The 134,973-nt window shown below is 47.4% G+C and overlaps 4 protein-coding genes, 2 long non-coding RNA genes, 1 other non-coding gene and 1 pseudogene across 15 annotated transcripts; 5 read left to right on the forward strand and 3 right to left on the reverse strand.

The window, feature by feature from the left end:
• The first annotated feature begins 18,330 nt into the window (after positions 1-18,330).
• Positions 18,331-27,910, forward strand: LOC123572300 (uncharacterized). The gene is made up of 3 exons (XM_045388438.3): positions 18,331-18,456; positions 18,779-19,160; positions 23,466-27,910. Exons 2-3 carry the CDS (start codon positions 18,848-18,850, stop codon positions 23,702-23,704), a joined length of 552 nt encoding a protein of 183 aa, XP_045244373.2. The 5' UTR covers positions 18,331-18,456; positions 18,779-18,847; the 3' UTR covers positions 23,705-27,910.
• IMPDH1 (inosine monophosphate dehydrogenase 1) lies at positions 23,860-90,407 on the reverse strand. Of its 9 annotated transcripts, XM_065542534.2 has the most exons (18): positions 90,284-90,407; positions 84,450-84,593; positions 41,638-42,349; positions 37,692-37,790; positions 36,097-36,261; positions 35,650-35,698; positions 32,623-32,724; positions 32,427-32,501; positions 31,942-32,148; positions 31,704-31,791; positions 29,987-30,186; positions 28,519-28,609; positions 28,188-28,283; positions 26,724-26,867; positions 26,484-26,628; positions 26,049-26,192; positions 25,872-25,955; positions 23,860-24,606 (listed from the first exon to the last, which is right to left on the reverse strand). In XM_065542534.2, the coding sequence occupies exons 3-18, from the start codon at positions 41,781-41,783 to the stop codon at positions 24,585-24,587; spliced, it is 1,857 nt and encodes a 618-aa protein (XP_065398606.1). In that variant the 5' UTR covers positions 41,784-42,349; positions 84,450-84,593; positions 90,284-90,407; the 3' UTR covers positions 23,860-24,584. The 9 variants fall into 9 exon arrangements, with proteins under 9 accessions (XP_065398606.1, XP_045244369.1, XP_005550750.1 ...); XM_045388434.3 differs by lacking the exon at positions 36,097-36,261; XM_005550693.5 differs by lacking the exons at positions 36,097-36,261; positions 37,692-37,790.
• LOC135970229 (uncharacterized) lies at positions 45,384-75,250 on the forward strand. The gene is made up of 2 exons (XR_010585826.2): positions 45,384-48,369; positions 75,085-75,250. It is a non-coding gene; the product is annotated as an uncharacterized lncRNA (long non-coding RNA).
• Positions 66,789-90,407, reverse strand: LOC102139475 (large ribosomal subunit protein eL37 pseudogene; annotated as a pseudogene).
• LOC135970228 (uncharacterized) lies at positions 67,737-71,412 on the forward strand. Its single transcript, XR_010585825.1, has 2 exons — positions 67,737-67,862; positions 69,986-71,412. It is a non-coding gene; the product is annotated as an uncharacterized lncRNA (long non-coding RNA).
• On the reverse strand, positions 76,971-77,032 carry LOC123572620 (U7 small nuclear RNA). The gene has a single exon (XR_006697180.1). It is a non-coding gene; the product is annotated as a U7 small nuclear RNA (small nuclear RNA).
• A 113-nt stretch (positions 90,408-90,520) lies between the features above and the next one.
• On the forward strand, positions 90,521-93,359 carry HILPDA (hypoxia inducible lipid droplet associated). The gene is made up of 2 exons (XM_005550694.5): positions 90,521-90,667; positions 92,121-93,359. Exon 2 carries the CDS (start codon positions 92,189-92,191, stop codon positions 92,378-92,380), a length of 192 nt encoding a protein of 63 aa, XP_005550751.1. The 5' UTR covers positions 90,521-90,667; positions 92,121-92,188; the 3' UTR covers positions 92,381-93,359.
• Positions 93,360-107,102: 13,743 nt separating this feature from the next.
• GARIN1A (golgi associated RAB2 interactor 1A) lies at positions 107,103-122,499 on the forward strand. The gene is made up of 5 exons (XM_045387981.2): positions 107,103-107,297; positions 110,682-110,894; positions 112,289-112,538; positions 114,630-114,748; positions 117,548-122,499. The coding sequence occupies exons 1-5, from the start codon at positions 107,146-107,148 to the stop codon at positions 117,741-117,743; spliced, it is 930 nt and encodes a 309-aa protein (XP_045243916.1). The 5' UTR covers positions 107,103-107,145; the 3' UTR covers positions 117,744-122,499.
• The last annotated feature ends 12,474 nt before the right edge of the window (positions 122,500-134,973 follow it).

The raw sequence follows: 134,973 nt of genomic DNA on the forward strand, positions 1-134,973 counted from the left end.
CTGTAATCCCAGAATTTTGGGAGACCCAAGGCGGGAGGATCACTTGAGCCTGAGAGTTCGAAACCAGCCTGGGCAACAGAGTGAGACCTGGTCTCTATAAGAAAAATTTTAAAATTTGCTGGGCATGGTGGCACATGCCTGTAATCCCAGCTACTTGGAAGACTGAGGTGAGGATTAATTGAGCCCGGGAGGTGAAGGTTGCCGTGACCCATGATCACACCACTCCACTCCAGCCTAGGTGACAAAGCGAGACCCTGCCAGAAAAAAGACGGACGGACGGACGGAAGGAAGGAAGGAAGGAAGGAAGGAAGGAAGGAAGGAAGGAAGGAAGAAAGGAAGGAAGGAAAGATCCTGCATCAAGTTGATCATTGGCACTTCAAATGCATTTGTGGCTCTGGCTTCCTCCCAGGGCTATTAAAAAAATGAAAAATAATGAAAGAAAACAAAATTAAAAAAGAACCAGAGGAAAATGGAAGAGAGAAAATAATCAATGATCGAATATGAAGAAATTTTCTAGAACAGAAGGACACGAGTTGCCAGATCATAAAATGGTCCACCAAGTCCCCAACACTGTAGATTAAAATAAACCCACACCAAGATAAATTAAAGAGAAGAGTCTAGAAATTTCCAGATAGAAAGAAAAAAACATACAAAGACTCAATTATCATAAATGTTTTGAATTTCTCAACAGCAACACTGGAAGTGAAAAGCAATACCTTCAAAATTTTGAAGAAAATTGCTTTCAACCGAGAATTTATACCCATTCAAACTATTAACCAAGTAAGGAGTTAGAATACAGGTATTTACATCCTCAGACGTATGAGATTTCAAAAGGTTTGCCTCGCATGCAGAATATCTGAAAACGCTACTGGAGAAAGTGCTCCACCAAAACGAGAGAGTCAACCAGGAAAGTAGAAGGCACAGGCTGCCAGAAATAGAGATCTGCCACAGGGTAGAAGCAAAGGGAGGCCCTGGGAAGACAGTGGAGGGGGATCCCAAGATAGCAGCTGTGCACCACATGCAAAGGGATGCCAGTTCAGATTGGAGCAGTGTGACTAACTCAGGAGACAGACACACTGGTAGCTATCACCACCAAGACCCCTGCTGTCAGTGTACCATTTTCGGAACCTGACTCAGATCAGAATGTCTGGTGAGCCTGGCCCTGATACCGAATTGTACTAGCCTTATCTTGACCAAGTGCTGTAGAGTTCATGTTCTCCTTGCCACACCCTGCTGCCTGATCAGGAAGTTTGCACTTGACCTGCCCATGAAAGAAGGAGATAGAAGTGAGCTCCCAGGCAGAAAGCACAGAGCAGCCAGCTGCCCCTGACCATATTCCATCCAGATGTCCAAGGTCTGGCTGATGCTACAGCCCAGCCACATGCCCTCATTGCAGGGAGTCCTGTGCTTCCCAGGACTGTAGATTAAAATAATCCTGGGAGTCTTCATCTAGTAAAAAATTGTCCTTTCTTTTCATATTACGATTATGTTTGCTTCCCAATATTGTTTAGGAATATACACACATATGGTAAAGACCATAGACAAAAGCAAGGGAAGAATTAACCTAAAAGTCAAGAGAGTCATTCCCTGGGGTAAGGAAGACAAGGAGGGAGTGGTTATGACTCAGGAGGGAAACCCAAGGGGCTTCTAAGATACCAGTGATGTTTTATTTCTTAATCTATGAGACAGATACATGGATGTTCATCTGCCTTCCTTCCTTCCTTCCTTTCTTCCTTCCTTCCTTCCTTCCTTCCTTCTCTTTTTCTTCTTTTCCCTTCTCTCTTCCTTCCTTCCTCTCTCTCTTATTGAGACAGAGTCTTGCTCTGTCACCTATGCTGGAATGAAGTGGCACAATCACAGCTCACTGAAGCACCAACCTCCTGGGCTCAGCCTGACCCTCCCACCTTAGCCTTGCAAAGTTCTGGAATTACAGTCATGAGCTACCTAGTCCAGCCCATTTTCTTATTTTTTTTTAAGCATACCTATGACACCCAGATATATAAAGCAAATATCATTAGAGCTAAAGAGACAGATAGACCCCAATACAATAATAGCTAGAGATTTCAGCACCTCAGTTTCAGCATTGGACAGATCATCCACACAGAAAATCAACAAAGAAACAGCAGACTTGTTCTGTACTACAGACCAAATGGACCTAATAGATATTTATAGAACATTTCATCCAATGGCTGCAGAATACACATTCCTCTTAGCACATGGATCATAACATATAGCACAGACTATATGTTAGTCCACAAAACAAGACTTTAAAACTAAAATATATATATATATATCAAGTACCTTCTCTGACCACAATGGAATAAAACTAGAAATCAATAAGAGGTACTTTAGAAACTACACAAACACATGGAAATTAAACAAAATGTTCCTGAATAACCAGTGGGTCAAGCAAGGAATCAAGAAGGAAATTGAAAGATTTTGAAACAAATGATAATGGAAACACAGCATACCAAAACCTATGGGATATGGCAAAAGCAGTACTAAGAGGAGAGTTTACAGCTATAAGCACCTACATCAAAAAAGTAGTAAAACCTCAAATAAACAACCTAATAATGCATCTTAAAGAACTAGGACATCCAGAGCAAACCAAACTGAAACTTTTTTTGTTATTTCATGTTTTTCTTATTTTATTTTTTTTTTTACAAGCCAAGGCGACAATCCCAAACTTGGTAGAAGAAAAATAATAATACAAATCAGAGCAGAGGCCAGGCACAGTGGCTCACGCCTGTAATCCTAGCTCTTTGGGAGGCCGAAGTGGGCGGATCACTTGAGGTTAGGAGTTCAAGACCAGCCTGACCAACATGGTGAAACCCCATCTCTACTAAAAATACAAAAATTAGCTGGGCATGGTGGTGCAGGCCTGTAATCCCAGCTACTCAGGAGGCTGAGGCAGGAGAATCACTGAAACCCGGGAGGCGGAGGTTGCAGTGAGCCAAGATCAAGCCACTGCACTCCAACCTGGGCGACAGAGTGAGACTCTGTCTCAAAAAAAAAAAAAAAAAAAAGAAGACAAATCAGTATATCAAAGAGATATCTGCACTCCCAAGTTTATTGTGCCACTATTCACAATAGGGAACATTAGGAAGCAGCCTAAGTGTCCATCAACAGATGAATGGATAAAGAAACTGTGCAGCCTGTCAGGGAAGTAGGGGGAGGGAGAGCACCAGGTGGAACAGCCAATGGGTGCTGGGCTTAATACCTGGGTGATGGGTTGATTTGCAGCAAACCACCATGGCACACGTTTACCTATGTAACAAACCTGCACATTCTGCACATATACCCTAGAACTTAAGAGTTGATAAAAAAAATTTTAAGGAAAAATTTAAAAAGAAAAGGAACTGTGGTACATATACACAATGGAGTACTATTCAGCCACATGAAAGAATGAGATCCTGCCATTTGCAGCAACATAGATGAAACTGGAGGTCATTATGTTGAGTGAAATAAGCAAGGCACAGAAAGACAAACTTCTCATGGTCTTACTTATTTGTGGGAGCTAAAAATGAAAATAATTGAAGTCATGGAAATACAGAGTAGAGGGATACCAGAGGCTGGAAATGGTAGTGGCGGTGGGAAGAAGTGGGGATGGTTAAGGGTACAAAAATATAATTAGATAGAATGAATAAGATCTGGTATTGATAACACAACAGGGTGACTACAGTCAGCAATAAGTTATTGTACATTTTAAAATAACTAAAAAGGGCTGGGCACAGCGGCTCACGTCTGTCATCCCAGCTTTGGGAGGCCAAGGTGGGCGGATCACTTGAGGTCAGGAGTTCAAGACCAGCCTGGCCAACAGGGCAAAACCCTTTCTCTACTAAAAATACAAAAGTTAGCCAGGCGTGATGATGCGTGCCTGTAGTCCCAGCTACTCGGGAGGCTGAGGCAGGAGAATCACTTGAACTCGAGAGGCAGAGGTTGCAGTGAGCTGAGATTGTGCCACTGTACTCCAGCCTGGGTGACAGAGCAAGACTCTGTCTCAAAAAAAAAAAAAAAAAAAAGAGAGAGAGAGAGAGAAAGAAATAGAGATTCTGCTGTCAATATTGACATTTAACTTTGTTTTACAATTTGTAGCCAATGCAATAAGACCAGATGAACAAGGCCGAGGATAAAGAGAACAGAAGGAGGAGGGGAGAAGACTAAGGAGGAGAAAAAGAAGGAGGAGGAGAAAAAATATTGGAAAAGAACAAAGGAAAAGTTAAAATATTATTATTGGCTAAACAAGCCTCATAAGTAGCTGGGACTACAGGCACACGCCACCATACCTGGCTAATTGCATTATGGCAAAACCATGTTTCTACAAAAAATATAAAAATTAGTGGGGCATTGGGCAGGTGAGGTGGCTCACGCCTATAATTCTAGTACTTTGGGGGCCGAGGCAGGCGGATTACCTGAGGTCAGGAGTTTGAGACCAGTCTGGCCAGTATGGTGAAACCCCTTCACTATTGAAAATACAAAAATTAGCCGGGTGTGTGGCACGTGTCTAATCCCAGCTACCCAGGAGGTGAGACTCCCTCTCAAAAATAAATAAATAAATAAATAAATAAATAAATAAATAAATAAATTAGCTGGGCATGCCTGTAGTCCTAGCTACCGGATAGACTGAGGCAGGAGGACCACTTCAGCCTTGGGGGTAGAGGTTGCAGTAAGCCGAGATCGAAACACTGCACTATAGCCTGGGCAACAGAACGAGACTGTCTCAAAAAAAAAAAAAAATTACTTTGTGAAACACTTAGAAAACTATTAGAAGAAACTGTGATTAGATTAAAGCTAAATATCCCATTCCATATAAACAAAGTGCATTAAAGACAGAAATAAGTTTATCAAAAAATGAACTTTTGTGAAGAAAACCATACAACTTTATTGAGAGAGAAGAGGCTTTGATAAATGGAGAAACAACTCTTATTTATGGAGAGAGCCCCTCAACATTTTATAAGGTTATTCTCTCCAACTTGATTTCTATTTTTAGTACTATTTCGATTAAAATATCAATGTATGCCAGGCGCGGTGGCTCACACCTGTAATCCCAACACTTTGGGAGGCCGAGGCAGGCGAATCACTTGAGGTCAGGAGTTTGAGACCAGCTTGGCCAACATGGTGAAACCCTGTCTCCACTAAAAATACAAAATTCAGCCAGACGTTGTGGCGTATAATCTTTATAATCCCAGCTACTTGGGAGGCTGAGGCAGGAGAATCACTTGAACCTGGGGGGCCAGAGGTTGTAGTGAGCCAAGATCATGCCACTGCACTCTGTACTCCAGCCTGGGTGACAGAGTGAGACTCCTTCTCAAATAAAATAAAATAAAATAAATTATCAATATATTTTTAAAGTTTGAAATAATTATTTTAAAGCTCATTAGTGAGAATAATGGGGGAAAATAAACCCTTTTGAAAAAGAAGAGTAGCAAGTGGGATGCATGGCAGAAACTTGCTCCCTTGGACGGTTTGTATTTATTCATTTACATACATGTTAAACTATACTTACAAAGCTACAATGATTCTGTGGTAAATGAACAAACAAACAAAAACTGTGATATTGGCATAAGAATCACCAGGAATTTCAAAGAAATGGGAAGCATCACTAATCGGGTTCCCACCCCATTTCCCTGCTCTTCCCAGCACAGTTGTCTGCATGTATTGTCTCCACATTCTCACCCCGTACTCCAGTCTGGCATCCATCTTGCTGCTTTACCGAATAGCTCTTGCCAAGTCATTCTGACTTTTAGCCCGCTATGTCCAGTGGAGCTGGGTCTTCTTCCTTGACCTTGTTGAAACAGTAGATCTCACTGATCACTGTATTTGTCAAGGTTCTCCAGAGAAACAGAACCAAAAGGATATATGTAGGTATGTAGGAAGAGATTTATTATGACAGATTGGCTTATGCAATTAGGGAAGCTGAGAAGTCCCACAATCTGCTGTCTGTAGGCTGAAGGCCCAGGAAAGCTGGTGGTATAGTTCTAGTCCAAACCTGAAGGCTGAGAACTGGGGGAACCAATGGTGTAAGTCCTGGTTCAAGCCTGGAGAAACAGGAGCACCAATGTCCAAGGGCATGAGGAGACGGATGCCCAGCTCAAGCAGAGAGAAAATTCATCTTTCCTCTGACTTTTTGTTCTCTTCAACCTCTCAAACAATTGGATGATGGCTATTCTCATTGGTGGGTGTAAACTCTACTCAGTCTTCTGATTCAACTGCTAATCTCTTCCTGAAATACCCTCAGAGACACACACAGAAATAATATTTTACCAGCTATCTGGGCACCCTTGAGCCCAGTCAAGTTGATACCTAAAATTAACCATCACAATCATTTACTCTTTCTTCTTGAGGACTCACTCTCTTGCCTTCAGAGACACCGCATTTTCTTGGCTCTCCTCTTTTGTTGCTCTGCCTCCTCCATCTACAGTTTTTCGTAGGTAATCCCATCTATCTAGGAAATGCCAACTCTGACCTCTAACCTGTAGACAAATCTTACCGAACCACCTACCTGACATCTCTGCTTGGCTATCTAAGAGATACTTCAAACCTGTCATGTTCAAAATAGAACTATTTTTAGTCAACCATTTCTAACCAAAACAACAACAACAGTCAATCTCTCTACCAAAAGACATTTCCCTTTCAGCCTGTAATCCCAGCACTTTGGGAGGCTGAGGTGGGTGGATTGCTTGAGCTCAGGAGTTTGACTAGCCTGGCCAACATGGTGAAACTCCATCCCTACAAAAAATATAAAAATTAGCTGGGCGTGGTGGTACATGTCTGTGGTCCCAGCTACTCAGGAGGCCGAGGCAGGAGGACTGGTTGGGGCCAGGAAGTCAAGGCTGCAGTGAGCCATGATCGCACCACTGCACTTCAGCCTGGAGACAGAACCAGATCCTGTCTCAAACAACAAACAAACAAACAAACAACAACAAAAGCTTAAGGATATTCTCGACAGCATTATTTATAACAACAAAACACTGGACACAACCACATGGTCTTAACAATAGGGAAATAGCAGCCAGGTGCGGTAGCTCATGCCTGTAATCCCAGCACTTTGGGAGGCGGAGGTGGGTGGATCACCTGAGGTCAGGAGTTCAAGACCAGCCTGGCCAACATGGCAAAACCCCGTCTATACTAAAAATACAAAACAATTAGCTGGGCGTGGTGGTGCACACCTGTAGTCACAGCTACTCAGGAGACTGAGGCAGAAGAATCACTTGAACCCGGGAGGTGGATGTTGCAGTGAGCCAAGATCGCATCATTGCACTCCAGCCTGGGCGACAGAGCCAGACTCCATCTCAATTAAAAAAAAAAAATAGGGAAATGGCTAAATAAATTATGGAACAACAGTATGCAACTGTTAAAAATAAAATGTTAGGCCAGGCGCAGTGGCTCACGCCTGTAATCCCAGCTCTTTGGGAGGCCAAGGCAGGCAGATCATGAGGTCAAGAGATTGAGACCATCCTGGCTAACACGGTGAAACCCCGTCTCTACTAAAAAATACAACAAAAATTAGCCAGGCATGGTGGCAGGCACCTGTAGTTTCAGCTACTCGGGAGGCTGAAGCAGGGGAATGGCGTGAATCTGGGAAGCAGAGGTTGCAGTGAGCCGAGATTGCACCACTGCACTCCAGCCTGGTCGACAGAGCAAGACTCTGTCTCAAACATAATAATAATAATAATAATAAATAAAGTGTTAAAGATTGTAATAAAATGAAAAATAATTACGTTATAATGTTATATATACGTTAGTTTTTCAAGCCAGGTGGAACTGAAATACTAAGCCTGCAAAAAAGAAAAAAAGCAGGACATAAAAGCATATATACAATAGCATCACAATTATTACATTTATTTTTCTGTGTATTCCTAATTGTCTGGCCTGAACATAGATTTTTTTTGACATGGAATACTATTTTATTTGTATTTATGCTTTTAATTTACACGAATGGCATTGGGTAATCGACCTCATTCTGTTTCCTTTTTTTACTCAATACTTTAAAAAATTATTAATAGGCCAGGTGCAGTGGCTCTTGCCTGTAAGCCCAGCACTTTGGGAGGCAGAGGTGGGTGGATCACCTGAGGTCAGGAGTTCGAGACTGGCCTGGCCAACATGGTGAAACCCCGCCTCTACTAAAAATACAAAAATTGGCCAGGAGTGGTGGTGGGCACCTACAATCCCAGCTACTCGGGAGGCTGAGGCAGGATAATCGCTTGAACCCCGGGGACGGAGGTTGCAGTGAGTCAAGATTGTGCCACTACACTCCAGCCTCGGCAACAGAGCAAGACTCCATCTCAAAAAAAAAATTTTTAATAGACTTTACATTTTTACAGCGGTTTTAGGTTCACAACAAAATTGAGTGGAAAGTACAGACATTTCCCATAAGCTCTCCACCCACACAGCACAGCTTCCCCCATTATCAACATCCCTCACCAGAATGGTACATTTGTGACAGTAAGTGAACAACATTGACACATTGTTATCACCCAAAATCCACAGTTTATATAGGGATGTCTCTAGGACTGTACAGTCTGTGGGTCTGGACGAACGTATAATGACACGTATCCACCATGATAGTACCATACAGCACAATTTCACTGCCCTAAATATTCTCCATGTTCCACCGACTCATTCCTTCCTCCCTTCTAACCCTTGGCAACCAATGATCCTTTTACTGTCTCCATAGTTTTGCCCTTTCCAGAATGTCATATAGTTGGAATCACACAGCATGTTTTCAGATTGGCTCAGTCATATTCATTTATGTTTCCTCCATGATGTATTTTCATGGCTTGATAGCTCCCTTTTATTTTATTTTATTTTATTTTATTTTATTTTTGGAGACAGGGTCTCACTCTCACGCAGGCCGAAGCTGGAGTGCAGTGGTGTGATATTGGCTCACTGCAACCTCTGCCTCTCAGACTCAAGTGATCCAGTGATCCTCCCACCTCAGCCTCTGAGTAGCTGGGACTACCAGTGCATGCTACCATGCTGGCTAATTTTTGTATTTCTTTTTGTAGAGACAAGGTTTCACCGTGTTGCCCAAGCTGGTCTTAAACTTCTGAGCTCAAGTAATCTGCTTGCCTCGGCCTCCCATAGGATTACAGGCATGCACCACCATGCCCACTCTACCTCTTTTTAGCACTGAATAATATTCCATCGCCTGGATGTACCACAGTTTATTTATCCGTAACCAAGAAGGACATCTTGGTTACTTCCCAAGTTTTCGATTATGGATACAGCTGCTATAAACATCCTTGTGCAAGTTTTTCTGTGGACAGTTTTCAATTCATTGGGGTATGCCGAGGAACACAATTACTGCATCATGTGGCAACAGTGTATTTAGTTTTATAAGGAGCTGCCAAACTCTCTTCCAAAGTGACTGTACCCTGTTGCGTTCCCACCAGCAATGAATAAGCGTTCCTGTTGCTCTACATCCTTGCCAGCATTTGCTGTTTTCGATTTTTGCCATTCCAATGGGTATGTAGTAGTTTCTCACTGTTGTTTTAATTTGCCATTTCCTAACAACATATGATGTTTAGAATCTTTCATATGCTTATTTTCTGTCTGTATATCTTCTTTGCTGGGCTATCCTTCCAGCTCTTTTGCCCATGTTTAAATCACATTGTTCTTTTTCTTATTATTGAGTGTTAAGGGTTCTTGGCCAGGCACAGTGGCTCATGCCTGTAATACCAGCACTTGGGGAGGCCAAGGCGGGCAGATCACTTGAGGTCAGGAGTTCGAGACCAGCATGGCCAACATGGTGAAATCCCATCTCTACTAAAAATACAAACATTAGCCGGGCATGGTCACAGGTGCCTGTAATCCCAGCTACTCAGGAGGGTGAGGCAGAAGAATCGCTTGAACCTGGGAGGCAGAGGTTGCAGTGAGCCCAAGTTGCACCACTGCACTCTAGCCTGGGCAACAAAGCAAGACTCTGTCTCAAAAAAAAAAAGAAAGAAAGAAAGACAGAAGAGAAGACAAGAGAAGAGAAGGTAAGGAAGGAAAGAAAGAAAAAATATTTTCAATACAGTCCTTTATCAGCTATATCCTTTGCAAATATTTTCTCCTAGTCATGGCTTGTCCATAGACCACTTTTTTTTTTTTTTTTTTTTTTTTTTTTAAGAGACAGGGTCTCACTCAATTGCCCAGGCTGGAGTATAGTTGCATGATCATAGCTCACTGCAACCTGGAACTCCTGGGCTCAAGGGATTCTCCTGCCTCAGCCTCATGAGTAGCTATAACTACAAGTGTGTGCCACCACACCTGGCTACTTTTTTTTAAAGTTAGCCCTATGTTACCCAGGCTGGTTTTAAACTGGCCTCAAGCAATCCTCCCACCTTGGTCTCCCAAAGTACTGGGATTACAGGCATGAGCCACTGTATCTGGCCCATAGATTATATTGCAATCACAATTTAAAGAGTGATATTTAGAATCAATACAAAACAAATCACCCAGGTGTATATCTCAACACCCAGAATGCCTCTGTCATCTAAGGGCCCTGTCATCTTTCTGGGTCCCAGACTCTGATCTCCCTCACCCGCTCCCAGTGGCCATGGCTAACATCTTTCCAACAGCCACTTCCTCGTCTGGCCTCTCTGAGCTCAGCCGTTTGCTCTCTCTCCCTTTTTCAACCATACTCTGAGGTTTTCTCTCCTTCTCCAGGGGCAGAGAGTGAGGCCACATTCTAGGGATACTCCTAGGGCTGAATTCCTTCTGGGAGAGGACAGTGGACCAGGAACAGCATGGTACTGAGGCACCAAGCACCGGAAAGTAGAATTTGTTTTGGGTCTGGGAGTCAGAGCAAAGGGAAAGCAGAGGGGAAGGACCATGACAGGGATGTCAAGAAAAGACAGGCCTGGAATGAGGGCACCTCAGCCCAACTCTGCGGGGCTGTCTCCTCCCAGGCAGGCCAGAACACCTTTCCTAGCACCCACAGGGCCAGGCCCAGCTCTCTCCCAAGAGAAATGAAGAAAACTGGAGGTGAACAAGAAGCAGAATGGTGAGGGGGGCGGCTTGAGGAATAGAGCCTGGAACCCAGGAGCCCTCCTGGCTCTGGTCCCTGGCCTTCTCCCCTCCTGCCCTGGATCCTAGGACTAGAGAGTAGGAACAGGCCAGCAGAAGGGCCCTCCAGTGGGTGCCTGATTTTTTTCTTTTTTTTTTCTTTCTTTTTTTTTTTTTTGAGACAGAGTCTCCCTCTGTCGCCCAGGCTAGAGTGCAGTGATAGGATCTCTGATTACTGCAACCTCTGCCTCCCGAGTTCAAGCGGTTCTCGTGCCTCAGCCTTGTGAGTAGCTGGGACAACAGGCACATGCCACCAGGCCCAGATAATTTTTGTGTTTTTAGTAGAGACGGGGTTTCACCATGTTGGCCAGGCTGCTCTCGAACTCCTGACCTCAAGTGATCGGCCTGCCTCAGCCTCCCCAAGTGCTGGGATTATAGGCGTGAGCCACTGTGCCCAGCCCTGGGTGCCTGTTTTTCATCCCTTTGTGCCTTTTAGCTCTTGGGGATCAGTAGTAGGTAGGGCAAGGGCCAGGGAAGTCTGCTGCACACATTACTTTGTAATTACAAAAAACAAGTCTTTTCATCTTTGGACAAGGATGACTGCTCCCAAAGGCCTGCTTTGCTGGTCTCTATCTCCTTCTTTCTTCAGTCCTTAGGCTTAACTCAATCTTACTGTTTCCCAACATAACAGATTTCTCGTTTGCAAAATTGGGATAATAATTGTCTCTCTGTCCTAGAGTTACTGCCACCATTAAATAAGTCAGTATACACAGAGGGCTTTAAACAGTGACCGGCACATAGATATACTTTGTGAGTGTTTGCTACTATTCTTACTACAGCACTAGGGTTCCAAGGAGTGAAAGATGAAGCCGCTGGGTGCAGTGGGGGAGGTGGAGAAGTCTGGGTCAGTGAACAGGAGAGATTGGTAGTGGGGGACACCAGGACAGGGCCGGGGGGCAAGGAAGAGATGCAAGCCGCCAGAAGAGGAGTCTTGCCAGGGGCTGGACCACAGGTGCAGGTGCACTCTCACTAGCAGGTAAAGAGGTGAGGAGGCTGGCAGCTGGGAGGAGCTATGCACCATCTGCAGGACTGATCTGTTTTGTAGGGCAAAGTAGGCCCCAGGGCAGACTGTCCTGGTTCTCCTGTCACTGTGAAAAGGCACACAACTTGCCCACTTAGAGCACAGTCCCCCACTCCTGCCCCTCCCACCCTGCCGAAGACCCTTGGACCACCCAGGCACAGGGTAAGGGGGATGGGGTGGTAGGTCGATGTCAGCACTGGGGGCTCGGATCCAAGCCCCTTCTCCTGCACCAACACCAAAGTAGGAACAAACCTCAGTGAGGCTTTGGTTTTTGACAACCTGAAGGCTTTCCACAGGTGCCGGGCGAACTCAGCTGTTTCTTGCATCAGGGGAGTGGAGACCTCCTGCCTGTAACCCCCTCCCCTCCCAGGTCATGATCCCTCAGGTCCTCAGAGAACAGAAGAGCAGCTGAGGGGCCTGTGGCGGGGGAAGGACCACAACAAAGCCACCAGGTCAGCACCCACATGAGGCCTACTCAGGGTTTTCATGCATGAAGGAAGACACCTTATGCTCCCTCTGGAGCCCCAATACAGGCCCCCAGCTCACCTCTGCAGGCCTCTCCACTCCCTGCAGCCAAGAGTTGGAGAGGCACCTCATGGCAGTCTCTGGCTCCTCACCTCAGCTCTCCTCCCTGTCTCCTCTGAGATCTGAGGTCTTCGTGATGTAAGTGGCAGTATTGCTAAATGGCAATGTTGGTGCTGGGGCCACTTCTCTCCCTGATCTGTGAGAGGGCCTGTCTGGGCAGGGAGGCTGGGGGCAGGGGCTGGTGGGGACATGCTCTGTGCCTGGGGCTGCTGGGGGAGAAGAGAGGAGCCCTTCCGATGCCCTCCATTCCTTTTCTCTCTCCCCTGGCCCCCCGGCCCTCTCCTGGGCAGTGGGTGGGCGGCTGGATCTCCGGAGTGCAGGCTGTGCGTGCAAACATCTTGTGGTCTGCACGTTTCTGCGCTCCCCACCCCACCACAAGCGGAGCCCTGATTGTGTGGCCTGTAGAGGGCGCTGGCGGAACCCTTTGTAAGACCTGCCTAGGAATGAGGGCTTGGGTGAAGGGGACATACCTGAAATACTAGTGCCTCTGGCTATCGGAGCAGATTGCTCAAAACGCACTTCCTGTTTTACAAGGTGTAGTAAGCCATTCATCGAACTCCATCCCAAATTCTGAAATACGAATAAAGTGCCTGGATCAACCTTCCCTGGGAATGGAGAGAGCTGTGTTCCAGTTCTGCTTTGGCAAAGCTGCGAAGGCCGCTCCACCCTCCTTCTTCCAGGCGGGGTCACTGCTGGTTGATAGGAGAGTGAAGTCATGTCTATGAGGGCCAAGAGCAGGAAAAGCTGGGAGTGTGGAGATCACAGAGACGTAGGGCTGGCAGAAGCATGGGAGGTGACGGGGAAGCCCAGTGGAGGAGCGCTTGCTTCATCCTGGCACCCTGAGCAAGGTCATGCCCGGTCCCCGAGGGACCAGACCCCGCCAGGGAAAGGAGAGTGGGCAGCAGCTCCCCCTGCCCCCCCGCCAGGCCCTCACAGTCAGTGCCAGGGTGTGAAGCTGGTGGGGGGAGGGTGGAGAATAACATATTGTGGGAGCTCCAAAGATTCGAATCATTGAACGAATGCAGAGGAGAAAGGGACAGAAGTAGGCCCAGGTCCTCTGGGTCTTCGTATTCAAAGTGTGGCCATGGACCAGCAGCACCGGATGCTTGTTAGAAAAGCAGACTCTTGGCTGGGCACGGTGGCTCACGCCTGTAATCCCAGCACTATGGGAGGCCATGGTGGGTGGATCACTTGAGGTCAAGAGTTCAAGACCAGCCTGGCCCACATGGTGAAACCCCCGTCTCTACCAAAAATACAAAAATTAGCCAGGTGTGGTGGCAAGTGCCTGTAATTCCAGCTACTTGAGAGGCCGAGGCAGGAGAATCACTTGCACCTGGGAGGCGAAGTTACAGTGAGCTAAGATCGTGCCACTGCACTCCAGCCTGGATGACAGAGCAAGACTCCGTCTCAAAAAAAGAAAAAGAAAGAAAGAAAAGTAGACTTTTGCCCCCTACCTCTGAAATCTGCATTTCAGCACGGGGCCGCCTGCCTCACAGACAGATGTGAGCAATCTAGAGGAGGCAGCAGGGTTGCACTGCCATCCCCACCCATGTCCCTGCACACGTTCGGCTGCCTTGGCTTATGGTGACCCAGAAAGCTCCCCTGCCTTCTGGCCAGACAGGTCTGAGTGGCCTTCTGGAATTCACAGCAGGTGCGGAGTGGGAGCAGCGTGGAGCAGTCTCTCATCCCACTCCCTCTCCACTGTCCCCAGCATCGTCCCCTGGTGCTGAGTGAGCCCTGGTGACAGGCAGGCTCAGAGAAGGCAGCCCAGGAAAGGGGGGATCAGGGGCAGCCCAGAACAGGGTTTCTTGATCCTTGGAGGTGGAGCTTCCACTGAAAATCTGGTGGAAGTTCTGCTCCCTCTGCCAGAAAAATGGACAGACACACAATGTTGCAAATATGGCAGGGGAAGAATAGATCCTCCAGAGCCCACTCGTCCCGCAGCCGGCAAAATCTTCCCTCCTTCCACTCTGACGGTGTCTGAGTGCCTCCTCCTCCAATCCCCATGCCAGGGCCCCTCTGCCTCAGGGAGCTTGTAGGCCAGACCAAGATGCAAACCCAACGGGACGCCAGCCAAAGCAGAGGGGCCATGGGGGAGCTCCAGGAGGGAGGGGTTTATTTCCAGTCTTGGAGGCAACCTTGAGATTGCAACAAGGCCACAGGCTTTGGAGTCAGCGAGGCTTGCCGTCTGTACTGTGGGGATCCATGCTGCCCCACAAGGACAGCATGAGATCATGGTAACGTGTTGAGAACTACTCCCTCTGGTTAGGGAGGAGGTCACCATCCTAGCTAGGTGTGGCCCCCCACAAAGATGTCCATAATCCAGGACCTGTGAATGTGTTACCTTACATGCCAAAAGGAACTCTGCAGATGTGATTAAATGGAAAGTTTTGAGATGAGGAGATTATCAGAGTTTATCAGATGGGCCCAATATAACCACAATGGTCTTTATAAGGGAGACAAGGGTGTCAGAGTCAGCGCAGGTGTGAAAATGGAAGCAGGGTAGAAAGACAGGGACATTTAAAGATATTACATAGCTGATTCTGAAGATGGAGGAAGGGGCAGCCGCTAGAAGTCAGCAAAAGCAAGGGAATGGGTTCTCCCCTAGAGCCTCCAGGAGGAACGCAGCCCTGAGGACCCACTGCAGACTTCTGGCCTCCAAAACAGTAAGATTGTACATTTCTGTTGCTTTCAGCTGCTAAGTGTGTAGTGATTTGTTACAGCAGCCAAAGGAAACTAATACGCTAGGCCTTGCCAGGTAGAAGCCAGAGCCTGCTGCGGGAAAGCTGTGGGGCAGAAGGGAGGTCAGAGGGGAATTTTGCAGAAGGGCAGGGCAAGGGCTGAGCCTGCAATGAGAGGGAGGAGGGGCCAGGCCCTGAGTGCTCAGCCTATGACCTCACCCTTGGCCAGCTGAAGCTGCCCTGGCACCCGGATGCCTGTCAGCCTGGGGTTATATGCCTGACTGGACCAGAAAGGGATGCCTGTGTAGCCAGTCCTGAGGCAAGGGTGGGGGTGTGACAAAGAAGTTTGATGCCAGAGAGGGAGCCCACTCAGCCCCGGGGCTGCAGAGCACACATGAAGGGAGGGAGGAGGCTGGTGGGGCTGGCACAGTGCCCTGTCGCCCAGGGCCCCCTGCCAGCTCAGTCCTTCTCTACCTCTCTCCTACTGATAGGAAGAACCTCCACCCCACTCTTCTCTTTCCTTTCTCCATCCCCAGCCTATTCTGCCCTCCCCCGGGAGAGTGGGAGGAGCAGGGACTTTGGGGCTAGAGATTGAGGCTGTGGGCTGGGTGATGGCTCATGCCTATAGTCCCAGCATTTTGGAAGGCTGAGGCAGGAGGATCATTGAGGCCAGGAGTTCGAGACCAGCCTGGGCAACATGGTGAAACCCCATCTCTATACAAAATACAAAGAAAAAATTAGTAGATGTAGTGGCATGCACCTGTAGTCCCAGCTAATCAAGAGACTGAGGTGAGAGGATCGCTTGAGCCTGGGAGGTCAAGGCTGCAGTGAACCGTAATTATGCTACCACACTCCAGCCTGGGTGATAGAGTGAGACCCTCTCAAAAAAATAAAAATAGAAATAGAAAGAGTGAGGCTGGGTCACAACCTCAGCTCAGTGGCTGAGAAGCTGGGTGACCTTAGGCAAATTACTATGCCCCTCTGAGCCTGTTTTCTCCCCTGGAAACGAGGATGATTGTAGTCCCCACTTCCCAGGGCTGTATTAAATGGCACCACGCATGTTAACACAGTGTCCAGCATACAGTCATCCCTCCAAGTGCCATCTTTGTGTTATCCTGTATACACTGTATTACCCACAAATACAAAAGAAGGTTGGTCTCCCCTGCCAGCTGCCTGGTTCCTCAAGGGAGCACGTTTCCTCTCGATATCTTTGTATCCTCAACCTTGCTGTATATTTCCTGATGCAGAATGGATGATGAATATAGGTTTTATGCATTCATTCAGCATTTAGCAAGTATTTATGGGTGACAGCGCTTTAGGGGATAAAAACATATCAGGGAAAACAAACACTCTGCATATATTTATTTATGTTTTAGAGTCCGGGTCTGGCTCTATTGCCCAGGCTGCAGAGGCATAATCACAGCTCACTGCAGTCTTGAACCCCTGAGCTCAAGGGATTCCCCTGCCTCAGCCTTCTGAGTGGCTGGCATCACCATACCTGCCTATTTTATTTATTTATTTTTTGTAGAGACCGAGTCTCACTGTGTTGCCCAGGCTGGTCTCGAACTCCTGGGCTCAAGCCATCCTCCTGCTTTAGGCTTCTTAAATTGCTGGGATTACAGGCAGGAGCCACACACCACACAGCCCAGGCACTATGCATACAAAGAGAGAGTATGTTTGTGATGTGTTATGGAGAACAATGAAGCAGGACGGGCAGGGATGGGGTCAGAGAGTGACAGTGTGTCGGGGGTGGCAAGGGGGTTCAGGGAAGGTCTAACACGATGCTCTTGAGCACAGACCCAAAGAAAGTGAGGGAGTGAGCCACGGGGTCTGGGGTGAAGAGGAGGGCACTGGCACTGGAAGACAGTAAGGAGGCCAGCATGACCAGGACAGTATGGGTAGGGGACAAGCAAGAGAAAGCCTGAGACAGTGGAGGCCTGATCATGAAGGACCTGTGGGCCCCAGCAAAGACTGACTTCCTCTTTGACCCTAGAGAAACCAGTGGAGTGTTTTAAGCAGAGGAACTACCTGCTCTCATTTACATTTTAGAATAATCACCTTGGCTGCTGTGTATTGAGAAAATTCTGGAAGGAGGCAACAGTGGGGGCTAGGAAAATTGGAGCCCTTTGCAGTAACCCAGATGGAAGATGGTGATGGTTTGAGCAGCATTGTTGCAGAAGAGACTGGAGGAAGTGGTTAAACTGAAGGTAGTGCTAATGGGATTTGCCGATGGATTAAATATGAAGTGTGTGCCAAGCATGATGGCTCATGCCTGTAATCCCAGCACTTTGGGAGGCCAAGATGGGAGGATAACTTGAGGTCAGGAGTTCAAGACTAGCCTGGGCAACAAAGTGAGATTTTGTCTCTACAAAAATAAAAAATAAAAAATTAGCTAGGAGTGGCAGTGTGTGTCTGTAGTCCCAGCTACTCAGGAGGCAGAGGTAGGAGGATTGCTTAATCCTAGGAGGTTGAGGCTGCAGTGAGCTATGATTGTGCCACTACCCTCCAGCCTGGGAGACAGAGCAAGACCCTGTCTCATAAATAAATAAATAAATAAATAAATAAATAAATAGTGAGAGAAAGTGTAGTCAAGAATGACTCCAAGGGTTTTTGTATTGTTTTGTTTTGTTTATCTGAGCAACCAGAGGAATGAATTTGTTAGTTTTTAAGATAGGGTAAATGTAAGGAGGACCAGGTCTGGGAGGGTGGCAGGGTGTGTGATGTTAATTATATGTGTCAACTTGACTGGACCACAGAGTGCCCAGGTATTTGTTTAAATATATTTCTGAGTGTGTCTGGGAGGGTGTTTCTGGATGAGATTTACATTTGAATCAGCTGATTGAATAAAGCAGACAGCCCTCCCCAATGTGGGTGGCCCTCATCCAATCCATTGAAGGCTTGAATAGAACAAAAAAGGCTGAGTAAGAGAAAATCTCCTCTCTCTGCCTGTCTTCGAGCCGGGACGTCAGTCTTCTCCTGCCTTTGGACTCTGGACTTACACCATCAGCTCTCCTGGTTCTCAGGCCTTTGGACTCGAACTGGCACTACACCATTGGCTCTCCTGGGTCTCCAGCTTGGCAACTGCAGGTCTTGGGACTTGTCAGCCTCCACAATGATGTGAGCCAATTCTTTATAATAGTCTGTCTCTCTCTCTCTGTCTCTCCACAAACACACACATTTTTCTTTTTAGAAAAATATTGTATGATTGGTTCTGTTTCTCTGGAGAACCCAGACTACTACAGGGAGTCAGAAATTCAGCATTGGTTACGGTCAGTGTGAGATGTGGAGTAGGCAGGGAGATGAGAGCTCGAGGGAATGGAGAGCAGGTAATTGAACTGGATTTGAATCCTCCAAATATGTCCCTTGACCTACTTGAAGTCAGTTTTCTCCTCTGAACAGTCCCTGGAACAGAATCCTTTCCTGCATCTCCTCTCCCCAGGTAGTCCTGGTTTCCAGCTTTGTGTCCTCCTTGGCAAGCTCTCCTGTCCTGAAACCGCAGAGGGGCCATATGACCTCCAGTCTGAACTGCTATTCCCTGTCCCTCTGTGGTCCTTTGCCAGGAGAAGGCCCCACCATGAGGTCAGGGGAGACCCTGAGCAGAGAGGTCTCCCCACACCAGGTCAAGCAAGGAAAGAGCTCAGCTGGAAGGGGCTGGATTTATTCTTGCCTCTCTCCGGCCACTCTTGCAGCTCCTGGCTTCCTGGCAAGCCTCTCCACCAGCGCCCTCACAGGGCTTGGACACTTCACAGCTGCTGGGAGAAAGAATGGAATGGACCCAAGGACATCCAGGCAGGCCCAGGCCCTACCTGCTGGCAACTTGGGCAAGTCACTTTCTCTCTCCTAGCCTCGTCGTCCCATCCATCATAAAGGAACAGGCATTACTGCTATAGGTTGCCGAGGATAAGATACACCTTTACAGCATAGTAATGAATGGCGGCAGAAAACAGGTCTTTTAGGTTCCTCTCCCCACCTAGCCAGCCTCTTTTCTTTCTGGGAGATGAAATTAGTTTACCCCCAAACCCCGCCTGTCCTTCGGAAGCCAAATTTTACTACGGATGCAGGTAACCAGGGAATGGTTGCCAAAGGCCGGGCTTTGAAAAGAAGGGCTGCTTGTTGCCTAGGAAACTGCCCCACTCCGGGTTCCCTGGGGTCCCACCGGTCGATGGGTCTCGGCGCCATCTGCCGGACACAGTGCCACACTGCTTCTGAAGCTCCCAGACCCGGAGTCCCACAGCCTGGAACAGGGAACACTCCTCTTCCCCTGCCCATTCTCCCCCACAGCATCACATAAAAGTTCTTTGCTCCTTTTGCCCCCAGACTTTCCCAGAGATTAGAGGCATGGGAAGGAGTTGGAAGCACTGTGGAGGGTGGGAGCAATGTCCTTCTCTACACATAAAGAAGGAGGACAGGAAAGCAAGACTCCTGGTAGCCTGAGGTCCAAGAAAGTCTCTCCCCTAGTTGTTTTCCCGAGGCTTGCAGTCCTCTTGGAAACTGTTTCCCACTATCTGCCTTTCCACAGGGAGGGAGCCATGGAAATGAAGAGGTTAAAGTTGAGGTAGGAGAGTGACATGTGGGTCACCGCAAGGTCCTGGTGCCACATCCCCTCCTGGGGAACCGCTCAGCTCCCACTGCTTCTAGACCCGAGTCCCCTTTTCTTCTCTGGGAGAACCTTCCTACCCACCTGACAGTTGCCAGGTGAACCCCTTGGAGCCTCAGATCGTCCTGCCCACTGGCAGAAGAGGGAGAAGCAGAAAGGTGCCTGCTATGAGACCAGGACTCCTGAGTTCAATACCCGCCCAAGGCAGTCCCTGGGCTTGGCCACCGTGAGATCAGCCTGCCCTGAAAAGTGAAGGGGGAAGTGAAATATCTGAAGTTGGGATGCCTGGGGGTGAGGGTGTACCTCTTTCCCTTTTAGGATCATAAGTAGAGAAACTGAGGCACAGGGTGAGCGAAAGGCTGCTCTTTACCTGTTCCAGGCTAATACCACATCTTGCTATCCAGATGTCCCCTCTCCAACTCTAGCTGGGCTGGGGTGGGGGTGGGGGGTGAAGCTGACTTGGGAGCCGACACCCTGGCTCTCAGCCCAGAAGCTGATGTTGTCAATGGGCTTAAGAGCAGGTGGAGCCGGAGGCTGGGGACCAGGTCTCCTGGGTCCCTGATCCCACCTGTTTTCCCTCCTGAGCTAAGCCAGAAGGGTAAGCAAGGAGGAGGCTGGCGACGGTGATGCCTGAACCCTGCAGGTGAGAAGCCCTGCTCTGAGGACAATAGGTGTGAGAGGTGGGGCTGGGTACTCTGGCCTAGAAGAGGCTGCATGCGGCTGGAGGCTCCCACCTGGCCAGCTGCCCTCTGCCCAGGTTCCCTGCCTCCAAACTCTCCTCAGCAGGAGGCAGGAAGGCTTCAGGGGTAAGGTGAGGTGGGCAGGGTTGGCCCTGCAACCTCCTGGTTAGCTGAGTCTGAGTGTCAGGCTATAGTGGGGTCAGAGAGGCTGAGGGTGGAATTTGACCCTTACAAGCCAGAAGGGATCCTGAAAGAATAAAAAGCTCTAATGAAGGGGAGAGGGAGGAGCTACCTCCGCCAACCCACCACACCCCAATGGTTGGGTCCTCTCTTCCTCTCCAGCCCTGACTCTGGATGTGAGGAGAGGGGTGGAGGGAAAGACTGAGGGGAGCTGAGTGGCTCACAGCTGGGGCACTGCCCCTGCCTCGCCTCCGGCTGACTGCCCACTTCCTGACTGGCACTGGAACCACAGAAGCTGAAAAGAGCCTCAGAGGGCTAGTCCAGTCCCCCCTGAATGATGGGGCCATGCCATCTGAGGGCCCTGTTCTCAGTCCTTGGAGCCTGGGAGACGGCTAGGGCCACCCACTCCTCCTCCTCTTGGTCTCCCGGGGTACACCAGAGATGGCCCCACTGCTAACCCCCCGTGAGGGTAACTTGACTCTCCTGCTCCACACACCTGCACTGAAGCCCGGGCCTCCTGGTCCCCTGGCTCTACCTGTTGCTCTTGTTCCTGCCCTGGCTGGGGGCGAGGCTGGCTGCCTAGGCTAAGTCCCTGCAGCTCCACCTGGCCTGCAGCTTTGATGCGCTGGCTGGGAGACTGCACTGAGCCATTTCTTTTGTGGTGGCCTGGTGCGGGCTGCCTGAATGCTGATGTTGCTGCAGGGATCCTGGGGCACTGGCTGGCTGCACGCTGGCAGTGTGCCCTCTCCCTGGGTGGGTACACCTTTGCGCAGATGCCACTGCCCACGAGCTGGGACCTGGGGCACCACAGCAGCATGCTTCAGCACCTGTGGGGCCACATCTTCGACAACCTGGTGGTGAGCAGCCTGGACCACATGGTGCTGGGTGTGTGTCAAGGAGGGATGAGGGGGCACGTGCGCTGCGCAGACCTGGTTGGACCTCAGGGGGGCAAGTAGTACTGCTGACCAAGGCATCTCTGATCTGCATTTCTCCCAAATGTGGCTCTGAGCTGCCTCTGAATATCCACCTGCTGTGGCCTTCCTACCCAGAGTCTCTCTCCCTTTGTCCCACTTGAGCCTCCTGCACTGTGGCTGAATTTGCAACCCAGAGTAAGTGTGTCGCCTGGGTCCAGACTTACATGCGTTTATCACCCAGGCAAAGGGAGAGCCCATAGGACACAATAAGACTCATTTACTCACGCCTGTAATCCCAGCACTTTGGGAAGCCGAGGCAGGCGGATCACCTGAGGTCAGGAGTTCAAGACCAGCCTGGCCAACATGGTGAAACCCTATCTCCACTAAAAATACAAAAATTAGCTGGGCGTGGTGGTGGGCACCTAGATTATGCCACTGCACTCCAGCCTGGGTGACAGAGAGAGATTTTGTCTCAAAAAAAAAAAGACTCATTTACTGAGCACCTGTAACCTTCCTCATTTGTTCTCACATAATCCTTGCAATGAAGCCTGGGGGTGGGTGCTGTGTCATCTGCTTTTCTTAGGATGCGTGCTGTGACAAGTCTCAGACCATATAACTAGATGCATGGAATTCCTCTACAACAGTAATCTTCTAACTTTAGAATGTATCACAATTGAGGGGCTGAGTAGCAACCCAGAAGCCCAGACCTCATCCTACTACGGCAAGCCTAGGACTTGTTTGTTATTAGCTCTCCAGGTGATTCTGACATGCACCAAACTTCCAGGGCCACCGTGCTAAAACCTCCTCTCAAAGGGCCATACTAATGCTACCATACCTTAAGGGGGAGATCACTGACTTACAAGGTAATTCATCCTATTGGTCAGCTCTATTAACCAACTAGGTTTAGTTCAAAACGGAACCTCTCCCTTTGAACCACTCACGCTCTTGATTCAGAGTGACTTGGCATTTATCTGAAAACGCTTAGATCCTTCCAATCTCAATGGCTGGTCAAGCTGCTTCCTGCATGATTTTTGTAAACCAATGCACAAGACAAACCACGAAACTTGGCCCTGTTTTGGTCCATCCCCTCTCATCTTCAACCATCCCCTGGGACCTGGGCATTGTCCTCCCTCCCTGCTAGGTCACCTCTGACTCAGGTGCTCATCAAAGCCAGACTCCAGGGCACAAGGCCTCCCAGGACTGTCAATGACCCATTCACTTTGCAAGAACTCCTGGAGCAGATGCTGAACCAGCTCTGAGCCCATCTGATAGTCCTGCTGTCTAGCTCTTTCTTGTCCCTAGAAGCACACAGCTAAAAAATGATGCAGTGAAAGGCTGGCCCTTGAGCAAATAGCTCTCTGGCAGAAGGGGTCTGGGAGAGGGCAGGTATTGGTACAGCATGGCAGCAGGGAGCTGAGGGGCCCCTCCCTTAGCCATAGGAGTGTATCCAGATCTTCTCCTTGGTCTGCTCATTCCCGCCACCCAAGGACCCCCTGGCCATCTTCCCTGCCTCTGCCCACTTGAGTGATGGCTGTATGGAGTGGTGTCTGTACCTTCGATGGACAGCTTTGTGCCCACTGCCCAAAAACAGAGGCATAGGAAGGCAATACGAATGTTCCAAAACCTCTCAACTCTAGGGGTATTCAGCAGCCCATGTGACAGTACTGTCTGCACTAGTGGGAACTGAGGCTGGGAGGCAGCTCCTGAGGCACATATGAACAGTGGGAGCTGACCTACTCTGCTTTGTACCTATAGGTATGTTTCGGCAGATGAGACCACAGGCCCTGGCCATGCTGTACTGCCACCTGTGCCCTGGCTGCACCATGTGGCATGATGAGGCTGCGGTGGACGTTTTTCGGCAGCCGGGTGAGGCCCCGATGCTGGAATTCTACAGCCGTGATGACCCTCCACAATGCTGCCTGGCTGCAGGAGTTGCTGAGCAGTTTGCAGCAGGTGAACTTGCCAGTGTGGCACAAGCCTGTGAGACCTCCTGACATGGGGCCCACCTGCGCCAACACGCCCCCACCCCACCCCCAGTACCGCAATGCCCTCATACCTTCCTGGGGAAGCAGGGCCTGGTGCCACACCCCCCAGCCCAACTCTGATGGGGCTCCAGTCACCCAATGGACAGGGGATACAGACAAGATGGTGGAGGCGTTGAGACCTGCTTGATTTATTCCGAGTAGTTAACACACAATGACGCAACTGTGATCCCAAAGTGTGCAAAGTTAAAGCCTTCAACTGCAGCTGAGGAGAGGGGAGGAATGGTTCACCTGGGGAAGGTGGTGAGTCAGGAATGACAGGCAGGCGGCCATGACCAGGGCAGCTGCCTCCCCAGGGCCAGGGACAGGGGATTGGCCTGAGGAGCAGGACCCAAGGGTAGCCCAGGCCCGGGGAAGGGGGCAGAGACCTCCCCTTGGCCTGGGTCAGGAGCTCAGAAGTGCCACATGGCTGAGGGGGCAGCGGCCCAGGAAGGGCCAGAGGCAGGGCCAGGAGAGCACCATTTCCTGGGGGGCTGGGGGCAGGGAGGTGCCCTACAGGAGAAGCCAGGAGGGGCCACCTGCCCCTGGGGTAGGGGCCGGGCTGGAGCAGGCTGCAGCAAGAAAGACCTGAGGCAGGCGCAGGGCCTGAGAGCCCGGCTGGCTGGGCTCAGGGGGGCTCCCAGGGCAGCCTGGCCCAGGGAGCAGTCCTGACTGCAGGGGATGCCGAGTGAGGGGCAGCAGCCCCCTCAGGACCTCCCCTCCTCTCTCCCTGGAAAGGAGCTGGGGAACCCGTAGTGCAAATCTGTGGATCACTCAGTTATGGAGGGAGGCTGTGCCCAAAAGTGGACATTGGGGTGCGCCCCCTCCACCACCTCGGCCTCCACCGCTGTCCTCAGTACAGCCGCTTCTCGTAACTGTGGGGACAAGGCAAGAGGGGGAACAAGAGTGGGTGTGTGGACCCTGCTCCCTCCCAAAACCATTTCCCCAGGGCCCCCAGATGCGGGAGAGAGCAGAGAGCCGAGGAGCCCTGGGATCTCAGCCGTAGCGGGCAGGAGGAGGGCCTGGAGCAGGCCTTGGGCCTCTGTCCTCCCCCAGGCCAGCGTTCCCTGAAGAACCATGCTGGATCCAGAGATGGCCATGCTCCTTTGGGCCATTGCCATATCTGAGTGGACTGTCCTCAGTGCCCAGGGTGGAGGGACAGCTCAGGCAGGCACGGCCCATCCTCATGGAGCAAGCTCCAACCTGGGGCCAAACCTCTGCTGCCTGTGTCCACACCTAGCCCCGGGCCGGCAGGCACAGTGGCCTAGGCTGCTTGTGGTCACGGGGTCCAGTCTAAGATGGGGCAGCCTTAGGCCTGAGGTCACAGGCGTCTCTCTGCAGCCAGAAAGGGATCTATGTTTCAGTTGGATGAGGGGACATTGCTGGTTTCCTCCACGATGGTGTTGGAGTTAGGGGGCCGGGGGGCCCAAACCCAGGGTCCACATCTCATGGCTACACCCCAGCACCCTCCCACTCCCACCCAATACCCACCCCCACCTCCAGCCCAGGTCCCACCCAGACTGCCCCTGCTCTACTCTACGCTTGGCCCGGGCAGCGCGTTTACTTACACGGCAGAAAGGTATAGCTACGGAAGGGTGGGGCGGAAAGAGACACAGGTTAGACGCCCGCTGATGCCTGGGGACAGGGCTCCTGACCAGGGTGGGGCGCATGCCTGCAACTACTGCTGCCAACGGAACTGCTGCCAACGAGCACTGCCCCCGCCCACGGTTGCCCCAGTGCTGGCCCTGGCATCTGTCTCTCTGCCCTTGTCCCTGCCAGACGGGTCACACCCGCATCTTCTGCCTGGCTGCCTGGTGCCACCACCAGCCCCTGCCACCAGCCACCAAGCTTCCTGAGCAAGCAAGGGCTGGGAGTCCAGGTACAGTGAGTGGCCACACCTCCTGTGCCCTGCTCGGAAGAGGCCCGAGGGAAGGGGAGGGCCTGCTTGCATGGGGGCTAAAGGATGAGGAACAGGGTGGCTGGGCCCTGGAGGAGAGGGTGCGGGGCCATCCTGCAGCAGCATCTGTCCCTGCTGCAGGTGGTCCATGGGGTCCCTTGACCTCAGCTTGGCCTCACAACCCTGGCCCCACCTGCCCAACCCACTGCCTGCAGGTGACAGTGAGGAGGCCACCACACTTACGAGTGCAGGCCATGGACGCCACCCTCGATCTGCGCCGACATGGTCCGCTTCTCAAACTTGAGCTCTCCTGAGTACATCATGGACCTAGGAAGCAGGTAGGTGGAGCGGGTCAGGGCCACCACGGGTGGAGAAGAGCGAGAGAAAGGAAGCAGGAGCCGCCCCAGTCTCAGCACTCACCGAAGGACAGACAGGCTGCGGGCCCCGATATCCTGGCAGCCGTGTTGGATGCCCGCTATGAGGTAGGGCACGAATTTCTGAATGGACCCTTTGTCCTGGATGGAGCCCGAGACACCCTGTGCGATCTTCACCTTATCCCCCTCGCTGCGTGGAAGGTGAAAGACTGAGCCCAGCAGCTTGAAGCTCAAAGGACCCCACCCCACCTCTTAAGGGCACAAAGGGGATACCGCCCGGGAAGGTCCCCCAAGCCACCCCTCGCTGGGCTCTGAGTCAGGTGGCCCAGGGACAGATCCTGTGTCTGCTACTTATGCCCTGTGCCTCAGTTTCCAGAACCACCATAGGAGGACTGGCTGCCATCTGGGGAAGTCAGTGGCATGAGCGGGCCCTGAAGGGTTGTGGGCTGATCTGCCCGGGTGGGGCCCAGGGTCAGGGAACCTGAAGTATCGTTTCTGGCTGCTGCTGCTCTTCTCCATGGCATCCAGTGAGCCCATGCCCCGGTACTTCTTGAGCCGCACCCCGTCTGAGAAGAAGTACTCGCCAGGGGCCTCCGTGGTGGCAGCCAGCAGGGAGCCCATCATCACTACAGTGGGCAAGGGATTAGTGCCTCCAGCCCACGAGTGCCCCACCTGGCTTCCAGCCCTCGCCTGCCCAATCCCCAGCACATTTTCCCCTCACCTGTGGAGGCTCCAAGGGCCAGGGCCTTGACCACGTGCCCCACGGTCTGGATGCCGCCATCGGCTATGATGGGCACACCAAAGCGCCGGGCATACTCAGCCACCTTGTACACAGCAGTGCCCTGGGGCCGACCACAGGCCATCACTGGGGGAGGGTGGGGTGCACAAGGCAGAGAAGAGTCAACAGCAACTCTGGGGCCAGGCACGGGGCCAGGTCAGCTCTTCCTCCTGTGCACTACCTCTAGTCAGGAAAAGGGAGCTGGATGGTGTTTCTGAGGCATAACACAGGTGCTGGCAAATACCACCAGGATGAGTGTCACTCCAGGGATCTTGGCCACCCCACCCCTAAGAGCATGACAGGGGATTCTGATGGGGCATCGGAAGTGGCCTTCAGAGCCCAATGTCCCCAGACGGGTGGCCACAGCCTTACCTGCTCTCAAGGTACAAGTTCCCCCTCAAAGCTTTCGTTTGCAAAAACTGTTACCAGGGTTAGGTACTATGGTCCCCTTTGGGATACTGGTTTGCATTTCTTCAAGTCTAAGTGTCCACGGTCCTTCAGTGTTAGGTTTTAGATGGGGACTGTAAGGACCAGCACCTATCTCGGGACGGACGCAAAGCTGGATAAACCAGAGATGGCGCCTCTCATTTGTTTTCTCCCTACTCTACCTCAAGGCTTTGAACAGTACCTGAGACAAGTAGGTGCCTAATGAATATTTGTTAAGTGGGTGAGAGAGGGCCCTCATTTCACCATGGTAGCCAGCTAAGGCGAAGGGCACAAACCTAAATAGCAGAGGCTCTGAAGACCAAAAGGGAGAGCTGTTTGGGCCAGGAAAGGCCAAATGCGTCACTCAGTGTTGTGGAGAAATGGCCCTCACAGGAGGGGCCGGGTACATCTCCTCAGGCCAAGCTAGGACCCCAGTCTTCCAGGCAGCCACCCCACAAGTCAGACACCAGCCTCCAGGGAGTACTTCCTCAATAACCACATGGGGGACACATGTCAGGGTCCCCCTTTCCCACTTCATGTTCAGAAACCCACCCTGCAGAAGGGCTTTGTAATTGGGTGGAACTCCCCTCTCCCCAACCAGATGGTGAAGTGGGTGTATAATATATCCTTATATATTCAGGGACACGTCGTCTCTGTGTCTTAAATATGTGCCTTGTCACAAATCAAATCCAAACCCTGAGGTTCCAACAAGCCCCTTGGACAGTCACACCAACCCCAGGCCCCAAGCCCCAAGCGGAGCCCCCTTGACCGCACTCTGAGAAGCAGGCTGGAGCTCTTGCGCCCTGCTTACATCTGCCTTTCCTTAAGTCAGTGGGCCCGACGGGGTGCGGCCCATGCCTGGGTCATCCCGGAGCCCACCATGGCAGAACGGGGCCTGGCAGAGAGAGTACTTGATATGCATCTGGGGAACAAAGGCGAGGCCCCCGGCCAGCGGGCACTCGCTCACCTCCTGACACCCACCTTCCTGGGTGATGCAGATGGAGCCGCAGCCCATGCCCACGCGCAGCCCGTCCACACCAGCATCAATCAGGTTCTTGGCCTGGGCTGCTGTCACCACTGGGGGTGGGAATGGGGCAGAGGAACAATGTGAGGATGGGATGCCCTTGCCTGCCCAACGGCTTCTTGGGACCCCAGTCTAGCACCCCCAACCTCCCTATGGTGACCAAAGCCCATCATGCTTCGTGCCACCCATGCCAGGAGCCATACCATCACCTAGGGTTGCTGAAGGACAGAAAAAGGTTTCTCAGTGGAGGGGCAGGAGCAGGGGGCTGAGAGGCAACCCCGCACTCACCGTTCCCCCCAATCACCTGGAGGTGGGGGTACTTCTGTTTGATGTAATGCACCATGGCGATCTGATACACTGAATTCCCTTGGGACGAGTCCTGTGAGAAAGGAAGAGCTTGTGCTTAGACAGCTGAGGACTCTCAAGGCAGGAGGGAGAGCCTGAGCAGATGAACCCCTCAAATCCTGTGAAAACTGTTATGAGAATGCTCTTTCCTTCTGTTTTTGTTTTTGTTTTTCTGGAAATTCACTTGACAACTCTCAGTCAATTCTCAAAGGGGACTGCTTCCCTGAAAGGTTAACCACCACTAATGCAGTCTTAGAGTAGATAAGGCCTTTCCTATCCGTTGTACAGACTGAGCCTTAAAGCAAGGAGACACTGCCTGGAGCTGTATCCTGTTCCCACCAACTCACTAACCAAATGAAATGACTTAACTTATTTAAGCCTGTTCTTCATCTGAAGATGGAATGGCAATTGTCCCTCAAGAGGCTGATATACATAAAGGTCTTGATGCAGTGGCTGGCAAACAGGCAGTTCTCAGTGAACATGAGCTACATTACTAGGGTCAACTTATCAGCCAAGAAGGCCCTCAGAGGGCCTTTGTTTGCAGTCTGTTGTGAGCTGTTGAGAGGGTGCCAGTGACCCTCCTAATTTCTCTTCCTCCTAGTCATAGAATACAGATAAATCTAGATGTATGGTCCAGATCACTCACGAGGAATCAATAAGCCTTTATCCTTATTCTACCTCCCTTTATTGGGGGTGGGGGGTCTTGATTTGCAATTGTTGCTTGCAGCAATTTGTCTGTTTTATTTTTTTTTTAAAGATTCAGTGGGTATACGTGTTTGTTGCTTAAATGGGCATACTGCATACTGGTGAGAATTGGGCTTCAAGTATACCTAATACCCACATATCGAAAACTGTGTCTGATAGGCAATTTTTCGTTCCCCTCCCATCCTCTCCCATGTTGGAGTCCCCAGCATCTATTATTTCCATCTTTATGAACACGTGTACCCACTGTTTAGCTCCTACTTATAAGCGAGGGCCTGCAGTATTTGGTTTCTGCTTTGGAGTTAGTTCACTAAGGATAATGGTTTCTAGCTCTGTCCATGCTGCTGCAAAGGACAGGATTTCATTCTTTCTTATGGCTGTGCCATTGGAGAATTTTAACTTGTTTGTTTTCTTTCTTTGTATCTCAGATGACACAAACCATTGTTTGCTTTTTGAGATAGGGTCTTGTTCTGTCCCCAGGGCTGGAGTGCAGTGGCACGATCCTAGCACACTATGACCTTGAACCCCTGAGCTCAGGCGATCCTGCTGCCACCCTCCTAATTCTGACACCAGGGAGCACTCGGAAGCAGAGAGGAAGAGTAGCAAGGGAGGGGCACAGGTTTAATCAGAGGTGAACCTGGGTCCTCACAGACCTCCACTCTGCTGAACCACCCAAACACCTCCCCCACAACCTAGGCAGGGGCCTCACCAAGACTATGACGTCGACGCCTGCCTGGGTGAGCAGGTCCAGGCGGTATTTGTCATCCTCACGGGTGCCCACAGCTGCCCCGCAGAGCAGCTGCTTGTGGGAATCCTTGGAGGCCAGAGGGTAGTCTCGGTTCTTCTTCAGGTCAGTGCGGGCGATGATGGCCACCAGCTCATCACGATCATTGACGATAGGCAGCTTCCCTGACAAGGAATGCAGGGGTGAAACGAAGCAGGCTTGCTGGGGAGAAGTTTGAGAGATGTTCAGGAGGGTGAAGATGAAAGTGGGCAACGCCAGAGATTCCACTGAAGTACCCCAGCCAGCCACTAGGTGACAGCACCCCCCAGGAAGTGTTCTTAGGGACCTAGACCGCTTCCCAAGGAACAGGGAGCAAAGAAACCTCTCAGCCCAGCAGGTTCCTGAGGGTCTGTGGATGGGCATCCCCATGGACTGGGATGCGCAGCCCCTGAGCGCTGGCAGCCTTTCACCTGCTGGGCCACAGTGGCCGAAATCTCCTAGCCAGGAGTGATGCTGTCCTGCAGGGAGAAGTATGTGCCCTGTTCAATACAAACACCAAAGAACCCTCCACTATGGACCAGGGAAGCATTTCCCAGTATAGCCAACAGGGACCTGGTGAATATTTAATTTTTCCTTTTTTTTTTTTCTAAGGAGCCAAGGTTGGCCGGGCGTGGTGGCTCACAGCTTCCTCACTTTGGGAGGCTGAAGCAGGTGGATCACTTGAGGCCAGGAGTTCAAGAACAGCCTGGCCAATATGGTGAAACACCATCTCTACTAAAAATACAAAAAAATTAGCTGGGTGTGTTGGTGTGCGCCTGTTGTCCCAACTACTCAGGAGGCTGAGGCAGGAGAATTGCTTGAACCCAGGAGGTGGAGATTACAGTGAGCCGAGATCACACCACTACACTCTAGCCTGGATGAGAGAGCAAGACTCCATCTCAAAAACAAATAAATAAATAAATAGCTAGCCAAAGTTGTAGCCAGGCACAGTGGCTCACGCCTGTAATCCCAGCACTTTGGGAGGCCAAGGAGAGCAGATCGCTTGAGGCCAGGAGTTCAAGACCAGCCTGGCCAACATGATGAAACCCCATCTCTACTAAAAATACAAGCAAACAAATAAATAAATAAATAAGCTAATGTAGTAGCACACATCTGTAATCCTAGCTACTCAGAAGGCTGAGGCATGAGAATCGCTTGAACCCAGGAGGCAAGGGTTGCAGTGAGCTGAGATGGTGCCACTGCACTCCAGCCTGGGTGACAAAGTGAGACTCTGTCTCAAAAAAAAAAAAAAAAAAAAAAAAAAAGCTAAAGTTGTTTTTAGCTAGCAAATATAGAAACAGCTCCAGTGTCAAATAAATTTAACTGCAGGACTTCTGAGAGCCTTTAATAAGTGAATGTGCAATTCTTTATGTAAGATAGGGGATAGAGAAAGGAGTTACTGCTCAAGCTTTTAAGACCACAGAGGCTTTTTTTGGGATGAGCATCTCATAGGACTAGTTTTGGGAAACATACTGTGAAGATGCTGCTTCCCTAAGCTAAGAGAAGGATGGCAGGAATTGTGGTCTGGTCTGCCTGAGGTTATTCAAACCTTCCCCAGGGTCCAGTCTCGTTGCTGGGATAACCTGCGAGGCTGTGAAAGAACAATGGGACTGTGGACAGGGAGTCAGGCTGGGGGTTGAGTTTTCAAGTAGCTCCCTGGTACCTTTCTTGCTACGCTGCAGGATCTCATTTGCCTCTTTCAACGTCACACCTGCTGGAGCCACCACCAGCTCAATCCTTGGCGTCATCACCTGTGGGGCCAGGAACATTTGCCTGCAGGTTGGCAGGTGAGAGAGAAGGAGCCAGGCCTCCCTCTGGTCCCTGGTCACAGGCACCAGTCTGAGGCCCCAGCGTGAGGGTCCTCTCTGCAGCCAGCCCTGCTTCCCCTGCCCTGCAGGTACCTCACTGAGGAGGGTGGTGTGGTCCTTCTCAGCAAGAAAGTCGATGTCTCGGGAGGTGACGATGCCCACCAGCTTGCTGCCCATGGTGCCTGTCTCGGTGATGGGGATGCCAGAGAAGCCATGCCGCATCTTGGCCTCCAGCACATCGCCCACAGTATGCGAGGGGCTCAGCACCACGGGGTCCGTGATGAAGCCCTGTTCAAACTTCTGCAGGCAGAGATAGGGGGAGGAAAAGGCTGGAAGAAAGCCAGGGATGATGTCTGAGCTGGCCACAGGGAACAGAGGATGCGGCTGTGCCACAGAGAAGCCAGGACCCTCAGTGGGATGAGGAGCCAGTAGGAAAATGAGGGCTCGGCCCCACAGCTCCACTGAGAGGAAGGACACCCAGGGAGTGCAGCAGTACAGGGCTGGCAGGGGAGGCTGGGAGGGCCTCTGAGGGGGGGACTGCCAGGTGGCATCTTGCTGGGGACAGGCCTGGTACTTGCCTTGACCTTCCGCACCTCGTTGGCCTGGAACTCTGGGGTGCAGTTGTGGTGAATGAAACCAATACCTCCCATCAGCTGACATGGAAGGGAAGTGTGGTCAGAGTGAGGGCCCATCCCTCCCCGGCCCTGCCCCTCAGCACAGCCCACCATGCTCAGTTCCTGTGCCCGGGAGTCCCCATGCAGGTGCGTAACTCACAGCCATCGCAATGGCCATGTCAGCCTCTGTCACAGTGTCCATGGGGGAGGAGATCAGCGGCGTCTTCAGCGTGATCTTCCGGGTCAGGGCTGAGGTCAGGTCCTGAGGATGGAAGCACAGCCCATGTGAAGTTTATCACCCACTGGACAAACACTCACTGAGCTCCTACATGCACCAGCACCAGGACAGTCCCTGGGGACATGGCAGTGAACAAGGTTCCCTGCTCATCTAACAGAGCTTATGTTCTACTTGGAAAGAAAGATGACAGACACAGGACACATGCTCAAGATGACTTCCGTCACGATGAAGGCTGTAGAGAAAAACAAGAAGGCAAGCGACCACCAGCAACAAGGTGACTGGGGAAAGCCTCTTTCCTGGGAGGTGACGGGTGGGAGCCGATCAAGTAGAAGTCAGAAGGCTGTCACTCGGCTGAGAGGGCTGGGTGCAAACCCGCCTCAGAATCCAATTCTTTTGGAGGCACATTTAAGAAAGAAAAAGGCGGCCAGGGGAGTGGAGGGAAGGAAGAGGCGGGAAGAAGGCAGGGGCAGTATGTATGGCCATGAAGACCATGGAGAGAAGCTCAAATTCGATTCGGACAGAAGCCCCTGGTCTCGACAGAGAAATGATCTGATTTATGTTTCAAAAAGGTCACTCAGGCTCTGAGGTGGAGAATGGATTCTGGGTGACAAGGGCTGAGGTCAGGGGAGGCATGGAAAAGAGTCTTTTAGGCATCCAGGAAAGCAAGCAACTAACGGTCTGGAGCTCAAGAGAGCGGTCAGGATTGCAAGTGTCCATTTAAAAGCCACCTGCCCATGGAGGAAAGGCCAGAGCATATACCCCTCTGAGGGTCAGGCCAACAGTAGTGGATCCCAGCCCCCAGGACATTTGAGCAGACTTTGCTATGTAATTTTTTTTTTTTTTTTTTTTTTTTTTTTTGAGACGGAGTCTCGCTCTGTCGCCCAGGCTGGAGTGCAGTGGCGCGATCTTGGCTCACTGCAAGCTCCGCCTCCCGGGTTTACACCATTCTCCTGCCTCAGCCTCCCGGAGTAGCTGGGACTACAGGCGCCTGCCACCTCGCCCAGCTAGTTTTTGTTTTTTGTATTTTTTAGCAGAGACGGGGTTTCACCGTGTTAGCCAGGATGGTCTCGATCTCCTGATCACATGATCCGCCCGTCTTGGCCTTCCAAAGTGCTGGGATTACAGGCTTGAGCCACCGCGCCCGGCCCCGCTATGTAATTTTTTTAGATTCAAAGTCCCTGAAACCCATCACTAACCCTGGTTCAGACCTCTGGCCCCCTGATCTAGAAAACACCATCTTCTCCTCTTTCATTATGCCACAGAAGGGCCACAGCCTTCCTGACAGAAGCCACAGGACAGGGAGACCCTTGCCAGCCAGGCAGATGTCTTTTCTTTCTTTCTTTCTTTATTTTCTGAGACGGAGTCTCACTCTGTCACCCAGGCTGGAGTACAGTGGTGCAATCTCGACTCACTGCAACCTCCTCCTCCCAGGTTCAAGTGATTTTCCTGCCTCAGCCTCCTAGGTAGCTGGGATTACAGATGCCTGCCACAACACCCAGCTAATTTTTGCATTTTTAGCAGAGATAGGGTTTCACCATGTTGGCCAGGCTGGTCTCAAACTCCTGATCTCAGGAGATCCTCCTGCCTCAGCCTCTCAAAGTGCTGGGATTATAGGTGTGAGCCACCGCACCCAGCTGGAGTAGGGGTCTTTTCAATCCCTCTCTTCCTAGCAGCCAGCCCAGGCTCTGACACAAAGCCACAGTGCTCAGTAAACTCTGTTAAACTGAACAGCTGCACCAAGAAGGCTTCCTGGTTGTTGTCCTAAGGGAAACAACCAGAATCATTTGAATTTCCCCCTGAAAATCTGTCTGGTTCAGCTCTGGCTACACACAGGCTGGACATGAACTTCCCTCACATGTAATTGATCTAGGCACACTCAGGCCCTCTGGCCTTTCATGAGAATCAGACCAGAATAAATAGCATTAATAATAGCAACAGAAAAGAAATGGGTTTTTTAATGTATATGAATTCATCATAGAGTCACAGTACTTTTTCTTGAAATGACTTACACCATCATCACTACCCACCTTGGCTTCTCTGAGTTTATCATATGTTAATTGTTCATTGATTTGGCTCATTGATGAGCCCCTCTGGGAAAGCATGACACTGTGTTTCCTTGTATTTATCCAACATGCAACTCTTTCAAACCCTCTTGCCAGTTCTTGTACTTTGTGGATCAGTGAACAAGTCTGTCTATCGTTTTCAAATCTCTATAATTTTACTGGCTTCTATCATGTCCTTGTTCAGCATTCCAGACAAAATCCAATCCTTATGGTCTCTACAATAAGGAAGCCACTCCCAAACCCACCCCTTCCCGCTCCCAAGCTAGCCCCTTCCCAGGCCTCTTCTGAACCTGCCCATAGGTTCTGTCACTGACAGAGAGCCACCCAGGCCCGGGCCGGGCCTCACTCAGGACACTCCTGTGTCCCCATAGCTGCCTCTGCCCCATCAGGTATAACCCTTTGATCTCTGCCAGTTTCTCTGGCAACAATAAAGGCTATATACACCCATTCCAGCTGGGTGGAATCACCCCTGTAATCGCAGCATTTTGGGAGGCTGAGGCGGGTGGATCACTTGAGCTCAGGAGTTTGAGACCAGCCTGGCCAACATGGCAAAACCCCATCTCCACTAAAAATACAAAAATTATCGGGGGATTTTGGCACGTGCCTGTAATCCCAGCTACTCAGGAGGCTGAGGCAGGAGAATCACTTAAATCTGGGAGGTGGAGGCTGTAGTGAGATGAGATCACACCACTGCACTCCAGCCTGGGTGACAGAGCAAGACTCTGTCTCAAAAAAAAAAAAAAAAAAAAGCGGGGGGGGGGGGGGCGCTATATCCTATCCACCCATTCCCAAGAAAAGTCTCTCCATGCCCTGCTCCTGAGCAAGAAGTCAGCCTCTTCCACCACACACACAGCCCCCTCCCCTTGTCAAAGGAAGAGGTACTCACCACCTCATCAGCTATGAAGTCAATGAATCCTGGGAGAATCAGGAAGTCGCTGTGAAGACAGAGAAGTAAGTATGACTAGTGGGGAGGGCAGCCCCAAAGGGGCGGAGCCTGCCATGCCAGAGGAGGCAGCTGGGGTGTATAGAAAAGCCTAGGGGAGCAGAGGCTAGAGCCCCCCCCATCCCTACTGCCCTATCAGGGCAGTTCCCACCTCGTGCCCCCCACTAGAGTCTGGCAGACTCCAGCCCCAAGAGCTAGAGCCAAAGATAGTGGAAGGTCTGCTGGGGTGCCATCAAGGCAATAGGCCCAAAATATCCATTGCCTTTAGGTCTCAGAGTTTGTCAAGCAACACAGAAGTTCCCATATCGCCACACACAGCAGACAGTGCCTGACTTTGAAAACTTCTCAATCTTGATGGGGAGAGAAAATAAGTAAACACAGGGAACAAACCTGAGGACAATTTTGTGGTGCAACACAGCATGAACATGACCCAGCACAGGACACGCTGCACGCCCCGGTGCCTGGGCTGCTGAGTCACACAGGGCTCGGAACAGCATGGAGAGACCCCAGGGGGCTGAGTGCAGGGCATGTTCTGACAGAGCAGAACAGAAATGGCTGGGATGGGAAAGGGGAGGAAAGAGGCCTTAGAGGTGGGACCAGGACACTGGGGCCCCAGCCAAAGCAAGGCACTAGGGTGGGCCACAGTCACAGCAAACCCCAGAAGGTGAGTGTAGGCCTGCATGGGTACATCTAGGTGCAGGGCCACAGCTCAGGGGCCCCAACCTGCTAAAATCACAGCAGGTCTTGAGAGACACGCCCAAAAGCAAATATCGCACACTTCAGGAACACTCTGAACCGAGCTAAGCAAAGCAGCAGGCATCCTAGGGCAGGAAGGAAAAGCCCCAGGGTGGAGGGGGAGTGGGTCATTAATCTGCCCTAAGGCCTAGAGAAATTCCTAGGCATTCCCCTAGGGAGTTCTCCTAGAAGACTTCAGTGACAACTGTATCAAAGGTAGGCTCTCAATCTCATCACCAAAGACTACCAAAGAAACAAAGAATTTTGGCTGCTCCCAGACTTTGGCAGCCCTTCTTCTGTATAGCAAGGAGGCCACAGAAGAAATGCTGGAGTCTGGGCCTCTTAGTATTTTCTAGGTATCTATATACCCGTCGCCTACGGGCAGGCAGGAGGAGACACTCCTCAGGAGTGACTGGGTATCCTGGTGTTTAGGGAAACTGCTGGCCAAGCAAGAGTGCTTACAAGCCAGGGCAGGGCTGGCAGGAGACAAGGCAGGGATGCTCTTGACTGGCCAGCATCCCCACTCTGCCCCTTCTGATGCCTCTTCCTGGCAGGGGCATAGTCCTGCAGCCAGGAGGCAGAGGTAGTGCCAGGCCTGCAGCAGGCAGGACAACTGGCCTAGGGCCCACGGCAAAGGAAGCCAGAGGCAGATGGGTAGGTCTGTGTCCTCCTCCAAAACCCCCTGCAGGGTGGGCTTAGGGGTGGCAGTCACAGAATAATTCGCGCCTTGGGAGGGGCACCAGTACCAACCTGTGGCAAGGAAGGGACACAACTGGAAAAAGCGCTGGACTGGACAGTTGGAAAATAAGCCACCCCAATCACCTGGCTGTGCCTCTCCTGGGGCCACGCGGAAGCAGCTGCTTAAGCTTGGTGCCAGGGACCCTCTGCCCTCGTGGTGAGGCTGGGAGGGGGAGTCCTGGACCAGCGGCCAGGAAAAGTCTCCCCATAACGCCCACATCTCCAGTTCCCACACGCCCCAGGGCCCCTCCATGCCCCTGAGAGGAGGAAGGGGGCAGGCCGAGCCCGGATTTGGCCAGAAACGGGTCAGGGCTCTGAGGGCCGCGGTGTCGCCGTGCCACGTCCGTCTGCTCCGGCGCGGGCCTCCTTCCTTCCCGTGCCCAGCCCCCAGCGCCCACAGCAGGCACTCGCAACGGGCCGGGAACGCCGGGGGAGCCGCGCACGTGCAGGGCCGGCCCGGGGGTCGCGTCGCGTGGGTGCGCGCACCTAGGGGTACGAGCCCCCGCGCTTACTTGTAGGTGAGGCCGTCGGCGCTGGCGAAGAGCTGCTGCGCTGTGAGCCCGTCCTCGGGCACGTAGCCGGTGCCGCCGCTGATCAGGTAGTCCGCCATGCTGCCGCGAGACCCCGCGACCCGACATAAACACCCGCGCGGCCACCCGCCGCCGCTGCCGCCGCCGCTGCTGCTGCTGCTGCTACTGCTGACGCCGCACCGCGGCCACGCTGCTGCCGCGGGCCGGGCGGGCCGGGGGCGGGGGCTGCGGCAGCGGCGGGGCGGGCCAGGGCACCGCCCTCTCCTCCCGCCCCTCCCGCCCTTCTCGCCCCTCCCGCGGAGAAGGCCGCCTCCGCCCGCGCCGCACAAAGGGCCCCGCCGCCGCCGCGCGCACGCCCCCAGCCGCCTGCAGTGGCCCCGCGACCCCGCCAGCCCGGACCGGGGAGGAGGTGTGGGGGCCGCGGGGAAGAGGACCAGGTCAGGCCGGGACACGCCCCCTCCGCCTCTACACGTCCATCCTCCCAGGACCCCCAGCAGAGGCCCCATCCCCCCCCACCCCTGAGTGCTCCCCCAGCCTGGGCCACCCACCTTGCCCTTCTCCTCAGGGTACCTCTAACACGGTTCTGCCGTCCCCCAATCCCCCATACTCTTCCCCGGACCCTGATCAAGGCCCGGAGCCCTGAGAAACTGGTCTGGGCTCCCAGCTCCCCAGCACTAAGGACTTGGAGGTTGGACCGCTATGCCCCATCCCGACATCCTTCCTAGGGAGCGGGCATTCTTCACAATGACACTCCTTGACCTTTGGGTGGCCTTGGGGCCCTCTGCAGTTTACAAAGCACTTTTCATAAATGATCACGTTAACTCCACAATCTATTAATTGCCAAGTGTTGGGTACCCATTCCCTTGACAGAGGCAAAATCTATAGTTCGGAAAGGGAGGGAGGGGTACTGCTTCTGATTCATGACCCAGTGCTTCGAAGGCTCACCGCCCTATCTCCAGCTGAGAAAATGGTGTTGGTACCAGGGCTTTTAACCTCAGAGAGCAGTTTGTTATTTGGGAGGGTCCTGCGGTGGGAAGATGGGGGAGGATCATAAGCCTGGCTTACACATACAAATAAGGACAGGGGCTAGGGAACTTCTGAAAAATCCCCAAAGCAGAAGTTGGTGGGCCTGGATGCCCAGCAAGATCCAGATTTCTACATGCGGGCAGTGACTGGGTAGCAGATTGATTCACATGGGGAAAGGTGGGGTGGCAGGAGGTAGATCCTTCCCTCTTATGGGACCAGAACTGCCAGTGCTGACCAAGAGTGGGTCCCCCACCCACACTCCACAGCCTCCTCCCTGTGTCCTCCTATGGCTCCCACAGCTCACTTGGGGAGAAGAGAATAAGGTGGTGTGGGACACAATCCCCTCCCTGGCATGGTGGCTGGCTGTGGCCCTGGGAGGCTGGGTTTGTTTACCTCTCAGCAGTGTGATGGAAACTAAGCCCAGGGGAGGCTTGGCCTCCAAGCCACAAGGTTCCCTGGGATGCCCAACCTCCCCCACTGATGCCCCCGGGACCCTGCCAGGAAAACACAGACTGTTCCATCTGTGTGCAGAGCGGAGGCTGGGGCCAGCTTGCCAGCGATGCCTGGGAAGCACCTCTGAACCCTCAGCATTCACGGGCTCATGCGGGGAGCCCAGGCCACATGGGGGACCAGGGGAGAGTCCTGAGGAGAGCAGTGAGAACAGCCAGAGAAAGTGCCTGACCATTCAGAGCTGCTCTGGGGTGCCTTTCTGGCCACAGAAACAGAGCTATCATGTCAACTACAGCACAGAGCAGAGACCGGCACAGAGCAGAGACCGGCCCAGTGGTCTCTCTGGGTCACTGGGTCACTAAGGGACCTGCTCTGGGTCACTGTCCCCTACAGTACGGGTCAGGAATGGCTAGAGTACTATTCAGGATTCAACCAGAGCTTGGGCCCAGGAGAGCAGCTGGATTTGACCATCTCAGGTGACCTGATTGTGACATCTGCCCCAGCGTTCTTAGAACTCTGGGACCCAAGGGAGGAGGCTGCCTGGCTGAGGCATGGGGAGGGTCACCTTCCCAGTGATTACAGACTTCATGGCCCCACTCCCCTCTCCTGCTCCCCTATGTGCCTCCTGCTTTGACCTGTGTTGGGCTCCTCATCACTCTAAGCTGCTGGGGCTCAGCCCTGGGTTAGGCTGTGCTTTTCCAGAGACTCCGCTAATCCACCCTCAACCCCCGCTCTCCTCCACCCTCTTCCTGATCTTCCCCAGCTGCTTCCTCCATGGGGAGGAGACACCGAGGCAACCAGTGGGCCTCCAAAGCCGAGGAAGGGCTGTTGTCCCCTGAGACCCCCACCTAGCAGCTGTGGGGATAGGAAGGCAGGTCCAAGTCCCTTCCTCAGGGTAGCAGGGCAACAGTGCCCAGCTGGGTACTAAGGTCCAGGCAGGGAGCCCCGAGGACTCTATCAGGCCTGGGGCTGTTTGAAAGAACAAGATTTCAAAACACTCTTGAGGGGAAGATGGGGGAAGGGGAGAAAAGGTAATAACATTAGCACTGTTGAGCTGGGACGGCGGCATAGCCTGTCCAAGTTCAAGCCAGAGAGCAATAACACTGGATTCAAACCCAGGACTGCTCACAGAATCCTGTCCTCTTCCCACAACTCCAGGTTGGCGAAGGCAGGTGGAGGTCTGGCCAGCAGGTTTTGAATCTCACTACACCACCTGGCTGGGGTTCAGGTTTACACAGGCTCTCTGAGCCCAAGTGCGGGGTGCGGGTCGGGTTGGCGGTGGGAGTAGGGATGGCCCCTTGATGCAAAAGTGCAATCTGGAGAAAGGATGCACTCACATGGCTCCAGCCTGAGCTCTGAAACAATATGTTTGCAACCCCTGCTCTAACCAAGCACTGCCTCTGTCAAGCCCCAACTGGTTCCTTCAGTCCCTGTGGCCCCTCCCCATCACCCTGTGCCCTGAACTCCAGGAGCTGGATTTCTAGGATAGGAGAAAGACTGGGGGTTGCCTAAGCCTGAGTCAATTCTAGAGAGGCAGACTGCCGGCACAGGAGGGGCCTAACTCAGCAGCCCCACTGCCTAGGAGCCCCTTAAGCCGTTAAAAGTTCTTACATAAGCGACCAGCCCCTGGGCAGAGCTGCCAGGCTAATTCCCCCAGACCACCCCCGCCAAACCCAGCTGCCAGGTCACCTCCCCAAGCTGCTGAACACCAGCAGATGGGCAGAGAAAGAAGTCCAAATCCTCTGGACCGGAAGGACAGTGGGATTGCATTTCAAGCTGCGATACAATCCAGAGATTAGCTGCTGTCTCCTTTTCAGCCAGTCCCCCTGGGGCCCAGCTCACTACCCTACTCTTCCTCCAGTGTCCCTCATTCCCCTACAGACCCCAGCATGGGGGCCTGAGTCTTCGGAGAGACCTTGAGGTGAACTGCACTGGCAGCCTCATCAGATCTCAGTGTATGGTGAAGGAGGGGAGAGTGTCCTCACCTAGCCCTGCGAAGGCGATCCATCTGGACACTAACACCTGCCAGTAAGACCACTGAAGATAGTTCTAGGATGAAGCAGCTAAGGAGGGGTAAGCCAAGTCGGACAGGACTCCAACCAGCACTGTTTGAACCCCAAGAGTTGAAGCCACCTGAAAGGGGTGTCGTCGGGTGTGTAGCGAGGTCCAATCTAAGGCTAAGATTTTAGGGAAGGTTTTTACGACCTGTTCCCTCTCCTCTGCTCCCCTGTCAACGAAGCACCTAATCCTTCGCACAGTGCCCGTCTGCATACCCCAACCAAAGCCAGGAGCGTGGCGTTTCGGGAAGTTAGAGGCTGAGGCGGTAAGAGGAGAAAGGTTTGTGGGGCTTGCCCCTCCCCTCCCCCGCAGCGTCGCCGGGTTCCCGGAGCCGCCGCGCCCTCCTCGGCCGCCCGCCCCGGATGCGCCCCGTGCGCTCTGCCCTGGGCGTCACCTCTCAGGCTCGTAGCCGGCCTGCAGCAGTCGGGCGCTGTACCGCTGCGCCGCCGTCTCGTGTCCCGGGTGTTGCCGGGCTCCGGGCTCCGGAACAGCGGCGGCTCCGCCTCCCTGCAGCGGTGGCGGAGTGAGTGGCCCCTCCATGCGGAGGCCGCAGCTCAGGGCGGGCGGGAGCCTCTCCGCCTGGAGGCTCCCGGGGCCCCGGCTGGGCAGTGAGCGCAGCCCGGTCGGGTCCCGAGGAGGGGCGGGCCCGCCGGGGCGGGGCCTCGTGCCGGGGGCGGGGCAGGGGAATCCGGGAGTCGTCTGGGCTCCGCCCTGGGCTCCCCGCTCTCCCGGGCGCTGCTACGCAGATGCCTAGACTCGGTTCGTCTCTCCCATCCCGGATTCAGCGAGGGTATATCGGGGGATGAGGGGGAGAGGTGTCCGTACATGGGTGGGACTGGAAAGGACCCGTCCCTTCGCTGCTGTCCGGACCTTCCAGTGTCTCCTGGCCCTTTCCGAGGAAAACCAGAAGAGGAAAGGAGCGGGGCTCTGGAGGCAGGGCTTCTCCTTGCGTCGCGGGTCCGCTCCTTTGCTGCACACCGACGATGCCAGGTCCCCTGGAGCGCCTCCTACCCGCCGGCCGCAGGCCTCCCGCGCTGGGGCGACAGAGTCGTGCTCAGCCGACTCCACGTTAGAGAGCGGGGAGAGGGATTTCCACAGCCTGTAATCTGCCAGGGAACGAACAGAACAGAAAAGGCTGCGGGATCCTTCAGGAACAGGACCTAGTCTTACCTCGTTGTGGAGGTACTTTGCCTTGTTATGTTACCTTATAACAAGGAAGTGGGGCAGAGCAGTGTACTCAAACTTGTTTATCCACTTACTAGAAGGCGCACTTTTTCCTACTGTTATCATTGTGAACAGTGATTGAGCACCTAGCAAAAATGACAAAGAAATGTAAGAGTCCTTGCCCTCAGGCAATTTACTTCAGGAGACAAAGTAGATGAAAATATACAGCTGATAATTCTCATGCCATATATAGATGGTCCTTGACTTACAATGGTCGACTTATGATTTTTCAACATTACAGATGGATTTATCCAGAAGTAGCCCCACCTTTAAGTCGGGAAGCATCTGGACTTTTAAAAAAGTCTGACAAGTCTGAGGGAACAAATGGTAAACACTGCGTGATTGAGGCGTGCTAAGATGTATTGGGGTCAGACTTTCAGCAACTATTTCACAAAGGAAGCTGAATTTATGCAACTGTAAGATCTTGGACTTTATCCTTCATCGTGCCTCTTCCTGTGCACATACACACCCACTCCCCAGAATCAGGATTTTTTTTTTTTTTTTTTTAAGTTTTTTAAAATTTAGGTTGGGCGCAGTGGCTCACGCCTGTAATCCTAACACTTTGGGAGGCTGAGGCGGTCAGATCACCTGAGGTCAGGAGTTCCAGACCAGCCTGGCCAACATGGCGAAACTCCATCTCTATTAAAAAATACAAAATTGCCGGGCGCGGTGGCTCACGCCTGTAATCCCAGCACTTTGGGAGGCCGAGGCGGGCGGATCACAAGGTCAGGAGATCGAGACCACGGTGAAACCCCGTCTCTACTAAAAATACAAAAAATTAGCCGGGCGCGGTTGTGGGCGCCTGTAGTCCCAGCTACTCGGGAGGCTGAGGCAGGAGAATGGCGTGAACCCGGGAGGCGGAGCTTGCAGTGAGCCGAGATGGCGCCACTGCACTCCAGCCTGGGCGACAGAGCGAGACGCCGTCTCAAAAAAAATAAATAAATAAAAAATAAAAAATAAAAAATTAGGCTGGGCGCGGTGGCTCAGGCCTGTAATCCCAGCACTTTGGGAGGCTGAGGCGGATGGATCATGAGATCAAGAGACCTCGTGACCATCACTTAACAGAGACCATCCTGGCTAACATGGTGAAACCTTGTTCCTACTAAAAACACAAAAATTAGCTGGGTGTGGTGGTGCGCACCTGTAGTCCCAGCTACTCGGGAGGCTGAGGCAGGAGAATCACTTGAAGCCGGGAGGCGGAGGTTGCAGTGAGCCGAGATTGCACACTGCACTCCAGCCTGGTGACAGAGACTCCGTCTCAAAAAAAAAAAAAAAAAAAAAGTCAGGCATGTTGGTGCATGCCCGTAGTCCCAGCTACTCAGGAGGCTGAGGCATGAGAATAGCTTGAACCCAGGAGGCTGAGGTTTGCAGTGAAGTGAGATCGGGTCACTGCACTCCAGCCTGGATGACAGAGTGAGATTGTCTCAACAACACCAAAAAACTAGAATTAATTCGTTGATTCTATTCAGTGTCCTCTGGTACTTTGTATTCTGTCTCCTTTTTTGGTGAGGGGCCCAATAAATTGATTTTGGACTCACCATTTTAAAAAGACTACCCTAAAGCCAAAGGTTTCTGTTTGGAAATACGTAGATAAGGTAGCCATATGTGTTTAAAAAGACTCTGAAGGAGAAACTAGTCAAAACTGATCAATTACTCAACACATGAAACTTAGAACTAGCTATAGCCTAAACTTTAAAGGATTGTCAGTAAACATGTTAAACTGCGGAGAAAACCCAAATCCAAATAAAGTTACCGGGACAGTAAGAATGACATGAACAATAACTGTAACATAATTAAATGCATTATAACACAATGAACAATGTCACACGAAGGCAGTGTACTGAAAAAAAAAGGGGCGACAGAGCAAGACTGTCTCAAACAAACAAAAATTCATGGAAAAATGGAATTAAAAGATAAGAAGGAAAAATAAACTATTTTTCAACATAAGATCCATCAAATTCAAGAGACATTTGTAAGCCATAATACCAGCCATTTAGTCCATCCTCTAAAGAACTTAAAGTCTTTGGAATTTAAGCATGGCAATGCAGTCTTTTTTACATTATTAATTGAAAAAAATGGGAGCCCTTTAAAGATTTTTTTTTTCTTTTCTTTTTCTTTTCTTTTTCTTTTTCTTTTTTTTTTTTTTTTTTTTTTTTTTTTTTTTTTTTTTTGAGACAGAGTCTCACTCTGTCACCCAGGCAGGCTGGAGAGCAATGGTGCGATTTTGGCTCACTGCAACCCCCACCTCCCGGGTTCAAGAGATTTTCGTGCCTCAGCCTTCCGAGTAGCTGGGATTATGGGTGTGGGCCACAATGCCCAGCTAGTTTTGTACTTTTAGTAGAGACAGGGTTTTGCCATGTTGGCCAGGCTAGTCGAGAACTCCTGACCTCAGGCAATCCACCCGCCTCAGCCTCCCAAAGTGCTAGGATTAAAGGCGTGAGCCACTGCACCCAGCCAAGATTTTTGTTGAGATTAGGAAACAAAACCAAGTCAGAAGGAGCCAAATTAGGACTGTAAGGTGGATGCCTAATGATTTCCCATTAACACTCAAAAAATTTCCCTTGTTTGACGAGAGGAGTGAGCAAGAGCACTGTGATGGAGAAGGGCCCTCTCTGTTGAAGCTTTCTCCCAGGCATTTTTCTGCTAAAGGTTTGGCTGACTTTCTCAAAACACTCTCACAATAAGCAGATGTTATCATTCTTTGGCCCTTCAGAAAGTCAGCAAGAAAAATGCCTTGTGCATCTCAATTAACTGTTGCCACGATCTTTGCTCTTGACCAGTCCACTTTTGCTGTGACCGGACCCACTTCCACCTCTTAGTAGCCATTGCTTTGATTGTGCTTTGTCTTCAGGATTGTAATGCGAAAGCTATGTTTCATCTGTTGTTACAAGTCTTCAAAGAAATACTTCAGCATCTTGAGCCCATGGTTTTAAACTTTCCATTAAAAGCTCTGCTCTTCTCTGTGACTGCTTTGGGCACAGACCTCCCAAGCTAGGGCAAGATAGGTGGAAGATACTATCCATCTCCCTTTGCCTAGTCAACAGACTTCAACTTAGGTGGGAGAAAAATAGATTTTCCACATCCCTTACCTCATTGGGGAACAGTTTTGGCACCCATTGAGTGGAAAGTTTGCTCAATTTTAATGTTTTTTTCAGTCAGAATTGTGTAAACTGAATCAATTGAGATATCTATGATGTTGGCTACTGTTTTTGCTATTAATCATCAGCCTCTTCAGTTGTGGCACAAACAAGATTAATTTTTTCTTTGCAAATTGATGTAGATGGTTTGCTGCTTTGGGTTTCATCTTCAACATCTTAACCCTTCTTAAAACAAGTTATCCATTTGTAAACTGATGATTTCGCTGGGACATTGTCCCCATAAACTTTGTATAAAGCATCAGTAATTTCATCATTCTTCCACCTAAACGTCATCATATATTTAATGTTTGTTCTTGCTTCAATTTTAGCAGAATTCCTTTGCTTTGATAGGAGCGCTTTTCAAACTGATGTCTTACCCTTTTTAGTGCCTCAAACTAGATCCTGTTCAGACACATTATAAAAAGTTAGTATGAGTGTATTTTGGTGCAAAAAAAATTGAAGTCCAGGCATAGATTTTTTCATAATATGCATTTTCCATGAACTTTTTGAAGACCCCTCATATATCAAAGCAGACTAGGGCTAGATTCTGCAGTTAGGTGGGCCTTGGTCCAAATCTGGGTTACTATGTAATTACCCAAGTCATGAACTCTCTCTGAGCCACAGTTTCCCATCTTTCAAATGGGGCTAATACTGTCTATAAGGTTGTTTCGTGATTAACAAGATAACACATGAAAAGTTCTTGGTACATAGTAGGCTCTTAATAAACACAAGCAACGATTATTGTAAGCTAAGTAAGCTGTAGCTAACTTGTATACTTTTGACCCCTGGCTAAATACAATACATGATTTCTATTATATAGCCATTCAACAAATGTTTATTGGGTACCTCTCATGTGCCATCTAGATGCTGGGAGTATAATGCTGAGCAAGATGGTCATTGTTTTTACTGTCATGGGCCTTTAAGTCCAGGAGGCTGGGAGACAAGCAGGCAACTAGAAGACAATGTGGGAAGGGCTCTGGCAGAGAAGGACACCCCTCCATACAGCCCAGACACCCAGGCAACACACAGACAGGGCCAGATGTTCTGAGAAAGAAATGCTTTGGGACCACTTTAAAAGCTCCTGGAGGTAGGCAGAATATAACACATAAATGAACACACATACGTAATGAGAGTACTCAAGTAGTAGCTGAGACCCGGCACTCAATACAGAACAGCTCTGCCTTATCTCCAGAGCTCATTGGCTACAAATGAGATTTGCTAGCAATCTATTCATTAAAGCAATCATGTTGTGATGGAATAACCTGAGGGCCTCAGCATTTCATATGAAGGGATTTTACCTACAGTAATGTCTAAGCCAGTAGTTCTCTGTGGGACATTTGGCAATGTTTACAGGCATTGTTTATTGTTATGACTAAGGGGAGAAAGGGTGTATTCATGGCATCTAGTGGGTAGAGGCGAGGGATGCTGCTAAATATCCTACAATGACTCTTCACAATAAATAATTATTTGACCCCAAATATCAATAGTGCTGAGACTGAGAGGTTCTGGTCTAAAGGAACTACTAGACAAAACTAGAACTAGACCAGTGCAGTGGCGCACGCCTGTAATCCCAGTTCTTTGGGAGGCCAAGGCAAGCGAATCACATGAGGTCAGGAGTTCGAAACCAGCCTGGCCAACATGGTTAAACCCCATCTCTACTAAAAATACAAAAATTAGCCAGGCATAGTGGCGCACACCTGTAATCCCAGCTACTCAGGAGGCTAAGGTGGAGGATTGCTTGAACATGGGAAGTGGAGGCAGCAGTGAGCCAAGATGGCACACTGCACTCCAGCCTGGGTGACAGAACGAGACTCTGTCTAAAAAAAAAACAAAAACAAAAACAAAAAATTGGAACTAAAGCAAACTAATTTTCTAAAGGCATGAGGACAATAGACTGTTTTAATCTTTTGTACATGAAGGAGCTATGTATCCTTACTGGGTCTCAGTTTCCTAATCTGAGAAACAAGATTATTCGATTAAATAATGTAGAAAGTTCTTTCTGGCTGGAAAAAATATATACGAGTCAAATATACTTATAGGATTAGAATCCTGGCCGGGCATGGTGGCTCAAGCCTGTAATCCCAGCACTGTGTGAGGCCAAGGTGGGAGAATCACTTGAGCTCAAGAGTTCAAGACCAGCCTGGGCAACACAGCAAAACTCCATCTCTACAAAAAATACGAAAATTTGCTGGGCATGGTGGCACACCCTGTGGTCCCAGCTACTCAGGAGCCTGAGGCGGCAGGATCACTTGAGGCCAGGAGGTTGAGGCTGTAGTGAGCTGAGACTGCACCACTGCACTCCAGCCTGGGCGACAGAGTGAGACCCTGTCTGTCAAAAAAAAAATCAATTAACATGGGCTACAAGATTGAGGGGGTGACGGTCAGATCAGTCCAAGTGCTAGTCTGTCTACATTCCCTCACCTTCCCGACTTCCTGGAGTCAAGAGCTGAGTCCTTTTATCAAAAATGCTCCTGTATGGAGCTCCCACTATGGGCAAGGCACTGTGCTAGGTGTTAGAGGAGTGTAAAGAATGAGGGGGATGGAAAAAGCAAGGATAGCTATGAGACCAACACTAATGGTAGAAAGAAGACCAATGTCAATTGAGTAGGTATGTGTCAGACACGAGGAGAGGCACTTGGCATACTTTCCTCATTAATCCTCACTGTATTTCATTATTTGTGTCTATTTCTCAGGCAAGGAAACTGAAGCTCAGGAAGCTTAAGGAGCTTTTCCACAGTCAGACAACGATGATTGGTGGAGGCCGGGTAAGACCCCCGGCCTGTTTACTCAAACTCTTGAGTCTTTTCTAACAACTTCTACTGCCTAGGCAGTGCCAAAAGAGGGCACAAAGGGCTCTTACGGTCAAAAGGAGGGAGATAGCCCAACCCGGAGAGAAAACAAGAGAGATTTCCTGGGCAGGTAGACACACTAATCATTCTTTTAAATACCTTCTTACTAACTCTCCTCTTCCAGTGTACTGAACCTAACACATCAGCAGAGAATCTAAAACAAATCATAGCCCATTGCAGTGGACTTCCAAGGATGGTTCCAATTATTTTGTGATTCAGAGTTCAATCTGAGTAAATATCACTTGAAATAAGTGGGTTTTAGCTTGGAAATATTTTTGTTGTATGTTACACTTATTGTAACAGAATTTCTGCAGTAGACATAGCAAAATTCCTTGCTAACAATTGTTCCCCACAATCTGATTGTGGGAAGACAGTGAGCTAATGTTTTAGAAACAAATATGAATGTCTCCATCTCATATAGTGTAACTTAGGCCTAAGGTAGCTGTGATAACTTCTACTTGCATTTTTTTTTTTAATAGAGCTTTGCTCTTGTTGCCCAGGCTGGAGTGCAATGGCACCATCTTGGCTTACTGCAACCTCTGCTTCCCGGGTTCAAGTGATTCTCCCGCTTCAGCCTCGTGAGTAGCTGGGATTACAGGCATAAGCCACCATACCTGGCTAATTTTTTATTTTTAGTAGAGACAGGGTTTCTCTACGTTGGTCAGGCTGGTCTCAAACTTCCTACCTCAGGTGATCCACCTGGCTTGACCTCCCAAAGTGCTGGGATTACAAGTGTGAGCCACCACCCCTGGCCTTTTTTTTTTTTTTTTTTTTTTTCTCTTTTCAGATATGACCTTGCTCTGTCACTGAGGCTGGATGGAGTTCAGAGGCACGATCATAGCTCACTGCAGCCTCAAACTCCTGGGCTCAACCAGTCGCCTCTGCCTCAGCCTCCTGAGTTGCTAGGACTACAGGCGTGCACCACCATGCCCAGCTAATTTTCTACTTGCACTTTTAATGCTTGAAAAGAGTATATTGATTTGTTTAACAGATAATCTTGGGGCATGACATGTATAGTGTGCTAGACACATGAGGGCATACAAAGAAATCTGGCCAGGCAAATGAAACATTAAAAGCTAAATAACAGGCTGGGTGTGGTGGCTCACACCTGTAATTCCAACACTTTTGGAAGCCAAAGAGGGAAGATCACTTGAGGTTAGCAGTTCGAGACCAGCCTGGCCAACATAGTGAAACCCTGTCTCTACTATAAATTAAAAAAAAAAAAAATTAGCTGGGCATTGTGGCAGGCGCCTGTAGTCCCAGCTACTCAGGAGGCTGAGGCAGGAGAATCACTTGAACCCGGGAGGTGGAGGCTGCAGTGAGCCAAGATTGCACCATTGCACTTCAGCCTGGGTGACAGAGCGAGACGCCATCTCAAAAACAAACAAAAAGCTAAATAACTAAGTAACAATATAAAGTAATGATTCTCAGCTGGGGTCATTTTTCCCCCAGGATTTATTTGGCCGTGTCTGAAGACATTTTTGGTTATCACAACTGGAGGGGTGCTACCGGCATCTAATGGTGCTGCTGAACATCCTACAATGCACTGGGTGACACCCTACAACAAAGAATGATCTAGGTCAAAATGCCAATAGTGCTGAGGTTGAGAAATCCTCACATAAGAATTACATGCTCATTGAGTAGTGCCAACTCTGAGTGTTATAGAAGTTGAAAGAAGAAACCCAACACTACCAACTGGAGTAGTCAGGGAAGGTTTTATAGAGGAGAAAGGATTGGACTGTGTTTGAAGAAGAGCTAGGATTTAGGAAGGGAGAGGGCCTAGAGAGAACAGTCCAAGGAGGGAATATGGGCAGAGTGCTGGAGGGGAGTGAGCTGGGAGGTTTCTGGGAGCAGTGAGCAGGCCGTCCTGGATGGAGCATTCTCTCCAGTGCACAGCCTAGGGGATGGGTCAGCAGGTGACATTATCTCCACATGACAGATGAGGAAACCAAGTCACAGAAAGCTTGAGAGAGGATCCTGTGATTGTCTCTGAGCTAGAGCTAGAGGCCAGTCCACCTGTTGCCCAGGCCCAGACCTTTCGCCAGTGTAATCTACTTCACCTGAGCTTTGAGCCCACCCTGTGCTGATACCAGCTACCAGGAGCCAAATGAAACCTTCAGGGGCATTGCCCAAACAAAGGCTTTCTTCTACCCCAAATCCAGCAGTCCTACTCTGGAACCTCAGTGTCTGTTTATTTGAAAGGACACCCTGTAGAAACTCCAGCACACAAACACACACACATACACACACACACTCTCAAGCAAAAAATAGAGGCAGGTAGAAAATGGAATCATGTTCCGAAGAGCACAGACACACAGTATGGAATACCGGTTAAGAAGAGAATCTGCTGGTGCAGAAGCCACAGAACAGCTTCTGGCCGGTGAGGCACAGTCACTGTGAATGGAGACGCCAGCAAGCGTGGGAGAGTGGGGGGAAGGAGAAGAGGAAGCAGATGGGTGTTCAGCATTGCCAGAGCAGGAGCAGTGGGGAGAAACCTCACTGGGTGGAGTGAAGGGGTAACTGGGAACTTCCCATTCAGACATTCAGAGGAGACAGAAGAGCAAAGGCCCGTGTGCATCTGAGAAGGAGGGAGCAGTCAAGGTCCCTAGGGAACTCTTATACAACCTCAGTTCCTGAGAGTCTGTTTTGACTTCCAGGGGTCCCTCCTCTCCATTCTACATTTAGGGACCCCAAGGTAACACTTAGAGACCCTGGGGTAAAGAAAAGGGTGGAAAAGAGAATGAAGGGCAGAAGGAAAGAACAAGTGACTGGAGGTGTTTTAGGCCAGAAGAGGATAGGATTTGGGGAATGAAGGAAGTGGATTGCCAACGGCTGTCCCGACTCCTGGCCGGACGGACATTGAGGAGCTGGGTGAAGTCAGTGGAGAAGGTGCAGCTGGGAAGAGCCATGCAGGAGGTAGAGCCCCAAACCTGGGTCTGTCTTCCTACCCCTGCCAGCCACCCATGTCAGGGGGATGGGGGTTCATGGGAGCAAGGAGGGACCCAGGCACCAGTGCTATGACTCTTCTCCCTCACCCCTCCTCATCCCAGCAGCCCCTGCCTCTAGGGCTGAAATACAGAAGTCCTCACTTATCCTCAGTTTCACTTTCTGAGGTTCAGTCACCCACGGTCAACTGAGATTCAAAAATATTAAATGGAAAATTTCAGAAAAAAAAGAAAAGTCATAAGCTTTATGTTGCAAGCCATTACTGGGCATGGTGGTTCACTCTGGTAATCCCAGCACTTTGGGAGGCTGAGGAAGGAGGACCACTCGAGTCCAGGAGTTCGACACCAGCCTGGGCAACATAGTGAGACATTATCTCTAAAAAGAAAATTTAATTTAAGTTTTAAAAATTAAATTGTATGCCATTCTGAGTAGTAGGATGAAATCTCATGCCATCCCACTGCACCTGCCAGGGAGGTGTAATTATCCCTTTGCTCAGCGTATCCATGCTATTGCTATCTGCTTTAGTCACTTAGAAGCCGTCCCGGATATTAGATGGAAATAACACAGTATATGTAGGGTTCAATACTATCCGAGGTTTCAGGCATCCACTGGAGGTCTTGCAATGTATGCTCTGAGGATAAGGAGGACCACTGTAATCCGAAAGCCTGGCTGTGTTTCATCCAGCTATGCATGCTTTTCAATCTCCAGTGAGGATGAAGTTGAGGTCATAAAGAGCCAGTGCAGTGGTGGAGGTGTCTGGTCCAGGAAACATCTAGGCCGAGACCATGGCAATTCCTCCCACCCATGCCCACAGCTGCTTCTGCACTGGATCCCCACCAAGACTGCACTGGGTCCCCACCAAGAATGCACTGGATCCCCACCAAGACGCCCTTTCCCTCACCCCCAGGGAAACAGGGGGCACCAAGAGTGTGTCTTTAAGGATAGTGTGCTCACCCTCCCTCGCTTTCATTTTCAACCATTTCCTAGCCTGGCCTCATAAGAAAAATGTAAGCAATGTGCAGACTGCACATTTCTCTTGCCTGAGAGGCCCTGACATTATCAGAACCACAACAAACCCTGGCCTTCACCCCAGCCCACTCCTGCCTGCAGCCCAGGGCTTGAAAGCAGAGGGATGCAGGGTGCTGGTGCTCATGCGTGGCACCAGGGCAGGCCCCCATCCTGGTCCCTGCATTGCCTGGCCTGGAGGTGCTGCTGTGGGTGATTTTCAGTCTGAAGGGTGCAAATGAGTCAGAAGTTGTTCTGGTCCATGTTCAGGAGGGCAATTGGGCCCCAAGTTCAAAAAGAGCCCCACCCTCCCTCCCTGTAGCCTAAGTCCCTGCCTCTTGGCAGGTCATAGGGTGCAAGCAGGCTGCTGTGTTTTAGAACAGAGGGCAGGGGCCAGGGAGGTGGACCGGGGCTTCCTTCTCAATGTGGGAGGGAGGGAGGAGAAGGGTAGGGTCTCAGCCACATGGCAGGTAGTCACAGGCCTACCTCACTCCCCCAAGCCTCCCTCTATCCCCAGTAATAGCCTCCCACTTGCCTGATCCGTCCAAGGGCACATCTGGAAGTGACACCTCCCCACCCTACTTCCAGGCCTTGAGACCTTATTGGTTCCCACAGCTGTTCTATCTCCCTCCTGCCTGACCTACTCACTCCCAGGAGCCAATGCCTGGAGAGGAATTCCCTGTGCTCCTGTTTCCACCCCTCAGTCCTCAGGGTGGCTGTGAGTGTGAGTGGGTGCCCAGGGTTTCCTGCCTGGACACCTGGGTCTCTTGGCTGATCCCCAGGCCCTCCCGCCCTAAGCCTCCAGCCCCATCTAATTAATTACCTGCAGCCAGGAGCTGTATCCACAGCACTGCCTTCCCCCACCCCCCGCCCCACTCAGGTGCCTCTGCAGCTCAGCCCAGAGCCACCTGTGAAGCGGGGAGGGCAGGCAACACCTCTACCCCCTTGAAGGTACAGAGGTGGGCCTGATGACCCCAGGCCATGTGAGATCTCGCTGGGAGCACAAGAAGCACTCTTCACTGCTCCTTGTCACCCTTCCATTACAAGTCCCATGTGGTTTTTCACTTTATCCCACATCAGGGCTGTGGAACCCTTGACATAATCCTGCCCTACCTTCCAAGCAGGGCTGAAAGAGTGTGTGTGTGTGTGGTGTGTGTGTGTGTATGTGTGTGTGGTGTGTGGGGTGTGTGTGTGAGAGAGACAGAGAGGTAGAATGGATGCCCTAGGGCTTCCTCTCCCTGCATACACTGAAAAAAGAGAAAAAGACTTCATATCTACAGTCTTTTTTGTTTTATTTTGAGACAGAATCTCCCTCTATTGCCCAGGCTGGCATGCAATGGCATGAACACAGCTCACTGCAGCCTCAACCTCCTGGGCTCAAGTGATCCTCCTACTTTAGTCTCACAAGTAGCTGGGGCTACAGGGACACACCACCATTCCCAGCAATTTAAAAAACTTTTTTTTTTTTTTTTTGTAGAGACACAGTCCCACTATGTTGCCCAGGCTGGTCTTGAACTCCTGGGGTCAAGCAATCTGCCTACCTTGGCCTCCCAAAGTGCTGGGATTACAGGCGTGAGCCACTGCACCTGGCCTGTAGTCTTGACATGCTGTGAGATACTGTCCTGTTTAATTTCCAGCCAACAATATCAAAAAGAATTCTCCTCAGGCTGAGAGCAGATTTAGGAAGAGGTTTAGAAAGCTTCTGTCACCACTGACCTGCAACAGAGCAGGTGTGTGTGGCCCCTAGCATCCTGAGCCAGCAGGGGAGGGTCTGGGTTGGGATATGTGTGACAAGCCCACTGCATGCATAGCTACTATGCCACTGTGTCCCTAAGTGCTGGCATGGGAGCCAGGCCTGGCACCTATCCTGGCACTGGCGGGTGGGAGGAAGGAGGCCTCATGAGCAGATGGAGGATTCTGCAGCAGCTCTCTCTGCAGGGCCCCTCTGCACAAGTGTGTCAGCTTCCCCTGCCCTGGCCCTGACCCTGTCACATCTCAGCCTCAGTTTCCTAGTGATTTACACCTCTTTTCCCGAAGATTGTCATTGCAGTAGAATATATTAAATGCTAGGTGAGGTAATCAGTGAAGTAAGTTACCTAAAAGTCTTTGAAACATGTCAACACCTGCACAAACACAAGTCATTCTTTTTTTTTTTTTTTTTTTTTTTTTTTTTTTTTTTTTTGAGACACAGTCTTGCTCTGTCACTCAGGCTGGAGTGCAATGGCACGATCTCGGCTCACTGCAACTCTGCCTCCCGGGTTCATACGATTCTCCTGCCTTAGCCTCCTGAGTAGCTGGGATTACAGGCGCCCCCCACCAGGCCCAGCTAATTTTTGTATTTTTAGGGGAGACAGGGTTTCACCATGTTGGCCAGGCTGGTCTCGAACTCCTGACCTCATGATCCACCTGCGTCGGCCTCCCAAAGTGCTGGGATTTTAGGTACTGCAACCAGCCAAGTCATAATGTTTAGTGTTTTCATCATCAAGGAGTACTACAGAGGTCCTTGCCAGATTGGGAGGGATGTGAGAGTTTACCTATTCCAACTCTTTCATTTTACAAGTCAGAAACGTGAGGCTCAGTGAAGTGAAATGGTTTTCCAAGGCCACACAGAGCAACTAAGCCAGCACTGGAATCCTGGGACATAGCTAGCCATTCACTATGTATCCACAATGAACACTGTGTTATACAATTTACCACATTACATCCACCCCAAACTACGATCCTATGGAATAGGAATATTAATTTTACAGCTGAGGAAATTGGCCAAGAAAGGTTTTTTATTTTTGCATTTATTTAATTTTTTTTTTTTTTTTTTAGATGGAGTCTGGCTCTGTCACCCAGGCTGTGTCACATACAGCTGGGTGTGGTGGCTCACCCCTATAATGCAGTGGCATATGCATATGCAATGCAGCGGCATAATACTAGCTCACTGCAACCTCTGCCTCCCAGGTTCAAGTGATTCTCCTGACTTTGCCTCCCAAATAGCTGGGATTACAGGTGTATGCCACCATGCCTGCCTAATTTTTTGTATTTTTTGTAGAGATGGAGTTTCACCCATGTTGGTCAGGCTGGTCTCGAACTCCTGACCTCAAGTGATCCACCTGCCTCAGCCTCCCAAAATGCTGGGATTACAGGCATAAGCCACTGTGCCTGGTCTGTTTTTTGTTTGTTTGAGACAAAAGTCTCTCTGTGTCACCCAGGCTGGAGTACAGTGGTGTGATCTCGGCTCATTGCAACCTCCATCTCGCAGGTTCAAGTGATTCTCATGCCTCAGCCTCCCAAGTAGCTAGGACTACAGGTACACACCACTATGCCCAGCTAATTTTTGTATTTTTAGTAGAGATGGGGTTTCGCCATGTTGGCCAGGCCAGTCTCAAACTCCTGACCTCAAATAATGGTCTTGGCCTCCCAAAGTGCTGAGATTACAGCCACTATGCCCAGCCGGTTTTTAAAAATTCACATACAGCTGGGCGTGGTGGCTCACCCCTATAATCCCAGCACTTTGGGAGGCTGAATGTGGGAGGGTCACTTGAGCCCAGGAGGTCAAGACCAGCCTGGGTAACGTGGGGAGGCTCCATCTCAATAATAATAATAATAAAATACACTTACAAAAACTGAGCTATAATTCACATGCCATAAAATTCACCATTTAAAGTGTACAATTCAGTGGATTTTAGTTTATTCACTATCACCACTATCTAATTCCAGAACATTCTCATCACCAAAAAGAAACCCTATACCTAATTAACAGTCACTCCCTATTCTTCCCTTCCCCCATCCCCTGGCAACCAGTAATCTACTTTCTGTCTCTATGGATTTGTCTATTCTGGACTTTTCATATAAATGGAATCCAACAATATGTGGCCTTTTATATCTGGCTTTTAATTCCCTTAAAATTTTTTATTTACAAACAGTAAAATTCACTTTTTGGTGGTTCTGAGTTTTGACGATATAAAGTTGTGTAACCACCGACACAGCAAGACATGGAACAGTTCCCATTACTTTACACTCCTCCTTTGTCATCAACTGTTCTGCCATCCTTCCCCCAACCCAATACCCCAATCCTTGGCACCCCTGAGCTCCTATAAATTTGTTCTTTTCCAGATTGTCCTATAAATGGAATCATACAATATGGAGCTCTTTGTGCCTGACTGCTTTCACTTAGCATAATGCACTTGCAGTTCACCCATACGGTTTTCTCTATCCACAGTGCCTTCCTTTTGATTGCTGAGTGGTGGTTCATTACATGGACGTACCACAGGCTGTTTACCCACTTGCCAGTTCAAGGACACTTGGGGTGTTTTCAGTTTTGGGCAATTATAAATAAAACAACCAAGACATTCACATACAGGTTTTCATGTTCTCTTGGTTTTCACTTCTCTTGGTTAAATCAGAGTAGAATTGATAGGGCATATGCTATGTTGTATCTTTAATTTTATAAGGAAGTGCTAAATTGTTTTTGCAAATTAGCCATACTATTTTGCATCCCCAGTTCCAGTTCTCTGTGCCCTTCTCAGCATTTGGTATGGTCAGTTTTTTTTTTTTTTTCTTTTCACCATTCTGATAGATGTGGTTATAAAATTTGCTTAAAATCATACATATATAGCCAGTGGTAGAGCTGCTATTTAATTTTTAATTTTTGTCTCCAAAATCCATTCTCTTTCTTTCTTTCTTTCTTTCTTTTTTGAGATGAAGTTTCACTCTTGTTGCCTAGACTGGAGTGCGATGGCGCCATCTCGGCTCACTGCAACCTCTGCCTCCCAGGTTGAAGTGATTTTCCTGCCTCAGCCTCCTGAGTAGCTGGGATTACAGGCACCTACCACCACACCCAGCTAATTTTCGTATTTTTAGTAGAGATGGGGTTTCACCATGTTGGCCAGTCTGGTCTGGAACTCCTGACCTCAGGTGATCTACCCACCTCGGCCTCCCAAAGTGCTGGGATTACAGGCATGAGCCACTGAGCTCGGCCAATCCATTCTCTTTCTACCACACCTACTGCTCCTTAAATGATTCATTTACTCCACCTTAACTCAGAGCACAGTGCCAGGTAGCTAGTAAATCCACTCTACCAGTTGGATAGCCTAGGTTATGTTGCAGTAAGAACAGCAAAAACCTAACTCTCACTGGCATAAATAACAAAAATTTATTTCTCATTTACTCTGCATGTCCATTGTGGGTCAGATGGGGCTACTCTAAAACCCAGGCTGATGGAGCAATCACTATCTGGAACCGTGCCTTTAGCTGTGGCAGAGGGGACGAGAGCTCTGAAGGTCTCACAAAGTCAATAAAATGCTCCCGGCCAGCAGTAATACCATCACTTCCACTTAATCCCATTGGCCACAACTACTGTAGTCCATGGCCACACCCAATCACAAGTGACCAGGGAATACAATCACATGGACCAAGGAATACAATCCTATCAAATGGCCAGAAGGCAGAGAGGAGGAAAAATTTGGTGAACAGCTTTAATTTGTACCATGTGTATTACTAATAATTGCTGTTGATGATTTAGAAGATGCAGGGCAACACTAAGTGAAAATGGTGCTTATAAAGGGTTGCATTATTATTATTATTATTATTTTGAGACAGAGTCTTGCTCTGTCACCCACGCTGGAGTGCAGTGGCACAATCTCGGCTCACTGCAACCTCCACCTCCCAGGTTCAAGTGATTCTTCTGCCTCAGCCTCCCGAGTTGCTGGGACTACAGGCACCTGCCACCACGCCCAGCTAATTTTTGTCTTTTTAGTAGAGACGGGGTTTCACCATATTGGCCAGGCTGGTCTTGGAACTCCTGACCTTGTGATCCACCCGCCTCAGTCTCCCAAAGTGCTGGGATTACAGGCCTGAGCCACGGTGCCCAACCATAAAGAGTTGCATTATTACAAAGATTAATCCCATCCAGGATCTTCAACAACCTCTTCACAGGTGCCACAGAAAGCCTTGGTTGAGTGCAGAGGCCCAGCAACTACACAGGCCCATCAGCTGTCCTTTCTTCTAGATTCAGGAAGAGCCCACATGGTTTATAAACATAGTTCCCATTAAGTCCAGCAACAAACAGGCTGGAAATCCAACTCTAATGCCCCTTACTCCATTCCTTGGATTCATATTCTAATTCCAGCCATGCCCTAATTCCACTTCTGAGAGTAGGTGGCAGATACCCCCCGGACCTCAGGTTCATCATGCTGTAGGGCAGATCATGTGGGATGGAGCAGGGAGCTGTGGGAAAAGATATTCCTCCATAGTCCCGCCTGAGGCTTTGGAGTAGACCCCAGAGAGTCCCTTGGTGAAAGTTATTGGGACTAGCTGAGTGATGTGGTGAATGTCCATGAGCTTGGCAGACAGAAGCCTGGCTGAAACCCTTAGTTCCTTCCATATTAGCTATGTGACCATGGACAGGCATTCTGGGTTGTTTCTTCCTCTGGAAAACGAGGATGATAGTGACTTCTGTTAACATGCTATGAGGAACAGCAGTTTATTAATATTAAGTAAACATCTGGCACATGGCAGTTGCTTCATAAAGCTATTATTACTATGAGAGTTGAAGCCAAACAGCCACCCTGAGCATTTTCATACGCATTCTGCAAAGATGAGCTCTGGCAGCCTGCGACTTGCTTTCACTTGACCTCGGGCTGTGTTCAGAGTGAAAGGATGAAGTATTATTGTTAATTCACTAAAACTAGTATTTTATCTCCTAACTATTGGAATGATTTCATTGTTATTGTTTTCATTACATGTGCACACCTAACTTGCATGGATGAAATATAAACCTAGTATGAATACAGATGTCATAATCAAAGTCAAAATGGTGATTAAAAAGAAGAAATCTAGAGAAATTTTTTTGCTAAACTCTCTTACCAAAGAACCTTAAGCAAATTAAAACTTAGCTTTAGGCTAGGCGCAGTGGCTCACGCCTGTAATCCCAGCACTTTGGGAGGCCGAGGCGGGCGGATCAACTGAGGTCAGGAGTTCTAGACCAGCCTGACCAATATGGTGAAACCCTGTCTCTACTAAAAAAAAAATACAAAAATTAGGCTGGGCGCGGTGGCTCACGCCTGTAATCCCAGCACTTTGGGAGGCCGAGGCAGGCGGATCACGAGATCAGGAGATCCAGACCATCCTGGCTAACACGGTGAAACCCCGTCTCTACTAAAAAATACAATTAGCTGGGCATGGTGGCGGGTGCCTGTAGTCCCAGCTACTCGGGAGGCTGAGCCAGGAGAATGGCGTGAACCCGGGAGGCGGAGCTTGCAGTGAGCCGAGATCACGCCACTGCACTCCAGCCTGGGCGACAGAGCGAGACTCCCTCTAAAACAAAAAACAAAAAACAAAAAAACATTAGCCGGGTGTGGTGACAGGCGCGGCTGTAATCCCAGCTACTCAGGAGGCTGGGGCAGGAGAATTGCTTGAACCCGGGAGGCGGAGGTTGCAGTGAGCCGAGATTGTGCCATTGCACTCCAGCCTGGGCGACAGAGCAAGACTCCATCTCAAAAAAAAAAAAAAAAGCTTTAATTTTTTTAGTTTTTACAACACGGCCCTAATTTTAATCTTGAGTTTGTAATTACTTTGTGTACCATGATACAGTGGCTAATAAAAATAAGTTAAATCTGTAAACAGTCATGTAAACTTTTTCAAAGCAAATTGGCTTGGATGGCTGCACTTGAATCCATGTCGGGGGTGCTGAGACAAGACTGCCCCCTTCTGGGACTCTTCAGTACTGCAGTGACTCCTTGCACAGGCAGGCTCTTTGCCTTCATTCACTGGAATGGGGCACTGGCAGAACCGTGCCACCCCTTTCTGTCTTCACGGCTGTGGGTCTCTCCATGGCGCTCAGACTGCTAGAGGACAATGGTCTTCAAGTGTCTTGGGTTTTCAGAAGCCTTTGTGGATCTCTGAGGAAAGAGGCCTCATCTACTCCTCAACATTGCCTTACATTGGTATAGTGCTAACCATTTTAAAGAACAGTTTCACCTGGGCTTGGTGGCTCACGCCTGTAATCTCAGCACTTTGGGAGGTCAAAACAGGCAGATCATGAGGTCAGGAGTTCGAGACCAGCCTGGCTACCATGGTGAAACCCCATCTCTACTAAAAATATAAAAATTAACCTGACTTGGTGGCGGGTGTCTGTAATCCCAGCTACTCAGGAGGCTGAGGCAGAAGAATTGCTTGAACTCGGGAGGTGGAGGTTGCAGTGAGCCGAGATCGGGCCACTGCACTCCAGCCTGGGCGGACAGAGCAAGAATCCGTCTCGGCAGGGGGAAACAGTTTTACACTAATTTCACATGTCATCATAATCCTGTGACTTAAGATGAGACACAAATGATTATCCTCCTTGTACATGGAAGAATAAAGGTTAAGAGACAGTAAGTGGCTTGCCCAAGAGTGCACAGCCAGTAAATGGGAAAGAAGTTCTAGAACCCAGGCCTTTGGATATGGGGTTTGCATTCTTTCTGCCTAGCCATAATAAAAATATTACTTTTATTTTCGCAATATCCTATTTACTTTGTGGTAGGTCAGTGATTCTCAACCTTGCTGCACACTAAAATCTCCTGGGGTTCTTAACTAACTCTCCTATCTGGGCCTCTCCTCAACTAATTACATTGAATCCGTGGGTGGAGTTCCAGACATCTGTGGGTTTATTAGCTCCTCCAGATGTTTCTAATGTACAGCACCAAGTGCCATGTGTGGGGGCTTTATAAAAACCTTCTCATTTAAACCTCCTCACAAATCTCATCAGCTAGGTATACCAGCCACGTGCTGATAGGATAGGTAAATTGCCCAACTGACCTTAGCGCCTAATACCACAATTCCCAAACTGTTCACGAAGGCGTTCCAAGTCTCCACAATGGATTCACAGAGATTCCACATGATATCTGAAAAATATCAGGGAAAGTCCAGGTGTGGGGGCTCACGCCTGTAATCCCAGCACTTTGGGAGGCCAAAGCGGGTGGATCACTTGAGGAGTTCGAGACCAGCCTGGCCAACATGGTGAAACCCTGTCTCTACTAAAAATACAGAAAAGAAATTAGTCAGGTATGGTGGCAGGTGCCTGTAATCCCAGCTACTCGGGAAGGTGAAGCAAGAGAATCGCTTGAACCTGGGAGGCGGAGGTTGCAGGGAGCCGAGACAGGGCACCAAGGGAACTATTGTGCTAGCTTATGGTAGTTCACCATTTCTACAGTAGATGGCGCTACATTCCTTCTAATGACATAATATCTTTGCAAACTGGACTTTTCAGCCTGAAAATTGGCATGGAATAGGGTATCAGTGTGGTGGTGGTCAATCTGATTCCAACATTGGGGAAGTAGTACAGTGCCCAATAGGCATAGCTATCCCATTAGTAAGTAACTGGTAATTTAAGCAAGAAACAATTTTTTTTTTCTAATTATGTGCATTATCCTTTTTTTTTTTTTTGAGACGGAGTCTTGCTCTGTCGCCCAGGCTGGAGTGCAGTGGCCAGATCTCAGCTCACTGCAAGCTCCGCCTCCCGGGTTCACACCATTCTCCTGCCTCAGCCTCCCAAGTAGCTGGGACTACAGGCGCCCGCCACCTCGCCCGGCTAGTTTTTTGTATTTTTTAGTAGAGACGGGGTTTCACCGTGTTAGCCAGGATGGTCTCGATCTCCTGACTTCGTGATCCACCCGTTTCGGCCTCCCAAAGTGCTGGGATTACAGGCTTGAGCCACCGCGCCCGGCCTTATGTGCATTATCTTTTTAAATAGCCAAGGACATAAATACTTATTCAGTTGTTTGGACATAAATACTTATTCAGTTGTTTGGACCTAACAATTTACTGGAAGGTAAATTTGTGGTATTTTTTTTTAAAGGCACTGACACACAAAGGGCACCTTCCTAATGCCAAGGCCACATGACAAAGGGTCAGAAGTAGGATTTGATCAGTCCGAATGTTTAACCATTTCTTTGAACTGGGCTTAATCAGTGATTTTCTTCTGTGTCCTGTCCTGGATGCCAAACCCTCAGCATTGAGTTAGGGGTCAATCAGGAAATGACGGAGCAGACATAAATTAAACACTACTGTCAGGACCACAAGTGAACACAATGTCCTTTGGCAAATTACATAACATCCCCGAATCTCAGTTTCTTCATCTGTAAAACTGGGATGGCAAAATTACACTACAGGGTTGTTGTGAAGATTAAACAAGCTAAAAATCATCAAGTGTCTGATTTAGAACAGGTACTCTGTTAAGAGTTTATTCTCTCCCTTTCTCCCCTCCTCACTTCCATGACAGACCTGAAGACGTGAGGGGACACAAGTGTGCATGTAGGTGTGAAACACACACACACATGCAACCACCAGACTGCCTATATGCCGTCCTCAGCCTCAAGCACACTGTTAATACAGATAGACTTACATGCATACATACATATATACATACAATCACAACACCTTGTCTGATTAAATAAGGTGTGAGCTACTGTACCCAGCTGGCTTTCATCTTCAGATATTATTTCTTTGGGCTTGAAGGCTTTTATAAAATACACCTCTCTCTACAAGAGGTAAACCTTATGTCTCACTCACCAGATGGTTGAACTCTAGGTCAGCTACTGAGGAGGAAATAGAAGAAGCAGTGTCCCTAACACATTCATCCCATAAATATCTAGTGAGCATCCACTATGTGTTAGGCACAGGGGCATGGGCATGAATGAGACCCAGTCACTGCCCTCAAGGCTTTTAATCTAATGAAGGACCAACGCTAGGAAACAGGTGATTACAAATCCCATGTAATATATGCTAATCCAGGAAGGAATTATGGGAGCACAGAGGAGGGACACTGAACTAAGACTCAGAGCATTGGCAAAGTGTCAAGTGCCATGTGTCTAGACCAAAACTTAAAGGATGAGGAGGAGTTAGGACCACGAAGGAGGTGCAACCATTCCAAGTAGAGAAAACAGAATAGCACAGGAAAAAAAGTCCAGGGATGAAGAAGCATGGTGTGTGGGACTTGGGTACACCTCGACACAAGTGGGGGGCATGGTTAGGACCACTTTTTTTTTGAGACAGAGTCTTGCTCTGTCACAGGCTGGAGTACAGTGGCATGATCTCGGCTCACTGCAACCTCTGCCTCTTGGGTTCGAATGATTGTCCTGCCTCAGCCTCCCAAGTAGCTGGGATTACCGGCATCCGCCACCACACCCAACTAATTTTTGTATTTTTAGGAGAGATGGGGTTTCACCACGTTGGCCAGGCTGGTCTCGAACTCCTGACCTCAAGTGATCCACCTGTCTCAGCCTCAGAAAGTGGTTGGGATTATAGGCGTGAGCCACAGCACCTGGCCAGGACCACTTTTTTTAAGTCCAAAATTTAGCCAAAAATTTTCACTTAAAAACTATTTACTGAGCTTTGGAGCCCTTTGGAGCCCACAGATTGTGCAAGACAGGAGGTTGGGGTGGATGGGGCTAGAAATCCATTCTCAACATGCTTGTCATCTAATGTCCACGTGGTGGCATGACATCCAGGTATGATGGCCCAGACCAGGACTGATGCCCACCCCGTCCCCACCTTGAGTGACCTAATATAAAACACCAACCTCAACACCATCTTTACAAGTTATTATAAGCAAAATTCATCAGAATAGAAACTCCACTTGTCCCAAAGAGACACTGCTTCCAATAAGCCTTTCAGCTCACCATTCAGTCCTTGACCTGCTTGTGACCAGAGCAAGACTTATTCCTTTCCCAGCTTTTGGGAAGACTCAGTCACTTTGGCCTGCCCTGCTTAGCCCAGGTTGCTGATCTCATGGGTGAGGGTGGAGACCTACCTGGAGAGGCACCTTTCACCTATTTCCCTGTTGCACCTATAGGTCCCTACAGGGAACAGGAAGGCACCTGCATATGGCAGTCAGACTGCACAAAGACGCCTCTCAGGCCCCGGGGAAACTGAACTGGGCTCTACCATCCTAAGGGGGTTTACAATTCCGTCCAGTGTTGGGGGTACTTGGCGCTCCTCCTCAGGGAGCCCTGGGTCCCACCAGCAGCAGCCACAGGTCGTGATGTGGCCACCTTCAGGAAGAGGGAGTGGTTGCCTCCCTGAGTTCTGGGACCACACCTTTTGGAGGTCCCTCCACTCAGAGAACAATCTACAAGACCCCAGAGGCACCCACAGACCCTCCAGCTAGGACCTGAGGGTAGCTTCTGAGATGACCGGGAGACTGTTCCTGGCTATGGGACAGGGCATACTTGGTAGCCCCAAATCACAATCCCTGGCACAGGAGCCCACCCGCCCCAGCTCCCGCCCCCACCCCACAAGCAGGGATTCTAGTTCCTGTGTCCACCCAGCCTCTCCCTGCCTCGATGTCTCAGTTGCAGGCTAAAGGTGAGGACAGACCCCTCCTTCCCGTTATGGGCGGCCCAGGGTGGTTTCCGGCTGAGTCAGTCCCACGGGGAGAGCACTGCTCTGGCCAGTGGTAGAACTGGCCCGCTCACTTCCTCCCCGAGTTGGGAGGTCTGGCTACCCTGGAGGCTGCCCTAAACTGCTGCTCAACCCTTGCAGGTCAAGGTGCCTGCTGAGATATTCCCCTCCTCCTGGGACAAACAGTATTATCCCAGCATTTGCATTAATTCCCTGGCTCTAGACTTTACTAGTAAAGCAATTACTTACTGCTAAGAGGAAGGACTTTTCCCCATGAGGGCTCTCTTCCACTCTCAAGAGGCAGGGGGCAAGGGTATATACACACACAGGAGGCGTAACAATGAGAGGGAGTGTGAGAAATAGTTAAAAGCACAGATTCTAGCATCCTAACTTGGACTTGTCCTGATTCTACCATTTTGGGGGGCTCTGTTATTCTAGGTGAGTTCTTTTTCTCAGAGGCCAGTTTCCTCATTTGTAAAATGGCTAATAACTATGATGGAACTTTTTTTAGGATTACTGCAAAAATTAAATGAGACAAAACATGGAACGCTCTTAGATGGTGCCTGGCACAGAATAGGAGCTCAGTACATGGCTTTAAAATGTGCCTTATAGGACAACACTTAATCCCAATGGGTGGGGATTTCACACAAAGTATGTTTGGGCGGGCAGGTTTTGTACTGCTGCACGCACTATATTGAATAGACTAGAGCATGCTTCCTGCCACCATTTCTGTTTCTTTTCTGGATAAAACAGTCCTAATTAGACACAAGCTGGGAACTAGGATGCAAATAGCATTTCCTAAAACTCCTAACCATGCCGTAATCAATCCCCGTCTCTGTCCACACACAAGAGGTTACATCTTGGTCCCCTGGAGCTACAGGCCAGCAGCCAACCTGGATGTCTCTTTTTTCCCTTTATATAATAAAAATCAGAGTCTACTGATCTTTTCTAATTATAGATTCTTTCCTTCCTCTTTGTCCTTGTTACCCTTGCCCAAACTAGAGTCAAACTCTGGAGGCACCAAAAATCTCAGTGGAGGCAGAAAAGATGAATAAGAGCTCAACAGACAAAGAAGGGGTCATTTCAAGTTCTGAGAACAGTACAAGCAAGGCTCAGAGGCTTCCCATGACATGGTGCTCCGTGGAACAAAATGTAGCTCTGTATATAGGAACAGAGGCCCAAGCGGAACCATATGGCATGATAGCGGGGCACACAAACACGCAGCTACACTGCCTGGGTTTGAATTCCAGCTCCATCACTTAGTAGCAAGTTACTTAATTTCTGTGTGTCTGGATCCTTCATCTGCAAAATAGGATCATAATAGTGCCCACCTCTAAGGGTTGTTGGGCGGATTAAATGCTCTGACAGACCGAGAGAACTTAGTATAGTGCTGGGGCATAGTAAGTACCCCATAGATATTACTGTTCCCAATTCGTATGTAAGTGTTGGAGCAGCCCACCCTTCACCATTCAACTCCAAGTCCGCTTTGCACAGGAAGCTTTCTTCAATTAATCTGAAATGGCTGTCATACGTCACCCCAACATACGCACTCTCATTTGTATCAATATTTTGTTTTGGCTTTTGGGGTGTGTGTGTGTGTGTGTGTGTGTGTGTGTGTGTGTGTGTGTGTGTCAGGGTCTCACTCCTGTCACCCAGGCTGGAGGACAGTGGCGCAATCATGGCTCACTGCAGCCTGGACTTCCTGGGCTCAGGTTATTTTCCCACCTCAGCCTCCTGAGTGGCTGGGACTATAGGCACACACCACCATGCCTGGCTAATTTTTGTATTTTTTTTTATAGCGACAGGGTTTCGCCTTTGCCATGTTGCCCAGGCTGGTCTCAAACTCCCAGGCTCAAGCAATCTGCCCACCTCAGCCTCCCAAAGGCATAATATTAATGTTTTCACAAACTTATTCTCTAACTGTGGGTTGGGGACTGTCACATTAACAGAGAGGGAAGCTTACTGCAGAAAATTAGGGAGTTGTCTTGTGACACAATGACTCAGTTATGCATTCAACATTCGGTCAGCAACTATTTATTTATTTATTTTTTAAACTAGAACATTTATCACATGACTAATCATTGAAATTCTTAAGATGAACTGGATGCTGCAACAGCTGCCCTCTTGGGTTTAGGTGTTGTTCCTTTTCAGAATCTGGCCTCAATCTGCAGCAAACAATTTTTAGGTGTCTCATTCAACCAGTCCTGGTGGTATTTCACTGTTTAGCCTTGGCACCCAGTTATACTTCCTCTTGTGTTTGGCAGGGTAGCCACATTTGCCACAGGTTGTCTTCTGGAGGTGGTAGGCCTTAGAGCCATAGTGGTGGCACAACTTGTGTATCTTATTGTGATGCTTCCCAAACGATGACATTCCCTTCATCATCTCGCTTCTGCAGCTGAGACCAAACAGACTAGAAGATAAGGCACTTCCACTATATCTGGTCAGCAAATATTTACTGAACACTTACTATGTGTCAGAAACCATATTCCTCATGGCTTCCCCTAAAGCTCCATGCAGGAAAATTAAGCATGAGGGTTATTGATTGAAGGGTCTCAGAAAAACAAACCTTTGTCACTAATATCCCTCCTCCTGGCCATTTGCAAGATTTGGCACTGATTACCCATCTTCAAACCCCTTGTTAGTCATTCTCACACCGCTATAAAGAGCTGTAAAGAATGGCTGGAGACTGGGTAATTTATAAAGAGGTTTAATTGACTCACAGTTCTTCATGGCTGCGGATGCCTCAGGAAATTTACAATCATGGTGGAAGGGGAAGCAAATACATCCTTCTTCACATGGTGGCAGCAAGAAGTGCAGAGCAAAGGGCGGGAGAAGCCCGTAAGAAAACCATCAGATCTCATGAGAACTCACTCACTATCTCGAGAACAGCAGCATGGGGGTAACTGCCCCATGATTCAGTTACCTCCCACCAGGTCCATCCCAGGACACATGGGGATTATGGGAACTACAATTCAAGATAAGACTTGGGTGGGGACACAGCCAACCTATATAATCCCTCTTAAAAATCATGCATTCTATCTAGGCTGCTGTAGCGGTTCACACCTGTAATCCCAGTGCTTTGGGAGGCTGAAGTGGGAGGAACACTTGAGGCTAGGAGTTTGAGACCAGCTTGTGCAACCAAGCGAGACCCTGTCTCTACAAACAAAAAATTTAATTAGCTGGGCACAGTGGTACGTACCTGTAGTTCCAGCTACTGGGAGTGGGGCAGGGCACTGACTCAGGAGGATCACTTGAGCCCAGGAGGTTGAGGGTGCAGCAAGTTATGATTGCACCACTGCACTCCAGCCTGGGCAAAAGAGAGATACCTACCCTGTCTCTAAAAGTAAGTAAGTACATAAAATAAATAAATAAATAAATAAATAAATAAATAAGTACAGCTGGGTGTGGTGACGCACACCTGTAATCCCAACACTTTGGGAGGCCAAGGCTGGAGGATCACTTGAGCTCAGAAGTTCAAGACCTGACCGGGCAACACTGAGACCCTGTCTCAATAAATAAAAATTTAAAAACATAAAAAAAAATACAACTAATGCATTCTGATTGGGTCAAGGTTCTAATTTACCCAGAAAGGTCATACATCAATTATCTAATAGCATAGGAATTCCATTATCTGATTAACTCATCTTCTGTCTACAGCCATACCACCCTGAACGCCTGATCTTGTCTGGTTAACTTATCTTCTGAAGCACATGGATCCATAACGGGCTCCAGTGGGGCTGAGAACACTAGAAATTATCTGCTTGTGTATCTGTACTATTTCCCCCTGGATTCAATTTCAGGCAGTATAGGAACTAGATAATCAGACAGTATTCCCAATACCAAACACCTAAAGCATGACAAACATTCCTTTAAATGCATAGCAGAGCTTGAGGGCGGAGGAGGAAGGGAAAGCTACAGGGACAACAAACAAACAAACAAAGCAAAGAAATGAGAACCCTGAAGCTGTGGCTGCGGGTTGGGGGAGAGGGGGCGGCTGTTGAGTAACGTTGATAACCAAAGCCTGGCATAAAGCTGGGGCCCTCAAGCGCTTTGCTCTCAAGGAGGAGTGGACCAGGAAAAATCTGGCCATCAGCAAAAGGAGGAGGAGAAAGGGAAAATGTATCTGCTTCAGTCATAATTCTGGACCTGAAAAAACATTTCCACTGAGAATTTGCAATCCTGGGCTTTAGGTGTATTTGCAAACAGAATGCATACTGTGCCTGGTCTGGGCAAACACAAGATCAAACATGAACAAACATTAGCGGTGGATTGTTAGTTCCTTGAAGAAGCTTTGCACAAAGCTTCTCTAGAGGAGCTACAGTTAACCCAGGCTACGTATGATTCCCACACAAAAAGTTTGGACAAGTAAAGCTCAAACGCAAAAAATAAATCACGCAGCAACAAGCCTACATGAGCAAATGCCAGCATACCCAAGCAACAGCTGCACAATATCCTTTCTATTTTTCTATAACAAAATTATTAGGTATAAAGTAAAAAATAAGAATTTAAAAAATATTTACAGAAAAATAAAAATAAACTGAAAACATGACAAAGGGGCCATATACTATCAAAACAGATGAGAGACATTTGAAAAAATAAATCAATAGAATATCTAAAACTGAAAGCCATGATAATCAAAATTAAAAACTCAATGGGCAAGTTAAACAGCAGATTAGATAGGATGGAAGACAGAATTAGTGAACTAAAAAAAATACAAAAATGAAAACAAGCCAAACCGCCTCCCCCACAAGATCTAAAAAGTTACACAGAATGAAGCAGAGAGGGACAACAACTTGGAAAATATGAAGGAAATATTAAGAGACATGAAGACCAGACTGAGTAAGATGAACATGCATCCAATTGAAGTACTGAAAGGAGAAAATAGAATAGGGAGAGGCAATATTCTAAGAGATAGTGGCTGAGAATTGTCCAGAAGCAATGAATGACATGAAACCCTCAACTTCTATCATCAAGGAAGCTAGATGACAAAGGAATAATATTTTTCAATGTATAAGAGTAAATAACAGGTCGGGCATGGGAGCTCACACCTGTAATCCCAGCACTTTGGGAGGCTGAAGCAGGCAGCTTGTTTGAGCCCAGGAGTTTGAGAACAGCCTGGGCAACATGATGAAACCCCTTCTCTACCAAAAAAAAAAAAAAAATTAGCCAGGCATGGTGGAGCATGCCTATAGTCCCAGCTACCTGGGAGGCTGAGGTGGGAGGATTGCTTGAACCTGGGAGGCAGAGGTTGCAGTGAGCTGAGATCACACAACTACAATTCAGCCTGGGCAACAGGGCAAAAACCCTGTTTAAAAAAAAAAAAAAAGTAAATAACTAGCAAACTAGAATTTTATACTTAGTCAAGATAACATTTAAAAGCAAGGGGACCTATCGAATGGGAGAAGTATTTGCAAATCATGTATCTGATAAGGGAGTTGTATCCAGAATATATAAAGAACTTCTACAACTGAAAAATAAAAAGACATGTAACCTGATTTGAAAATAAGCACAGAATTTTTTTTATTTTTTTTAATTTATTTTTATTTTTTTTTTTATTTTTTTTGAGATGGAGTTTTGCTCTTGTTGCCCAGGCTGGAGTGCAATGGCACAATCTCGGCTCACTGCAACCTCCACCTCCCAGGTTCAAGCAGTTCTCCTGCCTCAGCCTCCCTTGCAGCTGGGATTACAGGTGCCCGCCACCATGCCCAGCTAATTTTTTGTATATTTAGTAGAGACAGGGTTTCACTATGTTGGCCAGGGTGGTCTTGAACTCCTGACCTCTGGCGATCCACTCACTTCAGCCTCCCAAAGTGCTGGGATTACAGGCGTGAGCCATTGTGCCCAGCCACTTTTTTTTTTTTTCATCACCCAGGCTGGAGTGCAGTGGGGTGATCTCGGCTCACTGCAGCTTCTGCCTCCCAGGTTCAAGCAATTCTCCTGCCTCAGTCTCTCAAGTAGCTGGGATTACAGGTGCCCGCGACCATGCCTGGCTACAACTGGGTGAAGGATTTGAATAGACATTTCTCCAAAGGAGGCTTACAAATAGCCAATATACTGATAAAAAGATATTCAACATCATTAGTCATTAGGGAAATACAAATGAAATCCACAATGAGATACTACTTAACAACCACCAGGCTGGCTAAAATTTAAAAAAGTAAAGACAATAACAAGTGTTGACAGGACGTGGGGAAATTGGAACCTTTCTATATTGCTGGTAGAATTACAGAATGATGCAGCCACTCTGGAAAACAGTTTGGCAATTCCTCAAAATATTAAACACAGAGATACCATATAACCCAGCAGTTCTACTCCTAGTTGTAGACCCAAGAGAACTGAAAACATGTATCTACACAAAAACATGTACACAAATATTCATATCAGCTTTATTCATAATAGGGTGAAAACTAACCCAAATGTCCATCAATTGATGAATGGATAATAAAATATGGTATATCCATACAACAGAATATTACTTGGACACAAATGAAATTCTGATACAAGCTACAACATAGATGAAACTTGAAAACATTGTGCAAGTTGGAAGAAACTGAGGCAGGAGAATAGCAGAGTAAGCTGGGGGTGAAGCGGATCCTTGGACGTAAGCTAGCTTAATCAGTAGCAAAAGCAAAACATGCAAAATAGCAGAAGTAGAATACACAAAATAAGGGAATAAGCAGTATGTACATAAGGGAGTAAGCAATGAGTTGAAACATGCAAGATAAGAAAAATAAGGACTTGCAGTAGCAATTTGGTCACAAAAAAATAAAAGTAAAGATAAGCAATTTGGTCGAGATACAGTAAGGTTGAGCAAGTGGAAGAAAAAAAAAACATATAAAAGGCCATGAAATGTAACAAACTGGGACTGATACCACTCGCTGGTCAGCCTGCTCTCTCCTCTCTGGGAGTGTTACTAAGCATAACAAATTTTTGCTGCTTTGCTATGCTATCTGTGTCACGTCCAGTTCTTTGTTTGGGACACCAAGAGCCAGGAACTACACGGTACCATCCATTAACAAAACCAGACACAAAAGGTCATATATTAAATTATTCATTTATATGAAATGTCCAGAATAGTATTCCTTTGTATGGAATCTAAAAAGTATAGGCCCATTGCATGGCTCACGCCTGTAGTCCCAACACTTTGGGAGGCCAAGGTTGAAGGACCACTTGAGCTCAGGGGTTTGAGACCAGCCTGGACAACATAGAGAGACCCAGTCTCTACAAAAATAAAAAATAAAAAAATTAGCTGGGCGTGGTAGCGCATGCTTGTAGTCCCAACTACTCAAGAGGCTGAGGTGGGAGGATCCCTTGAGTTGTGGAGTTCAAGGCTGCAGTGAGCTATGATGGCACCACTGCACTCCAGCCTAGGTGACAAGGCAAGACCCCATCTCAAAAAGGAGTTGTTGGTGTGAGAAGAGTAGAAATTTGTGCCTTAGGGGAACCCAGGAGTGTGGCCTGTACCCAAAATCACTCCCTGGGTAATACTGATGAGGGAGCTGCTCTTCTGAAGCCTTGTTTCTTCTGGTCCCTTGCACCTCTGCTCCCAGCTCACCCTGGTCTGCTCCCAGATATCCTGTACCCCTAGAAGTCCAGAGGACACCCATTCTTATCACCCTTGTGGTAGCTAGTGTCCTATAGCACTATCTGCCTGCCTTCTTCCCATCCCTTCCCCATGATCCAACACAGCTTTCTGGTGTCCTAAAAGGAGTTAGTCTGACATATCCCCAGCAAATGTGTAGATGGTGTCAAGAAATCTTTTCCCCTCCCTATTTTACAAACCACTCCGCTCCATCTGTATTAGTTTCCTAGGGCAGTGGTAATAAAGTATCACAAATTAGGTGATTTATAACAATATAAATTTATTCTCTCACTGTTCTGGAGGCTGGAAGTTTGAAATCAGGGCATTGGCAGGGCCATGCTGCCAACTAGGGGAGGATCCTTCCTTGTTTTTTCCAGCTTCTGGTGTCCCCACACACTCCTTGGCTCATGGCACCCTAACTCTAATTCTCTGCCTCTGGCATCACATGGCCATCTTCCCTCTAGCCTGTTCAAATTTTCCTCTTCTTATAAGGACACCAGTCACATTGGATTAGGGCCCACCCTAATCCAGTGCCCCCTACTCCATATCCTCATTTGCAAATAAAGAGAATACTATTAGGACTGTGTGTGCATGGAACAAAAGAAAATGGGCGCTTTCACACAGTGTGCCTAGGAAGGCTATTTCACAGTATGGAACAAGAGCCTTAAAAGGTGTGCTGGCTGTGTGTAGTGGCTCACACCTGTAATCTCAACACTTTGGGAGGCCGAGGCGAGAAGACGGCTTGGGCCCAGGAGTTCAAGACCAGCCTGGGCAACATGATGAGACCCGTCTCTACAAAAAATAAAAATAAAAGAACAAAAGTATCAGGAGTGGTGGTGTGCTTGTGGTACCAGCTATTTGGGAGGCTAAGATGGGAAGATCGCTTGAGCTCAGGGGGTCGAGACTGCAACAAGCCATGATAGCATCATTGCACTCCAGCCTGGGTGACAGAGTGAGATCCTGTCTCAAAAATAAAACAAAATAAAAAAACAAAGGCATGCCTTCTGGCTTTTACTCATAGGTGTTACTCTTAAGGAAATAATTGGGCAAGTGTACAAAAATGTAAGTATAAAGATATTCATTGCAGCTTTGTTTAAAACAGTAAAAAGAAGCACAAACATTCTAAATGAATACAAAGGAGAATTTATTTGCTCTTAAAGAGGTTGCAATTCAACTGAATTCTTTACTTTTACCTATGTTTCCTTCTCTTAGAACCACAACCCACTTGCAGATATTAAAATGGTGTCCTTTTATGAAACAATTAGAAACTTGAATATTGTTTGATGGTATTAGGAATCGCTATTGATATTTTAGCTGTGTAACAGTGTTTTAGCTTTGTTAAAAATGTGTAAACTTTATTTATTTTTTGATTTTTTTTTTTTTTCTGAGATAAGTTCTTTTTGTGTCACTCAGGCTGGAGTGCCGTGGTACAATTATAGCTCACTGCAGCCTCAACCTCCCTGGCTCAAGCTATCCTCCTGCCTCAGCCTCCTGAGTAGCTGGGACTACAGGTACCTGCCACCAGGCCCAGTTCATTTTTTAATTTGTTTGTAGAGATGAGGTCTTCCAATGTTGCCTGGGTTGGTCTTGAGCTCCTGGGTCCAAGCGAGCCTCCCGTCTTGGCCTCCCAAAGTGCTGGGATTACAGGCATGAGCGACAGCACCCAGCCTCAAATCTTCAGCTTTTACAGATGCATACCAGATATTCGCAGCTGAATTGACAGGCTGTATAGGATGTTCTTCAAATAACACAGGCGCGGGGAAAGCACATGTGTATGTGAATGGGACAGAATTGGTCATAGGGTTGCTGGTGGCTGAAGATTGGATACCTGTAAGCTATTCTGCTCATCTGTCTACTTTTGTGTATGATCTAAATTCTCCATAATAAAAAGTTAAACAAAGTATATATCTAGTTGAATTCTGCTTTTGTAGAATCTTCTAGGTATGACAGCTTCATAGGCGGCTTTATTAACACTTCTCCATTATGTAATTTTTCTAAAATGTCTGTTTCTCTAACTTAATTGTTTTCCAGGATGAAATGAGTATGAAAGTACTTGGGGGACTGACAGCCTTCTACATATAGAAGAGATTATTAGGACTCATTAGTGTTCTAAATATGTATTATTGTACTCTTTAGTGGAGAAAGAATTAAGTTAAATTTTTGGCTTCAAATAATTCATAGTCTAAAATTTTCCTTGATTTAAAGTGACTTTTCTCTAAAAGACAATTCAGGAAGGGATATAATAAGACCATGTGTGTAATGAGGCTGAGTTTGGTGCTGAAAAACTCAGCTTCCTTTGATCAATCAGATCCCTGGAGGTGGGATGGGGCAGGGACCATGTGTCCTATTCATTGCTGCATTTCCAGCACCCAGCACAGCCTCTGGCACACTACATAGGATAATAATAATAGTGGTGATAATAATAATAAAATAGAACTAACATTTGTTGAGCTTCAGTGCCAAACAATGTGCAACTGCTTTGCCTGAATAATTTCATTTCATCTTCAAAACACTCCTACGGGGAGTGTCTCAACATCACATTGAGAGAAAACTGATGCGAATACTGAGCCTCAGGAAGATTAAGTTACTCACGCAAGGTCATCCAGTCAGAGAGTGTGGGGCTGGCTTTGAACTCACGTCTGTTTGTCCTGGAAGTCACTACTTTTTTAATCAAGATGCCCTGAAATGCCAACGTGAGAAATCTGGTTCTCTTAGTGTGTCTCTTCTTGCAGGGACAGTGAGGACAGCAGGATATTGGAGCTTGGTGACACTTGCCTCTGCAATTCCCTAGGCAGCTCCCCCAGCTCAGATTCTACACCTTCAGGCTACTTCCTGTTGTCTTTTGGGTCCTCAAACAGACTTTTGTACAGAGAAAAGAAAACACTCACTAACCAATAAGCACAAGGCCTGGCAGGTTTATTTCTCTCTGTAATTTAATAAATTGACATTAATTAATAAGTGTTCATATGTCAATTTTGTGTGATTTTTTAATTTGAGTTATTGTAACTGTATATATTATATAGTGTATTTGTATTAATTTTATTTTTTTGGAGACGGAGTTTCACTCTTGTTGCCCAGGCTGGAGTGCAGTGGTATGATCTCAGCTCACTACAACCTCCACCTCCTGGGTTCAAGCAATTCTCCTGCCTCAGCCTCCTGAGTAGCTGGGATTACAGGCATCTGCCACCATGCCCAGCTAATTTTTGTATTTTTAGTAAAGACGGGGTTTCACCATGTTGGTCAGGCTGCTCTTGAGCTCCTGACCTCAGGTGATCCGCCCACCTTGGCCTCCCGAACTGCTGAGATTACAGACGTGAGCCACTGCGCCTGGCCGTTTTTATTAATTTTTAACTTTTATTATACGCGAGTCATATATAAACTTAAGTGATTTGAGTGATAAGGCCCAAAGCCTTGTCATCTAAGGGTGTGATGATACTATCAAGCTTTCAGATCTATCAGTTAAATAATTAAGAGGTAGGAGGGAATAAGTGTCCTAAAGGCAAGAAGTTCAGTTTCCAAAATGCCTTGCCCAGTGGGTTTTTCATAGTTGACATTTAATCAATAGTTGTTGAATAAATGACTGTGAAAAAGAAGAAAATAGTCATAAACAAAATTGAAAGCAAATAGGCCAGGTGTTGTGGCTCGTGCCTGTAATCCCAGCACTTTGGGAGGCTGAGGCAGGAGGACTGCTTGAACCCAGGAATTCAAGACCAGTCTGGGTAACATAGCAAGACCCAATCTCTACTACTAAATAGTAAAAATTATTTACAAAAAACTAAAAGCAGCCGGGCATGGTGGCTCACGCCTGTAATCCCAACACTTTGGGAGGCCAAGGCGGATGGATCACTTGAGGTCAGGAGTTTGAGACCAGCCTGGCATGGTGAAACCCCATCTCTACTAAAAATACAAAAATTGGCTGGCATCATGGCACTCACCTGCACTCCCAGCTACTCAGGAGGCTGAGACAGGAGAATTGCTTGAACCCAGGAGGCAGAGGTTGCAGTGAGCTGAGATCATGCCACTGCACTCTAGCCTGGGCGACAAAGTGAGACTCTGTCTCAAAGAAAAACAAAACAAAACAAAACAAAAAAACTAAAAGCAAATAGGCAGGGAAATATTTTCGTAAGTACAATAACAAGGTCTCAATTTCTTTCTTTTTTTTTTTTTTTTTGAGATGGAGTCTTGCTGTGTTGCCCAGGCTGGAGTGCAGTGGTGCGATCTTGGCTCACGGCAACCTCTGCCCTTCCAAGTTTTAAGCAATTCTCTGCCTCAGCCTCTGGAGTAGCTGGCATTACAGGCGCGTGCCACCACGCCTGGCTAATTTTTTTGTATTTTTAGTAGAGACAGGGTTTCACCATCTTGGCCAGGCTGGTCTTGAACTCCTGACCTCGTGATCCACTCACCTCGGCCTCCCAAAGTGCTGGGATTACAGGCGTGAGCCACCGCGCCCGGCCTCAATTTCTTAATATATTAGGAACTTGGGAAATAGATAAGAAAAGCATGAAATCTTCAATAGAAAAATGATAATGCTAAATAAATGCAGAATGAATAAATGAAAGAATAATTGGGGGCTAATAGAGAGATGCCTTTCCTGGAATTTAACATGTTAATTTTTTTAAGGGGCTTTCCAGTGAAGACCCAAAGACCTGCTAGACAAATTCTCAAAGAGCTGTAACACTAACATATTAATTTTCCAAGAGTACATTGGGGACCATATGAAGACAAGCAGACCTCAGGTATGTGAAGGGGGACTTAGAAAATGCAAAGGGCTCAGCTGCAGAGCTGGCTTAAGCCTTTTTCAGATGCACAGGAGGACAGGAAAGGAGCTGCTGCATGGCCTGGCAGAACGATCAGATGTCCCAAGTTAGGGAAAGTAGACAGGAAAATCCGGAAGTATACACTGGTGAGTTCCCTGCTTTGGAAGTAGGAATGTGGCTTTGCTGGGAAGCCACCCTTTGAGGAGGAAATCCAACTCTACAGGTAGACAGCAGTCTCCCAACAGCAGAGTTGGGGAGAGAGCCAGAGGAGGAGGAGAAGGGAAAGGGCCTACCTGGAGCAAGGCCAGCTCTCTGTTCTTCCCTGATGGGTGGGTCACAGTCACCCAGCCTCTGGGACAAAGTTAGGGGAAACCTGGGCTCTGATGACAGCGGCAACTTCTCAGTCTTGTCTGGCACATAAAAATAGCTTTTCCAGGTGATGTGACTCTGGGGCTTAGCCAACTGCAGGCCTGGTTACTATGCTTGGTTACCGGCCTTTGCCCTGTCTCCAGATCTTGGAATGACTTTGGCTTTACACACTTCCCCCTAGGGGCCTCATAAGTGAAGCCTCATCCTCAGGAGACAAGGGTGGCTTTTCATAGTGTGCCCCCTTTGTGGGAAGAGTATGCTGACCTTTAGGAGGGCAGGAAGGGCATTTCCCTCCTTCCTTGGCTTGGAAAACATAGGGGAGCTCAGCCAGACCATGTCTACTGTTTCCTGGGTAATTCACTAAGCCAACCAAAGAACCTGAACTTCCTGCAGTGATGAGGCCAACACACAGTCTCAGGTACACAAAACCACCAAGAGTCACATGCCTCCTGACTCACAGACCTACCCCAGGAGGCTGTGAAAGCAGCACACAACCAGGCCCAGGCTCTGGGGGTACTAGGAGTCACATGAACAATGAGAACATCAACAGGCCTGAGGTCACTGACAGGTGCAAAGGTTCCTAGGGTACACACATTTGCCCTAATATACACATACCTGTCCTGATTTACATACTCAGAGCCCCTTGGGCAGTATATATCCCATGATGCACTGAGCTCCTTATTTTGGGTAGAACTCCCTTTTAGAGCTAGTACCCAAGCTGCTCATTTTCCTTGCTATGAAGGAAGATTCTCCACATCCCTCTATTCCTCCTTCTCCCTGATTTCTCCCTGTTGTACAGATAGAGAAGTGGCAAGGGACAATGGTGATTTAATTCCAGAAGGCTGAGAAACCGAGGCTACAAAGACTCTATAGAAACAGTTATAGAATCTAATCAGCTATAAGGAATGCTTGGAGCCATTATCAAGCTCAGTCTGTTTTCACAAGGATCCTAAGGCTGGAGAAGCGAAGAAGTTTGCCCAATGCCCCAGGCTGGGCAGTGGCTGAGGCTGAATTTGATGATATAGGTGGGATAGGCAGGTTCAGTCTAGCTGGAGAATTTAGTTAGCTCGGGGGTGGGGTTGGCTTACTGATTTTTTTTTTTTTTTTTTTTTTTTGAGACAGAGTCTCGCTCTGTCACCCAGGCTGGAGTGCAGTGGCGCAACCTCAGCTCACTGCAACCTCTGTCTCCCAGGTTCAAGTGATTCTCCTGCCTCAGCCTCCCGAGTAGCTGGGACTACAAGCGTGTGCCACCACACCCAGCTAATTTTTGTATTTTTACTAGAGATGGGGTTTCACTATGTTGGCCAGGCTGGTCTCAGGCTCCTGACCTCAGGTAATCCAACTGCCTTGGCCTCCCAAAGTGCTGGGATTACAGGCGTGAGCCACTGCACCCAGCCTGGTTTACTGATCTTTAGTGCATGTGAGTAATAGATTGGTCCACTGATAACAACTGAGCATCTAGTTTGCACAAGGCACAGACTGAGAAGCAAATATATATTTAAATCTTAAAACAACCCTCTCAAAGTTAAAGGAAATAATTAATTAACAGAGACGATCAATGAATAAGGATGATGCTTACAATACATTTTTAAAATTTTATTTTGGCCGAGTGCGGTGGCTCACACCTGTAATCCCAACACTTTGGGAGGCCAAGGCGGGTGGATCACTTGAATTCAGGAGTTTGAGATCAGCCTGGCCAACATGGCAAAACCCTGTCTCTACTAAAAATATAAAAATCAGCCAGGCATGGTGGCAGGTTCCTGTAACCACAGCTACTCAGGAGGCTGAGGCAGAAGAATCACTTGAACCCAGGAGGCACAGGTTGTAGTGAGCCAAGATCACACCACTGCACTGCAGCCTGGGTGACAGAGCAAGACTCCGTTTCGAAAAAAAAAAAAAAATTATTTTGGATTCAGTGGGCACATGTGCAGATTTGTTACACGAGTATATTGCATAACGGGTTTCTAGTGAACCCATCACCCGAACAGTGAACACTGCACTCAGTGAGTAGTTTTTCAAAAGGGACCCCCTCTGGAGTCCCTGGTAAGAACTTTTAAGAAAATACACAAGACATTCTCTAGACGGAACATGCTTATAAACTGAGAGGTATAAACATCGAACGCCGTATCAGCATGTGATTCTCCAACATGCAAAAGAATCCAGGATGGGGGACTGGGGAGGTTTTCAGGGTCAAATGGGAAAGCTGGGAGCCTGAGACACCAACAGTTATAGCTGACTTTCAGGATCTGTTAGGCGAGGGGCTGAGGGGTTTGGTGTGGGTAGGGCTTTGGGCCTTCATCGTTGACAGGAGGGATTCTGACTGGACAGCTTTTTCTTTTTTTTTTTTTCTTTTGAGACGGAGTCTCGCTCTCTCACCCAAACTGGAGTGCAGTGGCCGGATCTCAGCTCACTGCAAGCTCCGCCTTTCGGGTTTACGCCATTCTCCTGCCTCAGCCTCCCGAGTAGCTGGGACTATAGGCACCCGCCACCTCACCCGACTAGTTTTTTGTATTTTTTAGTAGAAACGGGGTTTCACCAGGTTAGTCAGGATGGTCTCGATCTCCTGACCTTGTGATCCGCCCATCTCGGCCTCCCAAAGTGCTGGGATTACAGGCTTGAGCCACTGCGCCTGGCCCTGGACAGCTTTTTCTCCAGTCCTTTAGCCAAAGGAGGAGGGGTCACTGGGAGAAGGAAAAAAGGGTGGGAGTCTCCTCAAAGACCAGTTGTCCTCTACCGCTCATTACCCCCTCTCCCGACAACAGCCACTGTCCTTCTTGGCTAAGATAAGAGGCAGCAGGAACAGCCCCCTGCCCTGCTCTAGCCGAGTTGGAGCAGAGCCACGGAGTGAGTTGGCTGGCGGCAGAAATGTCTGGGCATCTGTGTCTGGGGGAGAGGTGCCAGCTGTCTAGGCGGAGAGAAAATGTGCCCATGTGCACACACATGTGTGTAAAGGTAGGGCATGTGTCAGTGAACACATGCAGCAGAGGGAAGAACAGCTGTTGTAATTGTGAATGACAACAGCATAGACACCAGGAGAACCCCATTGTCTCCCAACCCACAGACTCGGACTCTGCCTCCCTGCCAGGAGCAAGACACCTGTCTCCTCTGGTAGCACCTCCGCCATCTACCAGGCAGCAATGGAGCTCATTTGAGCCTGGCCCTTTTGCGGCTAACCTGGGCTCTCCTATGCTCAGAGAGCCCACTGTGACCGCCAAGAGAAGGTGACAGCAAGGAGGAAAGCTCCCTCTATGTTCTAACATTCAATGATTTTATGGTTCCATGAAGGAAAAAGAGAGCAACGTGTCAATACACAGATTTATCCTAAACTGCTAAATGGAAATAACTTGGAGAACAGCACAGAATGAGTAAACTCTTAAATACATGTCTCCAGTGAGTTTCCTTTTTGATTCTAATTAACTCCATAAGACAGAGGACTGTCCCCAAGCCTTTATTGAGACGAGAAAATAGGGACTTCTTCACCCCAAATCTTTCCTAAGGTTTTTTTATTTACATACTTTTTCAAAACATTCATTGAATACTTTTTCTTCTTCTCATAATACATGCTCATAGCAGAAAAACTGAAACTCAGGAAACTATCAAACCTCCATAATCCACCCCATTCTCACTTTACTTCCACAGGCCCCAGATATGCCTTCTATAGGATACTCCATCATGTTAAGATGAGCCCACATCTCACATCTGAAGTTACTATGCTAGTTGAAACTGTCTAGTTGGCCAGGCGCGGTGGCTCATGCCTGTAATCCTTGCACTTTGGGAGGCTGAGGCGGGTGGATCACTTGAGGCCAAGAGTTCAAAACCAGCCTGGCCAACATGGTGAAATCCCATCTCTACTAAAAATACAAAAAAATTAGCCAGACGTGGTGATAGGCAGCTGTAATCCCAGCTACTCAAGAGGCTGAGGCAGGAGAATTGCTTTAACCTGGGAGGTGGAGGTTGCAGTGAGTCGCGATCGTGCCACTGCACTCCAGCCTGGGTGACCCTAGGCGAAACTCAGTCTCAAAAAAAAAAAAAAGAAACTGTCTAGTTAACATATATTTTGCAGACCTTTGATTAAATGTTTGTGAATTTTAGTTTTGTCATTTAAATTTTTTGGAAGTCAATATATTTTGTTTTCTATATCTCAAATATGTTTGAGAGTCCTTGAAAAGTCTATAGGCCCCAGGAACTGTGCTTATTGTGACTAAAGAATAAGAGGACCCTGCCCGGTAAAAAATGTTACTATTTAAGAGTAGATATACTGTCAGTCTCTCTCTCTCTCTCTCTCTATGTATTTATCATGGTTAACTTAAAGGGCCCATATAGTTTTGAATACTGTTTTTCTCCTATTCCACATTGTTCATCCAGTATTTCCCAAACAGAGCTTGAGAGCAGAGGCCTGCTGTGTTGGTGGGAGTCCGCCACCCATACCACAGCTTCTCAGTGTAGGTTCTAGGACCACCCACCTCTTAGGTAGAAAGGCTCTGAGAGAGACAGCTTGTCTCCCTCAGCCCTGTGCTTCACAGATGAGGAAACTGAGGCCTGAAGAAGTGACTGGCCCCAGGTGAGTTGTTAGTCAGTGCCACAACCAGACTCAGAATTTAGGTTGCTGGCTCAGGTGGGAGGTGAAGAAGTCACTGCTTGCCTTGTTTGCCCTCTGCCCATTTTCCAGGGCCAACTCTCTGTGGGCACCTTCCTCTGGTGCCATACTGCCAGGCCCTCCCACTCCACTCCCACTTCCCACTAGCTGCTCCAAGCTCTTGACCCAATTTCCCCATCCAAACTCCTGGGTTTGTTTTCCCTTCATTGTCACCATGTTGCTCAAGCTGTAAATTTACAAAATGTTAGTAAATTTTAATTTTTTTCTCTGATGGTAAAAGTAACAGATGCACATGGGAGAAAATAGGAGGGAAAAAGGAGTTCATTATCATATCACCCAGAGATGATCATTGTAAAAATGCTGTGCAACAAACATCAATAAATAGAATTAGAAATTGATCAGCTGCTCCGTTATTATTATTAATTTTTTTTGAGACGGGGTTTTGTCATGTTGCCTAGGCTGGTCTTGAACTCTTGGGCTCAAGCAATGCTCCCACATCAGCGTCCCGAAGTGCTGAGATTAGAGGCATCAGCCACCATGCTTGGCATGTTCCTTTCAGTTATAAAATATCTCAGATACACAAACATGATTCATTCATTCAACAATATTTGTTGAGCATGTACTACATGGAAGGCACTGTTCTGGGTTTAGGAACACAGTAATTGACACAATAGTCTGAATCCTTGTTCTCAAGGAGCTACATTCTAGCAGAGGAAGACAGATAATCAACAAATAAATATAAAATAGTGTTGAGTACTATGAAGAAAAAATAAAACAGGGTAAAGGAGAAGAGTAGGTGTTGAGTGTTGCTGTACATGAAATGATTAGGAAAGCCTCCCTGAGAAACGACATTTGATCAGAGTCCAGAAGGAAGTGACAGAGCAAGCCAAATATTGAGTGAACATGTTTCAGACACTGAGGCCATAATAGTGAATAAAAGTGACATTCTGCTCTGGGCCACCGGTTCTCCTCTTCATTGTAGACACTTTGTACTATTTTACCTAATGGCTTGAAGACTGAATTGTACAGGAAGGGAAGGAAGAGGAAGAGCTACCCTTAACATTTTAATTTTTTTTGGCCAGGCGCAGTGGCTCATGCCTGTAATCTCAGCACTTTGGGAGGCTGAGGCAGGTGGATCACCTGAGGTCAGGAGTTTGAGACCAGCCTGGCCAACATGGTAAAACCCCATCTCTACTAAAAAAAATACAAAAATTAGCTGGGTGTGGTGGCTGGCACCTGTAAATCAGCTACTCAGGAGGTTGAGGCAGGAGAATCGCTTGAACCCGGGAGGCGGAAGTTGCAATGAGCTGAGATCACACCACTGCACTCCAGCCTGGGTGACAGAGTGAGACTCTGTCTCAAAAAAAAAAATAATAATAATAAATATAAATGTATTTATTTATTTATTTATTTAATAAGGTTGGTCTTGAACTCCTGACCTCAACTAATCCACCCGCCTTGGCCTACCAAAGTTCTGGGATTATAGGTGTGAGCCACTGCGCCCAACCAACTCTTAACATTTTAATATACGGACTTAAAAGTCTAAAATTGGCTGGGCATGGTGGCTTACACCTGTAATCCCAGCACTTTGTGAGGCTGAGGCAGTGGATCACTTCAAGTAGATCACTTGAGGTCAGGAGTTTGGGAGCAGCCTGGCCAACATGGTGAAACCTCATCTCTACTAAGAATACAAAATTTAGCTGGGCGTGGTGGTAGGCGCCTGTAATCCCAGCTACTCGGGAGGCTGAGGCAGGAGAATCACTTGAACCTGGGAGGCAGAGGTTGCAGTGAGCCGAGATTGCACCACTGCATTCCAGCCTGGGTGACAAGACCAAGACTCTGTCTCAAAATAAAAAAAGGCCAGGCGTGGTGGCTCACACCTGTAATCCCAGCACTTTGGGAGGCTGAGGCGGATGGATCACCTGAGGCCAGGAGTTTAAAACTAGCCTGGCCAACGTGGTGAAACCCTGTTTCTACTAAAAATATATATATAAAAGTTAGCTGGGCATGGTGGCACATGCCTGTAATCCCAGCTACTAGGGGGACTGAGGCAGGAGGATTGCTTGAACCTAGGAGGTGGAGGTTGCAGTGAGCTAAGATCATACCACTATACTACAGCCTGGGCAATAGAGCAAGACTCTGTCTCAAAAAAAAAAAAAAAAAAAAGTCTAAAATTAATCAGTATTTACTTTCCTTCCAAATAAAAACATACTAAATTTTATCTTTGCTCACTGTTCCCATCTGAAATGTTTACCAATTTTTAAGTTTATCTTGTTATTGTTACTTTTCCAAATCAACCATTATTACTAAAAATAGTTTTGCATAGTCATAATTTGTTTAGATACATCCATATGTTTTGTAAATATTTCCTTACCATTTTTTCTTGCATTTCCCTATTTCCTTTTGGGTTCAGTTTTCTTGTGTCTTAGGTTCATTCTTCAGTAGTTTCCATGGTAAGGGCCTATGGCAGCTAACTCTGCTTTTGTTTGTCATCTGAAGATGTCTTCAACTTGCCCTCCTTTAAAAAAAAATGACTTTATTTAGATAAAGTTCACTTATCAGAATCCACCATTTTAAAGTATGCAAGTCAATGGTTAAGTATATTCACAGACTTGTATAACTGTATAACTGTCAGCACTGTCTAATTTTAGAACATTTCATCAACAGCCCACACACCAAAAAAAACCACCCTGTACCTACTAGCAGTCATTCCCCAGTCCCCTCTCCACCAGCCCCTGGCAACCACTTACCTACTTTCTGTCTCTGTGGATTTGCCTTTTTTTTTTTTTGAGACAGTCTCACTCTGTTGCCCAGGCTGGAGTACAGTGGTGTGATCTCAGCTCACTGCAACCTCTGCCCCCTGGGTTCAAGCAATTTTCCTGTCTCAGCTTCCCGAGTAGGTGGGACTACAGGTCAGCACCATCATACCCGGCTAATTTTTGTTTTTTTTTTGTAGAGGCAGGGTTTCACCATGTTGCCAGGCTGGTCTCAAACTCCTCACCTCCAGTGATCTGCTCACCTCGGTCTCTGTGCTGGGATCCTCAAAGTGCTGGGATTACAGGTGGGAGCCACTATGCCCGGCCCTGGATTTGCCTATTCTGACATTTCACATAAGTGGAATCATACAATATGTGCCCTTTTGTTTCTGGTTTCTTTCACTTAGCATAATGTGTTCAGGTGCATCCATATTATAGCATGTGTCAATACTTCATTTTTTATGGCTGAATAATATTCCATTGTATCACATTTTGTTTATCCTTTAGTCAGTTGATGGATATTTGGGTTGTTTCTACTTTTTTGGTTATTATGAATAATGCTGCTATGAACATTTGTGTATAAGCATTTGTGTGTGAACATACATCTTCAGTTCACTTGGATATATATTTAGGAGCGAAATTGCTGGATCATATGGTAATTCTATGTTTAACTTTTTGAGGAACTATTCTAAAGCAGCTGCACTATTTTACATTCTAACAGCAACGCATGAGGGTTCTATTTTCTCTACATTTTCATCAACATTTGTTCTTTTCTGGGTTTTTTTGCTTGTTTGTGTTATAGCCATCCTAGTGAGTGTGAGGTGGTGTCTCATTGTATTCTATTTTTTATGTTCATTTTAACATAAACTGTAGCATACCGTACACATACTATATACCCTTTTCATTTAACAATATATTGTAGAGATCTTGTCAGTAAGTACAGAACTTACTCTCTTTTTTCTGGCTTTATGGTAATTCGCTGTCTGAATGCACCATCTTTTAACCAGTTCTCTATCGATGGGCTGTTTTTTCCATTCTTTTACTATCACAAACTGTGCTGTAACAACTACCTTTACATACTCCATTCTCTACATGTGGAAGTCTGTCTGTAAGGATAAATCCTAAAAATGGAATTCTGGGCTAAAGGGCATGTGTATGCTTTTATTTTTACAGATATTGCCAAATGGTACTCAGTGGTCTTTTTTAACACCTCAATGGTCTTGAGGTGTTTTTTAAAAAAAAGCGGGGGTCAGGGAAACAATTACTGACAAATTGATTTCCATACAGAATGTACCAGTTTATACTTACCAGAAATGTAAGTACATGTTCTTTAAATGACCACTGGAGGATAAGATCAAATTTGTGAAAATACTTGTGTTCTTAGTATGGTACTCTTGTGTGGGTTGACTTCAGAATCACTTCTTTTTAGGGGCTTTGGGGAAAGGGCAGCTTATAAAAAGCTTTCCTTGGTTGCAGTTCCAAGGAGGAGGTAGAGCCTGAAAATGGCTTGTCTTGGGGCCCTTATCTACCTTTCCTTGGTGAAACAATGGGTACTCACTGAAGATACTGGGTAAAATATTCATTCATTTATTCCTTCAATCAATAAATATTTATCAAAAGCCTACTATTTCATGCTAGCTGCTGGAGATGGAATGGAAACAAAATCAGACCAAACACTCCTTTCACTGACTTTTCAGGCTTTTGAAGGGATGCAGACATTAATACAACTAAGGCCAAAGTAACACATTGGGAGAGAAATGTCTATCATGCCACTGGAGCCTGGAACAGGGCCTGAGGGTCAGCAAGGGTGACCAGAGGAAATATGTTTGAATTGAGATGTGAAAGATGAGTAAAAGACTAGGTGAAGAAAGTCTTTTCTTCCTCTGGAGGAAAAAGCATAGTTAACAAATAAAGAAGGTTGGGTACGGTGGCTCACACCTGTAATCCCAGCACTTTGGGAGGCTGAGGTGGGAGGACTGCTAGAGCTCATGAGTTTGAGGCCAGTCAGGGCAGCATGGAGAGACCCCATCTCTACAAAAAAAAGGAAAGAAAAGAAAGGAAAAGAGAGAGAGAGAAAGAAAGAACGAGCGAAATAAATAAATAAATAAATAAATTAGCTGGGTGTGGTGATGTTTGCCTGTAGTCCCAGCTACTCAGGAGGCTGAGATGGGAGGATAGCTTGAGCCCAGTAAGTCAAGGCTGCAGTGAGCAGTGATCATGCCACTATACTCCAGTCTGGAAAACAGAGTAAGACCGTTTCTCAACAACAATAACAACAACAAATAAAGAAGAGAGGCAATAATACCTACCTCATAGCATCACTAGAAAAATTAAATAGGCCGGGAGTGGTGGCTCACGCCTGTAATCCTAGCACTTTGGGAAGCCGAGGCGGATGGATTACGAGGTCAGGAGATCGAGACCATCCTGGCTAACACAGTGACACCCCGTCTCTACTAAAGAATACAAAAAATTAGCCGGGTATGGTGGCGAGCGCCTATAGTCCCAGCTACTCGGGAGGCTGAGGCAGGAGAATGGCATGAACCTGGGAGGCAGAGATTGCACTGAGCCAAGATCGTGCCACTGCGCTCCAGCCTGGGCGGCAGAGCGAGACTCAAAAAAAAAAAAAAAAGAAAAAGAAAAATTAAATAATACATGTAAAGCATTTAGCAAAATGTTCAGCACATATCAGTTACTTGAAGAATGATTATTTTGTTTCCACTGTCTTTTTTTTTTTTTTTTTGAGACGGAGTTTCGCTCTTGTTGCCCAGGCTGGAGTGCAATGGCTTGATCACGGCTCAGTGCAACCTCTGCCTCCCAGGTTCAGGTGATTCTCCTGCCTTGGCCTCCCGAGTAGTTGGGATTACAGGCATGTCCCACCATGCCTGGCTAATTTTATATTTTTAGTGGAGATGGGGTTTCTCCATGTTGGTCAGCCTGGTCTCGAACTCACGACATCAGGCGATCTGCCTGCCTCAGCCTCTCAAAGTGCTGGGATTACAGGCGCGAGCCACCACGCTCGGCTCTTTTTTTTTTTTTTTTTTTTTTTTTTTTGAGACGGAGTCTCACGCTGTTGCCCAGGCTGGAGTGCAGTGGCGCGATCTCGGCTCACTGCAAGCTCCGCCTCCCGGGTTCCCGCCATTCTCCTGCCTCAGCCTCCTGAGTAGCTGGGACTACAGGCGCCCGCCACCTCGCCCGGCTAATTTTTTGTATTTTTAGTAGAGACGGGGTTTCACTGTGGTCTCGATCACCTGACCTTGTGATCCGCCCGCCTCGGCCTCCCAAAGTGCTGGGATTACAGGCTTGAGCCACCTCGCCCGGCCTTTTTTTTTTTTTTTAAATAACCATAGTGAATGTTAAAATCCCAGTTCCCCAAGCAAAACATTACTACCCTAGTTAGGTACTTACTTCTAAGCTCTACCCCACACTGCCTTGGGTTGTTAGTTATCTTCTCTTATTCAGGTCTTGTTTACTCAACCAGGTGACAAGCTTATTTACAACAAGAATCTGGCTTTACACTTTTTAGCAAAATAATAGCTACTATTTATTGAGCATACATGACATACTCTTTATGTGCATTATTTCCAAGCCTCACAACAACCCTGTTTCACAATTATTTTCCTCATTTTACAGATTAAGAAACTAAAATTCAAAGGGGTCAGTTAGCCTGGCCAAGGTGTTGAAAGCAGGACTAAATCCTGATGCAGTTAGCTACATTTGTAGCTGACAGATGGAAAAGCATAGAGCTGCCCTCACCCAAACTCTTCTTATTTCCAACTGGCATGACCTTTAGACAGTGGCAGTGAATATGGGGAGAAAGAATTGTTGGAGAGGTGCCCATCCCTTCTTCCAGCTGTGTGAAGTATAAATTTAGAATTCAAACTAAGTAGAAGCCAAAGGGTCATTGTAGAATTCCCACATTCATTCACCAAGCCTACGCTGCTAATGAATGAGCAAAACCCCTCACTGGGAATTTTGTAGTTGATGATACAGATAATGCTAACACTCATGGAATGTTTTCTATGTGCCAGGCATTGTTCTAAGTGCTTTATATGGATTAATTCATTTAATATCCAGGCTAAGACTGTTATGATCTCACATAACAGCTGAGGAAACCAAATTACAAGAAGGTTAAAGGGATCGCCCAAGGCCTTCACCTGGCAAAGTAGTGGCGTTTGGATCTGGCACTGATTTCGCAGCTTGAGACCTATTTAATAACAGTGTGAGAGAAGGGTCACAGAGTCAAGCAAAAAAACAGACGAAACTCTGGTATAGCGAAGGACCAAAAGTTCTGCGGACTGAGCAGGAAAGTTGGTTCCAAATGTCTGCCTGCCTGCCAGCAGGCCTCCAGCCCCAGCCTTCTGCTTTCCCGGCTTCCCCACCCCCTCATTCCCGAGAGACCACAGCCAGCCAGCCAGGAAAGGAGGGGAAAGGTCGCAGTGGGGATTGGCTCCTCCCTTCCCGTCCAACAGCTCTTGTTCAGCAGAGCCCGCCGAGCTCGCTGAGATGTGGAAAGTCACAGGGTTCTTTCCCATCCGGCACGGGAACTTGACCCGGGTACACGGAACCGCCAGTTCTAAAGCCACCAGTGGCCTTCCTTTCCGCGGCCTGTACATCCCTTCCCGGGGGTCCTCCCCATTCCCAGTGTCTCTCCGGGACTCTACTTTCGGAGATCCCCGGTTGCGTGCTCTCAAGACAGACCGCACAGTCTTGGCTGAGTGGGTGGGGGGTGCTTAGTAAGGCAGCCCAGCCCCCAAATCTGGGCATAAGCCTGGTCTGTGACCTCCTGGTTCTTTAGTTCAAGCCGAAAGCACCCTTAAAAATCATCTAGCGGCCGGGCGCAGTGACTCACGCCTGTAGCCCCAGCACTTTGGGAGGCCGAGGTTGGAGGATGGCTTGAGATCAGGAGTTCGAGACCAGCCTGGGCAACACAACAAGGAAAAAAAAAAAAAGGAGAAAAACAAAGAAGAAAAAAGTGGCCAATGTCTTCATTATAGATGAGAAAACTGAGGCCCATTTAAATATCAAGTGACTTGCCCATATGCAGTTAGGATCCCACACCAGGGCCAGGAGTATTTCACGTTTTCTTAAACGACACGACAAACTCTCATAGGAAGTAGAGCTTGCAGAGCTTAATGTGGTGCACAAGGGCCTCATCATTCCAGCGATACCGATGGCAACTGAAACTCGGGATTTGGAATCTTGGTACATCTATGAAGTGAAACAAAACCCGCTCTTCAGTCTTTGAAGAAAATAACGAGTGGGTAGGGGTCTGGTGCCCTCTGACAATTTAGCGCTTGCCGAAATCTCTGGGGAAGAACCCACCCTCCACTGCAGGGCTTCACCTACACGAAGGCCGTCGGTGATTTTCACCTACTGGGGACGAGGGATATGTGCTCTCTGACTCCTTCAAATGTTTTCTACAGCAGAGATGCTAGTCGAGATTAATACATACGCCTCGTCTCACTCCAGAACACAATGACTCAAAACCGCACGACGTGTACTTTTGGAAACAGCTCCGCGGGAGAGCACCTTGGACAGTCCCGAAACCCCTTCGCCCGCGGGGCGGGGCCGCGGACGTGCGTCCCGGCGTGTGCGTCCCGGCGCGTGCGTGCGGCCTCCAGTGCGCTTGCGCGTGCCCTCCGGGGGCGGGCCCACGGCTATAAGGGGCGGAGGCTCGGTGGCTTTGCTCGGCGCTCTGCGGGTGACCGCGCTTTTGTCTCCAGTGAGTTTTGTGGCGGGAAGCTTCTGCGCTGCTGCTTAGTAACCGACTTTCCTCCCGACTCTTGCACGACCTCCTGCTACAGCCGGCGACCCACTCCCTGCTCTTCCTCCGGAGGTGAGCGGCCCGCGGGCTTCCCCGGCTCCCCATCCCCATCGCCAGAGTGCTGACTGGGCTAGCAGCCTCGCGTTCCAGGGCTGGGGGTGCGCCGCCGGGAGCCTCTCTCCTCGCCCCCCACCCCCCGCCATGCGGGGTCCCCAGTCAGCCGTCAGCCCTGTTTTGTCCTGAGGTGGCGCTAACTAGGATCCACGTGGCCCATCCCATGCCCACCGGTGCTGAGTTAGGCCATCCCTGCCATGCCTTCCCAAAGCACCTTCACCATCTCCTTCCTGTCCCAACACTTAGCGTATCGCGTGGTAACTACCCTTTGTCTATAAGGTTTTCCATGTGGCCCTAGTATATTCCAGGGTACCTAACACATTGAAGATGTTCATGGTATGTTTGTTAAATAAATGAATTTGATAGATTGGACCCTTGAAGAGTTATTTGGACTTGCAGAAAGTTTAGTTAACTCCAATCTGTGATGTGGGAGAGACCTCTAGGCAGATTGCTTTCTCTAGGGCATGTTCTTATATTTCCCATTATCCACCACCCCCCTGCAAAAGGACTGGGCCTATTTCAGGAAAGTGACTGATACCTGCACTGTAGCACAGGGGTTGTGCATTGTTGTGCCTTGCAGGAACAAAGTTTTCAAGAAAGTAAAAGTTTGTTTTTGAGACGGAGTTTCGCTTTTGTCGCCCAGGCTGGAGTGCAATGGCGCGATCTTGGCTCACTGCAACCTCTGCCTCCCGGGTTCAAGCGATTCTGCCTCAGCCTCCCGAGTAGCTGGGATTACAGGCATGTGCCACCACGCCCGGCTGATTTTTGTATTTGTAGTAGAGACAGGGTTTCACCATGTTGGTCAGGCTGGTCTCGAACTCCTGACCTCAGGTGATCCACCCAAAGTGCTGGGATTACAGACGTGAGCCACCGCTCCTGGCCTAAGAAAGTCAGTGTTTTTTTTTTTTTTTTGTTTGTTTGTTTGTTTTGAGACGGAGTCTCGCTCTGTCGCCCAGGCTGGAGTGCAGTGGCGCAATCTCGGCTCACTGCAAGCTCCGCCTCCCGGGTTCACGCCATTCTCTGGCCTCAGCCTCCCGAGTAGCTGGGACTACAGGCGCCCGCCACTGCGCCCGGCTAATTTTTTCTATTTTTAGTAGAGAGGGGGTTTCACCATGGTCTCGATCTCCTGACCTTGTGATCCGCCCGCCTCGGCCTTCCAAAGTGCTGGGATTACAGGCGTGAGCCACCGCGCCCGGCCGAAAGTCAGTGTTTTAAGAAGTGTTCTTGAATTAGTCCAAGAAGCAAGACTGGCTCCGTAGCCATGAAGTTTGCAATGTAAAATATTCTTGGAGAGTTGCTGTGCAAGAACATCCCCTGGTCCCTGTGCCCCGTGAGAGGACAGAAGAGTCAGGGCTGGATGCATGCATACCCCCAAAAGGCTATAGATTAATCCTTTCCTCTTTTTCCTCAGGGTTCAGAGGCCTTTCAGAAGGAGAAGGCAGCTGTGCTTCTCTGCAGAAGAGTAGGGTCCTTTCAGCCATGAAGCATATGTTGAACCTCTACCTCTTAGGTGTGGTGCTGACACTACTCTCCATCTTCGTTAGAGTGATGGAGTCCCTAGAGGGCTTACTAGAGAACCCATCGCCTGGGACCTCGTGGACCACCAGAAGCCAACTAGCCAACACAGAACCCACCAAGGGCCTTCCAGACCATCCATCCAGAAGCATGTGATAAGACCTTCTGTGCTGGCCATATTTTGGAACACTGACCTACACATGTCCAAAAGGGAATCCCATTCCTAGCAGGCAGGCGGAGCACCAGTGTAACCAGAGAACTAACTATTACTAGGCCTTGAAGGACCTGCCTAACTGGATGCTCATTGCCTGGACAAGGCCTGTTTAGGCCGGTCACTCATGCCTGTAATCCTAGCACTTTGGGAGGCTGAGGTGGGTGGATCACCTGAGGTCAGGAGTTCGAGACCAGCCTCGCCAACGTGGCAAAACCCCGTCTCTACTAAAAATACAAAAGTTAGCTGGGTGTGGTGGCAGAGGCCTGTAATCCCAGCTATTTCGGAGGCTGAGGCAGGAGAATTGCTTGAACCCAGGGCCAGAGGTTACAGTGAGTTGAGATCGCACTGCTATACCCAGCCTGGGCCACAGAGCAAAAGACTCCATCTCAAAAAAAAAAAAAAAAAGAAAAGAAAAGGACTGTTTAATGCACTGCTGGGAATGGATTGCTTATGGCCGTGAGATAGGTTGATCTCGCCCTTACCTCGCAGAAGCTTACCCCAGGGTCTGGTGTATGCTGTGCTTTTCTCAGCAGTATGGCTCTGACATCTCTTAGATGTCCCAACTTCAACTGTTGGGAGATGGTGATGTTTTCAACCCTGCTTCCTAAACATCTGCCAGGGATTCCTTTAGTCTTGAATGTCTTATGCTCAATTATTTGGTGTTCAGCCTCTCTTCCACAAGAGCTCCTCCATGTTTGGATAGCAGTTAAAGAGGTGTGTGGGTGGGGTCTTGGGAGGGAGAGGATGGAGTGTTCAGTGCCCATTTCTCATTGTTTTACATTTTAAAGTCCTTCCTCCAACATAGTGTGTATTGGTCTGAAGTGGGAGGTGGGATACCAAAGCCTACTCAAGTTATGGACATTGTGGCCACCATGTGGCTTAAATGATTTTTTCTAATTAATAAAGTGGAATATGTATTTCTACTGTGTGTCATGTTGACTTCTGCTCTTGAAATTTGTGGTAGGGAGGATCTTAATTTCTAGACCTGAGGTTTAACATCTCAATACTTTGGAGCAGGAAAGTGCTTAAATCACTTTGTTTAAAACATAATTATCAATAGACCTCTGAAGTTGGGGCAGAGGCAGTTGGGTCTGCCCTGTATCAACCAGCTGTGTGAGCCTAGGCCACGACTATTGCAGGCCTGTCATGACTAGATCTGTAAAGAAGAAAAGTGATCACCACTTCCAGTCCCTCTCCTTGAGTCTCTGGGATGAAGAGGACTGTCAGTCCAGGAGGCCATGAGCTTTTTCTTCTGTACTCTTCAGCATGTTTCACCCACCAAAAAGTATGCTTAATTCGGATTGTTCTCAAAGTCAGTTGGTAAAGTGTCTACACCACACAGATGATTATTTCTGCCCTCCCAGATCTAAGCAACTTGGCCTTTACTCAAAGTTGGAGGGATTTTTTGTTTTGTTTTGTTTTATTTTGTTTTTTTCTTATATCCACCACACTTGTACTCCCTGTCCCATGTACAGTTGTATTCACTCCTCTGCCTGTGACAATATAGTTACACTCCCATCTGGGCATGTGCATCATTGTATTAATTTGATTTACTTTTGCTAAAACGAAACAATGGAGTATAGTGTCTTCTGTTAAGCCAGTTTTGCTTCCTGAGTGTTCTTAAAGTGTCACTATCCTAGAAGCCTGTGGGCTAAGCATCATTTTCATTTATTGCACTGTGGTTGTCACTAGTGTTATTTATCAAGTATTTCCAGTTTCCCACCTTCTGGGTACATGGTAAGTTGGTTCCCTTGTGGCTCGCGGGGTTTATATGACTATTACTTTGTTAGCATAGTACTACTCTCAAAAATATATTTGGCTTTTTCTCTCTGGTTTCAGAGTTTCATACGCCAGTAGTTACCCTCTTCTAGTCGTATTTCTTATATTTGATATGTTTTCTTATTCTCATGCCTCTAATTTGGGGTATTTTTGAACCTTCAATTGAAGAGCCTATACCTTAAGTCTCTCCTCCAAGTGGTTTAGTTTAATTGAAGTGATCTGTGTGCCACCACACCCTTGTGGTTGGATGGGGCCATGTCATTAGTTCTGGCCAATGAGCTGTGAGTGGTAGTGGCTTGCGTTATTTCTACGTGAGAGCATTTCAGTGCTGGAGAAATCTGCAGGGCCCTCTTTTTCCCTCTGTGCAGTGACCAGCAATGCCTCCTATGGAACTGTTCATTAGTGTAGGTCCTGGAATGAGGATGCCATGGCGCAGGGCCCTTAATCTGTCCAATCTGACAGGCCCAGTAAAAGGACTGGGCCTGTTTCAGGAAGGTGACTGATACCTGCACCGTAGCACAGGAATTGTGCTACTGATATCTGGGGGTTTTGTTAACTGAAGTATAACTTAACCTATCCTGACTGGTACATTGTGTACAGCACCAATTGGATGCCAGGCATCAGCTAATACCTCATCACTACCTCCCTCATCATGAACACAAGGCCGTGGGAGGAAAGCATGTGAACAAATAATGTGTCATGGTTTTATGATAGAAATATGTATACAGGATAGTGGGTACATAAAGTTATTTGTAGGCTGGAGGGGGGTGTTCAGGAAAGGCTTCTTAGAGGATCTCAACCACTACCTGCCTCAAAATGTACACGAGGTAGTGGGGGGAAAGCATGTGAACAAATAACATGTCATGGTTTTGTGATAGGAATATGTATGCAGGCTAGTGGGTACATAAAGTTATTTGTAGGCAGGAGAGGGATGTTCAGGAAAAGCTTCTTAGAGGATCTCAATTTTTTAAAATGCGTAGGTTGTAGGCCTGCTGGCCAACTTAGGAAAAGGTGTCTCAGTGGAGGGAACAATGGGAGCAAAGGCATGGAGATGAGCCTATGCACAGCTCATTTAGAAAACTGCAAGTACAGGCCAGGCCCAGTGGCTCACACCTGTAATCCCAGCACTTTGGGAGGCCTAGGCGGGCGGATCACCTGAGGTCAGGAGTTTGTGACCAGCCTGGTCAACATGGTGAAACTCCATCTCTATTAAAAATACAAAAAATTAGCCAGGCGTGGTGGCAGGTGCCTGAAATCCCAGCTACTCAGGGGGCTGAGGCAAGAGAATCACTTAAATTTGGGGGTCAGAGGTTGCAGTGAGCCGAGATGCGCCATTGCACTCCAGCCTGTGCAACAAGAGCAAAACTCCATCTCAAAACTGCAAGTACAGGCCAGGCACAGTGGCTCATACCTGTAACCCCAGCACTTTGGGAGGCTGAGGCAGGAGGATTGCTTGAGCCCAGGAGTTTAAGACCAGCCTGGGGGAACAGAGCAAGACCCTGTCTCTATTAAAAAAATAATAATTAAAAAAATTTTTTTTCCATTCAGGGTCTCTTTCTGTTGCCCAGGCTGGAGTGCAGTGGTGGGATCTTGGTTCACTGCAACCTCCATCTCCCGGGCTCAAGCAAGTCTCCTGCCTCAGCCTCCCCAGTAGCTGGAACTACAGGTGCACGCCACCATGCCCAGCTAATTTTTGTATTTTTTGTAGAGATGGAGTTTCACCATGTTGCCCAGACTGTCCTCAAACCCCTGGACTCAAGTGATCCACCCGCCTTGGCCTCCCAAAGTGCTGGGATTACAAGTGTGAGCCACCGCACCCTGCCAGCACCCCCGCCAACATTTTTTTAAACGTTAGCTGTGCATAGTGGCACATGCCTGTAGTCCTAGCTACCAACGAGGCTGAAGTGGAGGATCATTTGAGCCCAGGAGTTTGAGGCTGCAGTGAGCCATGATCATGCCACTGTGCTCCAGCCTAGGTGACAGAACTAGACCCTGTCTCTTAAAAAATTAAGGCTGGGCACGGTGGCTCACACCTGTAATCCCAGCACTTTGGGAGGCCGAGGCAGGTAGATCATTTGAGATCAGGAGTTCAAGACCAGCCTGACCAATATGGTGAAACCCCGTCTCCACTAAAAATACAAAAATTAGCTGGGCATGGTGGTGGGCATCTGTAGTCCCAGCTACTGGGGAGGCTGAGACAGGAGAATTGCTTGAACCTGGGAGGCAGAGGTTGCAGTGAGCCGAAATCGTGCCACTGCACTCCAGCCTGGGTGACAGAGTGAGACTCCATCTCAAAATAAATAAATAATAATTAATAAATAATTTTTCAAAGTGCAAGTACAAATTTTAAATCTCTTACTAGCTTGTGGCCTGAACTCTAATGCCACCTAGTGGACTCTAAAGAAGGAACTATTTTATATACTATATGCTGTGTAATGCTTTCTAAACTTGAATGACTGTGCCTCTGAAGCTTAAGATAACTGTAAGAATGTTAAGGGCTGGAAGATAAGATCTATCCCAGCACTGTCCAATAAAAACATAATACAAGCCACATATATAATTTAAAATGTTCTAGTGTCCACATTAAAGAGTAAAAAGAAACCAGACATTTTTAACATATTTAATGCAATGTATTCAAGATATCATTCCAAAATATAACAAAGTGTTATTAATGAGATATTTTAAATACTTTTTCGGAGTACTAAGTTTGTATACTAGTGGGCATTTTATATTTACAATACGTCTCTACTTGGATTTGCCACATTTTCTTTAGTTTTTGTTGGTGGTGCTGTTTTTTGTTTGTTTGTTTGTTTGTTTTTTGAGAGTCTTGCTCTGTTGCCCATGCTGGAGTGCAGTGGTGCAATCTTGGCTCACTGCACCCTCCACCTCTGGGTTCAAGCAATTCTTGTGCATCACCCTCCTGAGTAGCTGGGATTACTGGTGCCCGCCACCACGCTGGGCTAATTTTTTTATTTTTGATAAAGATGGGGATTCACCATGTTTGCCAGGCTGGTTTTGAACTCTTGGCCTCATGTGATCTGCCTGCCTCAGCCTTCCACAGTGCTGGGGTTACAGGCATGAGCCACCGCACCCGGCCTGGATTTGTCACATTTTAAATGCTCACCGGTCACATGTGGTAGGTTAGTGGCTGCTGCAATAGACAGTGCTGGTCTAGCCCAGTCTTTTTACTGCTGAGGAAATTGGCACAAGATGATAGGTACCTTAGAAAGTATTACTGAGCTAATGAGTAGTCAATTCCCAGAATGCAGCTCCATTCCCTCCTTTATGCTTTTTTTTCTTCTTTTTCTAAGACTCTGAAATGTAGTATAACAAAGCATGTCAATAATGAGCTTTGTCACTCTCAGGACATTCTTAGGTGGAACATGGAATTTGATTTCTTTCCTTTATTATTATTTTTTTAACTAAAGGAAACCCAATGTAAAATTCAAAATGGGTATTACTTAGAATATTTGCATGCTGCCTTGCCCATAGACCACCGACAATGCCTACACCCTTGATTTGCTTTATATGGCAAAAATATGTCGAATTAATCACTCATAATCACTTGAACATTGTTTTTATTACTATTTCCTTTTAGATCATGTCCATACGCATGGGGATATTTATTTATTTATTTATTTATTTATTTGGCAGTGCCTCGCTCTGTTGCCCAGGCTAGAATGCAGTGGTGCCATTTCAGCTCACTGCAACCTCCACCCTTCCGGTTCAAGCGATTTTCCTGCCTCAGCCTCCTGAATAGCTGGGACGACAGGCACCTGCCACCACGCCCGGCTAATTTTTGCATTTTTAGTAGAGACAGGGTTTCACCATGTTGGCCAGGCTGGTCTTGAACTCCTGACCTCAAGTGATCCACCCACTTCAGCCTCCCAAAGTGCTGGGATTGCAGACATGAGCCACCACGTCCAGCCAGGAATTTCTATATTGTTTTAATAGTATAAATGCAATTTGGCCTTTTTTTGTTTTTTCTTTTACTTACCATTATAACCTGCAGAATTAAATAACTAATAAAAATAGGGAGTCCAATGTAATTTGAGGAATTCTAATTTGGAGAACATTATATTCATATAAGACTTATAAGCAAAATATAATGTTAAATAAAGAAATACTATATAAAGTTCTCAGGATTTAATAGATCTTAGGTGCCCAGAGGTGATAGAAATTAATAATTGGATGGAAGAATACAGAGAAGGCAAGATAATTCATGCTGGAAATGTGCTAGAAGTGCTTCAAAGGGAAACTATTACCCAGTAACCAAAAAGAAACCTGCTTTCCTCTCCCTTTTTATGTAAAACTTTCCCTTCTTTTTTGGATATTTCTTCTTGGTGGTGATGGTGGGCTATATTTGTTGGGGTTAGTATATTAGTTGTCAATTGTTGTGTAACAAATATACCTTAACTTAGCAGTTTCAAGCAATTATTGTCTCATACAGTTGCTGATGGTCAGGAATCTGGGAGTGGCTTAGCTGCATGGTTCCGGCTCTGAGCCAGAACCTCTCATGAGGTTGCAGTCAAGCTGTTGGCCTGGGACTGCAGTCATCTGAAGTCTCATCAGCAGCTAGAGGATTCATTTCCAAGTTAGCTCACATGGCTGTTGGCAGGCCTTCATTCCTGGATGGCTATTGGCTGGAGGCCTAAGTTCTTCACCATGTGGACCTCTCCACAAGGCTGCTCATGACATGGCAGATGGCTTCCCTTTGGGTGGAATGATAGTGGGGGTGAAGGCCAGGGTGGGGGTGGTACGGAGAGAGAAAAAACTACCAAGATGAAAACTGCAGTGACTTTTATAGCCTAATATTGGAAGGGACATATCACTACTTGTGCCTTATCCTTTCAGTCACACAGACCAACCCTGATATGTTATGGATAGGGACTTGGAGACTACTCCAAAGACCAGGAGGCGATGATCACTGGGGTCCTCTTGGAGACTGGCCACAGTTGCCTTTTCCTTTTCAGGTCACTTACAAGGGTCTTTGTTGCTATGGAGGTGGATGTGGGCATAATCAAAGGATACCTGTTTTACAGGCCTTTATTATACAAACCTCTGCAATAAAACAATGAATAACACATCACGGCCAACACAGTTATACAGTGTTAAATTGGAGTGGAAAGGGAGGAATCAGAATTTCATGTGATAGAACACTTAAAGTCTGCCTGTGCACATGTATGAATATGCATTAGGGAGAAGTAAAAGGGTGACTCGAAAATCTTCCTAAAGTAATATTGTCTAGAAAGTTTGAGAGGTTTAATCGTGGCTAACAAGATTTACTGAAGATAAAATGTTCCTGGGGCCTTAATAGTTTCAAGAACTTTACCAAATCAAGAAGGCAAATATATAGGAGTCTAAAAATTATTTAGTTTTGCATATTCATCTCAGAGTACCAATTATAATTTTATTTATTTTTAATTTTTAAAAGTTTAGAACAAAACAAGAGAACTAATTACAATGTTAAAAAGGAACAGAGGAAGGATAGATTTGGGGCCAATTATATTCCCATTTGGGTTTTCGTTACTATAAAAATGGAAATACCAAAGATTTTTAAAAATGAGTACAGTAATAGAGTACAAATCTGCAAATGATGAATCAGCAATTATATTTTTATATCAAACAGGGTATGTTTATGACATTGATATAGTATTAATGCACTGTGAATTTATTTATCCATTTATTTTGAGATGGAGTCTTGCTCTGTCACCCAGGCTGGAGTGCAGTGGTGCAATCTCAGCTCACTGCAACCTCTGTGATATGGTTTGGCTGTGTCCCCACCCAAATCTCACCTTGAATTCCTATGTGTTGTGGGAGGGATGTGGTGGAAGGTAATTGAATCATAGGGGCAATCAATTCTTTCCTGTGCTGTTCTCGTGATAGTAAATAAGTCTCACAAGATCTGATGTTTTTGTTTTTTTTTTTTTTCAAGACAGAGTCTCACTGTGTTACCTGGGCTGGAGTGAAGTGGCACAATCTCGGCTCACTACAGCCTCTGCCTCCCGGGTTCAAACAATTCTCCTGTCTCAGCCTCCCAAATAGTTGGGATTACAGTTGCCTGCCACCATGCCTGGCTAATTTTTGTATTTTTAGTGGAGAGGGGGTTTCACCATGTTGGCCAGGCTGGCCTTGAAGTGCTGACTTCAGATAATCTGCCTGTCTCAGCCTCCCAAAGTGCTGGGATTACAGGCGTGAGCCACTGCACCCAGCTGAGATCTGATGGTTTTAAAAAGAGGAGTTCCCCTGCATGAGATCTCTGTTTTTGCCTGCTACCATTCATGTAAGATGTGACTTGCTCCTTCTTGCCTTCCGTCATGACTGTGAGGCTTCCCCAGCCACATGGAACTGTAAGTTTAATTAAACTTCTTTTCTTTGTAAATTGCCCAATCTCAGGTATCTCTTTATCAGCAGCATGAAAATGGACTAATACAGTAAATTGGTACCAGGAGTGGGGTGTTGCTGAAAAGATACCTGAAAATGTGGAAACGACTTTGGAACCGGGTAATAGGCAGAGGTTGGGACAGTTTTGAGGGCTCAGAAGAAGACAGGAAAATGTGGAAAAACTTGGAACTTTCTAGAGACTTGCTGAATGGCTTTGCCAAAAATGCTAATAGTGATATGGACAATAAGATGCAGGCTGAGGTGGTCTCAGATGGAGATGAGGAACTTATTGGGAACTGGAGCAAAGGTAACTCTTGTTATGTTTTAGCAAAGCAACTGGAGGCATTTTGCCCCTGCCCTAGAGATTTGTGGAACTTTGAACTTGAGAGAGGTGATTTAGAGTATCTGGCAGAAGAAATTTCTAAGCAGCAAAGCATTCAAGAGGTGACTTGGGTGCTGTTGAAAGCATTCACTTTTAAAAGGGAAAAAGAGCATAAAAGTTTGAAAAATTTGCAGCCTGGCAATGTGATAGAAAAGAAAATTCCATTTTCTGAAGAGAAATTCAAGCCAGCTGCAGAAATTTGCATAAGGAAGGAGCAGCCAAATGTTAATCCCCAAGACAATGGGGAAAATGTCTCCAGGCCATATCAGAGGTCTTCACAGCAGTCCCTCCCATCACAGGCCCAGAAGCCTAGGAGGAAAAAGTGGTTTCAAGGGCTGGGCCTAGGGTCCCCAAGCTATGTGCAGCCTGGGGTTTGGTTCACTGCATCCCAGCTGCCCTAGCTGTGGCTGAAAGGGGCCAATGTAGAGCTTGGGCCCTAGCTTTAGATAGTGCAAGCCCCAAGCCTTGTGGTGTTGAGCTTCCATGTGGTGTTACGCCTGCAGGTGCACAGAAGTCAAGAATTGAGGTTTGGGAACCTCCACCTAGATTTCAGAAGATGTATGGAAATGCCTGGATGCCCAGGCAGAAATTTGCTGCAGGGGCAGGGCTCTCATGGAGAACCTCTGCTAGAGCAGTGCAGAAGGGAAATGTGGGGTCAGATCCCCCCCCACAGAGTGCCTACTGGGTCACTGTCCTCCAGATCCCAGAATGGTAGATCCACTGACAGCTTGTACCATGCGCCTGGAAAAGTCACAGACACTCAATGCCAGCCTGTGAAAATAGCCAGGAGGGAGACTGTACCCTGCAAAGTCACAGGGACAGAGCTGCCCAAGACCATGGGAACCTACCTCTTGCATCAGCATGACCTGGATGTGAGACATGGCGTCAAAGGAGATCATTTTGGAGCTCTAAGATTTGACTGCTCTGCTTGATTTTGGACTTGCATGGGACCTGTAGCCCATTTGTTTTGCCCAATTTCTCCCATTTGGAATGGATTTATTTATCCAATGCCTGTACCCCCATTGTATCCAGGAAGTAACTAACCTGCTTTTGATTTTACAGGCTCATAGGTGGAAGGGACTTGCCTTGTCTCAGATGAGACTTTGGACTGAGGACTTTTGAGTTAATGCTGAAATAAGTTAAGACTTTGGGGGACTTTTGGGAAGGCATGATTGGTTTTGAAATGCGAGATCATGAGATTTGGGAGGGGCCGGGGGTGGAATGATATGCTTTGGCCATGTCCCCATCCAGATCTCATCCTGAATTCCCATGCATTGTGGGAGGGACCTGGTGGTAGGTCATTGAATGATGGGGGCAAGTCTTTTCTGTACTGTTCTCATGATAGTGAATAAGTCTCATGAGATCTGATGGTTTTAAAGAGAGGAGTTTCCCCGCACAAACTCTCTCTCTTTGCCTGCTGCCATCCATATAAGATGTGACTTGCTCCTCCTTGCCATCTGCCATGATTGTGAGGCTTCCCCAGCCACGTGGAACTGTAAGTCCAATTAAACTTCTTTCCTTTGTAAATTATCCAGTCTTGGGTATGTCTTTATCAGCAGTGTGAAAACAGACTAATGCACTTTGCCTCCGGGTTCAAGCAATTCTCATGCCTTCGCCTCCCAAGTAGCTGGGACTATAGGTGTGGACCACCACACCTGGCTAATTTTTGTATTTTTAGTAGAAACAGGGTTTCACCATGTTGGCCAAGCTGGTCTTGAACTTCTGACCTCAAGTGATCCACCCGCCTTGGCCTCCCAAAGTGCTGGGATTACAGGCATGAGCTGTCGCACCTGGCCTGCACTGTGAATTTATAATCCCAGTGATTAGATGTGGATATTAATGTTATTCATTTCCTTTTTACTTTATGTTTGTTTCTAATAATAATAATTCTGTAACATTTGAAGATATAAATGCCTTAAATACTTTTAAAGTCATGTTAAAAATTCTTCTGATTTCAAAAACAATGAAAAAATGGATAATGTATTTGGAAATTGTAGAATATGAGAGAATCCTAATTTATAAAATGAGGCAGTCTGATACAGGTCAGTTGTACAAGGACATTAGTACATTAGTACTGTTGATACCTTCATGTTTGGCAATTATAGTCAGGTATTTCTTTTATGAATTTAAAATTAGTAATTTATTTTATGACCAACTTTTCAGGAGCTGTTATTGTGAAAGTCTTTTTGCTACTATGAGTTTTATCCATTCAGAAATAGGAACCAATTGTAAACAATTACTTCTATTGCTGCAAACATGTTTTTTTGAGACAGAGTCTTACTCTGTTGCCCAGGCTGGAGTACAGTGGCACCATCTCGGCTCACTGCAACCTCCGCCTCCCGGCTTCAAGCAATTATCGTAAGTGTAGGTGGGATTACAGGCCTGTGCCACCACACCCAGCTAATTTTTGTATTTTTAGTAGAGACAGGGTTTCACCATGTTGGCCAGGCTGGTTTTGAACCCCTGACCTCAAGTGATCCACCCACCTTGGCCTCCCAAAGTGCTGGGATGACAGTAGTGAGCCACCGTGCCCCAAAAGAAAAAAAATTCAAATTTCATACCTTAAAAATTATCTCCTTCATGAGATCAACACCTGTGGAAAGAAAAGAAAAAAGAAAACATTATTTCCTTCAAACTAACTTGATAAAGTTTGGAAATACTAAAAATCCTCAATATTTAAAATAGTGTAGTACTAGCATGTGGATAGACAGATCAAAGCAATGTAAAATAAATTCTGAAATTGGCCCATTATAGTTAAGACTTTTGATTATTAGAAACGTGGCATTGACCTCATTAATCTCAATGAGGCTTAAACAGACCACCCTATTTAATAGCACAACCTTCCACCACATTCATCCCCAACATTCCTCGTCCCCCTTATCCTGTTCTTCTTTTCTTTCTACAGCACTTACCACCTCCTAACACACTATATAATTATTTATTGTATTTTTTTAATTGTTGGAATCCACTCGCATAATGTAGCCTTTTTATTTTGTTCACTGCTCTATCCCAAGCACCTAGGAAAGTGCCTACCATATATAGTAGATACTTGATAAATATTTGTTAAATGAATGAATCTCAAATCAGTGGTGAAAGATGTAACATTCTCTACAATAAGTGACACTGGACAATTGATAGCCATCTGGGGAAATATAAATACATTGGTTCTAGACTTTACATCACACACCAGGAAAAAATCTAGATGGATTAAAGGCTTAAACAGAAAGATAACAACCGTAAAAGTAGTTCAGGAAACCATGGGGAAATGATTGTATACCTTTTGGAATGGGGAAACTTTGTCAAAATATCATATAAAAATCCAAAAGCCATAAATGAAAATATTGATAAATTTAACTACCGAAAGAAATTCCACAGGGCAAAAACACAGTAAACATATTCAAAGACAAGTAAAAAACTAGGAAAAAAATCACAACTCGGTCTTTCCAATATAAAAAGATTGCCTATAAGATAGATAAGAAAAAGACCAATAGCCTAATAGAAAAATTGACAAATGTTATGAATTAAAAATTCATGGAATAAAAACCAATGAAAGAAATGAAAAGATACCCAATTAAAATTACGTTGAGATATCATTTAAAAAACTTTCAGCCTGATAAGTTCAAAAGCTTGATGACATACTGAGATGGTGGATTTATGAGAAGCACAAACTCTCAACCATTGTTGGTGGAAATTTAAATTTGTATACTTGTTATGAAGTGCATCACAGTAGTACCCATCAGCATATACAGTCTTTTTTGGAAAAAATTATTTATTTGTTTTGAGACAGGGTCTCACTCTGTTGCCGAGGTTGGAGTGGAGTGACATGATCTTGGCTCACTGCAACCTCTGCCTCCCAGGCTCAAGTGATCCTCCCACCTCAACCTCTTGAGAAGCTGGGACCAAAGGCGTGTGCCACCATGCCTGACTAATTTTTTGTATTTTTTGTAGAGATGGAGTTTCACTGTGTTGCCCGGGCTGGTCTCAAACTTCTGGACTCAATCATTATCTCGCCTCAGCCTCCCAAAGTGCTGGGACTACAGGCGTAAGCCATGACACCCAACTCATATACATCCTTTCATATAGCAATTCTACTTCCAAGAATTTTTTCTTGTTACCAGTCAGGATTAGCTAGGTTAAGTTGAGGTAATAATCTCAAAACATCAATGGCTTAAAATTACAAAGGGCTTTTAAAAATGTCTCACTAGTGCCATAGAAAGACTATCCTTAAAAAAGTATCAAAAAATATGTTAAAAAGAAAAGAGCAAGGTGAAAAAAAAAATAGTGCCATTAGTCGTTATGTCAGTGTAGATCTAAGCTGCCATCTGGTGGTGTTTTTCTTCCTCCTGAAGAACTCTTACTGTTTCTCGTAGTTCAGGTCTACTGGAAACAATTTTTCTCAGCTTTTGTTTGTCTGAAAAATTCTTTTTTTTTTTTTTTTTTTTTTTTGAGATGGAGTCTCATTCTGTCGCCCAGGCTGGAGTGCTGTGGCACAAGTTCAGCTCACCACAACCTCTGCCTCCCGGGTTCAAGCGATTCTCCTGCCTCAGCCTCCTGAGTAGCTGGAATTACAGGCACATGCCACCACAGACAGCTAATTTTTGTATTTTTAGTAGAGATGGGGTTTCACCATGTTGGTCAGGCTGGTCTCGAACCCCTGACCTTGTGATCCACCTACCTTGGCCTCCCAAAGTGCTAGGATTACAGGCGTGAGCCACCATACCTGGCTGAAAAATTCTTTAGTTCACCTCAAAAAAATTTTTTTTTTTTTTAGAGATAGGAATCTCAATGTGGTGCCCAGGCCAGGTGGGACTTGAACTCTTGGACTCAAGCCATCCTTCCACCTCAACTTCCCAAATAGCTGGAACTATAGGGATTCACCATGGCACCCAGCTTACTTCATCTTTATTTATTTTAATTTATTTTATTTTATTTTCATTTTTTGGAGATGGAGTCTCACTCTGTCACCCAGGCTGCAGTGCAGTGGCATGATCTCAGCTCACTGCAACCTCTGCCTCCTGAGTTCAAGCGATTCTCCTGCTTCAGGCTCCCAAGTGGCTGGGGCTACAGGCATGCACCACCGCACCTGGCTGATTTTTGTATTTTTTAGTAGAGACAGGTTTCACCATATTTCGCCTGTAATCCCAGCACTTTGGGAGGCCGAGGTAGGCAGATCACCTGAGGTCAGGAGTTCCAGACCAGCCTGACCAACATGGAGAAACCCTGTCTCTACTAAAAATATAAAATTAGCCAGGTGTGGTGGCACATGCCTGTAATCCCATCTACTCAGGAGGCTGAGGTAGGGAATCGCTTGAACTCGGGAGGCGGAGGTTGTGGTGAGCCGAGGTCACACTACTGCACTCCAGCCTGGGCAACAAGAGCGAAACTCCGTCTCAAAAAACAAAAAAGAAACAAAAAACAAAAAACAAAAAGCCAAGTTTTAATAATTGCTGTGTTTAACAACTGGCTTGTAACATGCCTGAAAATGCAACAACTAGCTCTCGTGACCTGTTGTGGTCTGGCTCCAGCATACAACTGTGCCACTGCCTTCTCCTTTGCCTGCTGTTTCCAAATAAGCTTCTTTGTTTAGTTAACAGGTGTCCATTTCTTTTTTTAAAAAATCTCCTTTTCTCCCATGAGATGGGGTAGGGAAGATGAACTCCCTTTCTCCTATCCTTAGACTTCCCTGGGGTGGGTGAACAAGTCACATGGAAGTTTGGTGAGAGGCTTCACTGGGAGGCAAGAGGTTTAAAGCCTGTGTGTTCCCAAGAGCCTTCCTTGCATCTGGCCAGCTAACTGCTTCCTTGGCATAACTTTGGGAGGGTCAATTACCCCGTTTGGGGTAAGGGTGAATGTTTACAAAATGGGATAGGCTGAATTACTGCTGGTTTGTAGTTGGTGGAAAGAGGGAGAAAAGAGCCCGGCACATCCTCGTCCTTCCTCTCCTCTTCTTTTTTTCCCCTTTTCTGTTGTCACCATCACATTCCTTGATGTCATTCCTGCCATTGTGAGCTGACAGGCCCTCCCAGCCCTGGTGGACAGACCATAAGTAAATGGGGAGGAAGAGCTGGGAAGGTGGGGGCAGATCACATCAACATCTCGGCGTTGGGCTGGGTCTGCGTGGAGCCTCAGAAATGTTCCCCAGCCCATTCTTCCCAAGAACCAATGAGTAAAATCAGGGGCCTCCCACCTGAGGTCAGGGAACCAGGCCCTGGAGTGGAACTTGGGGTGGAAAATGGCCTTCTTTGTCAACTGATTCATTCTCCAGAATTCAACTTGTTCTCCAACTCGGTGGTGTTTGAAAGCAACTTTATCCAGGTACCCTCATGCAGCTCAGGGCCAGCTGTCTTTCTGTTTCCAAAACCTGTTCCTAGGGGTTGGTTAGGAGATGCTGTGGCCTTTTAAAGCCCTGGAGGTGGGGGAGGAGGGACAAAGAAGCCACCAAAGCTAGAGAAAACCAGAAGGTCTGGGTCCCAAGTTCACCTCCATTTGTGCCTACCATATGATAGAGCTACCTGCAGGTCGTCTGCTTTAAGGAAATTGATTTATGCCTTACAAAAGGAGAGATCAGAGCTCAGTCTCCAGGCAGGGTTCATAGGCCCTTTCTGGGCCACTTGTCCAAACTGGGTAGTTACAGGGAATGAAGGTTGCTGTTAGAAACCCTGCTCTGAAATCCAACCTCCTCACTCTGGGATGGTTTAGAAACAGCCTTGTTTGAAAGCGAAGACACTGGGTAAAAAGGTCTTGCCCAGATCCTACCATTCCCTAAAAGGATGGTGGTGACCAATGGAAGTGAGCCTGGGATGGGACCACTGGGAGTGGAAGGTGATCGTTTTCATAAGTATCAAGTCTTAGGCGGGTGCTGCCTGCCTCCCTCTAGCGGTCTAGCCTGAACCCGTGCTCCTGCGTGGGAGAGCATAACCAGTTGGTCAGCCAGTAAGCACACACTAAACATCACTGAGTGCAGGGCAGGAGGTGCAGAGAAAGATCAGTGTCCCTGGCCAGGAAGCCTATGAGTTTGGTTTACCCGTTATTTGGTAACTGTCTAAGCAAGCTCTATGTCAGAGAGTTTGGTCCAGCTGATGCCCCAGGCATGTGCTGGGGGCATTCAGGGCATTCTCTCTGGACTTTGGCAGTTGAAGAAGGCTTTCCAGAAGGGTCTTAAGCCATTCTTTGAGAGACTGCTGAGATTCTGGTAAGTGGAAGAACAGCGGGGAGGATATCTCAGACAGAGGGGCTTCAAAGTACCTAAGGAAAGGCAGGGAGGCTGGAATGCAAGGTCTGCAAGACACAGACCCATTCAAATGGAGTGGGAAAGCAGCCAGGGGTTATAGGAGAGAAGGCGGAAACAGTTTGAGGTGGGTCTTGGGCTTAATTTGGAGACTCTTCACAGAGCAGTGAGCTACTCCCTAATGGAGTCCCCAGATTCTGGAGAGCTGTGTTCATGGCTCCTGCCGCTCCACGGTCCCTTTGCTGCCCCCCGGGAGATGTGTAGTTGGGTGATCAACTGGCAAACCTGGGGCGAGCTCATTCCTAACATACCCTTGGTGGAGACAGAGCAGTAACATGGGAAGTCCAGTCTCAGGGTCCAATTTCTAGTCATTTCTATTTGGGTGTAATGATTCATGATTCGGCTGCAAATTTGTTCTCTTAATTTTTTTTTTTTTTTTTTTGAGATGGAGTCTCACTCCGTTGCCCTGGTGCGATCTAGGCTCACTGCAACCTCTGCCTCCCGGGTTCAAGCAATTCTCCTATCTCAGCCTCCCGAGTAGCTAGGACTACAGGCGTACACCACCTTGCCCAGCTAATTTTTTTGTGTTTTAGTAGAGACAGGGTTTCACCATGTTGGCCAAGATGGTCTCAATCTCTTGACCTCATGATCCGCCCGACGTGGCCTCCCAAAGTGCTATTTTTTTGGCCTAATATTAAAACTGTTTAGATTCTCTGAATGGACACTAAGTGACCCAGGTAGCAACAAACTCAGAATGTGCTAGGGAGAGACTGACCCCCAGAGAAAAGTTCAAAGTTTGATTTAAAAAAATTTTTTTTGATAGAGACAGGGTCTCACCATGTAGCCCAGGCTCGTCTTGAACTCCTGGCTTCAAGTGATACTCCCGCTTTGGACTTCCAAAGTGCTGGGATTATAGGCGTGAATGACCGCACACAGTCCAAAGTTTACTTGAAGTGATGCAATCCACGTATTAGTTATAGTTTTAGTTGTTGTAGTGGAGTTACACTGCTTCCTCTCTCCCCTTTCCTGCACATCGCCATCACTATCGTCTCAAAGCAGCATCACCCACAAATATTTATTGAGCACTTACTCTCAATACGTACAACCCTCTGTGTTTTGCAGAGGACATGAATTTTATTCCTCAACATGGGCTCCAGGAAGTGTCACTTTTTTTTTTCAAAATCAAAATTCACTTTTCTGGGAACACCATCTGGTCAGGCTGGTGGGAAATTACATTTCAGTCATTCCTGGGGCTTTCCCTTGTCCCCAGTTCCACCAAGGACTGGGCAGTGGTGTCGATGGTTTTACAAAGTCTAGAACATTGACTGGACTTAGTGGCTCATGCCTGTAATCTCAGCATTTTGGGAGGCTGAGAGGGGAAGATCACTTGAGCCCAGGAGTTTGACACCAGTCTGGGCAACATAGTGAGACCCCATCTCTATTTTCTAAAAAAGGTGTAGAGCATTGGGAGAAGGCCCTCTGGCCTTGGGAACACAGGGGTCCCTCCTCATATGTTCCTTACCTGGGTCCCCGTGGCTCCTTAGTGGCCCCAGTTCTTGTGCTTTTCTGCCAGCCGTGCATAGTGAAGTGGGGGTGTCTTAGCTGAGACATTGTGCCCAGTGGTGGGCATCCAGTATCTCTGTCCTGTGATGGCCCCCTTCTGCTTCAAGAGAATAGATCCTCATTCCATTCAAGACCCAGCAACAAGATAGCCCCTCCATCATCCTGGGAGAAGTGCTCCAAACCTCCCTCAACTCAAGCTGTCTGGGTCTTCCCTATTCAACAGCTTTTTCCTCACTTTCCTCCCCTTCTGGGACTTTCTTCACACAATCTCCCTTTTGGGCCATTAGAAACCATTGCTGGCTTCTCCTACCCAAAGATGGGGGAATGAAAACTTCAATGCCACTCAGCTTTTTCTTGCTAGTGCATCTTTTTACAGTTAGATAAAACAGAGGGGCCGGGCGCGGTGGCTCAAGCCTGTAATCCCAGCACTTTGGGAGGCCGAGACGGGCGGATCACGAGGTCAGGAGATAGAGAGATGATCCCGGCTAACACGGTGAAACCCCGTCTCTACTAAAAAATACAAAAAAATAGCCGGGCGAGGTGGCGGGCGCCTGTAGTCCCAGCTACTCGGGAGGCTGAGGCAGGAGAATGGCGTAAACCTGGGAGGCGGAGCTTGCAGTGAGCTGAGATCCGGCCACTGCACTCCAGCCTGGGTGACAGAGCAAGACTCCGTCTCAAAAAAACAAAAACAAAAAAAAACAAACAAACAAAAAAAAAAACAGAGGACCCAGAGAAGGATAATGTAGGGTTCCTGCAGCCAAGGACCTTAAAGTATATTTGGGGAGACCAACAAAAATGGTCAATAGCAGGTCAGGGCCCAGCTCAGTGTGCTGCACACCTGCCCCTAAGATGAAGTGCTGCTTTCCAGCATCTGTATCCTTCCACCCCTTGTTTTCTGCTCCTTTCTGACCCACGCACCTGAGGCTGATTTCCAGGTCACTAAGCCCGGGAACTGGAGAGATGTCTGTGAAGGGTCTGCCACCGTGATCCTTGGGGTGACCTCCTCGGTGCCCTCCCTGCCGCTCCCCAATGTCCTCCTGATGGCCAATGTTACCTGGCCCCGGGGTCCGTTTTCCACCTGGAGCACACCTGGTGATGCCCCAGTCATCACCCTCAGCAGGTAAAGGCTTGAGGGAGGGCCGGAAGGGATGGAATGATTGACTGGGATATGCATTGCTTTGTAGCTGGATTTTAGATCAAAAGAAAAGACAGTGTTCTTTAGTGCATAAACCCTGTAGAACTCATTCATTCATTTGTTTAGCAAGTATTTAATATCTTTTTTTTTTTTTTTTTTTTTTTGAGATAGAGTCTCGCTCTGTTGCCCAGGCTGGAGTGCAGTGGCGTGATCTCGGCTCACTGCAAGCTCCACCTCCTGGGTTCACACCATTCTCCTGCCTCAGCCTCCCGAGTAGCTGGGACTATAGGTGCCCGCCACCACACCTGGCTAATTTTTTGTGTTTTTTAGTAGAGACAGGGTTTCACTGTGTTAGCTAGGATGGTCTCAATCTCCTGACCTCGTGATCTGCTTGCCTTGGCCTCCCAAAGTGCTGGGATTACAGGTGTGAGCCACCACGCCCAGCTGTATTTGTTTAGCATCTATATTTACCAAGCACTGTTCTTCGTGCTGGGATAGGGCAGTACACAGTCCTTGTCTCGAACCTGGTTTTTGAGAATCTTAGCTTCCTTTTCTGTAAATGTGTGTGTGTGTGTATACATGTGTGTACATGCAGACACATTTCCATGTCTTTTAAAATCTTTTTGTAAATATAATTTCAATAATTTCTATTTAGTAATATGAATGAATTAAAATTTACTTGACAAGTCCCTAATATTAGACATTTAGAAATGTTCCTTTTTGTCAATATAGATAGAGGGGGTTTCCAAGGAAAAAGTGGGGATGCGAAAGTCAAACACGACTATGAAATCCTGAGATTGAAAAAAAAAATACTAGATATTCAGGAGACATCTATCCTTTTCCTTGCCCTTTCAACACAGTAAGTCAGGATATAGGGAGAAAGAGTCCTAGAAACTGAGTCAGGATATCTTAGTTCCACGTCACACTTAATAAGATCTAAACTTGGGCAAATCACTTAGCCTCTCTAAGCGTCAGCCTCAAAATCTGTAAAGTGGAATTAATCATACTTATCTTGGCAGGGCATAGTGGCTCACATCTGTAATCCTAGCTCTTTGGGAGTCTGAGGTGGGAGGATCGCTTGAAGCCAGGAGTTCAAGACCAGTCTGGGCAACATAGGGAGATCCTGTTTCTACCAAAAAAATACCAAAATAATTAGGTGGGTGTACTGGCACACACCTGTATTCCTACTAAAGTCCTGGAAATTGGAGAGGAGTCAGTCTTAGTAATCACCTCCACGTTCATTACATGAGCTTTCTCCCTTCAGCATCCCCCAGGCAGAGAGGTAGGAGGCCAATGACGCTGAGCCACCTCTAAGTGGGCACCCACATGGTTGATTGAAACCACAGGCTCTCTCATGGGAATGTCCTGATTATGCCCAGGCTTCTCCCCCTGAAGTACGTGGAGCTGCGAATCTACGACCGGCTCCAGCGCATCCTGAGGGTTAGGACAGTGACCGAAAAGATCTACTATCTGAAGCTCCACGAAAAACACCCAGAGATTGTGTTTCAATTCTGGGTCCGCTTGGTGAAAATTCTGCAGAAAGGCCTGTCCATCACCACCAAAGACCCGAGAATCGAATTCACTCACTGCCTGGTGCCCAAGATGCCCACCAGCTCCATAGAAACAACAGTAAGTGGACCTCCCTCCAGGACCTGTTGAGAGATAAGTATATATATGTATATATGTAAGTGTGTGTGTATATATATAGACGTTTCCATGTCTTTTAAAAGCTCTTTGTAAGTATCATTTTGATAATTTCTATTCAGTAGTATGAATGAATTAAAATTTATTTGACCTGTCCCTAATATTGAGACATTTAGAAATGTTTCTGTTTTTTTGAGACAGAGCCATGCCCTGTCACCCGGCTGGAGTGCAATTGCGCCATCTCGGCTCACTGCAACTTCCACCTCCCGAGTTCAAGCGATTCTCATGCCTCAGCCTCCAGAGTAGCTGGGATTACAGGTGTATGCCACTACGCCTGGCTCATTTTTGTATTTTTAGTAGAGATAGGGTTTCACCATGTTGGCCAAGCTGGTCCTGAACTCCTGTCCTCAAGTGATCCACCTGCCTTGGCCTCCCAAAGTGCTGGGATTACAGGTGTGAACCTCTGTGCCTGGCCTGTATTTATTATTGTAAATAATGCTAAAACAAGCATTTATATGTATGATCTACATTTCTGATTATGTTCTCAGATAGGTTTTTAGAAGTAGAATTCAAAGAGCATGAACGTTTTCAAGGCTCTTAACACACATTGCTAGATTATTTCCATAAATATCATACCAAATTATACTCTCACCAATAATATGAGTGTCTGTGGGCCGGGTGTGGTGGCTCACGCCTGTAATCCTAACACTTTGGGAGGCCAAGACAGGTGGATCACCTGAGGTCAGGAGTTCAAGATCAGCCTGCCCAACATGGCGAAACCCTGTCTTTACTAAAAATACAAAACTTAGCCCGGCATAGTGGCAGGCCCCTATAATGCTACTTGGGAAGCTGAGGCAGGAGTCACTTAAACCCGGGAAGTGAAGGTTGCAGTGAGCGGAAATCGTGCCACGTTACTCCAGCCTGGGTGAAAGAGTGAAACTCCATCTCAAAAAAAAAAAAAAAAAAAAAATAGTATTTTACTGCATATCCTATTACAATTGAGCAGTAAACGTTTTAATAAATTTCCTAGTATAATAGGTAAAAAAGTGGCATTCTCTGATTTTCAATGAGTTTCAGCATTGTTACATTGTTATGTATTTATAGTCATATATATAATACAATATTATTTTAATATATTTTATATATATATTAATGCCATATATATGGCACTGTCTATTGTGTTCTTTGGCCATTTTTCTATTGGCAATCTTGTGTTTCTCTAAATTGATTTGTAAAAGAAAACTTTTTTTTTTTTTTGAGATGGAATCTCACTCTGTTGCCAGGCTAGAGTGCAGTGGTGCAATCTTGGCTCACTGCAACCTCTGCCTCCCGGGTTCAAGTGATTCTCCTGCCTCAGCCTTCCGAGTAGCTGGGACTACAGGCGTGCACCACCACACCCAGCTAACTTTTGTATTTTTAGTAGAGATGGTGTTTCATCATGTTGGCCAGTATGGTCTCGATCTCTTGACCTCGTGATCCAACCGCCTCGGCTTCCCAAAGTGCTGGGATTACAGGCGTGAGCCACTGTGCCCGGCCTATAGTAAAACTTTTTATACATCAGGATTTTTGACCCTTACAAGTTTTTACAAATATTTCCTCAAATATTTGCCCTTCCTCTTTGGTTTATTTAGGGTACGTCTTTGATACACATAAGACCTTTCCAGGTCCTGCTTGGTATAGAAGCACAGGAAGGAAGGTCAATAGATTGGACTGTCCAAAACCTTCAGATTTCAGAATCTGAATGCTTTCCTCCTCCCACTTAAGTTCTGTGCTTCAGGTATGTTATTGACTTTGAAGGTCAGCAGTTTTATAGCCTGACAGCTTTGCTTCTGAACATTCAGATCTGTACTCTGGACAGAGTAGCCACCATAGTTGACCAGGGAGTGGGTGTGACCCTGCCAGGGGTCCCATTTTTTGTTGGATGATTCTCGGGGCTTAATGCTGAAGGAACAGGTTCCCAGGGCTAGGGTGTGAAACTCAACTGTAATATCACAAACCCCTTCAAAGTTCTACCCCAAGGAGGCCAAGAACTCTCTGAGCAGACCTATCCATCTGACGCTAAATTTCTCCATCCAGCCTGAAAACAGCCTCCTGTCATCCCCCCAGCCTAGCGAGTCCCTCGTGCTGCTGGCGGCTGAGCAGACCAGTGGCAGTTTCTCACAGCTCTCAGGAAAGCTCCAGCTCACAGCAGACAGGTGGGTCCTCTGTGGGGTCAGCTCCAGATCCCTTCCTCCAGCGTGAAGTCATGGGATCAATGACACCCTCTACCAATCTATCTCAGTTCCTTCTTTGTATTTTAGATAGTCATGCACATGGCTTTTTCTGTCAATTTTATTGTAAGCCTGCCTTTGAAAATAAGGTCTTTGGCTCTTTGATCTGAATATTCACTCCTTAGGCAAAATCCAGTGTTTTCTAACGACAGGTGTTCAATAAAAGGAATGAGGGATGAGAAAATCAATTCAAAGAAGTGAAGCTAACAAAGCAGGCTCATGGTGGAGTTAGCTATTGACTATTTCCAATCCAAGCTCACAAGGATCCCTGGGGTAAAACCCTAGTTCTCTTTGCCTCATCTGCCTCTTCTTTTATTGTTTTCTTTTTGCTTCTTTTCTTTTTTTTTTTTTTTTTGGAAGACAGAGTTTCACTCTTGCTGCCCAGGCTGGAGTGCAATGGTGTGATGTCGGCTCACTGCAACCTCCACCTTCTGGGTTCAAGCGATTCTCTCGACTCAGCCTCCCAAGTAGCTGGGATTACAGGCACCTGCCACCACACTCAGCTAATTTTTTGTATTTTTAGTAGAGACAGGGTTTCACCATGTTGGCCAGGCTGGTCTCGAACTCCTGACCTCAGGTGATCCACCCACCTTGGCCTCCCAAAGTGCTGGAATTACAGGCGTGAGTCACTGTGCCTGGCCCTCACCAGCCTCTTCTGCAAAACGGACAGAATAAGGGAAACTACTGGTAGCTCCAAAGTCTCATTAATTTACTAATAATTGTATTAGATTCTTTCTGTAAAAAGCGATAGAAACTCAAAGTAAGATAGTGCAACCAATATGCTGCACAAATGCAACTTGTAGGGTATCATCAGAATGCAAATTTATTTTGTTTGCCCTTCATAACTTTTTCAGTGGCAGAAGTTTTCCTCTTGCCCCTGGATAAAAGCTGGATTTCTGGGCAGGCTACATAGCATATGGGCTCTCTCTGAGAATATAAAAGCTCCTTTGGTCCATTTAAATTGCAAAAGCAGCCTCAATTCTGAAATTAAAATATCTAATGTCTGAAAATTAATAAAACCCTGAACTTATCACATCTTCTCCTTACCCTCAGTCTGGCTCCCTATCAAGGTGACCTTTCCTAGCGGGGAACTGGGTTGTCACTCTTCTTCTCTTTCTGTTTCCTAATATTTAAAGCTAACTTTTTTCTCTTAGGAGCTTTCTTTCTTTTTTCTTTTTCCTCCTTTCTTTCTTTTCTTTCTCTTTCCTTTCCCCCTCCCCTCCCCTCCCCTCTCCTCTCCTTTGCATTCCAACAGTGTCTCACTCTGTTGCCCAAGCTGGAGTACAGTGCCATGATCTTGGCTCACTACAGCCTCAATCTCCTGGGGTCAAGCAGTCCTCCCACCTCAGCCTCCCAAGTAACTGGGACTACAGGCATGCACCACCATGCCTGGTTAATTTTTTAAATTTTTAGTAGAGACAAGGTCTTGCTATGTTGCCCAGGCTGGTCTGAAACTCCTGAACCGAAGTGATCCTCCCACCTTGGCCTCCTAAAGTGCTGGGATTATAGTCATGAGCCATTACAACTGGCAAGGAGCTTTCCTGGGTTCTTTGAAATCTCCTTTCTGGCCCCTCAACTGCAACACCTCCCTTTCATCTGGCCACACTGTGCCCCCCCACCCCCACCCCCACCCTCCCAGCCATGGCTCTGCAGGGGCCATGCCCCCCCAGGCACTAGCTATCCCCTCACCCCTTTAAGGAGTCCTCTTGGGTAGGGCTTACAGTGGCTCCAGGCTGGTGTGCACGTGCTCGCGCTCTCTCTCTCTCTCTCTCTCTCTCTCTCTCTCTCTCACAGCCCACATCTGACCTTCAGGAAACATCCTCTCATATTTTGACCAGCCACTGGAGAGGAGGACCTTGCTTCCTAGGCACAGAAGCAACTCTTCTCCCAGAGCCCAGGAGCCACAGCTCAAGCTCCCTGGGTTGACCCAGGAAGGCTCTCTCTTTCAGCTTGAGGAGAAGGAGGCAGCAGTTCTTTACAAAGGACTCTCTCCCCATGTGACAACCCAAGCCCTTGGTTACCAAGACTGGTAATCCCTCAGGCCCCCCAGCTCACTCTCACTTCTCTGATCTTAAATTTTTGGTCCCTGGGATTTTGTCTTTGAGTCATAATACGTTATATTCTCAACACATCAAAGTAGTACTTAAGGTCTGAAAAGTTGTTTGTTCCTCCAGCAGAGCAGGCCTTAGCTCCAGGCTCCCTCCTCCTCCTCCCGTGTGGCTTTCTCTCCTTGGGTTGCCTTTAACATTATTCCATATATGCATATTGTGCCCCGCATTTCCATACATGTGCTTAAAGCACTGGCGCTGGAAAAAGCCATAACTAGAAAGAGAGTTTTTTTGTTTTGTTTTGTTTGAGAAGGAGTCTCACTCTGTCACGCAGACTGGAATGCAGTGGTGCCATCTCGGCTCACTGCAAGCTCCACCTCCTGGGTTCAAGCGATTCCCATGCCTCAGCCTCCTGAGTAGCTGGGATTACAGGCATGTGCCACCATGCCCAGCTAATTTTTGTATTTTTAGTACAGACGGGGTTTCACCATATTGGCCAGGCTGGTCTTGAACTCCTGACCTCAAGTGATCCGCCCACCTCGGCCTCCAAAAGTGCTAGGATTATAGGCGTGAGCCACTGCACCCACCCAAAAGTGGTTTTTAAGTTAAATTTTAACAATGTTTTCGTTTTCTTCTATTGCTTTCAATAACCCCAAAATTCCCTGGGCTCCAACAGGAACAATGACACTGCCATTGAAATAGACAACCGCAGCAGCTATAAGATACCCTCACCAGTGGCATCTCCAATCAATTTGAATATACCCATGAGAGCTGTCTTGAGCCACAGCCTCTGGGAACAAGAGGATCCGGATGAGCACCTTCTACAAGTTCCTGTAGCCAGTTCCCTAGGAGAGCACTTCTTGGGACCCTGACACCTAGGCAAAACATGCTCTTCCTGGCATGCGTGTACTTGTACTTGCTACCACCTCTTATAATGCTCCTTTCCCACTGTGAGCCGAGTGACCATGGGAGAGGTAAGATGGTGTTTCCAACAAGGTGCTTCTGTGCTTCCACCAATAAACTTCCAAGTGAGTCCCTAATTGTTACAGGTTGTGCTATAGGGAGGCTCCAGTTTGGGAAAGGACTGACTGAGAACAGGAGCAGTTTTTGGAAAAATAGGTGGGAAAAGTTACTATCTGTGTATTATTCCATTCTTGTATTGTTATAAAGAACTACTTAAGACTGGGTAATTTTATTTATTTATTTATTTATTTATTTATTTATTTATTTATTTATTTATTTTGGAGATAGAGTCTTACTCTGTCACCAGGCTGGAATACAGTGGCGTGATCATGGCTCACTGCAACCTCCACCTCCTGGGTTCAAGCAATTCTTGTGCGTCAGCCTCCCAAGTAGCTGGGACTACAGGCACCCAATATACCTGGCTAATTTTTTGTGTTTTAGTAGAGATGGGGTTTCACCATGTTGCCCAGGCTGGTCTCCAACTCCTGAGCTCAGGCCATCCACTCACCTTGGCCTCTCAAAGGGCTAGGATTACAGGCGTGAGCCACCAGGCCCAGCCTCAAGACTGGGTAATTTATAAAGAAAAGAGGCTAATTGGCTCATGGTTCCCTAGGCTGTACAGGAAGCATGGCTGGGGAGGCCTCAGGAAACTTACAATGAAGGCAGAAGACAAAAGAGAAGCAGACCTGTCCTACATGGCTGGAGCAGGAGAAAGAAACAAGGAGGAGGTGCTACACACTTCTAAACAACCAGATCTCATGAGAACTCATTATCATGAGAATAGCAAGGAGGAAATCCACCCCCATGATCCAATCATCTCCCACCGGCCACCTCCTCCAACACTGGGGATTAAATTCCACATGAAATTTGGGCAGGGAGACAGATCCAAATCATATAGTAGTCTGCTCAATTGAAACCACACAATAGCCAAGTAAAGCCAAGAAAGCCAGTCCAAGACTGGCTTGGAAAGGGCCTCTGAGGAGAGGAAAGGGCCACTGAGGAGAAATCAATTTTCAAAGGGGCAGGGGGAAATAGAGGCCCGAGCTACTACAAGCCCAAAATAAAATAAATCCTGAGAAGGATGGCAACCAGCTGGAAGATTCTTTTGTGTTGCTCCATTATCTCAAGCAAGAAATTGAGTCTTTGGCTGGGCACAGTGGCTCATGCCTGTAATCCTAGCACTTTGGAAGGCTGAGGTGGGTGGATCACTTGAGGTCAGGAGTTCGAGACCAGCCTGACCAACATGGCAAAACCCTGTCTCTACCCAAAATACAAAAATTAACTTGACGTGGTGGTACACGCCTGTAGTCCCAGCTACTCAGGAGGCTGAGGCAGGAGAATTACTTGAACCAGGAGGCAGAGCTTGCAGTGAGCCAGGATCATGCCACTGTGCTCCAGCCTGGGTGACAGAGCCAGACTCCATCTCAAAAAAAAATAAAATAAAATAAATTAGGTCTTCCTCGCCCCACTCCCTGTGTTAGTATAAAGCTATGAAGGCTCCCCCGACCCATACAACATTTTGTTGCTAATGAAAACATGGTAAGGAAGATATTGACTGTCCATCACCAGAAATCCTGATTGATTTGACTATTCCTACCCAGAACCTAATGAAAGTGAACTGGAAGACATGGCATCTTTGAGTATTGGGAATGGGGCAGGAGCTTTGGCCAACCTTTGTACACGTAGGGAGTATCTACAAGGAAAATACCACCACTCCTTTTTTTTTTTGAGATAGAGTCTTGTTCTGTTGCCCAGGCTGGAGTGCAGTGGTGTGATCTTGGCTCACTGCAACCTCCGCCTCTCAGGTTCGAGTGATTCTTGTGCCTCAGCCTCCCAAGTAGCTGGGGTTACAGATATGCACCACCAGCCGGGCTAATTTTTGTATTTTTAGTAGAGACAGGGTTTCTCCACGTTGGCCAGGCTGGTCTCGAACTCCTGACCTCAGGTTATCCACCCTCCTCGGCCTCCCAAAGTGCTGGGATTACAGGCATGAGCCACCACGCCCAGCCCCACCATGCCCATTCCAATATTTAATAAGTATTCGTCAAGCTCCTGCGAGGGGCTAGACACTGCGTTTGATGCTAAGTATACTGGAGAGAACAAGACAGATGGACAAGTTACCTGCCTTTAGGGAGGGTCTGGGAGAGATGCCAAGCCCTATGTTGGAGACATAGGGAAGCCATTAATGTTGACCTGATGTCTGAGCCACCCAGCCTGCAAATGAAGGCTGGAGGCCCTGCTTTCCAGCATATGTGGTTCACATCCTGTGTGGTGCAGAGAGAAAGAACATGGTTGCCCTCTCTCTTGTGCGTGCTTGGTTGTGCTGAGTAGTCAAATCTGGCTGAATTGAGTCAGAAAAGACATCTGAGCTAAGAGGATGCCTGATGCTTGTTGGTTTTGTCTTGCCTCCAGTAAAATTAAAAACAAGTTTCCTTTCAGCATGTTACAATCGAATAAGCTGAGCATTGTTGGTGCTGGTGTGGGATATCTAGAAGCTGAACTTAGAAGAGACTACTGTGCGGCATGATTGTACTTCCCAGTGCATGCCTGTTGTCCTGGTATCATTATTAATACATACCCATTTCACCCTGAGAAGTGTCCCTCAGCGAATCACAAATCATGTGGCCACCCTATCTATATGGCATGCTTACAAATGTTTAAAAGGCTTGTCATCCCCACTTCTTTGTCTTGGTTTAAGTCTTCATCAGCCCTCACCTAGACTATTATGTTAATAGCAACCCCAGACTAGGCACGGTAGCTCACACCTGTAATCCCAGCACTTTGGGAGGCCGAGGTGGGTGGATCACAAGGTCAGGAGTTCAAGACCAGCCTGTCCAATATGGTGAAACCCCATCTCTACTAAAAATACAAAAATTAGCTGGGTGTGGTGGCACACACCTGTAGTCCCAGCTACTCGGGAGGCTGAGGCAGAAGAATCACTTGAACCTGGGAGGCGGAGGTTACAGTGAGCAGAGATGGTGCCACCGCACTCCAGCCTGGGCGACAAAGCCAGACTCCATCTCAAAAAACAATAAAATAAAATAAAATAGTAACCCCAATTGGTCTCCCAGACTTTATCATAATAGTAGCTAACATCTTTAGAAATTTGCTATCTTCCAAGCACTATACTGACTTTACAAAGATCACTAAACCACAGCACAAGCCATTGAGAAGCAGATCTTATTATCACATTTTATAAATGATAAACCGGAGCCACAGAGAGGTTCAAGAACTTGCTTAAGGTCACACAGGTAGGAAGTAGCAGAGCCAGGACTTGAAGCCAGTCTGTCTAACTTCAAAGTCCAAATTACTCTTGATGGCTCTCCAATGTCTTCCCAACTCATTCCCTTTTCATACCTCTAACAGAGCAACCTTTTTGACACATAAATCTGACAGGAAGGACCAGGCATGGTGGCTCATACCTGTAATCCCAGCACTTTGGAAGGCTGAGGTGGGCAGATCACTTGAAGTCAGAAGTTTGAGACCAGCCTGGCCAACGTGGTGAAACCATCTCCACTAAATATGTCAAAATTAGCTGGGCATGGTGGTGCGTGTCTGTAGTCCCAGCTACTCAGAGGCTGAGGCAGGAGAATCTCTTGAACTGGGGAGGCAGAGGTTGAAGTGAGCCGAGATCACTCCGCTGCGCTCTAGCCTGGACAACAGAGCGAGACTCTGTCTCAAAAAAAAAAAAAATCTGACCGAGCTTGCCCTTAATAAAACCAAACCCTCTGAAATGAAATGTCCAGGCTCCTGCCTCTCTCTCCAGCCTCTCCACTGGCCACTGCTGCTGTAGAATCTTATGCTCCCACCATGCCAAATTTCTTGTGGTTCCCTAAATGCACCATGTTTTAAGATACTTCGAGGACATTGTATACACTTTTGTTCTACCTGAGATACCTTTGCTTACTTTCTCCACCTGTTGCCCTCATGACACTTATCTTTATTGATGGATTTCTTCAATGCTACTATTGTGCCTTACATGTGCCTTGTATTATAGCATTTTTATAGCATTTCTCACCCAATTGTGGCTATTTGTTTACATGTCTGTCTCCCTGGTGGAGCTATGAACTCTTTGATAACAGATGCCATTTTATGTCAGACTTCTTTGGTTGCCAGTAAGAGAAGCTGACTCTAATCTAAACCAAAAGGGATTCATTGGATGGTTGTAGGTTGGCTCACAGAATCAAGAGGACAACTGCGGAGCCGGTCTTGGAACGCTCTGACACCAGAACAGCTCTGCGAATTCAGATAAGGGTAGTGAATTGACCATTTCATCAAATGCTGCAGCAGGCTGGGTGGTTTCCCTAAAGGAAATTGAGGTGTGTTACAAGAAGACCAATAGGGGAACAGGTATCTGGTGACTGATAATAACAAATTTCCACGGCAGTCTCTGTTCTCTGTTGGAAGAGGTACTCCACCATGGTCCTTGAGCATCTCTACACATTCTTGCTAAGCGTGTCAAATTTCAAGTCCTAATTGTCCTCTGTCTCTGGGGGAGGGGACAGGTTTGGTTACTGTTTGTTGTAAAAATTACTGAGCCTTTCGCCATGGATGCCTCAGCTGTATGCAAAACCCCTTGTGTTGCTGGGGAATAGGGCAACTGGTTCAGCCATGCTGGTGCTTCTGCTGTTTGCTGTTGGCAATAAACTATACTGTTTTTGTTCATTGAATCTCTGCCTACTTTGCGCACCTAAGTGATCATGGTAAGTCAACCTGCATGCTTGCTTAGTCATTTTTTTAGAATATTGTTACTCCTTGACATCCTCTATGAAACCTAGATTCTTCTCTGACACTGTCCAAACCCACGTACAATCTCTTTTTTTTTTTTTCTTTTTTCTTTTTTTTTGGAGATTAAGTCTTGCTCTGTCACCCAGGCTGGAGTGCAGCAGTGCAATCTCGGTTCACTGCAACCTCCGCCTCCCAGGTTCAAGCAATTCTCCCGCCTCAGCCTCCTGAGTAGCTGGGTTTACAGGCACGTGCCACCACATCCAGCTAATTTTTGTATTTTTAGTAGAGATAGGGTTTCACTGTGTTGGCCAGGATGGTCTCAATCTCCCAACCTCATGATCTGCCCACCTTGGCCTCCCAAAGTGCTGGGATTACAGGCATGAGCCACCACACCCGCCCCCCTAGAATACCTTTGTATTCTAAAACTTCTAGACCAAACAGTAAATACAAATGTCACAAGCATACCCTATGCACAAAAATGAGAGAAGGATTAATTTAAATAACATACATCACTGCAGAGAAAGAAATACAGGTGAAAGTTTTAGTTCTTTCTGCTTCTTGGTTACAAGTCAGTAGTAGTTGTTATTTATGACTTCCCTCATATACTACCATTCCAGGTACCTCTTGTTTTGACCGGGTTTGTTCCCTCGTAGGGAGTCCACAAACTTTCACTCCTGAAAAGCCCAAGCCCTTGATGGTTTTACACATGTAGAGCCGTGTGATCTTCTTTTGACTCAGCAGGAGCTGTAAAGAGGCATCTCAGTTTCCTCTGAGTACCACTCCTACTTCCCTCTGCCCCCATTCTGTAGAGCCATCTTTTTGCTTTTCATGATAACGGTCAATCTGCTTCAACAACTCCAAAACTCCCTTCTACACATAACACCATGCTCTCCTAATGGCAGGAGGAGCCAAAAACGGCAGCCACAGCTCAGTTTTCAGGTAGTGGAATGATTTTTGTGCCCCTGGTGAAATCACTTTCACCCTTAGGTATTAAAATCTCCAAACTTCATATACACAATTAAAAATTATTTTTTCTTTTTAAAAAATCTTTTCCTATGTGTTCTATGCCGTTTTTCATACAACTCTTTCTTAAGAAACTCCTAGAGGATATACTCCATTAAAATGAAGCCAACTCAGAAAAACACGGCTCCAGGAAAGGGGTGGGTTCAATGTAGGAAAAAAGTGAAGGCAGTATCAGGTGAAGAGAGATGAAGAGAGAGTCCAGAATGACAGAAGAACAGCAGCGCCAGAAAGCAGTCAGCTCTTACTGGAGCAGGGGAGAGGACTCTGCAAAATGCATCTCCACAGAGATCAAATTGACGGAATACCTGATGTGTTTGAATGCACTGAGAGATTTACACTTATGGCAAAGTTTAGGGTTGTGTTAGGAATAGGACTATTAAACCAAGCAAACAAAAATATATTAACTCCAAGAGGAAGAAGTTGTACAAAAAAAGAGAAATGTAACTCAAGCATGTACTGTATCTTTGACTATTCATAATATTGTACACATTGACTATAGATTGAATCAAAAGGATGACTGAAAGGCAATTCGTGGTATGGGGGAAAGGGGAAGGGAAAAAGGTGAAGATTAAACTCTCCTCTTCTATGGCTGGAAGTTCTGTGCCCCAGAATTCCCTTGGTTCCTGCATGTTCTCCAAGTTGATCTACATCTAGCAGCTCATCACCTCTGGTTTCCAGGTGGGTTTGGCCAGTGGGAAGCCCGGGCAGGAGATCAGAGAGGATGAGGAGAATGGGGTAAGGACAACTATTTCCTCCCTTGTGGTGACATAAGGTAGGCTGTTAACAGAGGGAAACTGTCAGAAGCATTTGAACCAGAGCAACTCCATCTTGAATGGGGCCTGGGTAAAATAAGGCTGAGACCTACTGGGCTCCATTCTAATGGAGGAGGTCAGGCATTCTTAGTCAAAGGATGAGATAAGAGGTCGGCACAAGATACAGGTCACAAAGACACCACTTGATAAAACGGGTCACAGTAAAGAAGCCAGCTAAGAACCCCCAACACTAAGATGGTGACAAAAGTGACCTCCGGTCGTCCCGCTGCTAATTATATGCTAATTATAATGCATTAGTATGCAAAAGGACTACTATTCTCTAATAAACTTGCTTTCACTTTATGGACTCACCCTGAATTCTTCTTGGGTTCAAGAACCCTCTCTTGGGGTCTGGATCAGGACCCCTTTCCTGTAACAAAACTGCTCCTCTCGTGGTGGCTTCCTCTGCTAGACTCTCCCGGGTCCAGTAACCACTCCTTCCCTTTACCCTTCAGATCCCTGGTATGGACTTAGCTAGCTGGATGCCCCCTTCCTGAATTGTGTAACGTGAGCAGGAACGTCACTCATCTCCATGCAGGCGTCCTAGTGGGGACACCATCCTGGCAAGGCAGTGCCCGCCATGAGACAGTCGCTGGGCTTCCCTCCAGCTTACTGCTTTTTGGTTCTGGCCTATTCTTCATGCCTGGTTCTTTTAACCTTCAGTTGGTGTGAAGAGCTCCCCAATAGTCTTCCAACAAATTCCCTTCTGCTTGGGTTGGCTGCATGTTTTCTATGTGTACAACCATGAAGTCTAATTGGTGTGGTTCTGTGCCCAGAAACGTGGATGCTGCGTAGGGAAACGTGCCAGCCATATGTGTCTATTCATTGTGTATCTGCCAGTGCCTGGGTCCTACTAGACTGACCCAGTTAAAGTGTCTATTTCTTGTTAAGTAAATCCATTTCTGCCATAGCCAGCTCTGGCTGCTCCACACTGTTTCTCCCTCAAAACGAGGGAAGAAACAACAGCCCATGCTGACTGGGCTCATCCTTGAAGTTGATTTCTCAGAATCTATTTCTTAGATGAAAACAACACCACACATGGGATTGGTAAAACTTCTAACGGCCAATACACATACCATTTAAAAGAGAAAAGAAACAAAACATTGTTATCCAGAGTTAATTATACTCTACCAGGACAAGACATCTGCAAAAACAATCCCCAAGACAATGTAAAACTGCATCTTAAAGTTTCTGACATGGAATTCAGAGAAAAGAGAAAATGTCCTCAAAGAATAACACCCAAATGGACCCTCTTAAAAGATGTGGTGGAAATGATAGGAAAGCTTCACAAATGCCTTTGTAAGTCTTGAGAAAAATAATAAGCAGCAGGTTAATTAGGGCTGTACTGGTGTTGGTGAGGCAGTAGGCAGGGAAGCAGAGAAGCTGGAAGCATGATGGTATAGAAACACGTGGCTCTGCCGGGCGCGGTGGCTCACGCCTGTAATCCCAGCACTTTGGGAGGCCGATACGGGTGGATCACAAGGTCAGGAGATCGAGACCATCCTGGCTAACACGGTGAAACCCCGTCTCTACTAAAAACTACAAAAAACTAGCCGGGCGTGGTGGCGGGCGCCTGTAGTCCCAGCTACTCGGGAGGCTGAGGCAGGAGAATGGCGTGAACCCGGGAGGCGGAGCTTGCAGTGAGCTGAGATCCAGCCACTGCACTCCAGCCTGGGCGACAGAGCGAGACTCTATCTCAAAAAAAAAAAAAAAAGAAAGAAAAAGAAACACGTGGCTCTGGGGGATTCATTAGTGACCTCCCAGAAATACAGGTTATCAATTTAGAAAAAATAAAACACAAGTGGCTCAACTCGAGAAATCCAAGACCATGGCTTCAAAAGTGGTTCCAATCACTGAGAGTGGTAAAGCTTCATAATTTAAAATGAACATTTAGAATTATTAAGGCTGAAGCCCTTTGCAGAAGCTATAACTTGAAACCACCAGAATTACCACAATCTACAGATAGTCTAAGAGAAGGCAGTTCTGGATTTTGCTGTCTGTGATTCCTGCCTGATTTAGAACAAATCAATTTATTTCCCCATTGCAGATACAGATAATTTTCTTTTAGTAAACTGAATTTTAAAATTATGTCCAAACAAAACAGTTTCGTGGTATTAATAATTGCAACAGCAACCAGAAACACACCATGTATCCATGACATGCAAAGAAATAGTCACAGTTGGTGTATTCTAAGTTGCTTTTATACCTTTCTAAACTCTCCAAATTAAGCACACTGCCTTGAACAAGGAAGGAAAGGAATGTCTGTGACATCCATCCCTCCTCTCACTCCGTTCTAGGGCCATATCTGGATGCAAGAGGAATGTGGTGTTTTGGAGTCCTGCCACTCTGTCTGCAGTCATCGTGGAGCTGAAGCTTAAGTTCCATGAGCAGAAGCTGCTGGAGCAGGTGGACTTCCTGAACTGGGAGGTCACGGACCACAACCTGCATGGGCTGCCTCCCTGGCTGCAGAGGGAAGCTGACCCGTGCTGCAGCCAGCGGAGCCTGGGATGCCAGAGCTGCCCAAGCGCTGCTGCACAAGCTGTATGCTCTGGGCCTGGTGCCCACACACGGCTTGCTCGAACTCTGCGACATCGTCAGGGCTTTGTCCAGGCCTTGTCCTTATCGCCGCTGCCTCCACCCCACCATTCTCCTCAGGCTGCAGGGCCTTCATGGAGCAAGGCCATGTGCTCATGGGCCCCGGATGTGGTTACCGACTCCACCTATCTTTGTCACGTGCCGCATGGAGGACTTTGTCACCTGGGTCTGCTCATCCAAGATCCAGCAACACATGCTGTCGTACAACAGGGAGTGCAATGACTTCGATCTGGAAGCCTAGCTGGTCTCCCAGTCCCCACAGCTGCCTGTCTTTTACAGATGGGAAAACCAATGCTGGAGATTCTATGAGGGCGCTCCCCCGAAGACTGTCAGCTGGTTGTAGGTTCTTAGGTTCCTCAATGGCAGGCCATGCACAGAGCCAAGGAGGGGAGAGGGCATGGTCCCTGTTTTCCAGGAAATTTTCTTAGTATTCTTAGTACTTGGACTACTGATTATTAAATGACTGTGCCTTGGGAGACAGTGAAAAGTGGTTTGGTTGCCGCACTGCAGAATTTTCAGCTTCTGGTGTTGGAAACTTTGTAGTGTAAAAGCAAGAACTCCGGCCGGGCACGGTGGCTCAAGCCTGTAATCCCAGCACTTTGGGAGGCCGAGGCGGGCAGATCACTTGAGGTCAGGAGTTCAAGACTAGCCTAGCCAACATGGTGAAACCCCATCTCTACTAAAAAATACAAAAATTATCCGGGCATGATGGTGGGCGCCTGTAATCCCAGCTATTTGGGAGGCTGAGGCAGGGACAATTGCTTGAACCCGGGAGGCGGAGGTTGCAGTGAGTTGAGATTGTGCCACTAGACTCCAGCCTGGGAGAGAGAGTGAGACTCTGTCTCAAAAAAAAGAAAGAAAGGAAGAAAGGAAGAAAGGAAGAAAGGAAGAAAGGAAGAAAGGAAGAAAGGAAGAAAGGAAGAAAGAAAGAAAGAAAGAAAGGAAGGAAGGAAGGAAGGAAGGAAGGAAGGAAGGAAGGAAGGAAGGAAGGAAAGGAAAGAAAGAAAGAAAGAAAGAAAGAAAGAAAGAAAGAAAGAAAGAAAGAAAGAAAGAAAGAAAGAAAGAAAGAAAGAAAGAAAGAAAGAAAGAAAGAAAGAAGGAAAGAAAGAAAGAAAGAAAGAAAAAACCCGGCACATGGACTTTAGTCCACGTGTAACATATAACCCAAGATAATGTAAGTAAACTTTGATAGGACAATTCTATAAGGGGTACTGATCACAAGTATTTTTCCTCTCTGAGCATAAGAATTCAGTCCACCCAGTCCATGCATCTATATATAACAATATTTGGGAGGTTATAAGCACAGGAAAAGGGTTTGTGGAGAGTGACTAAACTCACAAACTGAAATAAAGACTAAATATATTTTGCAAGGCAGTTAATTTAGGCATAAATATAGTCACTCAATTGTGAATATCACGCATGGAGTTCTGAAGGCTGAACTTCCAGCCTTCTTCACTAAAGACTGAAATTTGCTTTGCTCAGATCTTTTCTGGACTCCTTTCTTCCTAGGTCCCTTGATCTTTGTGTACTCACATTATCTTCATAGCAAGTTGGCTTCTTGCTTTAAGGTCTATACCAGTCTCATGTTTAGCTGCAAACAATGAGAACCCAATCAACAAGGGCTTAAGTAACTCTATTCACTATGTCTAACCTTTAAAGAAAAAGATGTTACTGTCCTTGCAGGCCAAACCAAGTCTTTGGTAATATGCTGGGTGTCCTCTCTAAGCTCCTGCCCCCATCCCACTCCAGGCCAGGTCAAGCCACTCTCCACCCTCCACCATCCTGCTCTCTGCCCCAGAGGCTGGGAACCTCTATAGACTGTGTCAAGGGAGGGCCATGCTGTCCAGCTTTGGTTGGATTTGACCAATGGGAAATCAAGGAGGACTGGGTAGGAGAGTCTCAGGCTGCAGCACAGTTCCAAGAAAGTTTCAGCAGACTGGCAGGGAACCCTTAAATCCAGTGCACATTAGAGGAATCTGCATCTCCTCAGAATGGGGCCTCCCTGCAGCCGGAGGTCTGAATATAGCATCTTCATGGTCACCACAAAGAGAAGTATAGATTACACCACTGCCTAAGTCCACCTGAACATTTTTAATTTTAATTTTAATTTTTTTTCTTTGAGACAGAGTCTTGCTCTGTTGCCCAGGCTGGAGTGCAGTGATGTGATCTCGCCTCACTGCAGCCTCCCCCTCCCAGGTTCAAGTGATTCTTATGCCTCAGCCATCCCAGTGCTGCGATTACAGGTGTGGGCCACCATGCCTGGCTAATTTTTGAATTTTTTTTTGCAGAGACAGGGTTTCATCATGTTGGCCAAGCTGGTCTTGAACACCTGGCCTCAAGTGATCTGTCCACCTCGGCCTCCCAAAGTGTTGACATTACAGGTGTGAGCCACCGTGCCCAGCCATGTCTTATTTTGTTTATTTCCTTTTCCTCCAGTAGAATAAATTCCATACCTATACTACACATTGTGCAAAATAATATTTTTCAGGTTTTAAGATATATTCCCAAGGAAGTGCAAATGCTTGTGTGGAATTTCCCTCCCTACCTCCCTCCCTCCTTTCCTTCCTTTTCTTTTTCTTTTCTTTTCTTTTCTTTTTCTTTTTTTTTTGACGAAGTCTCACTCTATCACCCAGGGTGGAGTACAGTGGCACAATCATGGCTCACCACAGTCGTGAACGCCTGGGTTGAAACTTTTCTCCCACCTCACCCTCCTGTGTAGCTGGGACTGCAGGTGCGCCGCCATGCCTGGATAACGTTTTCAAATATTATTATTTGTAGAGGTGAGGTCTCCCTATGTTGCACAAGCTGGTCTCGAACTCCTGGGCTCAAGGTGATCCTCCTGCCTCAGCCTCCCAAGACGCTGGAATTACAAGCATGAGCCACTGTGCCCAGCTGCTTCTGTGGAACTTCTATACACCTTTTTGTCCATTGTGTTTTGAAACTGCCCACCACCCTTCCGTGTCTCATTTTTCTAATCTGTCACATAATCTCTATGTCCTTTTGGATGTTTTTGTATCAACTTTCTCTAGTTATCTAGTATCTCTGTCAACACAGTTTTTTTGTCTGGACTGAGATGTGTAACAAGATTATTAACTTTTGTCAGGTCTAATATTCTAAGTCAGGCCGGGTGCAGTGGCTCACGCCTATAATCCTAGCACTCTGAGAGGCTGAGGCAGGAGATCACTCGAGGTCAGGAGTTTAAAACCAGCCTCCTGGGCAATAGAACAAGACCCTGTCTCAAAAAAAGAAAAAGGATTCTAGGCCAATGAGTCTCAGTGGGCAGAACCTTACTATAGGAGGTGTTTGGAATTTCTTAAATGATGGGGTGTTTGGGGAGTCACCATGGCTGGAGGGCGTTAACAGCATTCTAGCAGTTGAGGGCAAGCCCTGCAGAGAATAAATAATGATTTTCTTATGCCACTCTGACCCTTCTGGCAGGTGAAGAACCTGTTTACAACTACTTGAGTCTAGACCCTAACTCCCCAACCCACTCGCCCAATTTTAATATACACGGAATTGTCCAGGAATGTAACCATCATGTAAATCAAGGGAAGATGGTACTTTGGGGTTTGTGTGTGTGTGTGTTTTGTTTGTTTGTTTGGTGTTTAACCAAAAGTTGTTCACAGTTTGGAAAATCATTACAAAGTTGCTCCTAGGACAGTAAAACCAATTTAATAAGTGGGGTTCAGATCCCCTACACAACCCTGGTTTTAGTTGGGATTCACTCTGAGTGGGGCTTGGAGGGAAGGGCAAAGCCAGCAGGAAAAGACAGGCCACTCCTGCAGGGCCGCTGCCCTGGGCCCAGAATTCTCCCTTCAGGTCTCCCCAGATCAAGCCAAGGAAATGGGTGCCAAGTAACCGGAGACTTCTGGAATCATTGCCCCTGGTCCCGTCAATCCCAGCCAGCCTCAAGACCTCAATTTCTTCACCTGGCCATGTAAGCAGAGGGGACAACCCGGCGGGCGTGGCTGGGCCGGGTTCTTGGGGCAGCCGGGCGCCATCGCCAGTATCTAGGCACCCTGAACGCACCTGATCTGATCTGATCTTGGAAGCTAAGCAGGTTCGGGCCTGGTTAGTACTTGGATGGGAGATGACCTGGGAACACCGGGTGCTGCAGGCCTTAGGCTTCCCATTCCCTCCCTCTTTCCCCCTTTTGTCACCGCGCTTTTCAACCGCCCCCTGACTCTGCTCCCCCTTTTCTCTCGCCGCAGCCCGGGACCTCCTGGTGGGGGTCCGTCACTGCAGCACCAGGCGCCACTGCCATACCACCCTGAACGTGCCCGATATGGTCTGATATCAAAAGCTAAGAAGGGTCCGGCCTGGTTAACACGTGGATAGGAGACCGCCTGGGAATACCGGGTCCTGTAGGCTTTTGGCTTCCCGCTCCTCCCTCTGTCCCCCTTTTGTCGCCGTGCTTTCCAACAGCCCCCTGATTCTGCTCACTCTTTTCCGCCCGCCTGCGCCCCTGCTACAGCCCAGGAGGGTGGGGGTCTGCCCCTGTAGCACCAGGCGCCACTGCCGGTGTCTACAGCCATACCACCCTGAACACGCCCGACCTGGTCTGATCTCAGAAGCTAAGATGTGGCCACAGTTACCGCCCCACCTGTTTGGCTCTGCCTCTCCCAGGCCCCTGGAGGAGCGGACTAACCCCATCATTTCATTGATTCACAATAACGCCGCCCCACCTGGACTATTTTGAGCCCCACTTACCAATCTGTAGTGGATCTTTACTGTTTTGGAGTAGTACATTCAACACACCTTTATGGGTCTATTTTTGTAACTAATGCATTCTGGGTACAAGTTTCTGATTCTATTTCATGGCTTCGAATGAAGTCGTGCGGAAGCATTTACATATTGACATGCATTGTTTTATATTTTCCTTGTATATTACAGTTGGGACAGGATATAAATTTTAAAAATTTATTTGTATAGATAGGTTACAATCATTATGAATTTTATTTCAGGCTGGTGAAAGAGTGTGACAAAATACTTCTCATAAAAAGAGGACTTGGGTCTGAAAGGGTTGAGAACCACAACACTGGAGGAGTGTTGACCACCCCAGTACTTCTCTGTTGCCTTTGGTGGCACTTAGACAGCTCCTGCATCATCTCTGCCTCCTCTTATCCCTACCCCACACTGGGGCTGCTTCTCTAGGCTCCTCTGCTCTGCTCCTCCCACATCTTCTTCTCAGTTGTCAGGGCAGAGAGTCCTGGGCAGCCTCTCCTGCTCCCTGGTTCAATCCCAGCCATGCCATCACCCACGCCTCAGAGTCTCTCCTGCCCCTCCTTAGCCCATGCCACCCTGACTCTAACTAGGTCCTATAATCTTCAATCTCTTCTGGGCTGTCTGTCAGGGGGAGGGTTCCTGCCTAGATTCCTGTTCTGTCCATAGAATCAGGTTCCAAAGCTCCCTCATTTTTATTTGTTTTATTTTATTTATTTAGAGACAGAGTCTCACTCTGTTGCCCAGGCTGGAGTGCAGTGGCCCGATCTTGGCTCACTGCAACTTCTTCCTCCTGAGGTCAAGCAATTCTTCTGCCTCAGCCTCCCAAGTAGCTGGGACCACAGGAGTGCGCGACCACAGGAGTGCGCCACCACGCTTGGCTAATTTTTGTGGTTTTGGTAGAGATGGGGTTTTGCTGTGTTGGGCAGGCTGGTCTCGAACTCCTGACCTCAAGTGATCCACCCGCCTCAGCCTCCCAAAGTGTTGGGATTACAGGTGTGAGCCACCATGCCTGGCCAATGCCCCTCATTATACAGCCCCTCCTCCAGCCGGCTGAGCCCTGGGGGTTCCCTACCATGGTCATGTCAGAGAACAGGGGAACATCCTGTATCAGCTAACTTATTGTCTTCTCCTGAGGGCTCCTGAGGGCTCCTGAAGTCCTGGTTTCTGTCCTTATCACCACAATATTCCAGGGCAGCCAGGTTCAAGTCCTCATAGTCATCTCTAACTCTTTGTCTCTTACATTTAACAAGGCACCAACTGAATTAAACTCAATGAACATTTAAATGAATTTTAATAAAAATTTTTAAATAGGTATTACAAAAATACTGTTCATAAAGCTTCCAATAACACAGAACTAAGTAATTTTGGGGCCTGTCTGTCCATCCCTGCCACTGCCCCCACCAAAAACAACCCACCTCATTGAAACAAGCACTTCAACTGCTTTTTATTTAACGATTCATTTGTTCTTGTGTAATCTGAGGGTGTCAAGTTCAGTAACCTTCTAAGGTCACTGTTTCTTTTATTATCTAAATAAAGTGACTCAAGCCCCTAGGCTACTCTTGTCATTCCTGAAGATTTTCAGGAATGCTTGCACCCTCCTGATTTACAATCACTTTGATGTCTGAATCTCACTGAATCCCACAGCCTAGTGATTTTTTGTTTGATTTATAGCTGAAGTGCATTGCGATCTAGATTTGAATATTGCTACATGCAATTCAGTGATGGAAATTCGCTGAAACTTGCTTTATTGCTCATAATCTGGCCATTTTTTACTTGTACATTTCCCTATGTACTTAAAATTAAAGCATATTCTGCAATTGTTGGGTGTAGTGTTCTCTGCCTGTGGTCTATTAAATCAAGTTTGTTAATCATGTTTAAATATTCTATATCCTTACTGATCTGGTCTGCATACTGTATCAATTACAGAAAGGCATTAAAATCACCTTCTGTGATTATTACTTTGTTCATATGCAGTTCTGTCAATTTTGCTTTATATAGATTGAGACTATTATACGTTTGAGGTTTTTTTTTTTTTTTTTAATGTTCCTGGTGAATTGAACTTTTTATCATTCCACAGTGGTTCTTTTTCTTTTTAGCAGTGGTTTTTGGTTTAAAGTCCATTTGACTAACATTAATATAGGTCACCAACTTTCTTTTGTTAGTACTTATATAGTATACTTCTCTTTCATTCTTTTACTTTCAAGCTTTCTTTATACTTTTGTTTTCCTTTTTCTTTTTGAGATGGGGTCTCTCTCTGTTGCCCAGGCTGGAGTACAGTGGTACATCATAGGATATTTTCCTCTTGACTAATTACCATGTGAATTGTAGTTATATAGTTTGCAATCTTCAATTATTCTTGCTTTCTTTAATACTCACATTTAGTAAGGTTTTTTTTGTTTGTTTTATTTTGTATTTTTTTTTGATTTTTTTTTTTCTTTTTTGAGATGGAGTTTTTCTCTGTCACCCAGGCTGCAGTGCAGTGGCATGATCTCAGCTCACTGCAACCTCTGCCACCAGGGTTCAAACCATTCTCCTGCCTCAGCCTCCCAAGTAGCTGGGATTACAGGCATGCACCACCACACTCGGCAATTTTGTATTTTTAGTAGAGACGGGGTTTCACCATGTTGGCCAGGCTGGTCTCAAACACCTGACCTCAGGTGATCTGTTCACCTCAGCCTCCCCAAGTGCTGGGATTACAGGAGTGAGCCACCATGCCCGGCCTTAGTAAAGTTTTATTATTCTTTTACTACAAGATAGATTCCATTTGCTACCATTTTATTTAGATGTTAAATCAATATTAAAACATGAGCTTGAAACATACATACATAGCTGGAATCCCAGGAGAAGGGAAGAAATGGGATAGAAGAAATATTTGAGGAAATAATGGCCAAGAATTTCTCAGAATTAATGACAGCCATCAAATCTCAGATCCAAGAGGCTCAGAGAGCAGAAAGCAGGATATACTAACATGAGTGCACACACACACACACACGATACACTACCTACACATTTTAAGTTCATACTGCTGAAAACAAAGCAAAAAGAGGACATCTTGAAGGAGCAAGAGAAGAAAGAAACACAGTTGTCCCTCGGTATTCACATGGGGCTTGGTTCCCCCCCAGATACCAAATCCACACATTCCTAAGTCCCAGTGGAACCAACTGATAGGAAATGTGAGCCCTCCATCTAGGTGGGCTTCACATCCAGCCAATACCATGCTTCACATCCAGCCAATACCATGTTTCACACAATGTGT

This window comes from Macaca fascicularis, chromosome 3 (assembly GCF_037993035.2).
Source record: "Macaca fascicularis isolate 582-1 chromosome 3, T2T-MFA8v1.1".
NCBI lineage: Eukaryota > Metazoa > Chordata > Mammalia > Primates > Cercopithecidae > Macaca > Macaca fascicularis.

What these genes read in the sequence shown, in the direction of transcription:
- LOC123572300 (XM_045388438.3), top strand. Translation starts at nt 18,848, where the DNA reads ATGACCTCCAGTCTGAACTGCTATTCCCTGTCCCTCTGTGGTCCTTTG. An exon ending in CCTACCTGCTGGCAACTTGG is followed by an intron (nt 19,161 to 23,465) that starts GCAAGTCACTTT and finishes TTGTACCTATAG; the next exon opens with GTATGTTTCGGCAGATGAGA.
- IMPDH1 (XM_065542534.2), bottom strand. Translation starts at nt 41,783, where the DNA reads ATGGAGGGGCCACTCACTCCGCCACCGCTGCAGGGAGGCGGAGCCGCC. An exon ending in CCTGCAGCGTAGCAAGAAAG is followed by an intron (nt 30,187 to 31,703) that starts GTACCAGGGAGC and finishes ATTCCTTGTCAG; the next exon opens with GGAAGCTGCCTATCGTCAAT. An exon ending in CCAGGTGATTGGGGGGAACG is followed by an intron (nt 28,284 to 28,518) that starts GTGAGTGCGGGG and finishes TCCCACCCCCAG; the next exon opens with TGGTGACAGCAGCCCAGGCC.
- HILPDA (XM_005550694.5), top strand. Translation starts at nt 92,189, where the DNA reads ATGAAGCATATGTTGAACCTCTACCTCTTAGGTGTGGTGCTGACACTA.
- GARIN1A (XM_045387981.2), top strand. Translation starts at nt 107,146, where the DNA reads ATGAGTAAAATCAGGGGCCTCCCACCTGAGGTCAGGGAACCAGGCCCT. An exon ending in TTTGAAAGCAACTTTATCCA is followed by an intron (nt 107,298 to 110,681) that starts GGTACCCTCATG and finishes CTGCTCCTTTCT; the next exon opens with GACCCACGCACCTGAGGCTG. An exon ending in CCAGTCATCACCCTCAGCAG is followed by an intron (nt 110,895 to 112,288) that starts GTAAAGGCTTGA and finishes GATTATGCCCAG; the next exon opens with GCTTCTCCCCCTGAAGTACG.